The sequence below is a fragment of the Phodopus roborovskii genome, unplaced genomic scaffold (assembly GCF_943737965.1).
Source record: "Phodopus roborovskii unplaced genomic scaffold, PHOROB, whole genome shotgun sequence".
In the NCBI taxonomy this organism is placed as follows: Eukaryota; Metazoa; Chordata; class Mammalia; order Rodentia; family Cricetidae; genus Phodopus; species Phodopus roborovskii.
The window spans coordinates 19280078-19421376 of NW_026126407.1; the positions used below are offsets into that span (position 1 = coordinate 19280078).

The following is a 141299-nucleotide window of genomic DNA, read 5'->3' on the forward strand; positions in this document are numbered from 1 at the left end:
TAGTCTCCAAATTACTCTTCTAGAGCAGGGCCTCAGAATCTGCTTTTGCTAAGAAACACTGGCTTCTTATTGGGGTCCCCAGGGTAACAAAATGTGGGAGGAAAGCTTGGGTCTCTGTCTTGGCTTGAGTCTCCTTTACTTTGGCTCAGACTCCCCCTTGACCCTGCACAGGTGTGTTCATCACTGACAATGCCTCTCTGACCTGTCTTCCATGTCCCCTTTCAGGCTGAAAGCAAGGAGATAAATCATTCCCATAAGTTGATGCTTACTTGGAATTCCAAAAACAGCAGGGTCTCTCAGGACAGACCACATCCCCCAGATGAGGACAATGGCCTAGAATGGAGAGGTGTACCCTGGAGAAGCTCACTCTGAACCAGGTTAGTTCCATCAAGGAACTCTTTAACTCTTTAACTGGCGGTATCGGGACAGATGGCTAACAGCATGTTGGAACTGCCTGAGCCCCAGCTTTTGCCTCTAACTCTGTGGTTGCACCCTGCCCTGGCTCTGCTCCTTGGAGTCTGGGATGCTCCAAGTGACAACTCTCATCCCTAGCACAGCCAGGGGCTGGGGCAGAGAACACCCCAAATCATAGCTAGGGACAGAGCCAAGTATATGGCTTCTCTGAGGGATTAAGAACTGTCCTTCTGGGTCAGGGTGGAAGATGAGAAGGAATTCTGATTAGGACAGTAGCTAGGTAGCCTGTGACAAGCTGAGTCCTTATATTTTCTGTGTCCTGTTGCTGTAGTAGGAACATGGAGGACTGGAAAGCTACAAAGAACATAGATGTATTGGCTCATGGTTCTAGGGGACTGGGAAGTTCGTGGTCACAGTGCCTGGTGCTGCTTCAGCCAGTGCAAAGAGGTAGGACTAGGGTTTAAGGTAGAAGAGGCAAAGTGGGAACCCTCTCTCTCCTTCCCTTCCTCTCCCTCTCCCCTTACCTCTCCCCTCTACTGTTGAGGGAAGATTCCATGGCTTCCGGAGGATTAACCCCATCCCCTGATAGGCACTGTTTCCCAAGTCCATCTTAGACACCCTACCCCTGACATGGCCATATGGCAGTCAGATTTTATCCTAGAGGGGCCACGGTGGTTCACACGGGTGGGTACCCTCGTGTAAAGTGGGTCCATCCTAATCTTCACCTCTCTGGGCTGAGTCGAAGATCAGGCAAAGCTGAGGACAGAGTTCTTGGCATCCTTGGCAGCCCAAGCTCTGAGGAATGTGGAGGGTGTGAATGGAAATGCGATCCTAGGTTTCTAGCTCCAGGTTATTGGCTGTCTTGTGACTAGAGGTGAGTGACTTCACTTTTCCTGCGACTCAGTACCCTCCTTTATCGCTCTGAAGCATGATGGCATTGTCAAGTCCAAAAGACGCTAACTGTGGTTGGTGCCTGTTAGCATGCCGAAGTGTCTGCTGGCCTTCAGGCTCACAGTACCTGTGGCTCCCTCAGCTCTTCTCCTAAGCTCCCTACCCTAACCTACCTTCAGCTCATGGGGTTCCCTTCTCCCAGCTTCATATTCCTATGCCACCCTGCCATTTCGGCCATGCGCTCTCTTCGTCCCCTCTCACTGTCCCCCTTTCCCCTCTCATAGTCCATTTCAGTCTGCTGGTCATGTTTGGTCCACTACTTTCTCTCCCTGCTCTGGACTCTTCCAGATACTTCTGGCTGTGCTCTCCCTCATAGCTACCCCTCCACCTTCCCCTCCACCATACTTTGGAGTGGTCATGTCCTCACCCTATTCAGGCATAGGAGTGATAAGGAGCAGGGCTGTTGTAGTGGCCTCTGGGTGGACAATGTTGGTGGCCCTGGTTGCCATGCTGTGACTCTATGTAGGAGAGTGGGACCCCCCCCCCCCTTCACCATCATTGACTGGGTCATTCCATAAGGCTAGCACTTTTGCTCCTACATGTAATCACGAACAGAGGTCTAAAGAGGTTTGGAGACTTCCTCTGGGTACAGGGTGTGGTAGCTGGTAGGGGTGGTATGGAGACTGGAACCTTAGCCAGACTGATTCAGACAGGGTGGCTGTGACTCAGGTTTTCATGAACATGGTGTGTGGGGTGAACTGAGGGGAAGCCCTGGCTCTGTTTCTCAGAAATAGAAGTCAGATCTGCATTCCCCGTGGCTGGTGGCCGGGATGGGCAGAGTGAGAAGTTGGATGTGGCCCATTGCACGAAGCCCAGGGGAACCATTCTTCACTAGGCAGCTGGACTTCTTCCTGGGCTTCCAGCCATTGCTTCACCATATCCTGAGTGAGCAGTTCTGTCTGATCTGGTTCTAGGGACACTGCCTGTCTTAGAGTTTCTATTGCTGTGAAGAGACAGCATGCCTATGGCAATCCTTTTTTTTTTTTTTTTTTTTTTTTCCCACCCAGAGACAGGGTTTCTCTATGTAGCTTTGGAGTCCATCTTGGTTCTCACTCTGTAGACCAGGCTGGCCTCAAACTCACAGGGATCTATCTGCCTCAGCTGGGATTAAAGGCATGAGCCAACACTGCTGGGCTGACCTTGGCAACTCTTATAAAGGAAAACATTTAACTGAGTCTAGCTTAAAGTTCAGAGGTTTAGTTCATTATCTTCATGGCAGTTGGCATGCAGACAGACATGATGGTGGAAGAGAAGCTGAGAGTTCTATATCTTGATCTGCAGGCAACAGGAAGTTAACTGAGTGTCAAACTGTGTATAGCTTGAGCATAGGAAACCTCAAAGCCCACCCCACAGTGACACACTTCTTCTAACAAGGCTACACCTATCCCAACAAAGCCATAGCTCCTAATAGTGCCACTTCCTTTGGGGGGAATTTTCTTTCAAATCACCACACTGCCCTAAGCTACCCAGAATGTACCTGATCTCAGGGACTAAGGTCAGGCCTGGCTGATACTTAGATGGGAGAGTAAGTCTATGCCTTGCTGCCAGAGATAATGGATGCTGTGAAACTAAGGTTAGGTCTGGGCACTGTTTTAGTGAGCCTGTATCCTGAGGTTGGGCTGAAGGGAATGGAGGGTGGATATCAGGAACTTGAGGGAAGGGTAGAGGGAACAGTAAAGAACGACAGGGAAGATTCAATGTATAAAGCAGAAGGGTGCAGGGAGAATGAATCTTTCTTTTTGCTATAAAACAGGCAGTGGGAATTTTTAAAAAGATTTATTTGGGCTGGGCAGTGGTGGCTTGTACCTTTAATCCCAGCACTTGGGAGGCAGAGGCAGAAGGATCTCTTTGAGTTGGAGGGGGAGTTCCAGGATAGGCTCCAAAACTACAAAGAAATTCTGTCTTGAAAAACAAACAAACAAAAAAGATATATTTGGGGTTGGAGAGATGGTGGAGCAGTAAAGAGCACTTGTTGCTCTTGCAGAAGACCCAGGTTTTCATGGTGGTTCACAAACATCCTTAACTCCAGTTCAAGGGATCCGATTACCTCTTCTGACCTTTTAGACACAACATACATATAGCACATATGTACATGCATATGGGTATAACATCCACACATATAAATTCAAATCAACACATCTAATATTTTTTTGAAATTAAGAAATACGTGTTTATTTTTATCAGCATGTAGGTAGGTGTTAGAGCCTAGAAAAGGGAGTCAGACCTCTGGAGCTAGAGTTGGTGAGGGGGGTTGCGACTGTCAGATGTGGGGACCGAATACTAAATTCTCAGGTCTTCTGCAAGAATAGCAGCTCTTCCGTGCAGAGCCCAGGCTGCTGCCCTTTTTGAGATAGGATCTTACTAATAAGTAGGTGTCATGTGACAGTTTCCTTCAAGACTGAACTATTCCATTAGGCAGGGAAGCTCTTGAAATAGGATGGTAAATACCTCAAATCTCTTCAGGAAGTCCCTGAAACTGACCAGTTTCACTAGGCCCCTCCCTGCCAGAGTAAGCAATAAAAGCTAAGAGTCCCTCAAAGACCAGACAAGCTGCAAAGACAACTGATAACACTTACCTACAAAGATTCTTCGTCTGGCAAAACTGTAAAAGAAGATAAGACCAGCTTCCTGGAAGAAGTTCAGATCAATTGAAGCTGGAAAGGATACTCTCCTGCTTTTTTGAGCTGCCTGTAGGTTGTGCAATGCGCTCCAGGTTCCCAGATTTGTGAGTTTGTCAGCATGCTGGGGTAGACCTTGGTGATGCAGCTATCTTTGAATCATTGAGTAAAACTCATTGGTTCACCAACTTGGACTTTGGTGGTATCTATCCATTGGTCCCTGTGGGTTCCTTAACTGGGGTGAGTAGATATGTATGCTGCATTTCCCCAGAAAAGTTTTGTCACATAACAGTAACCCCAGTGAAACTACTTTGGTTTGTTGTGAGTTCCCTGTCTGAGGTGAATAGATGTTTGTGTTGAGCCTTCCTAGGAAATGTTTTGTTAAACAACAATAGGGTAGGCTCAATCTTCTTGCTTCGACCTCTCCAGCACCGGGATTATGGGCATGTACAATCCTACCTAGGCCTAGGCAGTGGATTGATTCCTACCGCTGTGACTCTTATGGAGTAGGCTGTGTGGAGCCATTTCCAGTAAACAGTGTGTGTGAGCTCTCAGTTCTACCCCCACCAACCATGCACGTACAGAACTTGCTTCCATTTCTGGGAAACAGCTAAAGGCTTTCTCTCAGTTCAAACATGTTTGCAAATGTGCCATGAGCTTCAGTTCCCTTACTGCAGTTGGGGGCTCTGTCCCCAGCTGGTGGGGTCACAGGAATATTAACTGGCACCCCTTCCCAAACCTACCACTGACATGACATCTCACATAGAACTCAGCTTATAATGCCTCACGAGACAACAGATATAGACTCAGACTCTCCACATCCAGACACAACTTACGGGACAGCTCCACTGGGGCATCTGGTCTCTCCTCTTATGGCCCAACAAACATACCCAGGCATTGCTGCCTGTGACCAGGACCTCACACAAGTCAGAACCACAGGTAAACAAGAACTGTCCCACAGATTACAACCTAAAGAGGATGTCACCATCTGGAGGACTCATGTTAGCAGGATGAACATCCAGAGAAGGCCCCTAGAGCAGGTTGACCCCTGACCCCCTAACCATGTTAGTATTGGCCAAACCAAACATGAGAAGAGTGTGTGTGTGGTGAAATGTATACATTTGTTGTGGGAAGTGGTGGGGCAGACATCTCAGGGACCAAAATGCTTAAGAAACCATGGTGTGAGATGCCTGAAGAACAGGGCCAGTGGATGAACCAGAAGGTAGTTCTGTCCCGTGCTGCAGCTCAGTTTCCCCATCTGTACAATAGGTAGCCACAGAGATGTGAAAGCAGGATTGGGTGGGGGCAGACAGGTACCAGCTGGTTAACCCGTCCTTCCGTCTTTGCCTGGTGTGTGAGTGGGAGGCTTGTGCTTAGCAGCCCAGATGGAGAGAATGGGGGTGCAATTTGTCATGTTTCTGCTCAGAGCCTCTCAGTTAAGCACATTTATAAAAATTATTAGTGATCGACACCATATATTTTTAATTTACATTTCTTTCTTTTTTAAGGAATTAAGGATAACCTTAAACTCCTGATTCCTGATTCTCCTTTTTTTTTTTTTGAGTCAGGGTCTCTAAGTAGCCCTGGCTGTCCTGACAGCTTCCGGATAGCTGGGACTAGAGGTGGTGCCTCCTCCTGACCCTCCCACCTAGCTCACCTTCCCCTCATAAGAGACAGGTAGGTGTTGTGTGTGTGTGTACCACCACTCCAGATTTCCAACTAAAAAATTCTTTTGGATTAAAGGAGAGAAGGAAGGAAGAAGGAAGGAGCTAAGGAGGAGGGTGAGGGAGAGAACTTAGATTGAGAGAGAGGCAAAAGAAAGAAAAAATGGCTGAGTGGTGGGGATGTAGCTCAGCTACAGAGTGCTTCCCAGCATGCATGGCACCTTGGGTTTGATCTTTGCTTCATAAGCTGGTTCTGAACCTATAATAACAGCAAGAGGTAGAGGCAAGCAGATTTCTGTGAGTTCAAGGCCAGCTTGGTTTACATAGAAAGACTGTCTCAAAAAGGAAAAAATGGATTAAACAAAGAGACATCAAGCCTGAAGACTCTAGTTTTGTTTGTTTGTTTTGTTTTTGTTTTTGGTTTCCTCTGTGAAACAGCTCTGGCTGTCCTGGAACTCACCTATGTAGACCAAGCTGGCCTCGAACTCAGAGAGCTCCACCTGCCTCTGTCTTCCCAGTGCTGGGATTAAAGGCATGTGCCACCACTGCCTGGTACCAAGAACTCTAGTTTAATCCCTGCCACCTATGTGGTAGGTAGAACTGATTTCCATACATTGTCTTCCAACTTCCACTCTTGTACCCTGGCATGTGTAAACACACACACACACACACACACACACACACACACACACACACACACACTCACACGGGATATTTTTATATGTGGCTAACTTTTCATTTTCCTACTCTATGGGGCCCTGGTCTTCTGTCCTCTTTCTGGATTGTTACATCTAGACTTTCAGTAGCTATGTCCCTGTCATTCTCCCTCCTGGAGGCCCAGGGACAGACTTTCAGCCTCTGTGCTACAAAGTATTGGCGAGGACAAAGGCAGCAGGAGAGCTGACTTGCATGTTTCAAGTTTTCTAGACCACACTGTGGATGCTGAGCTCTGTCAGCCTGGCTTCAGGCTGCTTCCTATGCATGGAGTCTAGCCCTCTGAACTGTTCTCTGCTACTCTGAGTTTGCAGTATATCTATCACAGTTCAAAGCTCAGGAAGTAACAGTGACCTGTTCCCCACCACACAGCAGTGGTGTGTGACTGGGCCTCCTAGTTGCCAGGAACTGTGTTTTCAGCAGCTGCATATGGAATCAGGGCTGTGTCTAGGCTGGGGGACAGTTTCCAATTGGGAAGGCTGGAGAGATGGAATAGTTTCTCCAGTCTACTGCATAGCTTTCACTTTTCCTACCAGTGACAAGGTACAACTACCCACTACCTGGCCCTTTCCTACTTGGTCTGTGAGAGAACATTTGGGCAATGCTAGGTCTCAGGGTGGAGGTAGCGTTTTTTTCTGGGGATTAGGATTATGGGTCTAGTCTCACAATAGCAGTGCATAGTTGGAGCCTCTCCAAAGGATATACAGCATTTCTTTCAGATCTTAGATGTAATATGAGTCTCCAGTCCAACAGGTAACGCAAATGAATCAGGGGTCTTCCATCAGTTTTACAGCTAAGCAAAATGAGTCTCAGACAGGAAACTGAGAAAGCAGAGTGTGGAAGCATTCTGACTTGACCCCCATATGGGACTGTGGCAGAAGTCTCAGGATGGTAATGCTGTGGTCCTTAGCTCCATTGAACAGGTTGAAAAGTATAACTAGGCCCTGGGGGAGGCAACATCAACTCTTTCGAGGCTAAGCTAGTACTTGAATCATGGCATAGGAGGAGACCACACATCCAGAGAACTCATCTGAGTCTTGATTTGGACATTTTGTTCCAAATGATCAGCTGATGCTGGCATAGACTGTGATGCAGGCTAGGAGCCATCAGACTACTGGGGACAGTTCCCAGCTTGGTGGCAAGTCCTTTCTTTCCACAATGTTTTCTGAATACAAGCAGCACGTGATTTGCTACTTTGTATAAAACATGGTTTGGAAGGTCCTGGGGTAAAAACCAACTGGATTTAAGCACAAGCTCAGTGAGTATTTGGAGCTGATTCAATCTCAAGAAGTAAGGGAGACAGGAGTAGGAACAGAGGGTTAGCACAGCACACAGTCTTTCATGAATGGTGTCAATGAGCCATGGCGCTGGGAGAGCTGCTTATTGCTTTTTTGATTAAACCAGAGTTAGAGAAGGAAGACGTCAAGTGGAGTTCTTTGGTCCGGAAGAGCAGAAATTGGTTTTAGTTAGCCAGTGGGAGAGAGGAATATGTACTATGCAACATACCCCTGTCCAAATAATGCATCCAGGTCTCAGAGCCCTACCTATGATGGGCTGTGCAATTGCCTCACTCTGAACAGTAGTATAAGAGAGGGAAAGAGAGGAGTTTGTGGGAAGGAATGGAACAGCTCAGAGAATCTCAGGCAAGGCTGGGAAAGATCACCGCCCCAGACTACTCCAGTACCTCAGAAGTGAGACTTCTGAGACAGGCAGAGTCTATTTTGCTTGTTTTGAAACAGGATCTATTATTTAGAGCTACCCTGGAACTCACTGTGTATAGATCAGGCTAGCCTTAAGCTCCCAGGGATCCACCTGCTTCTGCCTCCCATGTCTGGCTGGCAAGCATATTCTTGACACAGTGAATAGATGACACAATTAATCCAATGGAGGACACCCATATGGGTAGAAGGTTGGCTGACAGCACACAAGCTGTCATTGATGGCTGGCACAAGTCCTACCTTTGAGTCTGAGAACTCAATTAACTATGGAATCGATCTTCTTTCCTCTCCAGCAGGAGTTTCCAGGCTCTTGGCCGCTCATCCAAAAATTGAAATAAGAGCTTACACTGATCTGCAAAAGAAGTAAGATCAGAAATCATACAGATTAAAAAAAGAACCCGGGCACTGGTGGTGCACAACTTTAATCCCAGCACTAGGGAGGCAGAGGCAGGCCGATCTCTGAGTTTGAGGCCAGCCTGGTTTACAGAGCGAGTTCCAGGACAGGTTCCAAAGTAATACAGAGAAACTCTGTCTTGAAAAACCAAAAAAACAAAACAAAACAAACAAAACAAAACAAAACAAAACCCAAACAGATTAAAGAGGACTGTACTATCAAGGCTGGTGGTATGCCATGTGCGTGAGTTCAGTGAGTATACACAAGGGTCTTCCTTTTACAGAGTTCAAGAGAAGGAGGAGTAAGGTGGCCAACGGCTTTAGTTTGTGTTTCTCCTTTTTTTTTTTTTTTAATGAATACAGATTTAGAGACCTTTATTTCACTTGGTAAGTGTTTCTCCATTTTTGTTGTTCCTCCTGAGCATGTTCCTTTCCATGATGCATTTTATTTTAATTGTATGCATGCATGCCCAATTATGTATATATATAAAATGGTAATGGAGTTAAAAAAACAAACTAACTAACTAAAGGTTTACATGAGGACTTTATAGCACATTTACCACAATCAGTTCAGGCCCAATAGGTCTTTCTCTGTTTTGTATTGGATACATTGGGAACATATTTGAATAGAAACTGTATAAGTTTGACTGCTATGGGTGGAAAAACTTAGACTATTATTTAGAGCAGAGTTTCTCAACATGTAAGTCGAGACCCCTTTTGAGGTCGAATAGCCCTTTCATAGGGTCGTCTAAGACCATCAGGAAACACCGATATTTATATTATGATTCATTAGCAAAATTACAGTTATGAAGTAACAACAAAAATAATTTTATAGTTGGGGGTCACCACAACACGAGGAACTGTATTAAAGGGTCACAGCATCAGGAAGGTTAAGAGCCAGTGGTTTAAAGGGAGGTATAGTGTAGCCCAATGCGGGTGGGGTTCCGAAGTTGCTAGATGACTTGTTTAGACAAAGGTGTGTGTGCGTGCGTGCACATGCATACACACGTGCATAGTACACACAGGCAAAAGAGCTAGGCTGTCAAGTGCTTTGTCACAGGAACTGGGACCAGAGATAGTACAAACCCAAATTGAGCAGAGCCCCAGATTACTACTCTGTTCTCTGACTTCCCCTTCTCAATGCCCATGGTCCACCTCACAACTCGGCTATGTTTCCTACTCTCTTGTTTTGAGATAAGGATTCACCAGAGTACCCAGGCAGGTCTTGAGCTGGCCTCTCAAATGCTGGTATCCCAGGTCTAAAGATGTGTGCCTCCACCACCTGGCTTATAATAGTCTTATATTCCCTTTTGGTCTTTTTGAAAGCTATTTGTCTTCAAAAATTGCTTTAATTCCAGCACTCGGCAGGCAGAGGCAGGCAGATCTCTGTTCAGAGTTCAAGGCCAGCCTAGTATACAAAATGGGTTCCAGGATAGCAAGATAGAGGGAACCCTGTCTCAAAAAACTAAATGGAAACAAACAAACAAAAAAAGTTGCTAAGGAATCTGAACAAAATCCTAGGGTGGTTCTTAAGGAGTGTCAGATAGGATTGTAGTTGACAAGGTAAATGCTTGATCACTATGAGGCATAGTTTGGTTATCTTCATTGTAAACAATGTCTAAGAGATGACTCAGAGGTTAGGAGCACTGGCTGCTCTTCCAGAGGGTCTGGGTTCAATTCCCAGCATCCACATGGCAGCTCACAGGTGTCTATAACTCCAGTTCTGGTGTCATGACACAGACCTACATGTAGGTGAAACACCAATACACATAAAATAAAAATAAATACTTTTAAAAAACAAAAACAGAATGTCTGGGAGAGCTATGACCTTACTCAAGCTCATGTACATTCAGGCATTCTATATTTTTTCCCTTCCTCCCACCCTCCTTCCCTCCTTTCCTCCACCTCTCTTTCCCTCCTTTCTGAGGCAAGGTCTTGTGATAAGTCCTGGTGGCCTGAACTCACTACCTGGACCAGGCTGACATCAAACCCACAGAGATCTCCCTGCTTTTGCTTCCCAAGTGCTGGGATTAAAGGTATAGGCCATCATTCCCAGGTATTCATTTATTTATTTATATATTTATTTATTTATTGAGACAGGGATTCTCTGTAGCTTTGGAGCCTGTCCTGGAACTGGCTCTATAGACCAGGCTGGCCTAGAACTCACAGAGATCTGCTTGCCTCTGCCTCCCGACTGCTGGAACTAAAGGCATACACCAGCCCCCCCCAGTCTTATTTGACATTTGTATTTGAAAATATTTCTTTATAAAATACTTTATTCTATGTAGTGAACCTCCACAGCAAATGTTATTATTCTTGGTTCTCAGCTGGCAAAAGGTTCCATCCAGGCTCTGGAGTGAGGGGGTGAGGGGCTCCTCTTTTCCCTTTGTTCTCAGAACTTTCCCTTTCTCACTCACTTCAGCTTCACCTCTGTGGAAACCTGAGGAGAGCCACAATCTCCCAGCCCCAGAAGAGAATCTTTAAGGATGTTTCAGACCGAATGTGGAGCTGTCTCCAACCTTGCCCCACTGTCCCTGTCAGTGTGGTGTTGAAAAGGGCAGGCCATCATCATTTTCATGCGGAGTTCTTTTGTCCTCTGAACTCCTTCTCCATAATGAAGTTCTTGGGATTCAGAAAGTGGCACTCCCGAAGTGTGGCATTTGACATACCCAGAACTTTGAACTGAAGGACATTAGAAAGGTGTCATGGCAAAGTGTTTTTCTGATCCTTTCCTGGCCTTCTTTCTCCTACTCCCTGTCCTCCTCTAAGGCAAGCCATAGAAACCAGAATTCCTCTCTACCAAAGCCAGCCATAAATCCTAGACAAATCTTATCCTAAGAGCTGGCCACAAAGAACTTCTCTGACCTGACCCAGCCTGTATGTCATGAGACCTTGCATTCAGAATGGTTCTGCAAGTATCTGGAAAGGCATTCCATAAAAAAGAGGTTAAGAATCTGAACAGATAAGCACCCCCCCCTTCTCACGTTAGGATCACCTCTTCTGTCTAACGGCATCTCTACATGGCTGTTCATTTCTCATCAAATGGAAGCATGTAGGCAGACAGTTTTCTCTAGTCTCTTTGAGTCTTCACTGCTGAAGGGAATCTGCCACATAAATGAAGTTTTTTTTTTTTTTTTGTTCTCCTTCCCCAACCCTCTCATTGTTAACTGGTCTTTTGTTATAGGACAGTTGGCTGTTACCTTGTGATAGGAAGGGAAGGAACCACAAACACATCTAAAAACATCTTTCCCTACCAGATGGACCACTTTAAAATGGAACTATATAGTTCTCATGGCAAAGCAGGTTCACAATATATCATAATTCGTTCATCAATCCATGGAGACACAGCTTCCAGAACTCACTCTGTAGATCAGCCTGACCTTGAATTTAAGCATCATTCTACTTTCTTTTGCCTCCCTTCCAAGTACTGGGATTAAAGGTGTGTTCTACCATTACCTAGTGATTCTCTGCTTTTTTTTTTTTTTTAATTTCCATGTCACGGTCTCTTTAATAGGGAAAATGAATTTATGGTTCAGAGGAGTATAGTGACCTGTGAATTGTCCTTCAGTGAGCAAAAGCAGAGAGATTTCTGGGCACAGACTGGCAAAGAAGTGGTGCCTTAGTTGGGTGATGGTGGTGCATGCCCTTAATTCCAGCACTCAAGAGGTAGAGGCATAAAGATCCCTGAGTTCTAGGTCAGCCTGGTCTACAGAGTGAGTTTCAGTACAGCTGGGACTACACTGAAAAGCCCTGTCTCGAAAAACAAAACAAAATAAAAAAAGTATTGCCCTCAGCTCTCCCCTTGAGCTCTGATTCATGTCCTAGACCCTGTTGTGGGGGCTCTGCTATTTTCTTTGAGGTTCATCCTGTAGTCCTGGCCCTTCTGAGAAACTCCCTCAGGGAAGGCAGGGCTCTGCTTGCAGTCTGGTGTAAGGCTCTGCTCTGGCCTGTCTCTGTGTGCAGCTCTCAGCTTGGCAGGCAGTTTTCCTTAGCAAGTAGAAGTACTTTGTTGGATGCCTAAGAGTGAGACTGCAGACCAACACTTGAGATTGCTAAATTCCAGGGTCCCCATGAGCCGCGGGCGACTCAGAGGGCAGTAGATTCTACAAGTTTGGGTTGTCTACTGAAAGTTCTGGACAATATTTTTATTGAAATATAACACACACATGGAAAAGCACACAAATTGTAGTATGTATAAGTGGATCCTCATGAAGTGAACACATTTGTAGCTAAATAAACGTGGAAGTGGAAAGACTAAGTAAGAGGCTGTGGTTCTGAATAGGCTAGGGGAGGTCCTGTGCTTGTGGACTCAAAGGGAGGAGTGTGGATTGAGGTTTAGGATAGTGTGTATGCCCTGGGGAATAGTTGAGGTGGGGTAATGTGTAGGGTTCTGATTTAGGACTGCAAAAATTTGCTTGGGTTTGTGTGATAGCAGGAGCTATTTAGAGGAGGCCTGAGGGGCATATGTGGGCGTGGTGCACAGGAGTGGAGGCGGGGCCTAGGACATGGAGAGGGCGGAGCCAGTGGGTACAGGGCGGGGCATCGGCGCTCGGAGGGGAGGGGCTTGCGCGCGCGCGCTCGCCGCCGGCGCGCCCCCTCTCGGCCGCCATGTTGGCTGGCGTGTGGGTGTCAAACGCTGCACGGGCTCGGGTCGCTCCCGCCTCTCCAGCGTTGCCGGCGGCTGCATCCTTGCACACGCGCGGGCCGGGAACGGAGGTGAGCCGAGACTCGCGGGACTTGGTGGGGGGGTAGCTCTGGAGCTGGGGTGGGGCGGGGCGCGGACCTTCCTTCCCTCCAGTGCGTGGACGTCCCTGGAGCTCCGGCTTCCCCGTCGCCGGCCGGGGCGTGCACTGTGCGGCCAGCCGGACCCCACCCGGCTGGACTGCTCAACCAGGCTCCGCCCCACCTGAGCCCGCTCTGGGCTGGGAGGACATCTGCCTCCCGGTTTGGGCGCCTGTCCTTGCCTCACACCTCAGCTCGGGAGCCTTCAGTTTGGAGCAACCCCGCCCCTCCCCAGAGTGTGCTCTTCCCCCGGCTCTCCCCTCGCCCCGGTCGGAGCCGGCCGGCCTCGTTCAGGGGGTCGGGGGAGGGCTCCCATATCCCAATCCTCGCCCCGGGAACTGGGTTCCCCTTCCCGGCCCCCACTCTACAGCACAGCGGGGACGGGGGCGGCGGAGCCTGGCTCCAGATGCCTTTTGTTCCGCGTGGGATGGCAGAGACCCGGTGGCCCTGTTGGGCGAGTCCGGGTGGGCGAACCGCGCGTGGGGCCGGCCTCTTCCGGGAGACCCTCGTTCTCCTGTGTGCCGGCTCCCCTCGGAGCGCGAGCCGAGCGCGTTGGGAGGAGTCCCGGCCAACAGGTTTTTGTTTGCAACCTGAAGTTGGCCCAGCGGCTTTGCAGGGGGCCCGGCCGCCGGAGCTCCCTAGAAACCCCAGCACGGCCGGTGTAAGTCTGTTCCTCGGTCTCGGGCCTCAGTCCCTCCCCGCGGCCTCTTCACTTTAGTACTGCCTTGGGGCGCATTTGAAGTCTGTTTGAGAAAGGATGGGCTTTAGCCATTCTTGTGATTTTTGACAAGGGGAACTGAGGCCCAAAGGTGCGTTCGTTTGCCCAAGGTCATCCAGAGATAGGGTGTCAGTGTCACAGTTGGAAGCCTCATCTCCAGAACACTCCACAGCACTTAAGGGTTTCTTTAAAGGTACGGTGAGGATTCCTCCAAATTGCTTGCTTGTTATTTTTAACATTCACATAAGAAAATTGGCAGGGAAAGATGAGAAAGACGTGTGAATTCTTTTGCACACCCAAGAAAATACCCTGTGGAAGAAGGGATCGAAATGACTGAATAAGGTGAATTTCTATGATCGACGTCTGCGTTATTATGTAATATAATGAAGATTTAGCGGGAACTTTGTGATCTTGTAACTCTAGATAGACAGTGATAGCAGTAGACACTGGATCCACACCGCAGTGATCTGCTGTGCGTTGGTAATTAAGCTTTCCATCTATATTTCGTTGGTAATGAAGTTCTCATTTGTATTTAAATGAACATGGGAGGAACTGCAGTTTGCTTCTGAAGGATGTTTGTGACTGACGATTGTGTTGGGAAGCACCTGTAGGTCTCATCTTTTATTTATTTGCATGTTTGCTTTTGTTATATTTTGTGACAGGCTCTTACTAGATAGTCTAGTCTGTCATTGACACTCAGAGATCCACCTGCCTCTGTCTCCTTGGTGGAGGGATTAATGGTGTGGGTCACCACACTCAGGCTTTTATGTCTTTAGTCTGTTTTTCTAGTTTTAAAGGTAGGCTAATTATCTGTAACTGTCTGGGTGGGCTCTTGTTTTGTAAACATTAGTTGCAAAGTACTGTACCAGATGAGGTTGCTGGATCAGGACCAAGTTTGTGTAATTTTGTGGGATATTTGGATTTCCAAGTCCTGAGATGGAAGGATTGGGGGCTGTGTTGAGAACTCTCTTCCCTGAAGGGTATGTGGTAAAGAAGAAATGAGAAACTTTTAAAAAAAAAAAGTGTTTGTTAGGTGCACCTGTGAGTGATGGTGCTCCTTGAGTGCAGAATAGGGGGTTGGATCCCCTGGAGCTGGAGTTACATTTGGTTGTGAGCTGTAGCTCTGGTTCTTTGAAAGAACTGTGTGTGCTATAACCATTGAGCATTCTCTACAGCCCATATATTTGAAGCTTGGAAGTGACTGCACCTGGCATGGTGTTTATAGTCTTGAAAAATGGCCCATCACTGTAGAAACTCTCTGTTGAAATATGGCCGCCTTTTATGTAATCTTTCATGATGAGGAGTGGATTTCCTAAGAGTGGAGACTGATAAGAGTCCTGAGAAAGTAGCTGAAAAGTTTTGGAGAATCTGATTTATTTTAATGGCTTGTTCACACACACACACACACACACACACACACACACACACACCCTTTGCAAAGGGCCTGCTTCACTGTATTATCTAGGTTGGCTTGGAATTTGATTCTCCTGTCTCACCCTTGCCTGGGCTGGGCTACCATGCTTGGCCCTTGTCTGCTGGTCCTTGAACTTAAGTATATTTGGGTTTAAGCAATTTCTCTGTCAAGCCTTGGCCATCTACCAATGTTTGGGCCCTTCCTCTACTTTTCCTGACTCCTCACCACACATAGTCTGTTAGAGTACTCTGGGCATTTTGAGACTGACATCTTTGAGACCAATGGTTGCCCTGTCTTTCTTTACTTTTTGAAGGCCCAGTTCAGTCCGTGACATACAATAGTATTCAGTAAAGGTCTGTAATAAGTAGTCTTTTGGCCAGGACAAAGGTTTTGAGGTTCTGGACCACAGGCTCTACTGTTTACCCTTGCTCTGGTATAAGCCACTACTGTTGGCCCAGCTGTATCATGAAATGAATGTTCAGCTGATCTCTCTCTCTCTTTTTCCTGCAGTGTTGAGAATTGAACTTAAGGCCTCACACATTTTTGGCAAAGTACTCTGCTATTGAGTTATATTCCCAGCCCTCCAGCTGATTGAGTTTTTGAAAATTGACAAACTTTCTGATAAGCCAGTCAGTGGATATATAGCTTTGGCTGGCCTGGCTTTGGCTTTGTGCTGGGATTAAAAGCATTTGCCATCATGACCAGCTTTCTTAGATAAAAGATAGAGATCTGTGTCATTGTTTATTATTTTATTATTTGTGTGTGTTTCTATGTGCATGTAGGTGCGGTGCTCTTAGAGGCTAGAGGGGGTGTGGGATAATCTGGAGCTGGAGTTAGGGGCAGCTAGGAGCTTCTAGACATGGGTAATGGGAACTGATCTTGGATACTGTGAAAGAGCACACATTGCTCTCTCTCCCTCCCTCGCCCTCCTTCTCTCTCTCTCCCTCCAGGTTTCTCTGTGTAGCTTTGGAGCCTGTTTTGGAACTTGATCTGCAGACCAGGCTGGCCTCAAACTCTCAGAGATCCACCTGCCTTTGCCTCCTGAGTATTGAGATTAAAGATATATGCCACCATGTGTGATCTAGAATTTTCTTTCTTAGTTTGTTTATAGTGCTTAAAAATAGAAATTTAGAAAAGAAAGTATAGAGAAACAAATATCTGCAGTAAGGTATATATTTAGCCACTTTATCCAGAGGTATGTTTGGGCACACCTGTTTTTAGTCTGATGATTGAGAAAGTTCAGGTCCTAAAATCTTGAAGCTCTTTGAGCAGTCTTTAAAAACAGAAGAGCTTTGATCTGAGATCTGCTAGGTTAAGCTGCAGGACTCAGTTGGTCTTTACACTGGTATGTGAGTTCCAGTCCTGGGTTCTGTTTACTCTAGCTACCCTAGTAAAAACTCCCATAGAGGAGGATACCTTCCTGATTCCTTGAAAGGCTGGGGATTGTGAATGAATTAAAGTTCCTGGCTTGCTTTGTCCAAACCTTAGGATATGTGGAAGTGCTATGATTCAAATGTCAGTATTTGAATGAGCTACTTTATATGATAGATGTTTTATTTAGGTTTGATTTAAAAAAAAAAAAAAAAAAAAAAAAAAAGCAAAGCATGCTTCTTTGAGCCAGGTCTGTACTTCCCTAGAGTGCATTGGATTCTTCTGGTGACTTTCCTAGCTCTGTTGGGCCCTGGACTGGGCTTTGTTCCTGGGTTCAGAAAGGCCTTTTCGTGGTTCCTCTTCCTAGTCCAGGCAGTGTGCATTTAAGGGTGTTCAAGAGAAAGTATGGGTAACTCAAGCTCTCTTTCTCTGTTCAAAGCAGTGCAAGGAGTTGGTCCTGAGGGACTTTAGCTCTTGGTCATGTAACTCAGCTGACAAATGGAGTTGGGAGAAACAAGCTCTTCCTGAGGGATGGCTGGCCATCTAGGGCTAATGCATGATGTGAATTTAAAAGCATTTATAATTAATCACTTCTGAATGCAGGCCGAGTCCTTCCTGTGCTCTCACCCTTCTTAGGTAATGTCATTGTCACATCACTCTCATAGTGGCTGAGAGAATCTAATGGCATAGTTTCACTGCCACAGCCTTGTGGCAGACTGCTTTGGGGTTGGCTATGGGATATAGTGGACTTCTGTCTGGGTGGGGTGAGGGCTCTGCCCCTAAAGTGAGACCAACAAGGACTACTTCGTGGAAGACACTCATCAACTCTAATTTGCTGTGTATCAGGATTCCCTAGAGAGCTGGTTTCAGCTGGTTGCCAGGTTCTGCTCCAGAGTTTCTAATTCAGTAGATAAAGCCTGACAACGCTGTGTGTGTGTGTGTGTGTGTGTGTGTGTGTGTGTGTGTGTGTGCTTCTTTTGATATGGTCCTTTGTAGCCTAGGGTGGCATGAATTTGATGTGTAGTTAAGGATGACTTTGAAATTATGATTCTCCTTCTTTTGCTTTCTAAATGCTGGGATTATAGGCATGTGCCACCATGCTCCATTTTATGTGGTGCTGGGAATTTAACACAGTAGGGCTTTGAGTATGCTAGACAGAACAGTACACCACTGAACTATATCATACACAGCCTTGAGAAATGTACATTCAAGTATTTTAAAAGTATGTTTATTTTATTAGTTTTGTTTGACTTTAGAGACTTTAGTCTCACCATGTAGTCCTGGTTGTCTTGGAACTTGCTGGCTGGCCTCTTAACTTGGAGATTCACTTGTCTCTGCCTCCTGAGTGGGTCATCATGCCCAGATATTACTATTTTCTTAAAAGCAAGTGTGTGCCTGGGCAGTGGTGATGAACACCTTTAGTCCCAGTATTCTGAGAGGCAGAGGCAGGCAGATCTTTGTGAGTTTGAGGCCAACCTGGTCTACAAAGCAAGTTCCAGGACAGGCAGGCTCAAAAAAAAAAAAAAAAAAAAAGTCAAAAAAAATATATACATGTGCACTCGCACACTTTATATAAATTCATCTTGTGTTTGTGTTTGTATATGTGCTATGTGGGCTATCACAGTAGCCAGAAGAGGGCATTGAATCCTGTGGAGCTGTAGTGATAGGTGGTTGTGAGCTACCAGGCAATGGGTGCTGGAATCCCAACTCAGATCTTTTGGGAGAGCATCAAGTGTTTCCCTTAACTGTTAAGCTGTCTCTATAGCCCCCATCATCCACCCACCCACCTATCTACTTACTTGTTTCTGTGCACACACCATAGTGTGTGTTTGTGTGTGTGGGGGGGTGGTTAGAGGACTTGGAGGAGTCAGTTCTTTTCTACCATGTGGGTTCTGGGGCTACAACTCAGGTTATCAGGCGTGGTGGTAAGTGCTTTTATCTCTTGAGTCATCTATCAGCTCACAGAATGTCCATTTTTAACCACTGTCTGTATATAACTCATGCCCTGGTTTGGGGACTAGTCTTTGGAACCCTGCCTGAGGATTGAAAGAGAAGGTATGTGAGGTGTCTAGCACCAGTTGGCCGTGCAGAGGAAACTCAGAATGTTTCTAAATATTGCTCTTGAAAATGGCTGTGTGGTATTTGGAAAGGAATTTGTGTTGAGAACTGTTCTTTGTTTTTTTCCTGATCATGATTTGGATTATGGTCACAGGTATTTTCCTTATGTGAGTTAGTTGGATCATTTTCTTTATGTGAGATGGCAGTGGCCTTCAGAATGGCAGTAAATTCTAGATCCTGTTGGAAAAACAGGTTCATCATCCCTACATGGCTGGCATGATGCTGTTTAGGCCTTTTAGGAATACAGCTTGGAGAGGTGGTTGTTGGTCTATCTAGGCAGAACCCCTGAGTCCCAGTGTTATTAATTAATGAAAGTCATGAAATTAAGATTGATTTAACATTCTTTGGTGTTTAGAGTTTGAGAGAGAAAAAAAATAATTTTTCCCGTTTCTCTTGTATTTTGAAAAAAAAAAAAAAAAACAAACCCAAGACTCAGAAGGGTTTGGCAACCTGTACCACTCCTCTCAATGAGTGGCATTTTGTTGTGTGTGTGTTGTCTATGATGTGTTTGTGGGGTGACTACTATGTGTGTGGGTGGGGGTGTGGTACTTCATGTGATATGCTGGTGGGAAAGCATATGGAGGCCAGAGCAGGACTTTGTAGCTGTCTCTTTGTTGCTCTATACCTTGTCTTGAAAAAGGATCTTCTATCTGTACTCACTATCCTCAGCTTTTTACATGGATTCTGGAGTTGAGTTCTCATGATAGTAGAGCGTGTTTGTGTCCACTGAGCCATCACTCCAGCTGATACTTTACAGCCGCTTGTGTCCAACTTAGCCATATTGTTTTTTTCTCTCTCTCCCTGAGATGTGCTGTGTATTTCAATGAATTTGTTGTTCCCTAATAGCAATCCTGAGAGTGGCATTTCACCGATTCAGTGCTCTCAGTCTGGGAAAGGGAGCTTGGCTATGTTAAGTGCTTGAATTTAGTCTGATACTGGTCTGATTTTGAAATTTTACGAAGTCATTTTTATGGAAATAGTTCACCTCATCACACTACTCAGGAAAAAAAAAATATACTACCTTCTGAGTAGCAACCAAGAGGTGCGGTGGTATGAACATTTGAAAGACAGTTTGTAACAGTAGGCAGGATATTTGAAATCTGGAGTCAGATTGATGGGTATAAATGAATTTTTTTTTTTTTTAAGTCTGACCAAGAGGACTAAGTTAACATTTGTGAGAAAGTTAGAAGCCAGCAGTATGTGAACTGGGATTGTGATTTTTGTCAGGAGGCTAAGAATGTAGAATATGGGACTGGAGAGATGGCTCAGTGGTTAAGAGCACTGGTTGTTATTCCAGAGGCCCCAGGTTCAATTCCCAGCACCCACATGGCAGCTCACAGCTGTCTGTAAGTACAGTTCTAGGGGATCCTACATCCTCATACACACATCCTTATAACATGCAGACAAAACACCAATGCAGATAAAAATAAATAAATCATTTAAAAAAAGAATACAGAATTAAAAATAAAAAAATCTAGAAGAGTTAGGTGGGCCTGAAGGGCAAGGAACATTACAAAGCAAATGGGAATGCATTTCCCATGGCATCAGTAGGATTGGATTCCTCAAATGGGCTTGGTTGTGGTGCCCTGTGTATGCACCTTGGTTGTGTGCTCTGTTGCTGGTGAGGACATTTTGTAGCTAAAGAGTTGGGATTTGATGCCTCAGGAGTTCTTATTCCTGGTACACCTACAAGTCTGGAAAGCTTTTTTTTTTTTTTTTTTTTTTTTTTTTTTTTAATGTATCTGATGGGGCTTCTTCCAGACTAATCAGGGAAGGACCAGTGACTTTTAGAAGTGCTCAGACAATTCTAATTGTATGGATAGAGAGCTGAGCCCTGTACTCACGGGGAGCCTCTGGGAGTATCAGGGCCTGGAAGATTCCAGGAAATGGGAGCTAGAGAGAAAGAGGAAGCCTGTTTGTTAAAGATGATGTGAGTAGTGAGCCCTGAGCTCTCTTAGTCACTGGGAATGGGCTACAGAAAAGTGGTGGGGCAGATGGAGAAAGGAAGATAGTCTCTAAGCCACCTTGGAGAAGTGGGTAGTTTAGCAAAGGGTAAAGAAAGTAAGTGCAGGAGGAGGGAGAGGTGATCTCTTGGGTAATCCCTTCCACCTGAGCCCTAGGCCAGGCAAGGAGCAGGCAGAGCCGGTTCTTATCTCAACATTAAGGGCTCCTTCGCATACTCCAGATTGCTTTAATGATTTCAGCAGGCAATATTTGCAAAATTTGTTTATTTATTTTATATTATATGGCTATTTTGTCTGCTTCTATATTTATGTACCTTGTGTTTGCCTGGTGCCACTGGAGACCAGAGGAAGGTGTCAGATCTCTTGGAGCTGTTGTTAAGAGTTGTTAGCTGTCATATGGGTGATGGGATTGAACCTGAGTCTCCTGAAAAGAGCAGCCAGTTCTCTTAACCAATGAGCCACCTAGCCAGATTCAATATTTGCAGAATGTAAACTGTAATTCTTTTTATCTCCTCCCTGCTTTTTTTTTTTTTCTTTTTACGGTAAAGTCTTACTATATATAGCTTAGATTGGCCTAAAACTTGTGAACTTGTGATTATCTTGCCTCAGCCTTGAAAGCTCAGGGTTTAGAGGTGTGTGTGATCATGTGTGGCAAATCATACGTATTTAAGAATTTATGTGCATTGGTGTTGTTGCCTGCATGTGTGTCTGCATGAAGGTGTCAGGTACCCTAGAACAGGAGTTACAGACAGTTGTAAGCTGCCTGTGGGTGCTGGGAATTGAACCCCAGTCCTCTGGAAGATTGACCAGTATTCTTAACCACTGAGCTGTCTATCCAGCCCCCAAATTATATATTTTTATAAGTTCGTTCAAGACAGTTGTACAAAAGAGTTTATAACTTTGATATTTAATGTTACTAGTAAAAAATAACAAGTAAGGTTTTTAATCTAATGTATTTAATGAATTTCTTAACATTTATGGTGTGCTAGACAAAAAGATAGTTCAATTCATGCCCCTATTTGATGCTTCTTACACACAAGTACTATGTTTCCTGGCCTGGGATACATGAGTGAGTGAATGAAATTTAAGTCCCTGCCTGCATATCTTTGGGTCTGTAGATGTTGGCTCTTGACAGAGTGAGAAATGTTGGCATTGGGTCAATCAACAGGTAGGAAAGTGAAAGTGGTGGAATCCAAGGGTCAGACAAGCATCAGAGGAAGCCAGCTGCAAGTTGGATGTTGAAAGTTTGGAGTCTTGGGAATAGAGGAGAAGAGCAGGGCCAATGGTGCTGTGCAGTGCAGAGGGCTAGGGACCTGGCGTCCGGTTGAGTGGAGGAGGAAGGCCTAGGCAGGCCTGGCAGAAACTGGATACGATTGGACTGGCATGGTCCTCAGTCTTGGTGTGGTGAGTGGGCAGTGCTGAAGGTCTTCCACCCCCTTCCTTACCTGAGCAGCCCTCTCTGCTGAAAGCAATGGAGCTAGTTGAAATGGGTTGCTGTGTTGTTAAGATCAGCCAAAGTGCTATCTTGCTCAGGTGCTGCCAGGTGGCAACTGGGCCCAAGGACCTGAGGCTTCTCCCAGAGCACCTGACAGTGGCACTCTGTTCAGTGGCAGTGAGAAGGGTGGGGCTTGAAAGAGTTCCTGTCCCACCCTGTTTTCCAGGCTGGGTTCCCAGGGTCAAAATGAGTTTTATCATGGGCTGGTGCTGACATGACACGAATGGTCCTTTGGGATTGAATGCCCACACTTAAAACAGTTGTGTTTTCTAGAAATCCCTGGAGAATTTTATGGCCATGTGGTGAAAATAATGAGCTTTCTGGTAAGCTTGAGACAAGTGTCTTCGGAGAGGTACTGCACCTGACTGGGTTCAGGGTATCAGGGACATGGGACGATTCTGGCCCGCGGTTCTTGGTATGGACAAGAGGAAAGCTGTTGGGGAGGATTGGACCACAGTGAGAGTTGGCTTGGCTCTATGTATAGTGTTTCTTTTAGGTGCTACCTCAGGTTGCTGGCTGTCTTGAGGGTTCAGGCCACAGTGTTGATGGTCCTAATGTGAACTGGGGCAGCCAAGGAAGAGAACCCCTTCCTTACCTTGTCCAGCTATAGACCTTCCATGTTTCTTTGCTCATGGCCAGCTGTGATCATTCTGACCGTTTCATAGCGTCAGGGTGACCCTGCCTCAGTTGCCTTCCTCCTCCACAACAGGTATGTTTCTATTTGACCCATTGGGTGATTCAGTGTCTTTCCCTATCTAGAGTAATATAGCATGTAACAGGATCTTGGACTAGGATGTGGGTCTTTGGGATTAGGTCTTTGGGAGGTCATTAATTGTCCACTATAGTTGCCATCAAAATCAGATCCTGTGCAGCTTTCCACATTTGCAGGTTCATGGACAAATCAGGACACTCAGCAGTTGGAGGCTGCACTGTTGCTTGGCAACAATGGGTCAGAGCCAGTGTGGGCGCCATCTCTAGATGGGGCTTGTGAGTGCCAGTTCTCTATAGGCCCCAGCTCTCCCATGGTGCCCACTCATTTTCTTTCTCTGCTTGTTCTCCCACTCTGGGAACACAAGAACTCATCAGGGCCAGTTATGACAGTGTTCTCTGTTTGAGGTGGGTGAGTTTGCCAATACCTTCTTGTTTCAGCTCTTCTCTTCACCTTCTGCACTTGACCTCATTTCCTGTCCCTACACTCTTGTCCCAAAGTCTCTCCTTCTCTTTCTACCTGGCACCCACTGTTCCACATCCTCCTGACCCAAGGCCCTGTGTTCTGTCTGTCTCTGATGCTATTTTAGATGGTATTGTTTGTGCTATGACTCTGGGTTTCTCATCTCCTCCTTTTTTGGCACCCAACTGTAGTCTGTAGTATATTCTGGTACCTTCCTCTGGGTACCATGCTTGGAGTTCATGAAAAGCGAGTCCTTATAAGGTACTTCTGGAGCCATTTCTATCAGAAGTCAAAGTTACACAAAGCCTGTGGTCAGTCATGTTGGTGCCAAGCACTCTCCTAGATACTGGGAATGCCACAGGAAACTAGTAGACTAGTAGACTGCCTTCCTTGTAAGACTAGTTCTAAAGAGAAAGGAAGAGAATCAAAAGAATGGGCAAAAACGTTATCAGGGTACTATTGCATGTGGGGGTGGGGTCTGTTTCCCTTCAGTCCCCAGGCTGGAGGTCTATCTGTTTATATTGTTTTGAAGGGCTGTTTCTGGAGCTCTTGTTAAAGGCATTTCCGGCAAAGATCCCCTTGTGTCCAGACATTGCCTGGACCTAGCTGATAACTCAAATTTCAACAGGCCTCTAGAGGGTTTAAGCTAGCCACTTCCCTGTATTCCCCCTTGGCAATCTGAATTGGAACTTTGATTTTCTTCTGAAGGGTCTCCTATAGAGGGATAAGCATTAAGTAACTGAACTCTTTGCTCAGGGTGGGGACATTGGCAAGAACCCTTGGCATTTGACATCTAAGGGTACTTGATGCTTTTATCTATCCATTTAGATAATCCAGAAACTTTGTTATAAACTTGGTTTCATTATAGAGGATTCAGTAAATGGAAAACTGTAATTTTAAAAAATTAATTTATTTTTCACATTTCAATCTCTGTTCTCCCTCCCTCCTCTCCTCCTGACTCCCCATCTCTACTTCTTCCCTCCTCCCATATGCTCAAAAGAGAGGGTAAGGCCTCCCCTAGGAAGTCTACTAAGCCTGTCCTATCATCACCTTGAGACAGGACCAAGGCTCCTCTCCACCCCCACACCCTGTGTCTAGGCTGAGCAAGGTATCTCTTCGTATAGAATGGGCTCCACTAAGTCAGTTTGTGCACTAGTGTTAGATCTTGGACCCACTGCCAGTGGCTTCATCTATTGTCCCAGCTACAACATTGTCACCTATATTAAAGGAGTCTAGTATGGTCTTACATAGGGAAAACAGCATAATGTAGTGAAACTCATCAGTCAACTTCAACATTTTAAATCTAGATTCCTCCAATGTATTATTCTAAAGCAAACCCCAAACTTTATTGATAATGGTTTAGTTGTATATTTTTTTAATGGATTTGGATTTTCTGCAGACTTATTAGGTAACTTTTATTTGAGACAGGGTTTATTCTTCTTGCCTGTGACTCAGGCAAACACTCAGCTTCAACTGGGTTTATAAGTGTGAACAACCATACCCAGTTTCCACTATGGGCCTGTTTAAAATTCTTAACCCCCCTCTCCCAGGGTGTCTCTGTGTGGCCCTGGCTGAACTGGAACTTGCTCTGTAGACTAGGTAGGTCTTGGACTCAGAGATCACCTGTCTCTGTGCTACCAATGCTGGGCTGCGAATTCTTTTTATTTTTGTTGTTGTTTGGTTTTCAAGACGGTTTCTCTGGCTGATATCTCTGGCTGTCCTGGCACTTTGTAGACCAGGCAGGCCTCAAACTCCTAGAGAGCTGACTGCCTCTGTCTCCCAAATGCTGGGATTAAAGAAGTGCACCACTACCACCTGCCAAAATTTTGCTTATTTATTCATTTTTTTTCTTTTCTCTATGTGGTCCTGGCTGTCTTAGAACTCAGTATGTAGATCAGATTCATAGAGATTCACCTTTTTTGGTGTCTGTAGTCCTGAGGTTAAAGGCATATGCTCATGGCCAGTTCTATTTATTTATTTGTTACTATCATTTTAGACTTTATTATTTTTTGTGTATGGGTATTTTGCTTACATATATGTCTTTGCATCAACTGTGTGCAGTGCCCCTGTAAGCCAGAAGAGGATGTCAGATCTTGGACTCCAGTCCCAGGTGATTGTGAGCTGGCCAAACCGGGCTCTCTGGAAGAAAAACTAGTGATCTTAGCCACTAAGCCATCACTCTAGCCACGTTTTTATTTTAAATTTTGACACAGGGTATTACTGTGGTAGCTCTGACTAGCCGGGAAATGTCTCTAATCCCAGCACTCAGGAAGCAGAGGCAGGCAGAACTCTGAGAGTTCAGGACCTGCCTGGTCTACATAGTGAGTTCTAGATAAGTTCTATGCCACCACGCTTAGTTAATGTTGGATTTTTTTTTTTTTTTTTTTTTTGTCCTCCCTCCCTCTGTCACTCCCTTTCTCTTTCTTTCTTTCTTTCTTTCTTTCTGTCTTTTTTTCTTTTTGACACTGGTTTTATTTGTGTAGCCTTGCCTGATGCTACCAGGCTGGCCTCAAACTCAGAGCTCTGTGCTGTGATAAAAGGTGTGTGCCACCATGCCTTGCTCTAATGCAGAGTTTTATATGCTCCATGTTCAAAGCTGACTTTTTCTAGTTGTGAAATAATGATTATCTCTATACAAAAATAATGATTTGGGTTGAATTTGGTTATCACTTCTGTTAAGGCAAAACATTAATAAGAGTATTGCTGTTTTAAATTTGTTACTGTAGAGTACTTATAAAATTTACCATTGTAACCATGTTGGACTGGGGATAGAGGCTTGCAAACACCCTGCCCAGTCACTGAGTTGTTTTCTAACTCTGGTTTGCCTGATTCAAACATTCCCTGTGCCTAGCTCTTATATCATGTGGCCTTTTGGTTGGCCTGTTTCCAGGTTTTTTCATGTTGGAGCATGGATCAGCACTTTATTGCTATTATTATTGAGTAATCTCTGTATGGGTAGATGACGACTTGTTTACCTTCCTGTTGATAGTTATTTGAGGTGTTAATTTTGGCTATTGTAGATAGTTGTTATTTTAATTTAACATGTTGCTTAATTTGAAATGTGATGGTAGGATGCATGGATCAAGAAGAAAGTGGCACATGTGAGAGGATAGGGAGTGGTCTCTGTTTACTTCTACACATTTTGGAGGAACTTGTGTTTGAAGTGTGGTGTGCATAAAAATGCATAGCAGTGCATGGGGTGCAGGCGTCTTTGGGCTGTTTTTTGTTAGCCGAGGACTGCTGAACATATTGCTCCTCTGGTAGGAAGTCTCTCCCCTTCTCTGGCTCAGCCACAGCTGTGGGTTAGGATGAGTAGAGGACCTTCTCAGCACTGGGATGGAGGACATGCTCAGCTGCTTCAGACTTTGCCCTGCTCTTGTGTTTTAGGGGAACCAAGGCAGTGCCTTTATCCCACAAGGTTTTCGGTTTGTGTTTTCCGGGTCTGTATACTGGGTCCTTGTCAGCTCCATGTGTGCTGAGTGGGTGTGATGGGATGGTCTACATGCTGGGCACTTCTCTCCCATAGGAGTTACTGGGCAGCATTGTGCTGATAGTAGGAGACAGAGAAGCCCCATGCTCTGTCTCTGGGGACTCAGTTCCATTCCTAAAGTTGGGGAGCACATCAGACCATGTGTCCATTTTTGGAGGGTTAAAAAGCTCATTTATCTCAGGCACCAGGATAAGGAAAATCACCCATGAATCTGATTGGGTTTTCATGTGTACACAGTGTGAATCCACTTGACGTGAAGCTTCTAGGAAGCTCAGTTCAGAGTCAGTCATTTGTCATTTGGCCTTTGATTTCTAACCTTGCTTTTTTGTAAAGTCTGTCTTTCCCCTCCATTTTTGTTAGTCTGGTTTTCCCTTTTATAGTATTCTTTAACCTTGTGGGTAGTGCTTTTGTTGGATTTGGTCAGAGATGCTGGCTGGGGAGATTGTTTTTTTGTAAGTGCTAATGTTCATCCTCAACTTCTGCTTTATATACTTTTTGGCTTTCAAGGTAGCATCTTGTAGTCCAGGTTGGCTTTGAACTTGTAGTCGACACGACCTTGCACTCCTAATTCTCTTGCTTCTGCCTTCCTCGTGCTGGAATTACAGATTTGTGCTACCATGTATGTGTTTGTTTTGAGACAGGAACTCATTGAAAACACAGTCTGTAACCCTCGAACGTGTCATCTCAGTAGGATGAGGCAGGAGGATCAGTTAAGGTCATTTTCATACCCTTTTTCTAGTCTGCATCTTTTTTTTTTTTTTTTTTTTTTTCTTTAAATTAAAAGAATTCTTTTTTGGGGAGGAGGTGGCACACACCTTTAATCCCAGCACTTGGGAGGCAGAGGCCAGCCTGGGCTACAGAGTGAATTCCAGGAAAACCAGAGCTACTACACAGAGAAACCCTGCCTCAAAATACAAAACAAAAGCAAAGATTTTTGTTTGTACTTCCTATGTATGGATGTTTTGCCTGTGTTGTTTGTCTGTCTGGTGTCGAGGAGGCCAGAAGAAGATGTTGGATTCTCAGAAACTGGAGGTAAGGACAGGTGTGAGCTGCCATATGGGTGCTGTGGCCCTTTGCAAGAGCAGCTAGTGCTCTTGATTATAGAGCTATCTCTCTGGATTAAAGGCATGTGCCATCACACCCAGGTGCATATCAATTTTGAGACCTGTCTAGGTTACAGGAGAAGACCAGGCAGGTCTCAAAAAATAAAACAAAACAAAAAACAAAAACAAACAAACAAACAAACAAAAAAAAACAAAAAAAAAAAACCCAAAACTGAAGCAGAACCTTTTAAACAGAACAAGAACAAAAATCCCTTTAAAAAAACTCATGGTCTTTGCAACTAATCTGATCCCTTTTGTGCAGGAAAAATGAAAGAACCCCCCTCATAAAAGTGTAGCTGACTTCTGCAATCATCATTTTAAGTGCCAAAGAGCTTTCAGAATGACTGGAGTGTGTCTATTTTAGCAGACCTGGGGGTCAGATAGAAAGGGTATGGTCTTTGTATGTAGTAAAGACCGATGTATGTAGTGAAACCAATGAGACCTATCTCTGCTTTTCCCCTGCTCTCTCAGTCATGGCATTTCTTGGTCCAAGATTCAGGACAGGATCCTCTGTTGGATAAGGTAAATCAAATTTTCTGTATGGCTAGCTTCTTGACAAAGTAGTGGTAGTAGGGAAGGGGTCAGACCGATCGTGGCCTCCTGGTTGGGAAGAAGGGGTTCGTTTTTGTGACCTGACTTGGGAAAGAGGATCCTATTTTCTATGACTTACTCTGGGAAAGAGACAAAGACAAGAAGGGATGAGACAGATGGCTCTGGGTTCTGAAGTCATCCACTGCCCTTCAGTTCTAAGTGCTCGGCATGCCAAAGTATCATATTTTGTGGTATCATTTTATGAGCTCCCAATGATTATCTGGGACATTTGAAAGTATATCCTATAAGGAAGGCTGAAGTAGAACCTGACCCAAAGTCTTGTCAGCTGTGGAGGAAGAGCAGCAGGGTGGGAGGATGAAGGCTGGGTTGTAGAACCAGACTGTTGGCACTGCTGCACGCTTTTTGGAGGCTTCTAGAATGTGGCACACTGGCTCTTTGGGTAGGGTTACTGAGTAGTCACAGGGCCTCATTTTTTCTGTCTCCATAGTATGAAGGAAAGGGTTACTCGCCACATAGTACCTAGTGCATCCAAAGACTTTCCAGTCCCAAGTAAGAGCAACATTGGGTTGGCTTGATGACAGGGGTTGGTCCTTTCTACTTGTCTTTTTCTTTTCTTAAAACAAACAAACAAAAAAGCAGGAGTCCTCAGAAGGAAACTGACCTGTTGCTTAGGAAATGTGTTTGCCTGAGGCTAACTGTGGTGTCAGCAGGGAGCTAGCTGGAACAGGCTCTGGGCCAACCAAGCCTCTCCATGACATTTCCTTCTGGGGTCCTTGGCATTCATTCTGCATGTGGATAGATCAGAGTTGTGTGAATTCCTGGGAAAATCCTGGATTTACTGTTCACTGGTTCTAGGCCCACCAGGGTAGTCACAGAACCACTTCCAGTGTAGAGATGTTGATCTTCCCCAAGACTGACCAGCAGGAAGGTGACAGGCACTTGTGGACAGTGTGTCCAGCAAAAGGTACATTTGGAAGCCCATTGACTATTTTGAAAAACTTTTATTAGACATATAAAATCTATAATAAACAAGCTTCATAAAAGTTTATTTAGGGAAAAAAAATCAATCTAGAGCCCAGAAAGGGGAAGTAAATATCCTCCTTAGTAGGAAAGCGCAGTCTGTGGCTACTCTCTGCCCTCTGAGGCCCTTGGAAACAGTTTGGAACAGCTTGGTCTGAGGTTTTCTCCTCTGGTGGGAGATGTGGAAACATGATTTTGTTGTGGTTTATGGTGACTGAGAACAGTAGCTTGATGACGTACCATCCTGTGAGCCTTAGGCCACTTAGGTTTGTTTGTTGATCATAGGGGTTTTCCCTAAGGGGTGCCTGAGGTGGGGATGGCTTTGTATTCACAGATAAGCCCTTGGTAGCAGCCCCTCCCCATCTGCCCAAAGGAAGGATAACCTGGTTGTCCTTGCTGTCCTGTCTGCTTCCTGATATGCTGTGTTTACTGAGCTCTTGGAGAGGTAGGCAGTGTCTGTTTGGTTTGCATCCTTCAGTTTTGTACCCAGGCCTCATAAGGGATAGATATGTAGTAGGCAAGACCTGGTTCATGAATGGCTTAACCTGATGTGACCTTGTGATGGGACGCAGACCTACTTAGGATATGCATTGGGGAGAGTTTGTGCATGGGTTTACAGAGGGAAGACAGACTGTAGTGGACTGCAAGGAAACCACTGAATGTGAAGCTGGAAGGGCTTGGAGGGGAACCTCACCAAGGGAAGAGGGGGCAGACAGGCTTAGGAAGGCCTGGATTCCTTGCCCTGGCTGGTTGGTCATTGTTGGTGCCTAGCTTTTTCTTCACAGCAGGGTGCAGAGATTACCTTAGGATCTGGCATCTAGGTTTTGTTAGGTAAAGGTTTTGGTGTGACTCTGGCATTTCTTTTTTAAATAAAAAACAAGAAAACATGGAGTCAAGTGGTGGTGGTGCATGACTTTAGTCCCAACACTCAGCAGGCAGAGTCAGAGGCAGGCAGATCTGCATTCATAGCCAACCTAGAGTTCCAGGACAGCCAGGGCTACACAGAGAAACCCTGTCTCAAAAACAAACAAAAAGATAGGACTTTAATTTTTTTTTTAAAATGAAATGCTCAGTTCTAAAATGATAGATTATTAAAATACATCAGAAGGCGGGTGAGGTAGCTGAGTGGGTAAAAGCACTTGTAAGTTGTCCTCTGACTTGTACGCATGCACTTGTGGCTTGTGTGCCTGCCAAATCAGTAAATAAATGTCATTTAAAAAGGGATCCTTTAGAAAGTATTTCCCTTCACTGTTGGTCACTTGTGTTCTGCCTTGCCATTTTCCTTGGAACTACTTGGTAGTGTAGTATTCTTCCAGTAGTGTCCATGTAAATATGATATACTTGTGTGGGTTCCTTATTCTTTTACTTGTTTGGAGTCAGGATATCACTGAGTATCCCTGGCTGCCTCATCCCACAGAGATCCGAATGCCTCTCTGCCTCCTGAGTGTTGGGATTAAAGATGTGTTTGTGCCACTAAGCCCAGCTCTTTCCCCCTTTTTATTAAGTAAAGATAGCATATTGTTTATAAACCTCAACATTCTCTCCCTCTCCATCTGCCCCTCCCTCCCCTGTTGTATGTTTGGGACAGGGTCTCGCTATGTAGCCCTGGATAGCCTGAAGCTCACAGAGATGAGATAGGAGTAAGGGTGTATCGGTGCTCTCATGCTCACTCATGGTTATTTGCTCATGTGTGCTCATGTGTGCTCATGTGCTTAGGGAGGCTAGAGGTCAGCACCTGGTGTCTTTCTCTCACTTTCCACCTTATTTATTCAGTTATTATTGATTATTATTTTTACATTTATTGATTGTATCTGTGGGGGATAGAAGACAACTTGGGAGTTGCTTCTCTTTTTGTACTGTGTAGGTTCTAGGTATTTAACTCAGACAATCAAGCCTGGTGGCAGGCATCTTTACCTGCTGAGGCATTTGACAGATGGCCCAGTTTTTCTCCAGACTGTCCACATTGCCTTCCCAATAGCAGCGTGGCTGTTCATTTCCCCCACAGCTTTACCAGCCTCAGGTGTAGTCACATGATTAGATTCCTGCCAACCTGACAAGTGTAAACAGTATTACAATATAGTGCTAATTTGCTTTTTTCTGAAATTGAGCTGAGCATATTATTGCATGTTGAAGGGCTGTCTGTATATGTATTTTTAATTTTTAAAGATTTATTTTTTTTTCTTTTGGTTCTTTTTGGAGATAGGGTCTTACTTACTATATATAGCTTTGGCTGTCCTGGAACTCAATACATAGATCAGACTGGCTCAAACTCACAGATCTGTTTGCCTCTGTTTCCCAAGTGTGGGGACCAAAGGAGTGAGCCACTATGCCTGGCTTAGATTTATTTTTTAATTGTGTGTATGTATGTGTGTCTGTGGAGTCCAGAAGAGGCCACTAGGCATTGAAGTTCCTTGGAGCTAGAGTTAAATGTGGTTGAGGTCACCCGATATGGATATAGAGAATTGAATCTGGGTCCTCAAGAAAAAAAGCCAGTGAGTGTTTTTACAGCCAAGCCATCTCTCCAGTCCTTGGATTTCGATTCTAACATTTCTACCATACCCAGTTTTATGCTTTATGCATGCTAGATAGATACTACCAATTAAGCCATATTTTTGTCCCTTCAGTTTCTCTGTGGATCATAGGCTGGTTGTGTTAGGATTTGCAGATCTTTGTGAGTACTGGACTGGATGGAGTTGAGGACTGGTGGTTCCATATGTGGCTCATTAGTAAGCACAGAGCCTTATCCAGGTCAGTGGCTCCTTTTAGTTCATGAAGTACTATGAGCTGCTTGAGTCAGCTCTGGACACATAGTGCTTAGCACTCATTCATCCAGGTGGTAGTAGTAGTAGGTGCATGTGAACGGCAGGAGCTGTGGCTCTGTTGTAGACTCTTTAGGCCTTGGGCTGCTTGTGCTCCTTTGGGAGGCATGTGAAGATGCTTCTGGACAGCCCAGTTCTCACTACTCTGTTCTTCCCCAGCATGGCTCAAGGGGAAGAGGCAGCTGGAGGGAGAGAGGCAGATGTACAGCCATCCACATTTTGAGGTCTCACTGCTGGCTTTTCTAAAGCAGAGTTTGCTTGTTTTGTTTTCTTCTGGGCACAGGAAGAAACCACTGAGTGTGTAGTTCTGTGTAACTTGCAGTTGTCAGTGCTGAAAATGCACTCCTATATTATTATTTTTTCCAAACAAAGTGGGACAATGGCAGTATAAACACCAAATAGAAACATTTGGCCAATGGATATAAAACCAAAAGGAAAATAACAACTTTCATTTCCTTTTGGTACTTTGTTTTGACATTTGGCAGCATACTTCTAATCTTTTAAGAACTAAAAAAAATTATGGTATGCAAACTTCTGTTTGTTTATGCTTGTTAAATTTAGTGTGAAATAGACTAAAAAAAAAAAAAAATCTCCTGTTCCAGTTAGCCTGCTCTGTTTTGCTTTTCTTCTGAAGGGGGTGTGGCCAAGGGACAGTAGAGCCCAATCAGAATCTTTCAGGGTGTTGGGGATCCCTATAGCTGAAGCAGGTGCTGTTAGCCTCTCCCCTCCCCCCCAATAGCTTCCAAGTCCCTAATCTTGCTGAAGATTGAGGACTGGTCCCGTTTTATAAATTAGGTTCCTGGTGGTGACTAATGATGGGTAGACAGTAATCTTGGGTTGTTTTAAAGCTGTAAATATCCGTTTACCATGGTAGGCTTTTCGGTTTTGTTTTTGATACAGGATCTGTGTATCTTAGACTAGACTGGCCTAGAGTTTGCTATGTAGAGCAGTCTGGCCTCACATGCATGACAGTACTACATAAACCTCCTGAGTGATGGGGTTATAGATGTGCACAGACACTTTTTTTTGGGGGGGGTAAGTACTGCTTTATACTCAGGGTGGGCTTTTAATGGACCTTGCTTTGGAGGTTTGGTGAGGATATGGAGGGTTAATGAGCTCATAGAGGGAGGATGGAAGAGTGTGAGTAGGTAGGCTGGATTCATTGTCTTGAGGTGTCACCCTTTCTTGTAGCAGATATATACCAGGCACTTGCCAGACCTGGTTTGAATCAGTGTGGGGATTGTCCTCTAACAGAGTCAGTTTTGGAGTCGCAGGAGGAAAGAGGAGGTGCGGACAGTGCTAGAAGTCTAGGCAAGTTCCTGGGCCTCTCATCTTCTCAGGCCTGGAAGGGCAGGGCAGCAGGTGGTCCGTTCTAGGCAAGGAATTCCTGTCAGTGTTGGGCCTGTCAGGGAGGGATAGTGAATGGCTGCAGTTTTGTTATGCACTGTTCTTGAGGGTCCTTAGTAGAAGACTGGTCTTCTTATCCATGTCTTGCTGTGTAAGCATAAAGTGTATCCCTTTGCACTCTGCATCCTGGTGCCTTATTCTCTATTGGTCCTCCCTTGTGAACATGCTGGCCCTAGGGTTCTTTCTCACCTCTCCCAGTGCCAACTATCACTTGCTACCTCTGTTTTCAGGTCTGACATTGTTAGCGAGTCTGATGTGAAGAATAGCCTACTTCCTCTGAAGCCTCTGCATCTTTATTTGCTGTTAGGGACCTTGGACCTTACCACATATGGTTATCTGGTTATCCTCACCATTTGATGGCTTCCCTGCCTTTTCTCACTTCTTGCCTCATCCAGCTCTTCTCCTTGTGGTGGTTACATGGTGTCCTGTCTTCATCCTTCCCACTTGGCCTCTTCTGACTACACTCCCTGATGAAAATTTCAGAAATACTATTCTGACTAAACCAAACAAGCCCAGCTTTAGGACCTTTTTCTTTGGTACTATTTCCTAAAATACTTTTCACTGTTAAATAGTTTCAATAGTTCTTTATCTTAAAAATGCACTAATGCTTTGATGGTTCCTGAGAGATAAATAGTAAACTTGGAGACCCAGCTGTTCTACCCTTTAGAGTATACTCAGAAGGGAGAAAAAGAAAACATAGATGTTTATAGCATTTTTCATAGTAGCCCCAAATGTTGATCACCTGATTAATAGATAAACAAAATGTTGTACATCCATGCAACGGCAGATCATTTAGCCATAAAATAGTTCATTGATGCAGCATGGATGAGTATTTATTTATGTACTTATCTATTTATTTATCATGTATGTATGTATGTATGTATGTATGTATGTATGTATTGGAATAGGTCTTTTAGCCCTGCTATCCTGGAACTTGTGGTGTAGACTAGGCTGGCCTTGAACTCACAGAGATCCTTCTGCCTCTGTCTCCCAAGTGCTGAGATTAAAGGTGTGTACCACCACAACTGGCTGCATGAGTCTTGAAAATAGGATGCTAAGTGAAAAAAAAAATCAGACATAAAAGGCCATATATTGTCTGATTTCATTTATATATATGAAACAAAGAACCAGAATAAGCAAATCCATAGTAGAGACAGGAAATAGAATTGTAGTTGCTAGGGATTCTAGAGGGAGTAGAGAGGGCAATGACTAATAATGAATACAGGAGATTTGAGGAAGACACAAATGATCTGAAATTAGATAGTGTTGCTTGCACAAAATTGTGACTCTAGAAACAAAACTGAATTGTGTGCTTTAGGGTAGTGAGTTTTCTTCTGTGTGAGTCATATCTCCATAAAAACACCACCTCTTCTTACCATTGTGATGATAACTCATTTCATATATGTTGTTACTCAAAATGGACATCTGAATTTAAAAGCAAGTTATTTAATAAAGAAAACCACAGCAGGAGAAGATTGCCTGGTAATTAAGAGCACTTGTTGTAGAGAACCTGGATTCAGTTCCTAGCATTCACATGGTAGCTCAGAATTGTCTGTAACTTTAGTTACAGATTACTCGATGCCCTCTCTGGCCCCTGAGAACAGTACGTATGTGTGTGGCAAACACTGCTACTTATTAAAAAAAAAAAAATCTTTCAAAAAATTCCTTAAATATTCAAGCAGTAATGAGTTTTCATTCGTAAGAGGGTCCAGTGCTGGATAAGACTGTCATTGTTAGCCATTGGCATTGTTAGGGGAGGAAATAGCAAGTGTTTTTTAAGGTAAATAGCAGGCTAGTAAGCCAGCATTGATTAGCCTGCTTGATGGGCCCCTGGTATGCAGCCTCTGCCTGTTTGTTTCCTGATGTGCTAGTCTGCTGGCTGGCTGGGCTACTTTCTCCACCACTGTCTGCATGCCTTGCCAAAGCTCTCTTCTGCCATGAGACATTGTCTCAGTCTCCTTTCTCCTGGGCAGGACCACAAGGGGCCACTTGAAGCCCTGCCTGCTTGTCTACCCACCAGCTGTCTGGATTACCTACTTGAATCTGCTGTCTTGTGTGAAGTGTTGCCCTCAACCCAGAAAAAGGCATAGCTTACATATTCTAAAATCCCTTGCCTTCTACTGTAGAAGGTTTCTGTCATCTACTACCAACTGAACTGTCAATATGTCCATGTGATGACATCATGTTCTAAAGTGAGATGGCAAAAATAGTTTAAAATACAGTGCAAAAAGCACTTGTACCTTAGGAACGAGTATTTCTGGAAACATGCCCCTATAAAGGATCAGCATAGATGTACCTTGAGATGCATGTGTACACTACAGTGCCATGCTAACAGTGGAGATCTGGAAGTAAGTACCCTAGGTATCATCTACAGACAGAAGTTTTGTGTGTGTGTGTGTGTGTGTGTGTGTGTGTGTGTGTGTGTACACGTTCACTGCTACATGGTGTTAGACTCACAAATTACTTGCTTAAAGGTTGTACCTTGTATGGAATGACAGGGATGAAGCTTAGACACAAACAAGCGGTTGTTTAGGCTTTTGATGTGAGGTATAGTTGTTATTATAATAAAGCAGGGGACTGCCTACATATTTAGTCCCAGCTACTGAGCAGAGGCATTTGAGATTAGCCTGGGTGACAGTACAAACTTGCCCCTTTCCTCCTCAAGAAAGGGTTTCTCTGTGTAGCTCTTGCTGTCCTGGGACTCATTCTGTAGTCTAGGCTGTCCTTGAACTCACACAGATTAAAGGTATGGACCACCACCACTGGGCTCTTCCTTGCTTCCTTCCTTCCTTCCTTCCTTCCTTCCTTCCTTCCTTCCTTCCTTCCTTCCTTCCTTCCTAAGTGTGTTTGTCAAGATAGTCCAGCTAGTAAAGGCTGCACGACAAGCTTGATAATCTAGAAGCCATGTAACGGTACAAGGAGAGAATCAATTTCAAAATGTTGTCCTTTTACCTCCATGTATGTTTTGCATGTGTGCCCATATACTTACACATACAAATAGTAAAGTAGGTAAATAGCAAGTGACTGAAGACCCAGACCCCAAGCAGGTCTTCTTCTATGTGTTCTTCAGGCCTTGGGGGCCATGGTGTCCCAGGCTCACTTGCTTTGTGTTGCATCTGGTTTGTCATAATCTCTTTGTACCTAGCATACCTAATAGAGCATTATGTAAACAGAAAAGCAGCAAGAAGACAAGAGTGGTTTTTCTCTGCTTCCTGGGACTACCAGTGCTGAATTTGAGAGTAAGGAAGAGAGACCATGTATGGTGGCACACACCTTTAATTCTGGCACTTAGGAGGCAGAGTTGTAGCCAACTCTGACAATCTGAAATCTTGGAACATACTTTGTGAAAGGAGAGAGAACTGACTCTTACAAGTTGTCCTCTGGCCTAGACGCAGACACACACTGCACGGTGTGTGCACTCATGCACGCCCGCCCGCCAGTCAGTGCTGAACAGTAATAATTGGGTACCAGAAAGGGAAGTTTACCTTCCAGTATCTGGAGGCTTCCTGTTTTTCTGTGATGTTTCGATGACAAAGGCAACTTCACAGGAGTCATGTGGACCTCTCAGGCCCTCACAGTCCAGGTGGGTACTTTAGCAGAAGATAATCACAACAGCCAAAGAGAATCATTTCCTAAGAATGTAAGTTTAGGAAAACAAATACCTATCTATACACTTTTTAAAAACGTGATCTCGGTAGATAGCGTAGGTGGTCTCAAACGGAAGATTGTATTGGCCAGACTGGTGCTATCATGGCTGGCTTGACAAAAATTCTTGATTGTTTTTAGAGCCTGCGTGGTGGTCTGAGACACACCCCATTGTGTTGTAGTCTGTCCTGGTTGGCTTCAGGGGAAAGCATTCTCTGAAGAGGGTCAGAGCTTTTCCAGTGCTGGCTGCACTGGATGGATCTGGGAATTCCAGGTCCTGGTCCTGACTAGGCAGGAAACAGTTGCTTACCAGCCACAGCCTCCAAATACCCAAACAAGACTGTTTTTCCTAGGCCTGCAGTTCAGATTCAGCCAAGAGAAATTAGTTCTTATGACTCTGAGTGGTGGATTTGTGTAAAGCCATAAAGAATAATAACACGAGGCTAGAAAGTCAGGCATGGTGGAAAGCAGAGGCGGGTGTTGATCTTAGAGTTTGAGGCCAACCTGGTCTATAGAATGAATTCAAGGACAGCCAGGGCTACACACAGAGAAATGCTGTCTTAGGGGAGAGAGGGAGAGAGGGAGGGAGAGAGAGAGAGAGAGAGAGAGAGAGAGAGAGAGAGAGAGAGAGAGAGAGAGAGAGAGAGAGAAAACCAGAAACTTAAGGTTGGAGATCATGCTGATGCTGCCAGTGCTGGTGTTTGGGGCTAATTATTTACCCTTTTTTAATGCCTTGGTTTCCTTTTCATTTTTATGGAGATTAGACAACTCCTTCATATAGGATTATGAAGATTAAAGGGTGGACACCTGCAATGCCTTGGAACAGCACTTGGTGGGTAGTGAGTGTTCAGTTAGTATTCATAGCTTCTGCTTGGCCCTTCTGCTTTCTAGAATTCTAGTTTTGTTGACTGCTCTTTAGAGAGCAGTCAGGATGAGGAGAGTGCTCCAGACCAAGTCTGGGAGGAGGGATCTTCAGGCTGCCTCCCTTTGCCAAGAGTCCTCAGGACCTGTGAATACCTCCTTGTCCCATGCATGTGTCTCTGGGCCAAGGGATACCTGTCATTTGCTAGCCTCTTTCAGCTAGAACATCACTGCCCTCAGGTCACATATCAAGATTCTGTTATGGGAGGAAGAACTGTCAGGCTGAGCCTGTGTACATTGCCCAGATGGACCAGCCAGCAGGGCTGCCAAGTATAGGTTAGGAGGATCCAAACCCTGCGCTCAGGGTATAGCAGGTGTTTGTTTTGTATTAAGTACTTACTCAACAGACGTGTTACTACCTCTAAGCAGTTTGTCTTTGGGCCTTGCAGAAGTTCAAAAGGACCAGATTGAGTGAGGAGGAAGAAGCAGGAGGTAGGAGCACAGTCTCACTGTCAACTCAGAGCAACTGAGTCTTCAGAATGATGTAGACATTCTATTCTAGACTTTCTTTTGGCTTCTGTGCTGTTTACTTACTGAGACTGAGGTACCTGGTGCTGTACGAGGCACTGGGACACAGTGTTGAAGAGATAGGTGGGGCTCTATTGTAACTGAGTATAGAGGGAGGGAGGGTATGAGGTCTGCAGTCTGGGAGCAAGAAATGTCAAGCGATGCTGGGCATGGTGGTGCATGCATTGAGACAGGCGGTTCTCTGAGTTCAAGGCCAGTCTGGTCTACAAATCAAGTTCCAGAACAGCCAGGATTACAGAGAATCCCTGCCTCAAAGCTGTAAATAAATCAATAAATAAAGCCTTTTGAGTTTTGAGAGTATCCCATTCTACTAACATCTAAATGACAAGTAGTGAGCCCAGTGGGAACTGAGAAGGATGAAGATGGTTAGGGAAGCAGCTGATGGGTAGGGCTCTAGGCAGGAGCCTGTCTAGCAGGGAGGTTTCTCTGGGTGGCAATATATTGTTTAGTAATTGAGGGAAAGGCAGGAAGGAGAGGGAGTGTTAATACACAGGTGGCACTGGAAGAGCTACCTTCAGACCTGACTATTCCCCAGACAGACAGGCAGAGCATTTACTTTTGAATGGTTTCTTTAGGTCATTTAAACTTGGTGAAGAGAGCCCAGACCCTGTCTCTGGCTCTTGCTCTAGTGCTGCTGAAATGGGGCACATAGCCAGCTGCAGGCTCAGGGGATACCAGCCACCAGTGCCAGCAGTCTGTGGAAGTAGCTCCCTTGGCACCCACAGGAATCCATCCCCTCCTCGTAGCATTGTGGGCAGAAGCCATGTTGACCCCAAGAAGTGTGTGCTAGTTTCAGGGCAGCAGAGAGCCGAGCATTCATTTTTCTCAGTTGGGCAGGCACCTACCATCAGCTTACCTTTGGGGAAAGTGTGAAATCACTGTAGGGCCAGAAGCCTAGAGGGTGGCATGTGGCTGAGAGTTATCCATATTGCTTCATTGCTCTGGCTCCTAAGGAGATGCCAGCAGCTAAAGACTAGCACCACCCAAATCATCAGCCAGGTCTAAATTAAGCACAAAATCATGGGAACTTGAGATTTTCCCAGGCTGTTCTCTGCATTTCCTCATGCGTCTTTGGGACAGTTGTGGAAGGAAGTAGGAGTTGTGGTGATCTACAGCCTGCCCCTAGGTGGAGAGGCCAGTCCAGGTGTGTATGATAAGTACGTTTGTCCTTCCTGGCTGTTGCCAGGGTCAGTCACAGCATGCTACAAATGGAGAGTCTGTGATCACATTCTTGGAGGAATGAGGTGATCCCATTCCTCCTCCCTATCTGTCCCCCCTTCTCTTCCCACAGGGCTTTTCTGTGTAGCCCTGCCTGTTTTGGAATCTACTTGCTAGACTAGGCTGGCCTGGACAAATGAAGTTTTGAGGGCTCTCTTTGTACTTGCAGAAGACAGCCTTTTTCCCTTTGCCCCACAGGGAGCCTATAGGCTGACAGAAAAGATTATTGCCTAGCCAAAGGTTTGGCAGAGAGCATCTGGTCTAATCCCATTGTTTTAGACTCAAGACTATTAGTCCTTGGACTTGGAGCTGCTGGGCCAGCACAGCCTTCAACCTTGGTCTCGTGATTGCCTGCTTGTTCTCCTGGCTCTTCACTATGCCACCTGGCATGCCTTTTCACGTGAGTCTAACAACACTGCCCATAATTTGGTTATTTGCAAAACTACTCTTGAATCTAGGAACTTGGGTAGGCACAATATAAAAGAACTTGTTACTTGTTGAGGCTTGTTTATGGGGCTCTTTTTTGCAGGGGTCAGGGTGTTTTATCCTCAACTCCATTGGGAAGCACAGCTCATATTCTCATGCTCTGCTGGATCAACAGCAACAGCTGCAGCCAGTTCTCTGGACATGATTGTGTTTCACTACCTGTGTAAGCTCTGCACACTGACTGCTCTTCCTAAAGGCTAAACAGTTGGAGCCTGTTAATGAAGAAGAAGGAACACACACACACACACATTTTTGATTTTCTGCTTTTAGAAAAGTTGTGTACTTGGAAGTCCCAGGAGGCTGTGTAGCTCCTGTCAGCTCTCCTGAGCTTGTTACAGCATTTGTCAGATCCTCAGGGATGCTGTCTGGTTCTCTGTGGGAGGGAGGATCTCCTGTCTGCCTGAAGGACAATGCTGAACCACATGGGGTTGGTTCTTCCTGCTCAGTCAGCTCTCAGTCTCCATGCTAGTGTAGGTGGACTGACTGACACCCTCTGGTTGTATGAAGGAACATTTAAAACTATGATTTCATCTGCCCCACCACCAACCAGCCCAGACATGTTTGTCTTCCCTTTGGATCCTTTAAGATTATGAATGTAAAGCTTTTCTTAAGCCCATTTTCTTACCATGGCTGTAACATTTGACCTTTTTAGACAGTCAGAAACTGGAATAAAGGTGGCTAGGTTCTGTTAGGGAAGAAGACATTTCTTTGTGGCTGAAGTCCACTGTTTTTTGTGTTGTGAGAGGAATAAAGAACTTTCCCTTTTCACTTGTCCCCTCTTGTGTGAGCAGCAGTTTATGAGGCTTTAAGTTAAAGCTAGCCTGCCTGGCTGAGGCGGAGCCACAATAGCCCTTTCTTTTCAGACTAAAATGATCACTGTTGAAAAGAATGTCGCACTGTCCATATTGTTCTGACTGGGCTGTTGTCCTCTGGAAGGTCTGCTTGGCTCTGTCACATGAACTGTGTGGTCTCAGCACCCTCCTTGTAGGAACACCGTGGTACTTGTCTCTGAAGAAGACCGGGTCTTTCCTCTTATGGACTCTTTATACAGGAGATAGCCAGTTAATTAAGGATCAGCAATTACAGCTCTTTCCAGTTCCTGCATGTCACATGGCCATTGGCACTTTTTATTCCCTTGAGTGTGTCTTCTTCTGCTCCCCAATTTATGATTTTGGATTTTGAATAGGTTTCCAGAAACTTCTGGTAAACAGAGTATGTGGATCACATTGGCATGATACTGGTGAAAATGTACGCATATCCACTTCACAGGCTGTCAGCTGCTTTTAGAAAAATGAAGTATGTGTAAAGTCACAGAGGCTGCTAGGCCCCCATTTGAATTTTCGTCTGAGGCAAGGATGCTCAGTGAGGAAATTTAATCAGTTGGGCCTGGATTGCCAGGCTCACTGTGGAATGACCTGTGTCTGTTAGGTTTGGGGAGGGAATGTTGACAGACAGGTGTTGTTGTGTCCCTCAGAGTAGGTGTTGGTCCTTGATAGTAACCCACAGAGCTGCTTTGGTGTCAGCTGGTGGTTGAGGATCTCCCTCATTGCTTTCACTCACTCACTCACTCACTCACTCACTCACTCACTCACTCACTCACTCACTGTATATGGGCATTTTGCCTGCATGTGTGCATATGTGTAGCATGTATGGTGCCCACAGGGCAAGAAGGAAGTTAGAGGTAGTTTTGGGTTACCTTGTGGGTGCTGGAACCTGAATCCTAGTCCTCTCAACAGCCAGTGCTCTTAACTGCTGAGTCATCTTTCCAGCCCCTATTTTTGACAGATTCCTTGCTGGGTTGCTCAGAGCTGTGTAATCCTAGGTTGGAAGGCCCAGCTTCACAAATAAGCTCATTTTTATGGGATTATTTTTGCTTCCAGGTACATCACCTTAGCTTTAGAGTTTTTATCCAGGTTTTTCTGTGCTTTCTTTGTAGCTTCCCCTGTCACTTGAATTCTGACTACTTTTTCAGTCTACCCAGGTGTAGTGGTTACTTTGTTTCCTGTTATGTCATTTGCAAAAGTGTAAGTAGCTCCCACTTTTGTTGGCTGTGCTGCATTCCTGGAGAATACTGAATTCTTGATGTCAGCCTGGCATTATGGGCAAATCTGGTGTGGCTCTAAGCTAGACTTCTATTTGAGGCCCCTCTCAGGCTCAGGGGCTCTCTACCTACCCTGCCTCTAGCTGTTGGCAGCTTCGCACTCTGTGTTCTCGGGTGTTGCTCATAGCAGTGTGCTGTTGTAGAGTACCAAGTACTTCCTGTGTAGCTGAGCAGTTGGCATGGTGGACTCAAGAGGCTCACATGATGGGATGTCTTGACTTGTGTCCTCCTTTTCTTAAAGAATAATGCCATTTGTTTCTGTCTCTAAAATTTGCTTTCCTTTGATGTGACACAGTTCAACAAAACAAACAAAAAATTTGTGTGTGAATTTCTTAGATGTTGACTAAGTATTTAAAAAATAAAAAACAATAGTGCCTTCTTGCTTCTCCAGTGTCTTGCTTCTGTCTTTAATAGCCTCTGGTCCTGGCCTTGCCATGGCTTCTCGAAGTTTACTAATATTCTTTTTTTTTTTTTTTTTTTTTTTTTTTTAACTTTTAAGTCCTATTTGAAGATCTCCAGGTAGTCCTGTCTGGTTTTCAGTGCTCTGATTGGCCCCACCTCTGGCCCTGTCCTTTTTCTGTCCACTTCCCAAAGAAGACTGATAGACTGTTTCCAAGATAGTTGGGGGATGAATACTTCACGTGTAAAGATTGCGTATTTCAGCTCCAGGCTATGAAGTAAGTATTCAGCAGCCAAGTGTGCTAGCATACATAATTTGGGAGGCTGAGGCAGGAGAATTGTGAACTTGAGGCCAATTTGGGCTTTACGAGATTTCCTGTCTGTGTAGAAAAGAGGATGTACCTACCTTTCCATTACTTACAAGGTAGTCCTTGGGCTTTAAAACCCATCAACCTGAACATTTTTTCTTCCTTTCCATTTTTCTTCCCTTAGTATTTATTTTATTATGTAGCCCAAGCTGGTCTCAGGCACTCAAATCTTTCTTCCTTAGTGGCTGCAATTCCACAATGTCTGACCCCCCTTCTTTCTTTATTGAATGGGAGATAGAATCCAGGGTTGGTTAAGTAACCTGTGCCACAGAACTTTAGCCTCAGGCTTGCAGTTTGTAATGCTCATGGTATGGCTCTTCAGCTTTGCTGTTGGTTAGAATTTTATCCATTTGTTTTGGTTATAATAGTGTTTATTTATTTAATATTTTTTTGTTTATTTAATGTACATTGATGTTTTGCCTTATATATTCTCTGTGAGGGTATTGGATCCCCTAGAACTGAAGTTACAGGCAATTGTGAGCTGCCATGTGGGTGCTGGGAATTGAACCCAGACCTCTGGAAGAGCAGCTAGTGCTCTTAACCGATGAACCATCTCTCCAGCTATTTAAATGTTTTGAGAACATTACTCTGGAACTTAACTCTATAGACCAGGCTGGCCTCTATCTCAGAAATCCACCTGCCTCTACCTCCCAAATGTTGGGATTAAAGGTATATGCCACCACTCTCTGTGTTTTGACTACATGTGTGCGCGTGTGCACGCGCGCGCACACACACACACACACACAAGCTAGAAGAGGCCTTCAGGTTCCCTGGGTTGTCATGTGGATCCTGGAATTAAACCTGTGTTCTTTTATGTAAAGACCAGGCATATTTGCCTTGTCCCAAATCAGGTGACATAGCCCAGAGCCCTGGGCATTAGGTGGATCTGAACAGGACTGCTGACTTTAACACATCTTCTTAAACTAGGAAATGCTAACTGAAAATCAAAGGTTTCTTTTTTCCTTTTGTGAGGCCTATCCCCTCTCCTGCAGTAAATGTCACATTGTGAATGAAAAACTTAATTAAATTACATGTACAGTCACACTGATTTTACAGCCACAGAGATTTTATCTCTGTCTTCTGACAGGTTTGGGGGATTCCTTAGAGCTGGCCAGATGGGTAGAGAGGCAGAACATGGTGGCTGTCAGGAAAAACAAAACAAACAAACAACAACAACAACAACAACAAAAAAAAAACCAAACACAGGCAGACTCCTCAGCATATTTGAGTGAGCAGAGAAGGCGCCTGAAGCTTGCTGAGTTGTCTTCTTCTTGCCCTATATGGGTGCATGTGATGAGTGACCACTGTATTCTCTGTCTCCTTTTTGTTTGCTTATTTTTGATGCACCCATTGCCTGTTGAACTTTCTTGGAGAAGGAAGTTAGGGCTGTCTGGTGCTTCTTTGACAGAAACCTCAGCAATCCAGGGAGAGGAAGGTCCACTGCAGATGCCAGGCTCTGGGCTGCATGAGGATATGTAGGGAAGACTGTTAACAGTAGCCAGCTAACTAACTGTAAGACTCCATAGCTCATGTTTTACATCTGTAATGGGAAGGACCATCCTTACTGTCATGGGGGATAGACACAGGCCACAGGGACTGAGCAGCTATAGCAGGGCTGGCTAGAGACCTAGCTTTCTCTTCAGTTTTCAGTTGTTCTGGGAATCTTCTGGGGTTAGGTTTCTTTATCTCACAATTGGAGAAACTATCTCCTGCTGACTGGAGGATGGGAATACTGTTTCTAAGTGTAGTATCATTCATTCAGATGATGATTATTCCATGTTGGGTACAGTGCTAGATGCTGGGTATGCACTGTGAATGGGATAGATGGTGGTCACCATACTGTAGAACCAGAGCCTCATGTTGGAGATGTGGATCTTGCTCCAGCTCTTTCTTCTTTCTCATCTGGAGGAAGAAAGGAGATGGGTGCACTTGGAGCCCTGTGACTATAGCTGTAGGTCTCTGCTTCTCCTCTGTGAGAGAATGAGGAGTTAGGCTTGAACCCTAGTCATACGAAAGTAGGTGGTAGTGGTGGTATAGGTTGTTAGCTTTGTTGTAGAAGAGCAATAAGGACTTCACTAATTCATACTGAGGGAGGGTCACAGATAAATGGCCCTTCAGGTGCATTTTCCAGGCAGTTAGGGTCTTGTGAGCCAAAACACAATTTTAAAGGCATGGACAGGCACTTTAGTGTTCATTTAATTCTTGAAATGAAACTTTTTTGTCCCTACATGTAAAAACTCTCAGGACTGGATGGGAATACATCTCAGTGGTGAGGTTCATGTGGCTCAGAGTTCAATACCCAGCATCAAAGGCTAAAATACATTTATCAGGATGTCTTCCCTAGTCCTGCTCTTTCTACATTTGGCTTTTGTTTTTAGTGACCATATAGTCTGCAAGCCACCCACTCCAGGGAAAGCCTTAAGAGATGGAACAATGGTCATGATGTTTGCTTAGGTTTAAACTTGGCTTAGGGTTTATTCTTCAGCATGTGGCATTTGTGATCTGACCTTAGTATTAAAAGCAAGATGGATGTATTGCATGTATGGAACTGGGGTGTGTCTCACACAGCCAATGTTGGGCTCTCCCACCACTCCAGTGCTCTTATCAGAGTGATGCATCTTTTTCTTTCTAGGGCATGGCTTTCAGCTTCTGGGACTTGAGGCTTTGGAGGAAAAATGACTGTTGAGCGTCTTTCTGTCCCATCTGCATTACCGACACTGAAACTTCCTAGAGTGCAGGCTTAAGGAACAGGAAAGTTTCTCTTGAAGAGCTTTACATTTCTAGAAAACAATAAAAATGACGACTTCATCTATCAGACGGCAGATGAAAAACATTGTGAACAATTACTCAGAGGCTGAAATCAAAGTTCGGGAAGCCACCTCCAATGACCCGTGGGGCCCATCCAGCTCTCTGATGACCGAGATTGCTGACCTGACCTACAATGTAGTGGCCTTCTCAGAGATCATGAGCATGGTTTGGAAGCGGCTTAATGACCATGGCAAGAACTGGCGGCACGTGTACAAGGCATTGACACTGTTGGACTACCTTATCAAAACAGGTTCTGAGCGTGTGGCCCACCAGTGCCGTGAAAACATCTTTGCCATTCAGACCCTGAAGGACTTCCAGTACATTGACCGGGATGGCAAAGACCAGGGTATCAACGTTCGAGAGAAATCAAAGCAGCTGGTTGCCCTTCTCAAGGATGACGAGCGGCTGAAGGCTGAGAGGGTCCAGGCCCTCAAAACCAAAGAGCGCATGGCTCAGGTGGCCACTGGCGTGGGCAGCAACCAAATCACCTTCGGCCGCGGCTCCAGCCAGCCCAACCTTTCCACCAGCTACTCTGAGCAGGAGTATGGCAAGGCCGGAGGCTCACCAGCCTCCTACCATGGCTGTGAGTAATCAAAGTACCCACCCTTTCTGAAGCACTGAGTGGCAGGTGCTGGGGCTGAGGAAATAGTTGCTGTCACAAGGTTCCATTCTGTCCTCAATTTTCAGCTTCTGATAACCCATGTGAGAGCTTTGATCTGGATTGAGTTAGTCACAAGGGGGCTTTTGGTCCCCAGGCTGCTCTGTGGATCTAGGTAAGGTTGTGCCCATGCTTCTTAGGTTCTTGGTAGAAAGTAGGCTCTAACCCCAGTCTCACCAGATTTTTTTTGTTGTTGTTGTTGTTGGTTTTTTTTTTTTTTTTTTTTTTTTTTTGTTTCAAGAATGTCTGTCAGCAAAGCTATTGTCCTGCTGCCCAAACCTGCAGGGAGCCAAATACTTGGTAGCCAGGAGGAAACAAGCTTAGGCTTGATCATCTGCTTCTAAATCTTATACTCATTGTCTTTCTGCTGACTGAGTTGCAAGTCTCTGGAATGGCTCAGTGCTTACCATTATCACTCATTATTCAGTGTCAAGGTTGGAAGTCTCCATTTCACCTATAGAGGAACACTCCATAGGTTAGCATCAGTTAGACCTCGTCCCATGTGGTCTGCCATGACTGATCTTTGTTCTGATTGTATATGATGGAACACATTGGGTCTTTGTCCTGCATTCAGAAGAGGTTTCAGGGAGAGGAAATGATATTTGGGCATTGTACAAGCTGGTTTTTGATCCAGTTGGCCTCCTGGGCTCTGCCAGGAAGTGATCCAAAGGCACAGTGTTCATTCTCTGTTCTTAAGGCTGGGTAGCCCCTGAGGACCCTGAACTTAGGAGAGAAAGCTGGCTCTTGTAGCCCTTGGATGCATAAGCTTTATCTTTTGGCAACAGAAACAGGTTTCCAAAACAATACCTTTTGAAATTTGAATATATAATATATAATGTCAGCATTACAGACCCCTCCCCCCCCCTTTTTTTTTTTTTTTTTTTTTTTTTTTCTGAGAGTGGGTTTCCCTATGTAGCCAGGCTGGCTGCAAACTTACTGTCTTCCTTCTGCAACCTTCAGAGCGCTGAGTGACAGGTGTGTGCTATTTGCATGACTACCATGGTAGAACACTTTTCGATCTTAATAGTTTTGCTACTTGCCAGCATTTCCTGCTTTTGTATAATAAGTTTCAGTCTGACTTTGGACCACTGTTAGATTTTGAGAAATGTATTACTTGAGAGATTTCTATGTCAAAGTCAGGCTTCCCACTTCTAGGAATTTTAAGTTATTAGGTTTGGAGCTGGTTAGTATTTTCTTGTTGTATTTCTGGCTATATTATAATTTTCTTTTTTGAGTTTAGTTGCTTTCCTTAAGTAATGGTGATGGTTTTTGTGAGATCACTTATACCTAAAGATACCCTTAAATCTCTTGAAATCTTCCTGGATTAAGAATTAAGATCCACCCCAAAATAAATAAGTGAAATTAAAGACCAGCTGATTAGAGAATTTTTATTTTCCTCAAGTACCCTCCTGTGGCAGATACAAAGGGATTACAACCACCATAGTGGATGAACAGGGTAGAACAAGGTGCAGGGGCAAGATGGGAGTGTGGGAGCCTGGCTGCTTCATCAGGGGTTCTTATGCCATGCTTAAGCTCTTTAGCCATAAGCCCTGCCTGCTTCTAAGGTTCTGATGCTCTAGATTTGAATGCTCCTGTTTCATTGACTTTGATCCTGAGCTGCACTCCAGAGATAGAATGTGACAACAGGCTCTTCAAGACTTCCAAGCACAGGGGACTAACTGTAAGGCTAAGGCAGGACCCTGGGTGGCCTTGGCCTGTGTCCCTTACATGCTGCTGCACATCCTCTAATGGTGTGTCTCTTTTTGTGTATGTGTGTGTGTGTCCCTGCCCAACAGCACCAGAGGCCTCGCTGTGCCCACAGCACCGTACAGGGGCCATGCTGGGTCAGAGTGAGGAGCTGCAGCCACTGAGCCAGCGCCACCCCTGCCTGCCGCACCTGGGGCTAGCCTCTCGTCCAAATGGCGACTGGGCCCAGCCCTGCCTCACTTGTGACCGCGCAGCCCGAGGTGGGACAGCGGTTTGCTTTTCTTCCTAGAAATGCCATGCAGCTTACTGAGGGTGGGGCTTATCATGCCAGTACAGCCAACTCTCTCCCTGTCTCCTGCTGGACTTGGTGTCTAGCTTCCAGTGCCTGGACTCCTTTCTGTCTCTTTCCTGGAGCTTGCTGCCCTGTGCTCCCCTGCCTGCAATCATATCCCAGTTGCTTAAAGGGGAGCTGCTTAGTGGGTAGATATGGGCAGTAACTCTATCTTCCTCATATCCCTTGTTCTGCAGACTGAAGAATGCTCTGCTGCCTGCCGGGCCACCCGTGGTAGTGGACTCAAGTGCTTGGCTTTTTTGAGATACAAATGTGTGCTTTCAATTTCTGAAAGCCAGACTAGTAGCAAACCCTCAATGGTGGCCACTGGAAGCCATTATCCCCAGTGTAGGAATAGACACTTTATAGAGAATCCAGTGGAATTATTTTTGCTTTCCAATGGACTGCTATCATCGCTGAAATCCCCATTGCCACAGTAAACAGAGAGTTAGCTGTACTGTCAATTCTAGGTCACTGTGTTTGAAGAGGCTGAATTCAATGGGTAACTAAAAATGGGGCTTCTCTTTTGCCTAATTAATAATGCATCCTGGTCAGAGCTACTCTGTTGCAGGTTAAACTCGAAACAGATTTTCACTGTTGCTCACAAGAAAATGCTCTCAGTATAATCTCCTTTTGGTCACAAACGGGTTCCCTACTTGAGAAGAAAGCTTTCTTCTACTCTTCCCCAAGGGGCACCAACAGCCAAGCCTTTGTGCAAATTCCCTGATAAGGTGGCTAGCCTCTATTCAGCCTGGAGACAGTTCCTGCTCATTCATGCCTCATTAATATTACAGCTTGTTTGACTGTATTTTGTTCTGGGATATTTTCCATTATGTCCTGCCTTCTAAGAGTTTGTATGAGGTGGTGGCTTCTTCTGACCTTTGAAAAGGTAAGGAGGGACCAGCTTTGCACAATAACTGGTGTCAGGGTCTGGACTTGCCTGGAGGGGTTTCCCAATGACATGGAAGTTGCATACTTGCCACCACTTACTTGGGATCTGTTCTGGCAGGTTCTCCTAGAGCTCCATGGAGCTTCCTCTTGTTTTCCTCTGTCCTAGGCTGTGACTCAGGTGAGTTTTTTTTTTTTTTGGTGTGTGTGTGTGTGTGTGAGGGATTACATTTAGGTTTCCAGACACTGCAAGGGCAGGAGAAGACCTTGCCAAGTTGTCTTGATGGATGGTAGCATGATGGTGTTTGAGGTAGCTTTCTTTCACAAGCCAATTGTCTTTGATTTTTCCTTTCCTCTTCACTGTCATTAAATCTGTAGATGAAACCTTGGTAATTTCTCAAATTCTGTTCTTTATCTTGACCATCACTTGTGTCCAATGCTAGCTTCTGTTTGGTTTCTTTGCTCTCAACCTCTTCATTTCCACCCACCCTTCATTCTTAAACTCTGGTCCTGGGTTTTAAAGTTCCATAAGTACTGATTGCTTGTAGGATCATCCCTGAACTTTTGATATCCTTGAGGGGTCCTGAGGGAATCTGGATGGAGCAAAATAAGTTGGCCTGGAGGGATTGTAGGGCAGGGTCTTCCTAACTCCTGATAGGAAATTCTGAATACTGTCTCTGTGCTGATATTGTCATAGGTCACATACCTGGCTTGGTGGACTGGCTGGCATCTGTATGAAAAAGGTCCTTTAGCTTTTACACAGTGAGGAAGGGATCAGTGGTCAGGCCCATTAACCCAAGGCACTTGAGAAGGGTTGGGAGAATTCTTCTGGCTGGAGGTAGGCAGAGCCTGTTGATAACATCTCTGCCTTGCTAGGCGGGTGATGCTGGTACTGGTAGCTTGATAGGTGGGAAGCAACCAGTACTTGGGTTTTTGTACAGATGAGCCAAAAAGCCTGGATCACACTGAGGTGGAGAGTAGATGAAGATAGCTTTGAGGCCTCGGAACTCAGTGTTTAGGAAACAGGAAATAGGGTGTGGGTACAGCAGTCTAGGGAATGCTTACTGAAGTATAGTGCAAGAGTGGGTAGAGTTCTGGGTGGACAGGCAGTTACTGTTCTGTCCCAGCTATGCACTGTTAGCATCCCCTGATGCTCATGTTCATATAAAGGCTGTTCCCCACAGAGGCTGAGTTTCTGCCTGTCTCTGTTGGCCACCTTCACCTGCCCAGGCATGCAGTTGGTGCCTGAGACTGCTGTGCCAGCAGAATCTGTATAGTCCAGAGGAGTCTCTCAGGCTCAGAAGGATGGCGTTTGTTCCACATCACAGAGATGACAGCCTTTTTAGATTGGAGTGCAGATGTGAGCAGCCCACCTGTTGGCTTACCTGAGGCATTAGCTACCATGTATCGTGGGGCTTGCCAAGCTTATAGCTGTGAAGAGATTGAGCAAGTTGTTGGGGGAGGGGTGAGAATCCACATCAAAGGTGGCAGAGAAGCATGGGAGAATCCTTGATTCAAAGGCTAGGCCTGGGGAAGAAGATGATGTCTTCTGTTCTGATAGTGTTATTAGCTCATGCACAGCCAGTGTTCCTCCATCCTCCTGCCTCTCCTGCCTGCTCTGGTGCCCAGTACACTGGTGTTGTGGGTTACTTTGCTGATCTCCTGAATCACTCTCTGGAGCCAGAGCTACTGCTGCATCTTAATAAAAGCTGGTTCCTTGATGTCTGGTGTCTTGGGGGAGAGTTTAATTGCCAGAATTCCTGTTCTTTAAGAGGAAGGAAAGGGGAGGGAGGAGACGAAAACAGAGGAAGAGCTCATAGCCCACCGGTTTGCTCCAGTGCCTCACAGTACTTTGTAGTTCAGGAACTAAAGTGTTGGTGGTGGGCCTTGTCCTAGGTGGGTGCTGTCACTCACCTTATCCCAGAATGACCTGATAGTCCCTCCTGTCTAGATGAGACCTTTAGCACTCTGGTTGTGATATGATCGTAGGGAAGTCTCAAAGAAATGTCAGGGATTCTTGAGCTTCAGCAGTCTGTGCAGAGACTGACTGCTCTCCTATACCCTGGCAGGCTTACCAGGTGATTATGGGAGATTATGACCATTCCATGTCTTTGCTGGGCTTGCCTCACAGAGGCTTTGAGTTGGCTTTCAAAACACAGGCAATGCCACATGATTAGCTAGATACTAGAAAACAGTGGGACATAAGGAAAATAAGAAGGAGAGATAGTTGCTAGAGTTGGATCCAATTTTACCTTTGAAAACTATAGGTACTGTCACCAATTTGGGGCATTTTTTCTTTGGTTTCTGAACAAGGGTCCAGGATTCAAAGGAGGTCCAAGAAAACCTGGTGTTTACTGTGCCTGTGCAGGTAGGAGGGCAGGGCTAGGGAGCAGCTGCCCCAGATGCTGCACCACCCTGTGGCAATGCCATCCTGAAAAAAATGGCTGTCTCCACACAGCTCTGCCAACCTTGGAGTCTTACAAACTGTCTCACACTGTCTCTTCATTCTCTGGTGGCTCAGCAGCAGTGCAAAGGGAGTTCAGGTTCTTGTGAGGTCAATATGGTCGTTGAGTTTCCCTCTCCCACAGAAGGGGAAGGGATTTTGGTTTTAATTGGGATATAAGGGGCAGGAAGATGAGGGGTTCAAGGTCATTTTTAGCCACATAGCAAGTTAGAGGTCAGCCTGAACTACGAAACCCTGTCTCAAAACATAAAACCCAAACTCACAGAGGTTGAGTTAGGAAACAGTGTGACTCTTGTTGTTTTTCTCTTCTCTCTTCTCCCTGTGTTACCAGCTTTTAAATTGGCTGTGCAGAAACTTTGATTTCAACATAGTTCTTTTCTTCTTTCCTTTTTGTTTCAATGATAAGTTATAAATACTTACTCTGCTTTTCAAAGTTCACCAAAGAACTTCCAGAATATTTAATCTGTATTCTTCAGAGATTATTCATAAGCAGGGTAGGCCATCATGTCATATCTTAAGTGCTCTGATGTACTACTTGTGAGCCTCAATTAGAAGTCCACAGTGTTCTCTTTTTTCAGTGACGCAGGTGTCTTGGTCTCTGGACAGGCATAGCAGGGTCTCAGCAGCTTATTTGAATCTCAGGTAGGGACAGGGCTTGTGGTCCCTAGAACCTGTGTCTATCCAATAGAAAATAGTAACAGGCTGGTGGGCTAAGCTCCTAAGTGTTAGCTAACCTCCACAGTCACTTTGCATTTATTATTTTGTAATCACGCACACACATGCACACACAGACACACTCAAAGTTCCCCCATATTCTCTCTTACTCCCTTCTACCAAGCCCTCTCTTCCTCCCAACTGTACCTCTAATTTGTTTAGGAGGTGGGGCATGACATATTGAGTGAATATAATTATAGCTGTTTGAATGAGCATGCCTCTTTTTTTGAACATGTGTGCTTTAAATATTTTATACATTCGTGTATACCTGAGCACCATATTCATGCCTGGTGCTGTTATAGATCAGAAGAGGCATCAGATCCCCTGGAACTAGAGTTATAGTTGGTTGTGAGTCATCATGTGGGTGCTAGGAATCAAGCCTAGGTCCTCTGGAAGAGCAGCCTGTGTTTTTAGCTGCTACACTATTTCTTTAGCCCCCAATCCCTACCCCTTTATAAACAGGGTCTCATGTAGCTCAGAGAGAGTCTTAAACTCATATGTAGCCAAGGATAACCTTGAACTTCTGATCCTCCTCTTCTCAAGTGCTAGAGTTACAGTCATTTGCCACCCATGCCCAGTGTATGCAGTGCTAGGGTCCAAACTGAGGGCTTCCTTCATGCCAGGTGAGCACTCTACCAAACTGAGCACTTGTCCAGGAACTCTTAAATGGCCCCAAATGTCCCAAAGCCTGTGCCATACCTGACCACACCTCAAGTCAGAAACCCTGTCAGAATGGTATGTGCAAGTGCTGCCAGGCTGCGAAGTTTGGCTCTGGGTTGGGTTTCATGTCAGGGTTCGCTCAGCTGCACATTTCTTCCTCTGATGCCTGTGTCAAGGACCTTTGGAGAGTTAGAGGCAGCAGGTGGTCACTCCTTCTCCTTTCCTGTAGTAACTAGTGGGTATGATATGGGTTAGCCAGTCTGCTCAGTTTCCTTTATATGAGTAGTGTGTGTGTGTGTGTGTGTGTGTGTGTGTGTGTGTGTGTGTGTGTTTCTGATAGAGAGAGAATGAAGGCAGAATGTCTGTTGCCCTGCTGCTGGCAGCCATTGGCTTTTGCTCTTCCTGAACTTTTTCCTGAAATTTTCAATCTCTTCAAATCATTCTATATACGAAACTTCATTGGAGCTTCCAACTCCATGATGTCTTAACGGAAGCATTTCTCTGGGTTCCCACACAAGCCTGTGAGCATTTTGACAACAGCATACGTCATAATTAGTTTTGTTTGGTTATCTTTAGGATTTAGATCCAGAGCCACTAGTGACTTAGGAAGGTTTGCTTGCAGTAGTTGTGTAACAGTTTGATACTCAGTGCTGCTGTAAGATAGCCCAGCATTGTTTGTGATTACTGTGTGTGGTGATGAGAATGCCAGGAAACCATTGCTTTAATGTATCCATAAGGGAGCAATGACAAGAAAGTCTGTACATCTTTTCTTCAAAATATTTTCAGTCTAAGGTTGGCAGTCACAGATGTAAAAGCTGTAGACACAAGACTGACTTTGCCTCAGGATTCCTATTTGAAGCTGATACACACCTTTTAATTCTAGCACCTGGGAGGTAGAAGCAGGCACAGGTGTATCTTTCTGAGTTCTGGGTCAGCCTGATCTACGAAGTGAATTCCAGTACAGCCAAGACTACAGAGATGCCTGGCTCAAAACAAAACAAAAAGATTCCTGTCTTAGTCACTGTTCTACCAGCTAATTCAGCAATTTTCAGTGGCAGGGTCCCAGTTGAGGGGTAGGGGGCTGTACCTGAGGGCATTTTGGAGGCCTCCAGATTGTGAAACTCTATCATGACTGGCAGCAAACAGAACTGAAGGTCTGGGTCCATATCCACCAAGGGCAGCCAGACTGAATATCTGAACAGACCTGAATTGCATCACAGCATTGTGTATTATACAGGTAACAGAGAATTATGGACGAACTGTTCATGAGTATATGCCTGGGTTAGAATGTTTGTTCCTCTGTCTAGTTTTTGTTACTGTTTTGAAACAGGGCAGGCCATACTGACCTGTAACTCATATGTAGTCACAGTTATCCTTGAGCTGTTCTTCCTGCCTATAACTTTGCGCTTTCCCACTCCCAGATTATAGGCATGTGACACTCACAGAGCTTCATCTACTCACTTTGGTTTTTACTGAGAGAAGTCTCTGGTAGCCCAGACTGGGCTTAAGGTGTGGCCATTGCAGGCCTTGGATTCCTGATCTTCTTGCTTCTGCCTTCTCAGGGCTTAGAATACAGGTATGTTACCACACCTGGCTTTATCTGGAGTGGATAAAGCACAATCAAGTTGGGACACCCTAGTCTGCCTATGTTAGGAAGACTTCTATAGCTTCCTGTGGGACCAACTTCCAGGGACCAGAAAAGAACCTTTGAGTGCCCTGCTCTCCATCACTCTCTACTCGTTGAGTTGGGAACTGTGCTGGCAGCCAGCGAGTCCCATTGATTCTCCTTTCTTCTTTCCCTCCCCACCTCCAGTGTTGAGTTTACCTGAGGGTACAGCTATGCCATGAACGATGAGGATTTGAACTCAGATCCTTGGATTTGCTCAGCAAGCAGATACTGAGCCCATGTCCTAATCCTCAGGAACAGACTTTGAGGGAAATGTTTGCTTTTCCTTGGATCTCTGTAAATTGTGAGCCTTCAGATGCTTAGAGTAGAGCCAGGTTAGTTGATCAGAAGAATCCATTCAGGCCGGTTTCACAGGAACATCTGTGTTCCCTGTCATGCGCCTGGGTACAAAAGTCTCTTTGTGGGGTTGAGATGCCATCACGAGGCCAGGGTGTCTCTGCTAGAATCGTTTCTCTAAGTAAGTGAAGGCCTGCTGTGCATACTCAGCTGATTGTGTGGATAGTGGCTGTGAATTCTGACACCTGTGAAACTGAGAGCTGTTTATAAAACCACAATGCCCTTTAATACCTTTTGTCTTGGAGCGCCACACTGATGAGGTAAGGTATATCTGTAGTGCTGGCTTTCCATCATTCTCTCTGCCTTGGTGGTGGTAACAGTAGTATGTTCATTTGCATTTGAAGCCAGTCTGGCCTCACAGGTGTGTCCAACAGCACTGAAAACAGGAGAGGCCTCTTTGCTGCATGCAGCTTGTCTGCCTGGAGCCTCCACCATTTGTTCCTGATTGGTGGTTCTCCTGTGACTTGACTTGATGGTTACTGAGCAGCTGTCCCTGCAGGATAAGGCTCATTTTCTGAGCACTCCATGCTGACGACGCCTTTGTGTTTATTCCTTCCGGATTGATTGTAAACAGGATGTCAGTGCTGTCTCTGATCTCATCAGGGGTTTGTGAACCACTCCCCACTCTTCATCAGTAGGCTCCTGTTCTAGCGGTTTGTACAAAGAAGCCATGTTAAGTGGGCTGGAGTCCCCCAGGTCTGCCCCATAGAGTTGTCTTTGTCTCGCTGCCTTTGTCCCTTCTAGCCTGGGTTATGTTGATTTGATCCCTGAGTGTTCTGGTTGGCATCAGTAAGGTTGGAAACAAATCAATCAAATGGTATATTTTAAAAAGGTATATTGTTAAATGCAATCATGAAAATGGGTTAGAGGTGGTTTCGTTACCATACACTTGTACTTCTAAAGAGGCCCTGTGAAAAATATAATTAGGGTGATGCTTTAGGATGGGATTAGGCCTGGTTTTATTTGGGAAGGACTTTGTCACTGCAGCTTTTGCTTTGCCTGCTCAGGACAGGAGACATGAGCCAAGTGGTTGCGTTTACCACCACCGATGATTCCAAATTAAACCTTACTATCTGTTATAGTCTTTACGACTGTTTAGAAACCATCTTTGTCAGGAGTTATTCCTGACCTCTTTCCTTCTGCTAAGGAGACAACCCCTAGGAACCAGTTAAGACTAAAGATGCAGAAGCAGTGTTGTGCTGAGCAGTTCGGTAGTTACCTTTGTTAGAATGCATGAAAGAAGGAAGTGATTAACACAGATTAGAACATTTAAAGCAATTACCACAAGATAAGGAATTGGCTTGTCCATCTTTCTGGGTACCCACCCACCTATCTATCCATTAATGCAGCCATTCACTGAACAAGTGTTTATTGGCTTGGGAGTGAGGACAGGCTACTCCTGGGTCTCAGTGCAGGAGGCAGAGCTGTGCAGTTGGTGAGCAGGGGCAGGAGGGTGTGCTGAGCTACACAGAAACAGAGGAGACCTGAGCTGGGAACCATCAGGTACAATGAATGGCTTCCTTAGTAGGTAGGCCTCCATCTGCAGATTTTATTGAAACTGAGAGTGTTCAGAGGAGGGATGCATTCAGGCTCATGCTCTCCCAACACTCATGCCCATCTAATCCTGTTGCATTTCAGCTCCTGATCTGAAAATCCCTGGTTAGTATGCAATCTCAGCTAGGACTCTACATTTCATGCCTTCAGTAAAAGTAGTCTTTATAGGAGCCTCTTGTTGGTGTTAACTAACTAGGTATTTGAGCAAAACACACCTGTATACAGTATTACACAGGCACTCAGTCTACACAGAACTGGGCTTCATTTTCTTAAGCATGCTTTCTAAATGTTGGTGTTTTGATCAGAGCCATGGTCCCTGGGCTCTTTCACATGACTGAAGGCTTTTCCTGAACTCTTACCTTAGGTCTTTGTTTTATGATTGTTTTATGTTTTATCCCCTGAGGCATGACCTCCAGCCAAGGTTTCATGTGTCTCCTGTAGGCATACAGCCGTGTTTGATTGGCACTTGACTTTAATTCTGAAATACCTGAAGCCTGATCCTATCCTCTTCTCTGGCCATGTGGGATGAGATGAGAATGGAGTACTGTCTTGTGCTAGGAGTGAGAGGTACAAACCTGTCTTTGCATGTGGTGACTTCCTCCCACCTACCCCACAGCCACTTCCCCGAGAGTGTCCTCCGAGCTGGAGCAGGCCCGGCCACAGACAAGTGGAGAAGAGGAGCTGCAGCTGCAGCTGGCACTTGCCATGAGCAGAGAGGTGGCAGAACAGGTCAGTGTTTGAGTGGTCATGCCCATGGGGTCTTCACCCTGGTGCTCCTGGGGGAGGGGCATGGCTCCCATAGAGGATGACACACACAGCCCCGTCTTTAAGGCACTTACTTGATGAGTTTGGTCTCCTGGCCACAGTGTATTCTTATCCCCTAGACCAGGCAGATCCATATCTGGGAAAGGTTTTCATGGAGGTCAGAAGCAGCTAACCTTGAGTGCCTCCTGGAAGTTCTAGTGCAGATGAGGGACTCCTGACGGAGCTCTGTGCCTCCTTGAGGAGCCAGCCTACAGGGCAATGGGCAGGACAGGCCTGGGTTGGGGGCAGAGGGTAAGTGGGGTGGGCCTGGCCCCTGCCAAGGCAGTATACCCTGTGGCAGATATGTGGGAGAAGGCTAGAAGGCTAAAGGGAAGCTACAGGAAAGAATGCATGTGGGCATGGTAGAAGCAGCATAGATTTTTTTTCCCCCCCAAACTGTGTGGTGTAAGGTGGAACCCAGACCCTTTGTAAGGAAGTGCTCTGGTATTGAGCCTGTGTGTGGTTTTGTTTCCCTCTATACCTTGTTTTTAATAAGCATGCATTACTTTAAAATGGAGGAGCAAAAGGGGCAATTCAAACACCTTTAGACAGTGTCCCTTTGCTTTCAGTCATCAGAAAGCGTGCAGACAGCCAGAGGCAGCAAGGTACACCCCTCGTATGGAGAGAAGAATGTTGGGTGTTAAATGTGAACACAGAGAGGTTTGGCCGGCATAGTTGGTATGTCTGTAACAGCAACAATGGGCAGCTTTGATCATGGCCTCTGCCCCCTGTAGAGAACCTGCAGCCATTCATTAAATCTGCCCATGAGGAAGAGCATGGCTCCAGGGGATCAAGGTGTCCAGGAGGTCTCACTGCAAGTTTCTGGGATGGGTGGATGGCTTCAGCCTTTTTAGCTAAAACCCAAGAGTGTGTTTTAATCACATAGATGTTAGGGCAGGTCTGTCTTTTGCAAGTGACTTTGCATTAAATAAATAGGATGAATTGTACTAGAAATCATACAACTGGACAGTTGTTGAGGGATTGTCCACTATGGGGATTGGAATGATGTGTGATTTTCATCTTTTCTAATTCTTTCCTGGTTGTCAGTTTTGTGTTTTGTAAAAATACCCTACTTTTACTTTATGAGAATGAGTGGTTTGCCTGCATGCATGTATGTGTACCACATGCGTGCCTGTCGGATCCCTTGGAGCTGGAGTTACAGATGGTTGTGAGCCACCGTGTGGGTGCTGCATACTGATTCTGGGTACTCTGTAAGAGCAAGTGCTCCTAATTGCTGAACCATCTCTGCAGCCCTGAGAAATATTTTAGATTAAGTATTTTGTTTCCCCATTTTGATGGTGCCTGAGTGTTGCTGGTATGACCCTCAGACAGCCTCTGAAGGAGGAACCTCTGGGAATGGAAAGCCATTGTTTCTAGCTGAACTATATTCTCCCTTGAAATGCCACATGATGCAGGGCCTTTCCTGTTGCTGGCCAGTGTGGCCTCATGCCCTGCTGTGTTGCTGTCAACATTACCCTCAGCCTCAAGCTCCATTGTCCCACTCCAGGAAGAACGCCTCAGGCGGGGTGATGACCTCAGATTGCAGATGGCTCTGGAAGAAAGCCGGAGAGACACAGTTAAAGTTCCAAAAAAGAAAGAGGTGAAAACTTGCTGCAAGGTAAATGTTTGAAGTTGTTCTAGGGTAGGGAAATAACACACCACTGGGACATACAGTGGGGGCGGGGGCCTTGGCTGGAGGGCAGGTCGTGTGGTAGGACGCCAGCCTCGACACTGGACTCATGCTATGATGAGTACCAGTGAGGACTCAATAAAAGCACAGCAACCAAGAGAAGAGGCTTGATGCCACCTCTAAAAGGAAGGTGGCAGCAGCGATGTCTTGATGCCCAGTGGCACTTAGGGACATTCCTTGGCTCAAAGAAGCCACTAGTTATACAGGTCTTCATCCACCCTACTTTGCTAGGCTATGACACAGAGGTGACCAGAATGTGGCTCTCTTCTGACAAACTTATTACCATCCAGTCAGAGAGATTTCCCTCAGGCCAGGATTCTAGTGGCTTCCCTAACTATGATGCCACTGGGCCCTGATGACAGATGTTGTGGGAACTGGAGGAGGGGAGAGAGGGGGGGGGAAGGCCACCTGCCCCCTCCCTCCTTCACTCCCTCTCCCTCCCTCCCTGTTCCCCCTCTACCCATCCCTCCCCCTCTCCCCCCTCATTCTTACCCCCTCTCTCCCTCCCTCTCTGCCCTCTTCTCTCCCCCTCCCCCTCCCTCCCTCCTGGCTTCCCAGCTGGGTACTGAGTGCTATTAGTCAGGAATCCAAGGCAGGCCAAGAGGGATGACTACAGGTAGTTATAGTCTGGGCCATTGTCGGCATTATCCTGAGAGAGTTTGGGAACCCTGAGGACTCTTAAAACTTGTGGGCACCTGGCAAACAATAAATACCTTGGTGTACTATATCCCTGGCTTCCCCGGGAAGCAGGAACTTCAGTGGAACTTTGGGGTTGGAGCATCTCAGTTTCCAAGTCCTTCAGGACTTCCACCCAGAAGGCCTGTGCTGTGGTAAGAACTAATATTTATGCTTAGTGTGTGGCTATTTGCTATGACTAACCAAGTGAAACCATCCCTTCTGTTTGTCTTAACAGCCAGGCACCCACTCACAGCAGACTACTTTGTTGGATTTAATGGATGCCCTCCCCAGCTCGTGCCCTGTTACCCAGAAAACTGAACCCTGGGGTCCAGGGGCTTCTGCTGACCAGACCAACCCCTGGGGTGGAACAGCGGCTTCTGTGAATATTTCTGACCCCTGGCCATCATTTGGTAAATAGCTTGTTGTTGGTTCTCCCTCCTTCTCCCTCTCCCTCTCCCTCTCCCTCTCCCTCTCCCTCTCCCTCTCCCTCTCCCTCTCCCTCTCCCTCTCCCTCTCCCTCTCCCTCTCTCCCTCTCTCTCTCTCTCTCTCTCTCTCTCTCTCTCTCTCTCTCTCTCTCTCTCTCTCTCTCATTGGGATCATTGATGGCTGCATGTAAGTATATATCTGTCTGCTTTAGGCATACAGAAAGCATCTCTCTCTCTCTCTCTCTGTCTCTCTCTCTCTCTCACACACACACACACAGTTGTGGTGTGGTGGTGTGGTCCCATGTCCCCGTGGGGCCCCCCCCCCTTCTTTGTGGAAGTTAAGGTTGGTGTGACACTGAGCAGGAGCTCATCCTGGGGAACAGACTGGTTTTGATTTTTTTTTTTTTTTTTTTTTCCCTTTCCTGCTTTGGGAGAAGAAAAGCTGACTTGTTTACTGCTTCATCCATCTTATCCATGCACCAGAAATGACTGGTCCTACTCTAGAGCACATTTCAGTTCTCAAGAGTTGCACCCAGCTCAAGCTCCAGGTAGTCATAAAATATGCAGAGAGAGCAACCTAAAGTGAGCTGTAACTGAGATATGCTTACCACCACTACTAATGAGGAGAGAATATATTTGCTGCTATTCTTGTTATTTAAGTGTTAGTAAGTCTGTTGGATGAGTTTTATTTCTGAGTTTTGCTTATTGATAAAGGCAAGAGAATTTCAGTCATATTTGAAACATGAACATGGCAGAAATGGTTTACTATGGGTGACATTTCTGACACATAAAGTTTCTTTTTTTAATTTTATTTATTTTTATTTTATGTACGTGGGTGCCATTTCCCCTGGAACTGGAATTACAGATAGTTGTGAGCTGCCATGTAGTTGCTGGGAATTGAATCCATGTCCTGGAAGAGTCAGTGCTCTTAACCACTGTGCCATCTCTACAGCCCTACCACATGAAGTTTCTTAATTGCTGATGGGGAGCTTAGCCTTATGGTCTTTGTGCTTCTGGCCTGGTGGTCTGAGTCCTGTTGGACATGCCTGTGGTGTGTGTATTTTGTGGCTTGTAGTTCTTGCTTCCTTAGTCTGACCTTTTGTACTCAGCTCAATTCTCAGGATGTTTGTTAAAGTATACCAAGTGCCAGGCTTTGTCCTGTCATGTGAAGACCCTGGGACACACTGGTACATGGCTCCTGTCCTGGGAGTTTGGGATAGCTGGCAGCAGTACCTATGAGCCAGGCTTTGGTGAGGGCCACTCAGGTCAGAGCAGTGAGGTGAGCATCTTAGAAGTGGGTGCCACAGAGGACAGGAGTGGCATCAGGTTGATCAGGGACTGGCCCCCTCCTTGCAAGTGCTTGTATTTGGTTCAAAAGCTGTATCAGCCTTAAATGACCTTTGGCATATTGCTGGCCACAGTGACCACGTGGAGCCTGCCCACTTACTGGGGCTAGGTAGTGTTATCTGGAATCTCATTCCCTGGAGACCAGGAAACCTGTGGTGGTTGCACTCTTGAAGAGCAAAGTATAGGTTCTAAGGCAGGTGCCCAAGGGTCAGTAGTCCCTCAGGTAATAATGACTTTGACCCCCCCGCCCCACGCGTGCATACCCAGTCTGAAACGTACTCTCTTTATCCAATGCCCATTCTTGGGAATTCTGATGGGTGGGATCAGGGTCATTTCCAGGAGCTTTGCCAGGAAGCATGAAGTAGGACATGGCCTGCTGGGACAGGTACCATATACTCTGTTGGTATATATCTGTACCTACTCTTTAAATGGAGATGGAATTTGCCATTCTGACAGGGTTTTAAAAAATATTTTTAAAAAATATTTAAAATATCTAAAAAAAAAGTCAAAACACATTCATGGAGCTACATAACTGTTGCTACAAGAAAGAACATTTTTATTACCCAGAAAGAACCTGTATTAGTTCCTAGCCACCAACCTGCTATTCTGCCTTTTGTTCCTGTAGACTTTGTTTTGGATAGATCATGTGAACAAAGTCACATCACTGTAGCCTTTTTCTACAGTGTGGCAACAGTTTAGTCCTTTCCTGGCCAATAATATCCCCTGTAAATGTGCTTCATCATTATCCCCCCTCCCCCATGTACATTTGTATTTTGTTTAGTTTCTGGCTATTATGAACCCCAAGTTTTCTATTAATGTTTAAATATTGGTGAGGATTAGAACTATTCTGAACATGGTTGCTGCTTGTGGATAGCTGTCTGAGGACCCAGCCCCGTGACTTTTCTCTGTGTACTTGTTCACTATCATGAATTTGGCACTCTCTTTACTTGGCATTTAAAGCAATATTAAGTGTTTAATAGGTTTTATTTCTGAGTTTTGCTTATTGGTTGGTAAATGTGAGAGAAATTTTAGTCAGATTTGAAGCATGAATATGGCAGAATTGATTTACTCTGGGTGATATTCCTGGCACATGAAGTTTCTTGGACTGGATGAATGCATAGACCACTAAAGCCCAGAAAAGTTGTTCTTCTCCCCAGGGTCATAGAACAAGTTAGGGAAGGAACAGCTCAGTTTGTGATAGTACATCCTAGATTGTGCAAAGCTGTGCAGCCTGGTAAGTAACAGAAAGTGCATCCTTCCAGCATGGAGACAGCTGTTGGTATAATCTTAGTTAGCTATCTGTCCCCCCCCCCCCCACACACACACACATTGTTTAACCTAATTGAGGTCACATTGTATATAGTTACACTCAGGCCCACACACATTTTCCAGCTTGTGCATGCATGTTCCCAGGCACCATAGGAAGTCACCTCATGTGGTACTCATTGGCACTGTGTGGCACTAGTTCTTCAGCAGCTCTGTGTCCCATGAAGGTGTTTTTGGAAAAGGACGTGAAGTCACTGTGTTCTTAGAGCCTTACCCCAGCTACCTGAACCAGTCAGGTGCTTTGCTTCTTGTACCTTTGAGCTGACTCCAGAGCAGGCATGTGGTAGGGGCTTACTGCTTAGCCTCTGCTAAAACACAAGTGTAAGAGCCACTCGTCAGTCCCAGGGTACTCATAGTTATTAAAGCCTCTTCCCGTAGCATGGAGATGCTCTCTGCGTGAAAGGAATGCTTTTCTGAAAGCCCATTTGTAGTGGGTCCCGTTATTACCAGTTCTTTCCAAGCAGCACTGGAGACTGCTGAGCCAAGTGGCCTTGGGAGGAAATGCTAAGAACCCAGAGGAGGGAAGTTGGAGCCTGCCAGGTCAGCGGGGCACTTCCTCCTCTGTTTTAGACACACAAAGCTGCCACCTGGTCTGAAGAGGCCTCACAGCCTGGCAATTCAGAAGGCCTTGGCTGACTTGTTCCCCTTACTGTCTACCCACCCACTGGAGCCAAGGCCAGGACTGGGATTGAGCCTAACTTCCGCCTGGTGGTAGCAGGTGTGCTCTGGCTTCTTGATGACCCCTGTATAATTGTGACTGCCGGCTGTACATGAATATTCATCTATCCGCTGAACTTCTGTGAATGGATCTACAGAGGAAGCGGAAGGAAGCTGCTGGCTTTCTCAACTTGGTTCCATTCTCCTTTCTCACTCATTTGAGCTTTAAATGAGCCTTTATTTATTGGGCATGTAACATGGCAGGATTTAGTGATGCCAGACCCTGAAGGTATAGAAGGGCCTTGTAATGACTTCACTGCCCTGCCCTGTTTATCCATAGAGGAGCCCCAGCCTCCTTGAGGGCAGCTGGGTCATCTCTGTATCTGCTGTTTTTCTGTGGAGCAAGGGTAAGGGGTGGTACTGTTTTTGCAGAGGGATTGAAGTAATCTGTACTGGCTACAGGACTGTTTACTTGTGTCTGTAGTGGTCTACTTAGTTGGCATTAAATTCAGCTTAACAGCTTGCAGAGTCCCAGATACATATACCTGGGACCCCAGTGTCACTTGCAGAATGGATACTTGACTACTCATTTGGGCTCAACAGCATGTCCCTGATGATCTATGTCATTTGGGATTGGCAAGGGATTGAGCTGAGCATGCATTTCATTTCCTGTGCAGAGCTCTTGAGTTTTGATTACTTTGTCCCTGCTGGCTCAGAAGGAGAGTGTAGCAATGTTTCAGGGTTGCAAAACCCAGGGTGTTCAGGCTGGTGGTGGGGTAGCCAGGGAAATCTCCAGGACTGGATTGTGAGGTATAGGCAGCCTGCCGCCTCACATACCCAATTTTTGTATTGTGTTTTACTCTGCTTGAGAAACTTCTCTTCCTCCTCCAAAGATTTATTTCATTTTTGTTGTGTATGCCACAAGTGTAGGGGTGCCTGTAGAAGCCAGAAGAAAGCATTGGGTCTCCTGGAGCTAGAAATACAGGTTGTTGTGAGCTACCCAATGTGGGTGCTGGGGACCAAACTCAGTCCTCTGGAAGAGCATCAAGCACCCCTAACCACTGAGCATCTCTCCAGCCCTACTCTTGCTTCTTAGAGACATAGCTTGGGTGTGTCTGCCTATGGAGGTGTGGTCATCTTGTTCTCGGGACCCTCTCCTGCCCCATGTCTGTCTCTTGGCTGCCTGTTATTGTCAGGTTGGTATAATGACTTGTTTCTTCTTGCAGACAGGGACCTTGCTGGAGGACTGCTGAGAAAATTGTTAGAATGCAACTATGCAGGAAGCCTGGGCTGTATGCCTGAGCTAGGTGGTTCTTGCATAAGAGGGGCTTAGGCAGGGCTCTAAGTGCATCAGGAGCTCAGATTTGGATGCATGCTTGCTCCCTAGTTGTCTCACAAGGGACCTACACTGTGCCTGTACTGGGTCTCCCCAGAATCTGTGTGCTTAGGGAGATGGTGTGATGATAAAGTCCCTGAGAGACTTCCTAGAGATAGGTATGGTGGACAGCATGGTCACATACCTCTTGTCTGTTCCAAGCTCTCTACTAAGGCCAAGCCCTTGGGATGCTCCCTGTGTGGAGTCTCAGTGCACCAATAAGAGTGACTCTTCATGCCTTTACTTGTAGCCCATGGCCTCCTTGTTCCCTCTAATCCTGGATTAGCCATGGCACCAGCACCGTCTGGAATGGGAAACAGCTCCAACCTTGCCCACGGAGACAGAGCACATGTACTTACCTGGAGGCATGCACCTTCACTTATCAGTGAGGCCAGTGTATGAGTGCCCTGCAGTGGGCTCCCACGGGAAGTTTGGTGAGGAGCTGTATGATGGGATGATATGAAAGTTGCAGGGTGGGAACTGTGCTATAGGGTCTGAGGCAGTGTTGTTAGCAGGTGGCTTCAGGAAGTGAGAACCTGATTGCTGCCTTTAGACCAGTGTGACCTGCTGGCTCAAGAAGTGGAGTTGTCATGCATACTCAGGCCTGTGCCATCTGTTGTCTACCTGTGGCCCAACCTCTGTCCCTGTGAGCTCAAGGGTGTGTTCTCTTGCAAACCCAGTGGCTCCCTAGAAGCCCCCCTGCATGTTTTATCCCCATGGCCTAGGACATAAAGAAACTCACTGTGTAGCTTCTGCATGACTTTTGGGAGTTGGGGTTTACTTTAGCCCAGGAGGATTCTCCCTGGTGGTCAGGACAGTATCTCACCCTTTAGATTAAGGGAGTGGGTGAGAGGAAAACTTTCCCATGGAGCATTAAGGGTTTCTTTGTAGGAGAAAAGGCAGTAGAGGTTGGAAATAATAGGGTATGTCTCCTTATGTAGACACATAGAAAGGAAGATAGCAACAGTCTTCTGACGGGCACTGATGTTCAGCATGGTCAGGGACTGCAGGACAGTGAGGTCTGTGTCCCTCAGTTTGAGCTAGCTGAAGGGAGTGAGCCTTCCAATAGGCATTCCTTATATGGGCCTCTAAGCAGGGAGAGAACAGAAAAGTATGTTATGTCCCTAGGGCTCCTATGTGACATTGGTCCTGGGATCTCCATGTCATCATACCACAGCTCTCTGGGCTTTCTGCCTAGCCTTCTCCCTGGCAAACCATTTCTACCTTGTCACTCTCCAGTCAGGACAGAGCCATAACCTGATGAGGTACCATTTTAATGAGCAGAGTAAGGGTTAGTCCCTGTAGTGTGAGTCCAAATGAGGCCAGGTTCACACTCTCGGCAAAGCATCACACAGACAGAAGAGAGCCTGGAAGTATAGGTCCAGGCTCAGAGAAACTGGAAGGCCTGGGGTGAGAAGCCAGAGGTACATCTCAGGGAAACAGGTTTTGAAAGCCTGAATCTGGGGCTTCAGCAGTAGAAGGGGAAAAGTTCAAATAGGAGTTGGCAGGCCATGAGAATGGGGAAAGTGTCCTTTGGGAGTGCTTCTTGACAATGGGTGTCAGCTAGCTCACAACTTTTGGGTGTGCCACTACAGCAAGCCTGGGGAGAAATGATGGCCAAATTCACTCCTACCCCTCTATTCTGGGTCACTATACTAGACAGATAGCCTAGTCAGATCAGAATTCAGGCATGGGGATAGTGCCTACAATATCTTAGTAGGCCCCAAGTCAGCTCTTTAGCATTTTTGACTCTTGCAGGCATAACACCGTGTGGTAGAAAGACTAATGGTGGGTTATTGTTTAAACCACCTGTGGATTATCCCACCTCACAGAAGTGGTGGTAGACTTGAGGAGAAGGGCACAGCTGTGTGTGTGGGGGGGCAGTGTCCAGAGGAATGGAGTTCTTTTTAGGTGTTAGAGAATAGTCCTTGGCTTCCTAATATTGACAAGTCCTTGCTGCTCTTCTCTGATCCCTGGCACATCCTGGTTGTCACAGCCATGTTGGGTGTCCTGTGCCCCCCCCCCATGGCTAGAGTTGGGGATGGAATTGTCCGCTCTTTTCTATGATAAGGAATTCAGTCCAGAAAAAAAAAAAAAATTCAGATAGATAGTTTTGGAAGATGGTCTAAAAAAGGTTAGTGGAGGATTCCAGAGTAACTACAACATAGAACAGGAGGGGCAGAAGACAGGTTCAGTGGGTCCTGATACAGAAGATAGGGAGTTTCTCTGGTGTGTCTGTGGAGTATAGGGAATCAATGTGGCTAGGCTGGGCGTGGACCTGTGTGGATGTCTGTAGCTCATATCCCTTTGGGGTTCCTAAAGAGCACATGTCTAAAGGAGATGATGACCAAGAGTGTTGTGAAAGTCACTGTTTAGGTCTAGGAAGCTGGAGAATGCTAAGGCAGCTTGTCCAGGTAGCCTGCGTGAGCAAAGCAAGACTGTCCAGGGAAGGAGCTGGACAATGACAGTGCTGAGGACAGTGGAAGAAACTTAAGTGTGCTTGCAGAAACCATTGTCTATTCCTAAGCATCCATTCCTAGAAAATCGTGTCTTCTGAGGATAATTGTGGAAACAAGATGTTTGAAATTCAGAAGCAACTTCCCAAATCCAAAAAAGTCCAGAACTTTATATTCAGTGAAGTGCAATTCAAAAGTGGAGGAGGGGAGGGCTACATTTTATAGTGGCAGAATGTAATGAGTACTGGCAGCAGTGTTGCACAGCAGATTTTGTGGGACAGTTAAACAGTACTAAGAACAAATTTTATAACTTCAAATGTTCACATTAGCAATGGGGAAATGCACAGAGGATAGAATGGCATTGCAGCAAGCAGAGGAGGAGGGGGTTCAAGGAAGAAAAGTTATTGCAGTAGAACATAAGTAGACATAAGTTAGTTGTTGAAAAAAAAATAATGAACAGGACCTAACTGTTTCGTTCTCACCGGCTTTGTACACCCTACCACTGAGTGCTTCATTAGTTCTCTCTCTGATCTTTTTTTCTAGACATGTTCTTTCTAGGTGCCCAAACTGGTTTTGAATTTACTCTATAGCTCAGACAGGATCTAACTTTTTAATCCTCCTGCCAATGCTTCCCAAGTAGTTGGGATTACTGTGTTGACAGGTTCTACTAATTTAAAAAAAAAAAAAAAAAAAAAAAAAAACAAAAAGGAAATGAAGAGTTACAAACAACTTCTGCTGTGAACAGTGCTAACACAGTGAGGGCTTGCAGCCAGCTCTGCTTACAAATCTGAAAACTTTAATGTTCAGAATGCCAGTGAAAAACAGAAAATCTAGCTGGGTGTGGTGACTCATACCTGTGATCCTGTTAAGAGAATAGGATTTAAAGAGTTCAGGATCTGGTGGGCAGTAGTAGTGGGCAGCACCGTGGAGGCAGAGGCAGGCATATTTCTGAGTTCAAGACCAGCCTGGTTTAGAGTTCCAGGACAGCCAAGGCTACACAGAGAAACCTTGTCTTAAAATATAAAGCAACAAAAAAAGAGTTAAAGGTCTATTGAGTTCTACCCAAGGTAACATGAACCTCTGTACCCCTTCTCAAAGGAAGAAAATGTAAGTAGAGATAAGGCTTATTTACTATGAAAGCAATGGAAAGAGTACTTAATCTTTTCCCCCCTAAGTCCACCCAGAGGGTTTTATAGGTAAATTCTAATAGCATTTAGAAACAGTTCTACTTTTTATCCAAAGTCCTTTAAAGAACAGAACATAAGAACCTATTCAGTTTCTAGAGACTGAGGTAATCTTGACATCAAATCTAGACAGAGAGTAAGTACAGTGTGGGTTCAGCTATTTTAGGCCAGGGCCACTTATGAATATGGATGTATTGGGAAGAAATGTAAGCCAGGGAAATTTTTTAAAAGATAGTGTATTGTGGAAATTCCTCTGTAAGAACGAAGTCCTTAGAAAATGGCCCTACTAAAGACCACTCTGATAGAAGCAGAGAGAGCTTTTATTAGAAATATTTTTGGTAATCTTAGAATAATTGGGAAATGTCCATAACTTGGGGCTTCTAAATGGAGGACCCTGAGACTGGGGGAGATAGATGCCTTCATTGGTAAAGTATTTGCTGGTAACTTTTGAGACAAGCCTCCCACACACACATGCTTACTTAAAGCTAGGCATAGCCGCTCTTGTCTATAATCTAGCCTCTGGGGAGCAGGAAGGTAGAGATACATCCATGGAGCTGATTGTTCAGTTTGTCTGAGACCTTGCCTCAAAAAAAATAAGGTGAAGAGCAGTTGAAGATAGCAGACTCAAATGAATGAATGAATGAATGAACGAATGAATGAATGAAGATAAATAATGGAGGGAAACCTCTAAGCTAACTAAATACTAAGATGTTGGAAATTGATTTTGTCAGGTCAAGTACAAGACAAGATGCCAATGATCTGTCCTACTACTTTACATTGTGAGTGGTGGTTCTAGCCAATGCCATAGAATGTCAAAAAATGTAGAGGGCTAAAAGACATTAGCATTTTACAGATGCTTGAAACTTTTATAGGTAAACTGAATTAAGAATGAATAGAACTGTCCAGGAAGTGGTGGCACATGTCCCAGCACTTGGGAGGTAGAGGCGGGCAGATCTCTCTGTGAGTTCAAAGCCAGCCTGGTCTACAGAGCAAGTTCCAGGACAAGCTCCAAAGCTACAGAGAAACCCTGTCCTGAAAAAATAAAAACAAATAAAAAGAATAGAACCATCAGAATAAGTCCTTCCTTCCTTTCATTTTTCTTTCTCTCTTTTTGTTTGTTCTTTTTGAGACAGGGTCTCTTCATAAATCCTGGTTTTCCTACAACTCACTATATAGACCAGGCTGTTCTTGAACTCAGAGATCCTTCTTACTCCTGTGTGCTGGGATTAAAGGCATGCATCAGTATGCCAGCCAAGAATCAATACTTTCAATACAATACCTTCTATTTACAACAATAGAGATTCTAGATAAAAGCATAGTATACAAAATTAAATTTAAAAATATACCTGTTCCCAACAATGATACTAACTTCCTAATCTTTTACAGTGCTATATAAATCTTAAATAAGAATGATTGACTTTTATTAAAAATTGAATACACAGATAGCATTTTGATTTGGAAAACTCCCTATTACTGTGGTGATGATTCTTTCCGAATTGATCAGGAATTCAGTGCAGTTTTGGTCAAAGTACCACCATATTTTGTTGTTTGATTTTTGGGACGGTTTTGCTGTAGCCCAGGTTAGCTTCAAACTCCTGGTTTTCCTGCTTCACTCAGCTGTGAGAGAAGAGTAAGTTGAGGAATGTGCACACAGTTCCCCTGATCTTTCTTTTAACCTAACAAAATGACTTTTTTATGATCAGTATGGAAGAGCCAGAGACAGCCAAACTCAGACTGGGATTTGCCATATTAATTACTAAGAATCATCATTCCTCATACTTCAGAGTAGAAACTAGAGGATCAGAAATTCAAGGCTGTGAGGGTGGTGGTGCATACTTTTAATTCCAGCCCTTGGGGGGCAGAAGCAGGTGGATCTGTAAGTTCCAGGACAATCTGGTCTACAGAGTGAGTTACAGGACAGCCAAAGCTGTACAAAGAAACCCCATCTTGGAACCCCCCCCCCAAAAAAAAGGGTTCAAGGTCATCCTCAGCTACATAGTTTGAGGCCAGCCTGAGCTACATGAGACTTGTCTTGGGATCATTATAATACATATGAAGATAAGTAAGATCATGCAGAGAGGTAAGTAGACCAATGAAAAAACTAGGGAGCCCAGTGATAAACACTTGAAGATCTGACTAAGATCCCAAGAATGAATGGGCATTTTAACCTGTGTTTTGGGTGAGTTAGTCAGACAGAGATAACCCTAGAGGACACTTAATGAAAGACTTGAACCTTACAGGAAAAGGACCTTGGCTATGTAAAAGGATGCACATTTTTTTACTAAAGAACAAGGAAACAAAATTATTGCAAAATAGGCTTCATATGAACTGTTTTGGCACAATTGAAAAATAGATTACATCAGAAAGTTAGAGGTAACTCCCTAGACAATAGGACCTGCTTAGAGGATTATAGACTATTAGAACCCAGTGTTCTGGCATTACTTACTCAAAGTGCAGGGACATGTTGCCCAGTAGCTATCATGTGTGCACAGAACAAAGGGCTGTAAATAAGAATAGGCAGCTATACAAAGAATACCCAGGGTCTAACCCAGTGAGCATTTGTGACCTTTTTGTAGGTAAGTTTCAGCTTCATGGCAACAGTTTGTAGTAAACAAAGCCAGTCATCAAAGAATGACCACACACACACCTTATTTATATAATAAATTGTGAAGTCCAGCACAGGTATCCATTGTATTGTTTCAAGGTGTTAGAAAGTAAAAAGCAAAAGCAGGAGGTGGGTTACACAGCTCAGTTTGGTTCAGGGTACTTTGCAGTGGACCTGGATATGTAGCAGTATTGGAACATTTCTTGTCTTCCACAAGAAAGAATGATTATTGAGAAATCCACACAGGCTTTTGACATTTAATATTAAATATACACAAAAATATCTCCCCCTCATTTAAAAGTTTTTTCCTGTTGTGTGTATGTATGTATGCATTGTGGTATGTTTGTATATATAGGTGGTTCATGTGTACAAGTCGGAGGTCAACTAGTAGATGGTGGTTCTCTTCTATCACATGAGTCCTGAGCATCAGGCTCACATTGCCAAACATGGTTCCAAGCACGTTTACTGACTGAGCTATCCCAGCAGACCTTTGTAAAAGGCAGTTGTGACCCACTAATGTGACCTTGTTTCTCCTAACTTGGAAATGTTCTGCTGCTGAAACTGGTGCTAAGCATCCACCTATTCTGATGCCCTCTTTCCTTGGTACTCAACCATGAGAGCAGGGCCCATCCAAGGCTGATGGGAGAGTGCTTTCTGGGTAATAAAGTAAAGTAGCAGAGGGATTGCCAAGCTTCATGCCTGGGATGGAGCCTGAATTTGTAGGGGAAGTAGATTTGTTCCTTGCAGCTTCTTTTGCCTTTGGGAACCCCTGTAAGCTCTTATGTAATGGGAAATGTTCAGGAGGTCTTTCAGCTTTGCTGTCTGTGGCACTTACTGGAGGACTGGCTCCAGTCCTTCTTATCTGGCAGGCTCTGGACTTTGCCCAGTCTGGTTGGCATGCTGCTATAGCACCCTCTGGGTAGGTGCCTCAGTTTTCAGGGCACAGACCTGTGTGCCACTGTATCTTCTGCCCTCACCCCAATTGTCTAGAACTTTCTGAAGTTACTTGTGAGTGTTTGTTTGTTTGTTTGTTTGTTCGTTTTTTTCTGGGGTGAGGGTGTTTATTTGGCTTACAATTCCAGGTTATAGTTCATTATTGCATTTAGCAGGGTTTTTTTTTTTTTTTAAAGTTTATGTATGTGTGAAGCTGTGAGTGTATGTGTACCATTTTTGTGCATACGCCTGAGGTATGGCCAAAGGATGTCAAATTCCCTAGAACTGACTTACACACTGTTAGCATGCTATTATGAGTGGTGGGAACCACATCTTGGGCCTCTGCAGAAGCAGTGGGAACTTTTAATATTCTCTAGCTCCTGTTCTGAATTCTGACTCTGACCTCTGCAGGTACCAAGCCAGCTGCTTCTGTGGACCCATGGGGAGTGCCAACCACAGCCAGCACACAGTCTGTCCCCAAGAACCCAGACCCCTGGGCAGCCTCACAGCAGCCTGCCTCCAGTGCTGGGAAAACAGCAGATGCGTGGGGTGCTGCCAAGCCCAGCTCTGCCTCAGGTGATCACTTTGCTCAGCCTGGTCCCTGCAGCATCACCACTCCTCCCTTCCTCCTGGCGCACTGGCAGTAGCTAGCTGACTGACTCCCTGGGGACACTTCCCACAATCTCTATCCCAGTGTCCAGACTCTACACATTTGCCCACACTGCTGGCCCTTCCTACATTTGTATGTAGGATGGTAGGGCAAGTGGTAGGCAGTCACGTTCCCCATCCCACCTGTTGCCTTTCTAGTCAAATGACTGAATCATGCTTGGCCCTGAGTTTACACTACAATGTGGAATACTTGGGAGAAGCCACTATGGCCTGTGTTGACCCACTACACCCATGTAAATTTGGTACCTGTTGTGCTGGGGAGTGGAAAGAGATGTCCTTAGTCACAAGCTTATATGTCCCCTCAGGGTCCTTTGAACTCTTCAATAATTTCAATGGTACAGTTAAAGATGACTTTTCTGAATTTGACAACCTTCGAGCTTCAAAAAAACCAGGTAGGTTAAAGATGTTTTCTAAATAGATTTTGTGTGTTTGACCACCTGGTTGATTTTAGAAGGAACACGTTTTTCAGGTGTGTTTGTGTGTGTGTTTTCTGTCTTTGGGGAGGTGGTTCTTTCCTGTCATCTCAGTGTGAGCTTCCCAAAAATTCTGTTCTTTCTGCCTCCTGTCTGCTGTTGGAATGCTGGCTTTTTTGTTTGGGTTCTGGTGATTGAAGCTTCAGGCTTGTGCAGCAGGCGCTTTATCTATGGAGATATTTCACTGGCTCAATAGTTTGTTTGCATCTTATTATCAAGAATTCAGAAAGACACCTTTAATCCCAGCTCTCAACAGGCAGAGGCAGGTGGATCTCTGAGATCAACTCCAGTCTGGTCTACAAAGTAAGTGAGTTAGTTTCAGGACAGCCAGAATTGTTATGCAGAGAAACACTGTCTGGAAAAAACAAATAAACAAACAAACAGAATATAAATAAGTATACATCTATGTTCTGCCATCAACCTCAAATAACATCTTAATTTTTTTTAGAGGATTGTGCTATGTATAATTGTGTGACTCTTGCTTTTCCACTTAGTGTTTTTTTTTTAATTACATTTATTTTATTTGTTCATTCATTTGTTTGGTGGTTTTGTGTGTGCATGCACTGTTTACAATAGGATACATGTGGGGGTGAGAAGACAACTTGCTTTGTTCTTGTCTTGCAGCTGAGTCAGGGGCCTCAGTACCACCCCAAGACAGCAGAACCACAAGCCCTGACCTCTTTGAGTCTCAACCCCTGACTTCTGCCTCAGGCAAGCCTAGCAATGCCCGGAAAACACCAGAGTCCTTCCTGGGCCCCAATGCAGCCCTGGTGAACCTGGACTCACTGGTGACCAAGCCTGCACCACCAGCCCAGTCCCTCAATCCCTTCCTGGCACCAGGTAGGCATATGCTGGGCTTCATCAATGGCTGTACTGTCCAAGGCTGGCCTCTGCCTCTTTCTCTTCTCTCAGGGACTGCTAGCTGGGAGGGGTGGAGTCCTCAGGAACTCCATACTGTGTTTATCTCTAGGCCTGGTAGGATGGTGTAGATGCTGCTGTTTAAAGAGGGTAAGGTTAGGGAGCCTCCAGAGGTGCTCTTTTTAGTGCTAGCTTAGGGTCTAGTAGAGGCTTGTGGCTGCTCTATATCTATCCCATGTATAGGAGAAGTAGTGCCTTAGTGCTTTAGCATGGGCTGCTCCTCCAGGCTGAAGGGCCCTTGTATAGTGCCTGGCACAGCATTCTGCACAGCATGTTCCAGGTCCTGCACTGCCAGAGGATAGGCCCAGTTACTTGACCCAGTTACTTGACAGCCTGGATCTGGCTCTGACCTCCAACCTTCTAGCCCATTTTTACCCTCTTCATGTGCATCACACTTCAGCTATACTGAGCTGAATAACAGTTCTTGGGGTCTTGGTCTTGGCAATTTGCTATATCTCCAGCTGTGGCATTCCCTAGTCACCCTGCTTGTACTCACAATCCCTCATCTGAACTTTTGATCTAGCATGTCTTCCTGCCCCTGCTCTGCACACACACTTCAAGACTTAGGCCTCCCAAAAGGAGAAATGTGTTTCCAATTGTGTTAACTCTGACCTGGCTGTTGGCTGTGTCTCAGGGACCAGAGGACTTTAGCTCTCTGTTCCTACAGGTCCCAGCAGAGGAGTATGGTCTCTAGAAGCTGAGGTTTTGGGCCTGCGGGCAGAAGTGAAATATGTGGGATTTCTAGGTTCCACTCCACCCCAGGGGTCCTAATGTTTGAAGTCGTGGTATCTCTAGAGAAAAGTTGCCCAGTGGATGGAGCTGGGCAGGATCTGGTCCTCAGCTAATCTGGTTCCCGTTCCTGACCAAGAGACACTTGTGCCTAGTGTCAGAGTCCAAGAGCTGTGAGGGGCTCCAGCAATGTGGTGGGCCTTGCCTGGGAACCTATTGTGGACTTCAGGGGTCATGGCCAGATTGAGAGAGTTTTGGCAGATGTCGTAGACGTGGGTCATTCTGGGCTACACGGGTAGACCTGAATTTGCCACTCCTGAGTAAAGGCTGCAGATCACCTTTGTTTTCTGTGAACTTGGGGTCACATAGCAGTTCTAGTAGAAGCACACACACCCCCTCCCCCAGAGTGGGTCAGAGTACAGCAACTTCTTGTCATGGTGACTCATGTTGTACCTTGTTGAGCAGGCCATGTTGGTGAGGCCTAACAAGTGCAGAGACTTTCTGATAACAGTGTGGGGTGTCCCGGGAAGACTCACCAGTTGGAATGGCCTTTTGGTTGAGGGAAGTTTAAAGAAGCTGGGGGAGACTGGGTCAGCTGATTTTTCTCAGCAGCAGCAGGCCCTCCTCAAGCCGTTGTGGTGTCAGTGTATACTGCCCGGATGCAGCACGCCCTTTTCTAGTCACCTGTAGCACAGCTGACAGACAGAATGAGGGAGCAGGGCAGCTGACAGCAGCCCGGGTACCCAGCCTTCAGAGGAACTAGAATAGAATACCCGAGCCCTGAACAGGTCACAGCCGTAGTCTGTTTGACCTGCAATCTGTAGATATTTGCCAGTGTCTCCCGTGGAGTCTACCCTTCTGATCAGTGTTGGAAGTACCAGATATGGGGTGTGACCTGTCCTGAGGGGTAGTCCCTTCCAATGAACTCATCTTGTTTTCTCCTTTCTCTTTTATCAGGTGCTGCTACCCCAGCCCCAGTCAACCCCTTCCAGGTCAACCAGCCCCAGCCACTGACACTGAACCAGCTTCGGGGGAGCCCTGTCCTTGGGAGCAGTGCATCCTTTGGGTCTGCGCCAGGGGTGGAGCCCGTGGCACCTGTGACCTCAGTAGCCCCACCCTCAGCACTAGGGGCCAGTGGCTCTTCATTGACACCAGTAGGCCCTACAGCAATGAACATGGTAGGCAGTGTGGGCATTCCCCCGTCAGCAGCGCAGGCAGCAGGCACAACCAACCCTTTTCTTCTCTAGTGCCCAGGCTGGGACTTGCCTGAGTGAACACCCAGAGTGCCAAGCCCAAGGACATCAAGTGGGGACTCACTCTGGTTTGTGTAGTGGCTGAGAATATGGTGGTAGGGGTGTTAGAGCTTCAGGTCCAGCTTCCTGGTGAAAGGGTGGTTGTTATGGTCCAGACCTGCAGACTGGAGTGCAGAGGGAGGGCTTCACAGTCCTAGCTGGGCCCCTGTGTCTCTTCCTAAGTGCTCGGCTCTGGCCATGCTCCACTGAGGTCTTGAACAAGGAGGGGTAATCAGTGTTGCCCAAGATTCTGGGATGCTGTCTAGTCCAGGACTTGGGGCAGTCACATTGTATGCCCCACCCCCAGTGTCCTCAGAGTGTGGACAAGATGAAGCTCTGGCCCCACTCCACAATGACTGTTGGGAAGTGGCTGTGCATATTTTATTTTCCTTTGACTCGTGGGAGTCTAAGGTAAACACCACTTGTATGGGTCTTCAAGCTGACCAGAGCACAGCCCTGTCCTATGGCTGTGTGCTTGTGCACGTTTGCACATTTTGTTGAGTACAGTTTCATATTTGAGTTTGCAGAATTATCTAATAGTCTTTTTTTGGCTAATATTTTTATAATGTGGTTCTTATTTAACTGTCTAGTTTTGATAGAATTGACCAAGTCTGGCTGAATTAAGTCTTGGCATGTATTATTTTAGTGGTCTAATTTCTCTTATTTATGGTTTTAACTGTAAGAAAACTTTAAGAGATATTTGGATGACAAAAATATGCCTTATGGAAAACTAAGCAAATTCTTTATAGTAAAAAAAAAAAAAAAATTCCAGAATTTGATTACACAAAAACAATTTTATTAAAACAACAAAAACTTCCAATAGTAACAAAAACCTGCAGCCTCCAGTTGCCTTTCTTTTTTCTTTCTTCAGCTCTTTTGATGAATTACCAAATCAATTGACCCTTTAGCCTTTTTACCTAGGTTCTGAGAGGCTCTTTGCTACTAGTATATTGACATCTTAATGTTAAAAGGAAAAACGAACAACGCATGATTGTGACTTGCCAGTTTTTATCAAGTACTTCCTTTCTTTGTACCTGGCCCACAGGGATTGCCAGGGACTTCTGTTTACTGCACACCAGAAGTGCGGCTGGCTGCCCCATAGTCATGCTCAGGTTAATGAGATTGTATGAAAAAGGGGGTGGCTGTCCTCTTCTGGGCTCATAGGTCACCGGGGATGGTCGGTCCCCAAACTGAGTTAGGACAGGGACTGACCCTAATGTGTCTGTTGCCAGCTCCAGCTCAGGCTGTTGGCCAGGAAGTGATCATATCTTTGGAGATGAAAGAATCCTCACATGGCGTCAATTTTTAACAGACGAACACTGATGCTATATTCTCTCCCAACCTCCTGAACCCTCACTCTACTCACTATTAAGGAAAGTATTAAACCCTGAATTAGAGACTACAGACTTGCTTTTATTCAGAGAAAGGACTGCCCCTTCCTGGCAGTTTGTATGGCTGGCCTTTCTGCCCTGTCTTTCAGTATGAACTTACCCTTCGGATCCAAGGGCACCCAACCACCTGCCAGCCCTTCTCTGCATCCTGAGAGAGTTTTGGTCCCCAGCACCCACATGATTGACTCAGTTTTTCCTGCTTGAGGGAAGATTGTACTCAGGTCCCTCCTGAGTCTGAGAACCCACATGCTGCTCCTAGGCCCCATAAGCCAAGGGCCCTTCCTAACTCCCTACTTCCCCAGGACTAGAGGCCTAGGGGTAGGCTTGGGCTCTGCTATTCAGGAAGGCTGATGACTAAGCTGCTGCCTGGGAGAGGTGGAGACGTCATAGGACAGGGGAGGCAGGGCAGTGTTTCAGATGGCACTTCCTTCAGATTGTACAGGCCAGGTCCAGATCTGCCTGCCGGGGCCCAGTGATTCTGCTGCCCAAGATGAGAGCCCTTCTGCCTGAGGCCATACCCCAGTAGCCACTGGGTCCCCTCCTCCCACGGGCCATCCAGCGCATGTCCCTGTTCCCCATTGCACTGATCATGAAGCCACTGGCCACTGCCATGTGTGTTGCACACATGCCACCATGCCCTTCCTGATGAACACCCTAAGGAAGTCATCCAGCTGTTTCTCAGTCCCAGGGCTGGTGGTTGGTTTTGGATTTGTGTTGACTGTTGATACTTATTTACTGTATAAATATAATTTATCATTTGTATCATGATGTGGTTTCTGGCTGTGTCTTTTCCCTATCCTGTCTTTACCTATCCCACGTGACAAGATGGCAGGGCTGACTAGGGAAGCAGCTTGGCCTTTAGTCAGGCCACCACCCTCACCTAGCACCTGAACCTGAATCTGCTATTGGTGGATGTTGTCATGGCCTGTGTGAGGGCTATGCTGGGCAAATGTTGGCTCAAGTCCATTGCCCAGGTGGCTTTAAATTCTGAGGCCAGTTCTCAGTGTGCTTTAGTGGTTTCCCCTTCACTCCTGTCTTAGGTTTACTTTTGCTGTGATGAAACACACCATGACCAAAAAGCAACTTGGGGTTTGAAAGGGTTTGTTTGGTTTATGCTTCCACATTGAATGAAAAAAAGAAATAAGAAGGAAAGGATATGATTGCTCTTAGTATGCTGGAGGAGACATTTTATTATAGATATGTGGGAGAACATAGCCAGAGGCTATGGCAGACATCTGGGAAAGTCCAGAGTGGACATGACAGGCTGAGCTGGGCCATGTAGGGAGAGGGGGAAGGGGTGGGAGAGGGGAACTAGTAGGTACAGCAGCCAGGAGGCCATAGGTACAAGAGGAGGAGGGTAACCTAAATGTCTGGATTATATAGGGAAGAACTTCTGGGGGGGGGGGGGGCTTGGGCTGGAGAATTCAGGGTAGAGGGCGCGAGTATGCCAGCTAAATCCCGTAACAGGTAGGGACTGAGGGATGCCGGGAGAACCTAGCAGCCAGGTCTACTTTGATTACGTTAAATAGGCATCTCAGCCTTTTGTCCTGGGTTTGAAACTTAACATACAATCACTGTTCACCAATCTCATCCCCATCCCAAGGGTTTCTCTGTGTAGCCCTGGTCATCTTAGAATTCACTCTATAGTCCAGGCTGCCCTCAAAAGAAATGAGAGATCCCCCTGTCTCTGCCTCCCAAGCTGGGATTGCCTAGCTTTCACTGTTCATCAGTAAAGGAAATCCTAGCAGGAACCTGGAGGCAGGCGCTAATGCAGAGGTCCTAGAGGAGTACTGTTTACTGGCTTGCTCAGCCTGCTTTCTTATAAAACCCAGGACTGTCAACCTAAGAGTGATACCACCCATAATGAGCTGGGTCCTCCCCCATCTATTATTAATTAAGCAAATGTCCTACAGGCCTGGCCTGTAGGTGGTTTATTTGGTTTTGTTTTGTTTTAACCCCTTCAGTTGAGGCCCCCGCCTCATAAGAGTCTCTTGTGTTAAATTGACATAAAACCGTCCAACACACTTCTTGTCACATCTCTGCCCCAGAAATGCTGTCATACAAGCTTCAGGCTGACAGATGGGTACAGATCCTCTGTGTCCTGCATAGTAGGAAACAGGCTTGGTTAGCAGTTTACCGGTTACTGTCACAGTTAGTCCTCTAGACACCAAGGCCTGTCTTAGCTCTCAGACCAAGAGGTTGCATCAGTCCTTTCGGTGTTCAGCAAAGAATGTAGGGTTTATGGGGGCAGAGTCTTCTCCAGTAAGGCAGGTTCCCTGTGTCTCTTGATAGCCAGCAGCATGGCAGGGTGAGTGACACTCTTGTTAATGAGTAGTTTGGGAGGTACTGACTATAGCACAGGAAGGGGCCTGGGATAGCCTCAAGCTCTGCTCTGCAGGTGGCCTACCCTTTCAGCAACTGGGAGCCAGCTTTCTGCCTACGCAAGCTATTGCCAGCCTGGACTTGCTTTTGATCCTGTGGTGCTGTGCTGGTTTTGAATCAACTTGACACAAGAGTCATTGGGAGATGAGGGAGTCTCAATTGAGAAAATGCCTCCATAGGATTGGGCTTTAGGCAGACTTCTAGGGGCATTTTTTTATTTGGTAATCAGCGGGGCAGCACCATTTTCCTGGGTGGTGCCATCACTGGGATATTGGTCCTGGGTGCTATAACAAAGCAAGCCAGTAAGCAGCACCCCTCCATGACCACTGCCTCCAGGCTCCTGCCCAGACTTCTTTTAGTGATAGAATTGTGAGCCAAGAAGCTCTTTCTTCCCCAACTTGCTTTTGGTCATGGTGTTAATACAGCAATAGAAAACCTGATAGGAGGCTGCTTGCCTCAGAACCTTAGTAGGCTTTTAGCTCTTTGCTTCTGTTAGTTCCATAGACAGATACTGCTTCTCATCCAACCTCCCACTTCTGCCTCCAGACAGGGTTTCTCTGTGCAGCCCTGACTCTCCTGTAATTCACTCTGAGGACCAGGCTGGCCTTGAACTCACAGATCTCCCTGTCTCTACTTCCTGAGCACTGGTATTAAAGGTGTGCGCCACCACCACCCAGCCTTTACCAGTTCTTTACTAGGCTTTTATGGTTTAATTTTTAGTCTTAGCATTTGAGTTTAGAGCTCTCCTACTAATATTTTTTAAAATTATTTTCATTGTGTTTGGGTATTTAGTTTGAATGTGTGTCTACATTATGTGCATGTCTGCTACCCTCGGAGGCCAGAAGATGGAGTTATATCTCCACAGACTGCAGTTACTAACGTCTGTGAGTAACCAGAAATCGAGTCCTGGTCCTCTAGAATGTCTCCCCAGTCCTTTCCTAATCTTATGGTGCTAATTTTTTTTTTTTTTAAGCTTTCTTTGTTCCTGTTCATTTCTGCTTTTACAGACTGGCCTGTTCTTTCCCAAACTTCACTTTTCTAGCACATCCTCCCCTCCTCCCCTGGAGCTGTTGGTTCAGCCACAGAAACTGCTTTGAGCTCTGCCAGTGGCTCTTTGCTATTCACTGTGTGTTATGCACTCTCCTTGCCTACCACCCTGGTGGTAGTCTGTGCCATATACAGTAATTTCTGATTTTTAATCACAGCATAAACTCCATTCCTTGAAACAGTTTCTGGGTCAAGAATAATCAGGAATAGGTTCCCTGCCTCCTTTCTGTTCAGAATAGAACATAATAAAATCCCCCCTCCCCAAAATTCCTGCCAGGGATGTCCTTGCAGTATCTGGAATCTGACACCAGACTGTTCCCTTATTGTGCTGCTGCCTTCAGTGTGGTCCTCCAAGGGCTTTATGAACAAGAGCAGGGCACTCTAGGTTTAAGGGGTCAGGCTTCCTATATGGTGAACAAGCTTCCAGCATTTTGTAAGCTTACCAGTGGGACACAGGAGGCTAGGAGATGGAGCTAATGGTTTGACCATGAAAAAGTGGACAATCTGGTAAACACACTGTGACAGTGGAAGATAAACCAGGGTTTCATGTATCTTAATAGTCATATGTCACTGGGTGGTGGTAGCATACACCTTTAATTCTAGCACTCGGGAGGCAGAGGCAGGCAGAGTTCAAGGCCAGCCTGGTCGACATAGCAAGTTCCAGGACAGCCCAGGCTACACAGAGAAACTCTGTGCAGTGGGGGAGGGAGACGACACAACACAGGTCTTTTGGCTGGCACCCTCCCACATTTCAGACGTGCTCTAGCCATTGGCTTCCAATGTGTGGTTTCTCACCTTGACTGGCAGGCATGTCAGAGGCTCTTAGGTGATGGTACCTTTCTTGATTGGTGTATGGGGTATACATTTGTTGAAACTGGTCATACAGCACAGATTTGTAAGCATCTTGTTGGATGTAAATGCTCACTTGAAAGATTAATAACTATATAACTCTGGCTAATGATATACATGCTGCAATCCACAGCAGGTTATATGCTAAGTGCAGGGTGGAGTGGAGAAGACAGATGGGCCAATGTGAAAATGCAAATGCAGTCTCTGTCCTTTGGTGTTCTGTGTGGTTAGAACCCCACCAGGGCACCAAAATGTGAGGACACTCAAATGCCCTGTATAAATGGTGTAATGTTGCATTGTGTTTACCCCATGTCCTCTGTGTTAGATGACCAGTAATACCAAACACAATGAAAATGATACATGTTTGTTTGATCAAGTGGTGGGGACAAGAAGAGTCTGCACATTTCTGTAAATGTTTGGTTTGTAGCCCTGGAACCTTGGTTTATGGAACCTGCAGACAGAATCCTCACTGCAGGAAAATGTTAACAATTTTTAGATGGTGGATATGTTATCCATTGTAAAGTCACTTCAACTTTTCTGTGTTTAAATAACTTCATAGGGTTGGAGAAAGGGACATTTGCACACAAGAAGGCAGCCCATTGTGTCAAAGCTTTTGGCAGATGAACCCATGGTGTCTGAGGCCAGAGATAGACTGGAAAGGGACAGAACTGAGGTGGATAAGGCCAGTGGCATGGGTGTCCATCAAGAGACCTTTGGTGAAATAGGGTTAAATGCAGAGGGACAGACATATGAGGGGCTCCTGAACCAAGAGCTTAGTGAAGGCTGAGACCAGTGAGCTTGAGGAAGGGACTGCTCCTTGTGAATAAGACATCAGGGGAAAGACTGTGCAGGGTTTTTGTAGTGTGGCCTCTGGAAGGTGGCATTCCCCAGGGTTAAGAGGAGGCACTTGAAGCTGGGCGTTGGTGGCAGAAGCAGGCAGATCTATGTGAGTTTGAGGCCAACCTGATCTACACAGTGAGTGCCAGGACAGGCTCCAAAGCAATACAGAGAAATCCTGCGTGAAAGAAAGGAAGGGAGGAGGCACTTGAGATAGGAGGTACAATGGTCTAAAGATAGGGTGGACATGAGGGAGTATTCTGAAGAATACATGGTTTGGTGAATTAAAAGTCACTATGGCAGGTGAGATTCTACTGAGCTAGTTTGAAGAAAGGAACACACAGAAGGTAAAGTGTGTAAAAATGACATCTGTGAGTGCTAATGGGCAGGAAAGACTGTGGCTGCAGGTCCTGGATGGCACAGGGAAGACCATATGAGGGAGGTACTGGTGAGAGAGCTGTTTGGGTGATGCCGTTGCTGCAACTATACCTGGGGTGCGATGTCAACATCACTGCAAGTGTGGAGGCTGTGGAAGAGGTTATCCACAACAACAGCTGGTGAAGACTAAGTATCATATCACCAGCAAGCCTTGGGAAAGTCTGGAGGTGCCGAGATGCGAAGACAGGCCAGCTTCAGATGGCAAGAGGAGCTTGCCATTCAGAGAGTTTTGCTGACAGATGAAATGCCAGCTGGGCGATGGCAGTGGGTATAAAAGGCGGCTTGGCCCAAACAATAATTCAGCGTATCCGAGTAACTCAGACATGTGCAGCAATGTGGCTGATGGTTTGAAGACATGGTGAACGCCTTGGCCAGTTTGTTTTCTGGGTAGAGGAGGCTGGAAGGAGCTGCCAATGGCTAGAGCACATGCTAGGTCATGTGCCACCAACATGCCTGCATGGGGAAACTGGAGGCCCAATTACACTCCCACGGACAACCAGGGTGCTGCTGGGCTGTAGGGCTTGCCAGGAAGTTGCACTGGTGGCACAGCCTCCTGCCTGGGGTGTGTCCTGCCCTATCCTCAGGCTCCTGGTAGCACACTAGAGGTAGGGTGGGAACAAGAGATAGAAATGGAAGATGGAAGACAGATGCACCCCAGGACACTTCTTGCATATTATGCTAACAATATGGTGGACAGTCATAGTGCCAGCCATGAAGCAAGTGACTTTAACTTCCTGATGCGGAAGAAGACAAGTTTTAGAGATGAGTGTTGAGACCCTTTTACAGGTTTCAGCTCTGAGCAAGTTGGTTAGCAATCCTGGGGAGGCTTCTACTCCAGCATGGGCACACTTCTGGGGGCATGTCCTGAGAGGTTGAGCCCCAGACCTGTTCCTGCTGGGGATGTGCTAACGAAGACAGCAAGAAATCCAGGCACCAGGATTTCTGAAAAAGATGTGATGCTTTATTATATAAAAGTATCTTCAGCTCTCTCACTTCCCAGCCAGGCTGGTCGAGTCCTTGATTGTGTGTGGGCTGTGGGGCACCTGGGCCACAGTTGCAGGCAGAAAGGCTGATACTTTCATTGTGGGTTGCCTTGTGGCAGGCTGGGACCCAGGACTCCTTGTGTGTCCACAGGCCCAGTGTCATAGCCCAGCTTCTTCATGTCCTTGGTCACCACATTGAAGAGGAGGGTGACAAATCCCTGAGAGCGGACACGGGTCACTGGAGACATGAGGTGAGCATTAGCTGGGTTTGTTAGGGATAAACATGGCAAACCACCTGCTGAAGCCCTTGTGTAGGTAGTGTTCTAGAAAATTCTTTGGGTGGCTTGTTTGGGTCCTAGTTGTCAGGAAGCTCCCTGGCCTTCACCCATGTGTTTCCCAGACTCCTAGGGGTTGGGGACCCACCTCTTCCCTTCAACTAGGATTGGGAATGTCAGCTTTACCTTCCCGGCCTTCACCCTGGGCCACCACCTTGGGGTCTGTGTACTCAGGCCGCCGTCCCATGAACCAGCTGAGGACAAAGGAAAACATAAGTGAGGAATACTTAGAACTTGATGGCTTCGGACACTGGAGTGCTTTCCCTCCTATAAGTGTTGGGACAACCTTCTGCCTTATCTGACAGGCCAGGTGGGGTGCCAGGAGATGTCCCCTGTTTGGGTCTGTGGCCAGCAGCCCTAGCAAGGTGCTCCAACCAGTGTCCAGCCTGCCCTGCCAAGTCTTGTGGGTTTGCATCACCAAGTACAACTGACCCCATAGCAACCTCCCAAAGAAACAGATGGGTCAGAAGAGGAGAAGCAAGAAGACAGTGTGACCCTTAGTGTCCTTAGGAGGGAGAAGCCAATCTTAAGTGGCAGATTTAGCTCCTTAGACTGCCTCCTTGTACGGGATCCAGAACAAACCACACCCTGTCACTGGTAGACCTGTTTGTCTACTGTAAAAGATAATAGCACCTACCTCACGGGACCCTATCTGCTGCCACATAGCATTACCCTTTCTAGGGAGGATCTGGCTCTGGAAGGCTCTGGGTAAACAGGTCATCTGACGTTTAGTCTTACTTAGCTAAGGGTACCATTCAGCCCCAGGCTCTGGCTGGCAAGCTCAGAAGCACTTCCTACAAATGTCCTGTGACTCAAATAGGCCACAGTCTGACTGCAACTTAACTTCAGATCTTGGGCCCCATCCAGGGCTCAAAGGCACATGGACAGGATGTACAGGCCCATGGGTTTGAGGCAGACAGGATTTACCTAAGCACAGACCCAGGACCAACATAGACTTTGTTGAACAACATTCCCGTTTGCCTGCGGAGGTGAGGCTTTGTCTTTTCCCTGGGCAGTTTGTGGCAGGTTTGAAAGGTAGCCATGACTATACATTCACCACCCATAACTGCCGAAGGCATGGACAGATGGATCTTTGGGCTTCTAGGCTAGAATACCTCAGCAGCCCTATTGGACGCCAGGCAGGAGGTCCTGATAGGACAACGGTGAGGAGTGCTATTCACACAACCAAAGGTGGGGGCTAGGAAACAAAGAGTCCCTGTAGTTAGGCATCCCAGAAAAATCTGGAAGTGTGCATACATGTGCCTCTTCCTGTTTCCCCATCAGAGCGAAGCTCTAACTGTATTCACCTCGGTACTATGAGGAGTCTCAAAGAGTAATCCCTGGCAATAAAGGCACATCCCACCCTCATCATGTTTCCAGTTCTCTTCTACACATGGTTTTCTCATCTGAGAAGAGACACACTGTTGGGAGAATGTTCCAGGCAAGGACTGACGCAGAACAGATCCTAGTGTGCTCAAAAACCTAAGGCCAGGGAAATGAGAAGCAAGCAAGAAAAAGGCTACTGGCATCCTGGCCCAAGTGACTCCTAAATACAGAGGGTGTGCCAAGGCAGCTTCCCGCAGCAAAGCAGCACCATCCTAAGGTTTGCAAAGACTAGGGTAGAGAGGCTGCCAGGTTGAGTAACAACTGGAGATACTGAGCAAGGACTGAAGATGTTGAAGGTTGCTTTATTTGTGAAGAGGGCCTATGTAGGAGTTACTAAGAATGCTGCAAGGTAGGACTTAGCCTGCATTATCGAGGTAGGCATAGGCAAAGTGTAGCCAAGGCAGCCAGCCATAAGTCCATCCTCCTATAGCCCAGAAACTTTGCTTCATCTCTCTCAAAAACTGGGGTCCAAGTTCCCTTCTCCAGGGCAAAAGGACTCTGATCAAGTCCCTCTCTGCTACTAGCTTGCCAGAGGGAACCCAGTGTCCCTTCACTTTCCTTAAGTCTTCCTTGGGGCTTGCAAAAGCTCTTGGGGCCCTGTGTGTGGAACATTTCCTAGATTCTTCATGGCTACTGCTTGACTTTGCTCTTGTTCCTACCTAAAGTGGTCTCCCTGAGGCACCCATGTGTGAAGGCATTTAGTGGATGTTCATAATATAAGATCACTGTTACTGTCTTAAGGAGTTTGCCTCATGCTCTTGCAGCCCAGCAGGCAGCATTTCCATGTGACAAAGACTGATGCACAGAAGGAAGCCAGAAAGTGGCCCAAGGAAGCCCAAGGGTTCAGCAGTTCTCCTGCCTGCACACCTGTCTCTAGGTGCTGACACTTGAAGACCTGTGAGGTTTCCAGGTCTCAGGAGGGTGGAAGGTGCTGGCCAGTTAGTCACCCATTAGCTCAAGAGGCAGCAAGGCCGCAAGCAGAAAACCCACCTTGTGAACTTTTGCAGTGTAGATGTAGACTCCGGCACAAACATGGGGATGGTCCTCTTGTACCTGAAACAGTATTTTCATACAGAAATGTGCTGAGGAACAGTACAGAGTGCAAGCCTGTACAGATGAAGGTGTGTGGATGCACATAGAACCTTTTCTTTCTACACCCATGTATGTGAGTCTTTTCCAAGGTGCAGATTATACCCAGGCCCCTGAATATATATATCTTACCCAAGTCCAAGGAAGGAACATTGACAAGAAAGCCTGCTGTCTAAAAGTGCTGTTCCCAAGGTTTGCCTGCCCAGTCAGGGGCAGACTGCAGGCTAGAGGCCAAGTCAGAGTGGGCACCTACCGTCCAGGAGAAAAGGGTACATGCACTGCTCCATAGCCTCGGACCACATCATTCCCAAACACATCTGGTCCATACACACTGAGCACGATCTGTGGCCCTTGGGAAGGACAAGGGTAGCATGTCAGGGAACAAGGGAAGGAGTATAGTATATGATGCACCTAGCTAAGGTCTGGAGCAGGGACTCAGGATGATGTCCAAAGCCCTGGGCACCAAGGGCTTCTGTCCTCTGCTACTTTCTGTGCCTCTGTTGGTGCCCTGGGAGTGCTCTCCATACCTCTGCTCATAGCTGGGGAGAGAGAGCCAAGACATTTAGTAGATACAGGAAGTTCCTTGGAGGTTCTGTGCCAACCTCGGGCCCCTACCTTCTTTCTCTCTAATGGATACAGCCTTCCCAAGCTGTGATGCCCTGTGGGAGGGGCTTGTCGTGAAGGTTCTAAGAGCAGTTAAAGAATTTGTGGCCTTCCAAGTATTTCTCCTTAACATACTGGTGTTTACATATGCTTCCTGATCATATCCAGCCAAGCCTGCCAGGCCTCCACCTCCTTAGTGTCTGACCTCTGTGTGTAGCAGACAGACCTACTGCAGGTTCAGATGACAAGCTGGCTCTGTGCTGAATGGCTTCAGACAAGTTTCCCAACTATTTTGCCCTCAGCTTTCCTGTGTCTGAAAGCCTGGGAATAGTAGCAAGCATAAGAGGCGCTCAGTAAGGGTAAATAAAGTCTATGCCCTCCCCACTACTACTCTGCCTCCAAAAGTAACCTGTGAGTGACTCAGTCCTATATAGTGGTTTGTTCATTCTCAACACTAAAGACCTGACCATATCTTGCAGCCAGCTGTTAGTGGTCATGGGCATATGGGCTGTTCCTCAGAGAATGTTGCAATGAATCTTAGATCACCTACATACAGGTTCTTGACACACTTGTGTCCTCATCCCTGAGCACACTGCTGGGGATGTGCTCAGGAAGGGACTCACACACAGGCAGGTCTCTGCTCAGTTCTACGGTTTTCCGTTGTACTCCTTTCAGTGGGCGCTTCCGTTAACTTGTTCTCTACACTAAACACTTGTCAATCTTGGCAGGTGAGTCTTAACCTGGACTGGTCAACCTCCATTGCTTTGCTAGCTTCTCAAGGGCTCAGAATTAGAAAGATGGCTGTAGGATGAAGGGGAGGATTTGTATAGAGTATGAACAGAGACTCAGAAGAGTGTCCCAGACAACCAGCACAGGATGAGCAGGCATTGGAGCTGACTGGAACACTATGCAATGGGAAGTTGAGCAACTTGGGATCAGACCCTCAAGGCAGGTGGCTGCAGCACTGAACACCAGGTTCTGTGTGCAGTCATCAAAACAAGCACATCAGAGGCTAAGGCACAAACTGAGACACTGGCAATGGCCACCTGAAGGAGAGTGGTAAGACGTGCAGCAGAGGATCCACCCCTCCCATCCTGGCCCTCAGACTCACAGCCATAGGGGTTGGTACTTTTAAAGGTGACATCGATGGGGAAGTTCCACACCAGTGCTTGCCGTACATCTTGGCTCTTGGATGCAATCTGTGATATCCCCTCCTCCAGACCCTGTATAGATATTGACAGAGACGGCTGGTCTGAGTTGCAGGTACTCATGCCCCTTCTTATGCAGGCAGGTTAGGAAGGCCATTTACTACAGTCTTTCTGTGTGGCTTGTTCGTACCCTTTTAGATATTTGTCCAAAAGCGCCTTGGTGTTGATTCCACCCCACCACCACTATCCCACCCCCTTTATCTGTATACTCTAGCTCCTGATGCACTGCCCTCTTCATTCCACCCATCTTTGACTAAAAGACTAGACTGTCCTACTTAATTGTATGGGCTTCCTCTACAAGAATATCTGCTCCACAAAGATGGGTTCTTCTGTCAGGCATCGGTCATTCCCAGAGGACTCAGTAATAAGTAATGAAAGTCTGGGCCATTGAGATGACTCGGTGGGTAAAAGCACTTGTTGCACAAGCCTGACAACCTGAGCTCCATCCTCAGAACCATGGGAAATCAAACTGATAAATAACCTTGGTGTGGTGGTGTGAGACAGGGATGGAGAAGCCAGGCATTGGTGGCACGCACCTTTAATCCCAGCACTTGAGAAGCAGATGCAGATGGATCCCTGTGAGTTTGAGGCCAACCTGGTCTACTGAGCAGGTTCTAGGACAGGCTCCAAAGCTACACAGAGAAACCCTGTCTCAGCTATCCACTTTCGAGTATGAAACACAGCAGCAAGAAACAGGATAGTTTCTGCCTTAAAACAAGGTGGGAGATGAGAACCAACTCCAGAAACATTGCCCTCTGTCCCCCAATATGTGGGATGTAGTATGTATGTGCATGTACTTATATACACAAAATAAGTTTGTTTTGTTTTTCCAGACAGTGTTTCTCTGCGTAACAGCTCTGAATGTTGTGGCACTCACTATGTAGACAAGCTGGCCTCAAACTCACAGAGATCCACCTCCCCTGCCTCCCAAGTGCTAGGATTAAAGGTGTCCATCATCACTGCCTGAAACAGTTTTAAAATTTTTATACCTGGGTAGTGGCCCAGGCCTTTACCTGGGCCAGAGGCAGAGGCAGTTGGATCTCTGTGAGTTTGATGACAGCCTGGTCTACAAAGGGAGTTTCAGGGCAGCCAGAGCTACATGAAGAAACCTTGTCTCAAAACACCTCCATCCCCAATTTTTCCATTTTATGGTGTTTTGTCTGCATGTATGCCTATGTACTATGTGTGTGCCTGGTATCCATGGAGGCCTGAAGAGGGCATCAGATCCTCTGGGATGGTTGTGAGCTGCCATATGGGTGCTGGATATCAAGTTGGGGTCTTTTGCAAAAGTATCCACTCAATTGCTTAGTCATCTCTCCAGCCCCAAAGGTAGCTCAAAACCACCCGTAAATCTAGTTCTAGGGGATCTGACCTCTGGTCTCTACAACCACTTGCATTCACACCCATACATAAACACACAACTTAAAATAAGTCTCTAATAAATATTGAAGGATGGATATATATGGGAAAAAAGAAAACAGATAAGTACTAACATGTCTGTGGTATAAATGAAGAAACTCAGGCTCAAAGAAGTTGGGCTTTTGTGTTTTTTATTTTTTATTTTTCCATTTGTTTGGGTCTTATATGTAGCCCAGGATGACCTTCAACTCCCAGAGATGCTCCTGCCTCAGCCTCTGCACTGGATTACAGGCATATGCTACCATGTTTGGCTAGCTTCCACTTTTTAAACTATTGTGTTAAGTATGTGCTGTGCTAACAAAAAAAAAAAAAAAAAAAAAACAGGGTAAGGTGGTCTGCACCACAAACTCTTCCTGAAGTGAAAGACTGCCCTCAAAACCTTGAGAGGAGATCCTTCATTTTGTCCTGGCTTCTGGGTGTTCTCTGCTGTCTGAGGAGGGGCCAGATTTAGCGGGGGAGGGGTTACTGGCTGACGGTGTTTACAGCCACTGGCAGGAGTTTTCCAGGGCCTGCCAGTTTATGCTGCCATTTGTCCCTCTTGGCTGCCACTAGCAGACTCCAGGGTTGCATCAGTGAACCCAGCCATGGCTGCATTTGGTAAACTAGCTTTGCCAGGAACAAGCTCATGTTTGGGTCCTCTCTGACTTTAGTGTCTACCTCTTGGGTCTGGAGTAGAAGGGTATGACAGATAGTTTAGGAATCCCTAAAGCTCTAAGGAGGGGAGGCCCATGAGTCCAACTTACCGCTGTGGGGGCCCAGTCCTGGCCATACACAAAGCAGTACTTGCAGTAGAGGTCATCATACTCTGGGAACTGAGGGAAAAGCAGGCAGGATTTTGTTTAGGGAATGCAAACAGCCCATACATTAGCTAGGTAGGTGCAGTGGGTAGGAATTAGCAATATGAGGCACCTGGGATGGAGGGTGTGGATATCTGCAGTAGGGGACAGAAATGGGGAGGTCAGGGTTAGCCCCAGACTGTCGGTGCTCACAGGCTTCTGCTTGGGGTCCACTTTCTGTGTGTCTTTCCCAGTCCATCACCTGGCAAGCCCCTTGCCAGTCCTTCAGAATCCACCCTTGGGGAGCTTGTTCTTCACTCCTTAGCTGGTGAAGGATCATTGCTTGGCTCCTTTCACCCTCTGTATTTCTGCATCCAGGTACAAATGCCTATGTCTGACAACCCTGTCTGACTGAGGAAGGAGCAGGTTTAATGACTCTGTAGGTCCCCAGTGCTGGGCACAAATTACATCTACAGAAATCATGCTGACATGAAACCTAAGTTCTATGGCTAGAAGTGAGAGCCTGGAAGATGGGAGGACCCAGAGTAGAAGCTGGAGGGAGGTGGCTAGAGTTCTCAGCCCAGCTGGGCATCCTTCTATTGGATAGAGGAAAACAGGAGAGGACGAAGTACCTGATGAACCTGGAAAGCAGGAATACCTACTAAACCTAGAGCCTGGCGGAACGCAAGTCATCTAGCCAAACCTCAGAATAAGTAGGAATAATGAGCATTTCAACAAGCTGCCCAGAAAAATAATGTAGCAAAGTTCTGACTGTGTGTCAGAAAGACTTGGGTTCGAACCCCACTTGGCCACTGCCTTCTGATAAGTTTTCCTAGCTGTTAAGTGGGTCAGCTGAGCCTTCATTCCCATTAGTCCCAGCCCATCACTCAATCAAGTAGACAGGATCCAAGCTTGGAGGCCATAGTGTGACTTTGGTGCCAGTTCAAGGTCTCGAGGTCTGTTTTCATGCCTGCTTGCCCAGCCCAGCAACGAGGCGTCAGGACTTTTAAACGCTGATTCTCTTTTCCAACGAATTGAGAGGCCAGAGCAATGGCTTGGCTCTCTAGGAACTGAGGGAAGAAGCCGGGGAAGGGAACGGGCGGGTCCCGGGCAGGGTCCACGGCAGCTCACCTGGGCGCTCTCCACCTGCCCATTGACCATGAGTAGGAAGACGCTGGGACTCGCAGCAGCCATCCCAAGGCTGGAGCAGGAGACCGAGCAGGCCGCGCGCCTTTGTCAGGAGGCTTCCGGGTTGCCTTGGAAACAGATGGCAAGCCATCTGGGACAAATTTCTTGGCGGCGACGATTTCGCGCAAGAACTAAAGTGCGCAGGCGCAGTAGTCTTGGCTGGCCCTGAGGACTATCTTCTGTTCCCGTCGCGTGAAACTAACTTTCAGGGCCTGGTCCTCGGGTCCGCATGGACTGTGATTGCACTAGCCTGGCCATGCTTGAAGCTCGCAGGTTGGGGAGCTGATTGACGAGAAGCAGCTGCCCAACTCGGGCCCGTGTAAAGTCAAGTGCCAGGAGGTGACACTGTGGTCACACACCCGCACAGGCGGCTCAGCTGGGAGTCCTGGTTCGCAGGGTGGCCCAGCGCCCTGCCCCAGATGAAAGGTACTCCCTTTAGGCCTTTGAGGCTCTCGTTCTCGAAACCCCAAGAATCCTTCGGTCCAAGCCCCCGTGTGTGAAGCTGGGACCCACGGAGAGGCAGCAGAGATGTTAGAGCTTGGTCCCAAGCCTCCAGCACTCTCTCCAGCAGATGCAGCTGTCATCTCTTGGATCCAATCGTACTTACCCCCACCACTGTCCAATCCAAGATGGCTTAATGCTAGCTAGCCTTTGCCTGAGATCCCCAAGTGTCTGTCCTCATTGCCAAGACCATGGTAAACACTTGGGAACTACTTCTTGAATGAATAATTGATTACATCTTTGTTTGCTGGAGAAAGAGTCTGAAATTCAGACCTAGTGGGTAATTTGGCCATAGTCATTGCAGTAGTTTAGGCTTCACATGCAGAACTTCACACGGAAACTACATTAAGTTCTGGAGAGCCTAGAAACAGATGGATACAGAGGTGTACACTTCAGGGCTGTAGTGTGGAATCCAAGTCATCACAGCAGTTGCCAGCTCGGGGTTCCACAGTCACCTGTGTGGAAGAGGGAAGGTGTGCGGTCACAGCCTCCCAGCTGCAGGATGCTTTAGTTTACAGCCAAGAGTCCTAGAAGCAGAGCCTCTGCCCCAACTCCCCCCCCCCCCGCACCCCCGCCCCTTGCTGGTGGCTGCCACCTGCTGGTCTCAACTGGAAGAGTTGGAAAGTTACCGAGAGCTTTTTCTTAATCAGTGATTGATGGGGGAGGGCCCAGCCCATTGTGGGTGGAGCCACGGGGCAGTTGATCCTGAGTTCTGTAAGAAAGCAGCAGGCTGAGCAAGCCATGGGGGAGCAAGCTGCCCTCCTCTATGGCTTCTGCATCAGCTACTGCTTCCAGATTCTGCTCTATTTGAGTTCCTGTCCTGACTTGCTTTGATGATGAACAGTAAGATGGAAGTGTAAGCCAAATAAACTCTTTCCTCCACAACTTGTTTGGTTATAGTGTTTTATATTAGAAATAGAAACCCTAAGACAAGTTGGTACCAGGACTGTGGGGATATTGTTGTGGCACACATGATGATGTTGTTTTGGGGAGGATTGTGGAAGGACTTAGAACTTTAGGCTAGAGAAGCCATTGTTGAGTGTTGGTGATAAGAATGTTGAGAACGCTGGACATTGGTGGCACACACCTTTAGTCCCAGCACTCAGGAGGCAGAGACAGGCAGATCTCTGAGTTGGAGGGCAATCTGGCCTACAGAGTGAGTTCTTGGACAGCCAGGGCTACACAGAGAAAACCTATCTTGAAAAACAAACAAACAAAAGAATGTTTTTGAGAACACTGATGGAGGCCTGGCTTATGAAGACTACAATGGGCCTTTTGTATGTAGAATCTGTGGTGTCTGGTGAGCTGGGGCTGAAGAATCAGCTGTGACTGAGGCCAGTATCAATGAGGTGGACTCTCCTGAGAGTCAGCACACGGAAGCTGTGAAGATGTCATCCCCTGGAAAAGGAGTTATAGACAGTTGTGAGTTGCCATGTGGGTGCTGGGAATTGAACTCAGGACATCTGCAAGAACAGTCAGTGCTCTTAACCCCTGAGCTATCTCTCCAGCCCACCTCCTTGCACATCACGAATGTGATGGCGGGATGCAGTAGCCATGAATTCAGACAGCTAAAATGAAGGGAGAACAACAGAGTGGGAAGAGAGCCTTAGTCCCTGACAAACTCTATTAAGTGTATTAGATTTCTGAGGCAGGGTAGAGAGACAGGAGGAGGACAGTAGACCTCAGTAGACAGAACTGTTCATTTCAAACAGCGTTGGACACCCTCCCAAGGGAAAAGGGAAGTCTGTTGGGGAAGTAGGCTGGCTGGGACCCTGAATAGGGCCTGGGTGGGTGAGGGGCTTGGGAACTTGGAGATTGCTGCAGCCATAGTCCACATTTCTCTCCTCAACCCACTCCTTCCCAAAATTGTTTACTCAAGGTGAGACAGACTGTTCCACAGATGTTACTTTCTGGGCTGACTGAGCAAGGCCATTGTAATCTCACAGGATCCTGTCTTACAACTGAGGAGCTCCGCCAGAGCAGCTGGGCCAGCAAAGTCCTTCAACTTATTTTTCTGTATGTGTATATGCATATATTTATCACATGTGGGAATAAGAGAACAACTCTTGGAAATTGGGATATGAGGATAGAATTCAACTTGGCAGGCCTGTGGGCAAGTACATCTACTGTTGAGCCATTTCATCACCAGTCCTGGACCTCTCTCTCTCTCTCTCTCTCTCTCTCTCTCTCTCTCTCATTTTTATTTTGAGATATGGCCTTGTTATGTATACCAGACTGGCCTCAAACTTAAGAGATCCTCCTCCTGCCTCTGCTCCCTGAGTGCTGGAAGGGGGCGAGCAACATCATGCTTGGGGAATGGACTTCTTATGACGATCTTCAATCTGGCCTTTAAGCCATGGTTGTTTGGGCCCTGTTACTAGCATCCAAGTGCAGTTCTGACTGGTCTTCTCGGGTGCAGGGCTGGGGTCACTGCAGCCTGGGAAGCCCCTCTCACACCATCTCTGAGGTCTGTACTCCAGCTCCCCAGCATTTGCATGGTTAATAGTAGGACCCTTGTTGGAACTGCAGCTGGAGTCAGAATTTAGTCCAGGTCCCCATTTTTAATCTTGAGTGATTCTTTCCCCTGTGACAGGCAACAGGACATTTATGTAGCCAGTAAAAGCAAGGCTGACAGGGTGGGGACTGGTCGAGAGCACTAGCTAAGAGGCTTACAGTTCAGGCCTTGCTTGTATGGCAGGCAGGGTCATGGTGGAGGTGAGGAAGTTCTTTTGGTTCTAAACTCTCCTCCCTAACCTGATGTGAACTGAAGTTCCTAGGGAAAAGGCTGCACCTGTATACAGATTCTACAGCTGGCTGATTGGTTAGAAAGTCTGTGCTTATAAAGAGTTGGAATGTAGGTCCTGAGCCAAACTATCTTAGGTTAGCTTTAAATCTTTGTTTGTTTGTTGTTTTTGTTGTTGTTTGTTTGTTTTCTTGAGACAGGGTTTCTCTGTATTGCTTTGGAACCTGTCCTAGAACTAGCTCTTGTAGACCAGGCTGGCCTCGAACTCACAGACATCTGCCTGCCTCTGCCTCCCGAGTGCTGGGACTAAAGGCATGTACCACCACCATCTGGCTAGCTTTAAATCTTAACAGCCATTCATGGTCCAGCTGTGGGACCCTAACATCTGTTCTTCTACCAGGTATATCCACTGACTCAAAGGTCAACAGTGTTATCAGATGACACCTGGTGTCTGCAGCAGAGACTGCTCTCTCTGCTGTGAAGAGTTCTCAACCTTTGGGCTGCGACCCCTTTGCAGGATCAACAACCTTTCACAGGGGTCACGATCACATAACCTGCATACCACATAATTACATTACTATAAAAACTTCAGGAAAGTGTTACTACATTAGAACACAGTATTTGGAGTGACCTAAATCTGTGTAACTGGGCCATGGTCACTCACATATGGTTCTCTCTAAGGTGAGAGCTGTGTTTTTATATCCAACATGGGATCCCAAGGATCGTGGAGAAGTCACCTGGATCAGCACCATGTGCAAAAACAGGTCCCCTGTGTCCAAACATTGGGTGTTGCCTTCTTGAATGGTGCTGGTGAATTCTTTCTGGGGTTCAGACCTCCTCTAGTTTGGTTGATGGCTTCCTGAGTGTGTGTGTGTGTGTGTGTGTGTGTGTGTGTGTGTGTGTGTGTGTGTAGAGGGTTTTGTGCATGTTTGAACACCCATGGGAACCAGAAGAGGGTGACAGATCCCCTGGAGCTGGAGTTACAAGCAGCTGTGAGCTGGGAACAGAACTCCAGTCCTCTGAAAGAGCAGTAAATGCTCTTAACTGCTGTGTCATCTCTTGAACCCCACTGTTTCATTTTTAGGTGACTGAGGATTTTATTTGGATACTGTGTTTTGGTTTCAGAGCATTTGGTTTTAAGCTCTCTACTTTTATTTTAGTCATTCTATTTATTTTTTGTTCTCTGGTGTTTGGCTTGTTAGTTTTATTTCTGACTTATATTGTGTAGTTACTTTCCTTGTTGCTGTAGCAAAAGTACCAGCCCAAAGCAATTTAAAGGGTGTATTCCATGACAGTAGGGGTGGGATGGTAGGAGCTGGAAGTCACACTGTAGAGAATGAGAGTATGCAGAATCAGCAAACTTTCTCCTTTGTGTGCAGTCCAGCCATTACCCAAGTCCAGGAAATGATGCTGCCATTTTTGGGGGGTGGATCTTCCCACTTCAATGAATCTAATTTAGATAATCCTTCATAGATGGTCAGAGGCTAATTTAATCTAGATAATCCTTCAGTGTGCCTGAAGGCTTGTCTCCTAGGTGATTGTAGCTGCTCTCAGTTGGCAAGCAACATTAACCACCACACTTAGCATGCCAACTTAAGGTGTTATGTGTGTATAAGTGTAAACATATTAAAGATGACTTTGACTGCTATTGCCTCGTTTGAAAAACCGATTTTTAAAAAGTTATTTTCTTAGCCAAGCCTAGATTTAACTCTAAAGGTTTCAGACTAGAAGAAGCAATAGCTCATGATCCTTCCTAAACAGTTCCACTAACTAGGGACCAAGAATTCAAGTATATGAGCCTAGGAAGGCCATTCTCATTCAAACCATCACAATAGCAAGTTTAACTCTAAAAGGTCCTCTCTCTCTCTCTCTCTCTCTCTCTCTCTGTGTGTGTGTGTGTGTGTGCGCGCACGCATGCGCGCGTGCGCGTGAGATTCATATTCCCTCCACTGCCCTCTCTCAAAATTTCTGTCCACAGTGTCTATTCTTTATTTTAAAATTTTACATTAATTCTGTTTGCTAAACACTTTTATTCCTGAGTTGGGGCATGTTGTTCTGGGTGTGACACGCTGACAGAAATAGAAGCCTATTGGGAGAACAGCAGACTCCAGGGTTGCAGACTATCGGCCACTGGGACGGCAGGTAAGTGTCCAGTCAGGAAACATACTGGTCTCAAGTGTCAGGGAAGCTGGCAAGACAGGGCTCAGAGTAGCCTGGATTCATTACCAGAGAGACAGTGAGCAGCCTCGAGCCTCCGCTATGAAGTTTATTGCTCGTTATCACCCTCAGTGGGTTCCTCTTCCTGAGACTCCGTCTTGGGGATATTGCCATCACCTAACTAGGAACCTCTCTACTCCCCATGTACATTTTTCATGGAGCCATGCTCTGTACTCAGATTTTCCCGACTTACCTAGTCCACACTCCCATGGGGGCAGACCTGCCACTGAGCACCGCCTCCTTGTCTCCAGCCTCTCCATCCCATGTGTGCCATAAGCTGTTTGTCAGAAGCATCTTTCAGAACCACAGCTCAAAACAGCCATCTTCCCACACAAACTTCCTAGTGATTTGCTGCACCCTATGCTGGGGATTCTGAGCTAAAATGCCCCAGAGGCCAACCAGGACACGGAAGCCAAGAGAGGTGAGCTTTGTATATTGCTGCATTTATAGTCTCCATTACCCATTCCCAATGTGCTTGGGCTCACTTTTGTTTTGAAACCATAATCATCTCAGCTGGTTCATTTTCCTGGCTTCTATAAAATGCAGAACACGGAGGTCCAAGCACCAACATGACATTGTTCACTGGGCCCAGGCTGGAGGCGTGAGAGAGTGACTGAAGAAACGACATCCTTCAGTGGCAGGGCTCCAGCCCACGGCTGCTGCGTGGAAATGCTGGCCTGACAGTGACAGATCTGATTGAATGCAGGGGAACCACTGCCTGGGTTGTTCTTCCACACTGCCAGTGCTGATTATCCTGGACAGCTCCTAAGGATAGGAATCTGGTGTTGTCCAGTGAAGCGTGGAATAGAGTCGTCTTCAGCACGGCTGCCTCAGGACATCTGTCCTGCAGATCTGCATGTAGTCCACAGCAAACCTATCGCAGCACTGCTCCAGCAGAAGAACATTTCAACCAAAGGTGACCTGTAGAGTCTCTGCTGAACAAGCTGAATTTAATAAGATAAGCCCTACGTCATCCCCCTAGGGAAACCATTTGCATGTTCTCTACTTCCTTTCCTGTGCCCCGAGTAACACTGACCTGTGACTCTGGATTTACTTACTCTGGACATGCTGTAAAAATGGAGTCATGAAGCCAAGCAGTAGTGAGTGGTGCACACCTTTAATCCTAGCACAGAGGAGGCAGAGATAAGTGGATCTCTGAGTTCAAGGCCATCCTGGTCTACAGAGCAAGTTTTGGGATAGCCAGGGCTACATAAAGAAAAGCCTGGTCTAGGAAAAAAGTCATGTAATAAGTAGTCTTTTGTACCTGACTTCTTTCACTTAGCAACATGTTTTAAAGATGTGCCACATTATGTTATGCGTTAATATGCCAATTATTTTATTTAGTTTCATATTTTTGAGACAGGAACTCTCCTAGCCTGGAACTCACTCTATTTATCAGACTGGCCTCAAACTCACAGAGATCCACCTGTTTCTGCTCCCCAAGTTGGAATTAAAGGCATATGCCACTATGCCCAGCTTTTCTTTTTAAACATTTTTTAGGTTTATTTATTTATTATGTGTACTGTGTCTATCTGTATGCTGCTGGCCAGAAGAGGGTGCAAGATCTCATTACAGATGGTTGTGAGCCACTATGTGGTTGCATGGAATTGAACTCAGGTCCTCTGGAAGGACAGCCAGTGCTCTTAACTACTGAGCCATCTTTCCAGCCCCTATAACCAGCTTTTAAAAAGTTTTCTAAATCATTTTTATTTTCTTTTTTGTCCATTCATCAGTTAGTTGACATTTGAGCTTCCAAGTTTTTGGTGTTACGAATGAATATTCATAAGATCTGTGTACTGGTTTTTGCAAGGACATAGGCCTTCAGTTCTAGGTATATACAAAGGGTGGACTAGCTGGGGGCCTGTTCATAGGTATTATCTGACTTGTATGGCTCAGGGATTGGTTGGTTTTCTACACAGGTTTAAGGTCAGATTTGGCTCTAGTTTCAGGGCCAAAGCATGTTTCTTTCACTGGTCCTTTTTAGCCTTTTGGCTCTAATTTTAGGACCAGAGTATATTTCACTGGCTCTGATTCTTGGGCAAAGTGTGTTTCTTTGGCTCTGCTCAGGGTGTGTTTCTTTAGTTGGCCCTTTCCCCTTACAATAACTACTTTCCTATTTTGATGTACATGTCATAACAAAGCTCCTGAATCCCCCTAAGTATGGACAATGAGTAATAACAGCCACAGGCCCCCAAATTTGTCCTAGAAACTGAAGGGGCTTATAGATTGTTTTGAACAGAGGTTCACCATGTAGCCATGGCTGGCCTGGAACTCAGTATGTAGACCAGGATAGTCTTGAACACACAGAGATTCGCCAGCCTCTGCCTCTCCAGTGCTGGGAATAAGGGTGTGAGCCACCATGCCCAGCTTTTAAAAAAAATTAATCAAAAGCAAACACATTAGTGTATTAAGTTTGTGAAAATGTATTGATGCATGAAACTTCCTGCATGTATTTTGAAACAAAGTAAAAACGGGTGTTAACATAAACACCTGTGCATACTTCCAAAATTCATTTCTGGTTGGGACCCAACCTTCAGCTTTTAGTTGAGAACTGCATAATAAATGTCAAGAGGGCACTCAGATTTTACTTAGTTTCATCCCAGTTTCTCCCTCCACACTTTTCTTGTCTCATTGAGAAGCCCAGACCTCTTTGTGAGTGGGCACCACCCGAGCTTCCTACGAGAACCTTTCCAGTTAACAGCGCTCACTTTTGCCTTCTCCGGATGACTGTAGTGGGATGGCGAGGAAATGAACGATAGGGTGACGGCTCTTTTGGGGTCCAGAGGGCGTGTGCATCCAGGCCAGGGACGCTCTAAAATATGGTGAATTTGGGTCTCTGTGGCCACTACTCCGGGACCAGGCGTCCAGAACTTCCGGTGCCAAAAAAATGCGATGCAAATCCCTTAGGAGATGAAGCTAACTAGAGGAGCCAAAAGGAAAGGGAGGGGCGCGGAGCCTGTTGTCTAGGTAACCGCCCCCCCCCCTTTATCTCCACCCTTTTGGGCCTATGGAGCCCATAGGCCCTGACGTGCAAGCAAACCTAGCGGTGCTTTGCCCTCGCTTCTCCCAGCTCCAGGGGGGGTTAGTTAGCGCGCATGCGTCAGAGTGTTGCGGGGCTGCGCGCGCATCCCTGAGGAGCGCGCATCACCCCTTGGGCGGCTCCCGCCGCGAGCTGGATAGTTGGGGACGCGCGCGCGCGCGTGCATGCGAGACAAGGGTGCGGCTTCCTCGTCCGGTGAATTCTGATTGGATAGAGTAAAATGAAGGGGTGGGAACCTCCGAGGGAACCGCTCAATGATTGGCCAGGGACTGGAGGAGCGTGGTCCTGGGGTGGCTGGCGGGGTGGTCTGGCCCGGCGCGCGCGAGGCTGATGTGGTAGCTGCGGTCCTTGATGAGTGGCCGAGGCCAGGGGAACATTCGTCGCTGTGTTGGCAACACCTGGGAACCCCAAGTCCCCGAGGAGGCGTGGCGGCGAGGTGCCGGCGGGTCGGTGAGTGCGGTCCCGGGAGCCCCAGGGCCCCGCCCCTCCCTTTCTTCCGGGGCCGCGCCGCGCCCCCTTGAGCCCCTACTCTCGGGGCACAGGGTTCGCCTCGCCAGGCACCCCCTTTCGCCTCCTGCGCAGGTTCTGCCTCCTAGCTCACAGAGGGGAAACTGAGGCCCTCAGGGCGGTCTCCTCACCGGCGCCTCCACACACACCATGGCTGAACCGCTGAAGGAGGAGGACGGCGAAGACGGCTCTGGGGAGCCCCCTGGGCGGGTGAAGGCAGAACCCGTACACACGACGGCCTCTGTCGTGGCCAAGAACCTGGCCCTGCTCAAAGCCCGCTCCTTCGACGTGACCTTTGACGTGGGAGACGAGTACGAGATCATCGAGACCATAGGCAATGGGGCCTATGGGGTGGTGTCCTCGGCGCGCCGCCGCCTCACGGGTGAGCTGGCTTCCTGAGACTCAGCATGTATGGACTGCCTTCTGCACGGTCCCAGGAGGATCAGCTGCGCCGGGGATTCTGGTTCCACTCACCACTTAACGACTAGGTGCCAGCTCCCCGCTAGATACCCTTCTCAGGGACCCTGCTTCTTCCAGTCTACACTTCCTCCTTAGGAAAATGATATCCGTATGAGCCAGTATAGAGAGGTGCTCCTTGGTGTCCAAAAAGATTAACTTTCAGAGCCAGAGATTGGCACAGTGGCTTAGTGATGGAACGGGGACGATCTGGGATGGAGAACATATGTGAGGAGGGAGAGTGAGCTCAGGCAGTACAGTCAAGACCACTACTAAGACACCAGCAGTGTCTCCCGTGTATGCGAGCTATTAGTACCCGCCTTATGAGGTAGTTGTGAAATTAAAGTTTGGTATCAGTTACACACGGGGTCTTGCACATCGCAGGCAGGTACGTACCTGTTGTTATTTGGGTTCTAGAAGAGCAGTGCTGAAAGGGGCCTGCAGCTACTTCAAGGTGCTCTCTGGTATATACCTTTTCCATGCTCTCCAGGCCAGCAGGTGGCCATCAAGAAGATACCCAATGCTTTTGACGTGGTGACCAATGCCAAACGGACCCTCAGGGAACTGAAGATCCTCAAACACTTCAAACACGACAATATCATCGCCATCAAAGACATCCTGAGGCCCACTGTGCCCTATGGAGAGTTCAAATCTGTGTAAGGAGTGGGGAAGGAGAAGGAGACACTGTTGGGACCAGTTTAGAAGCCCAGGACCAATACTGCTGAAGTTCTGAAAGGGATGAGCACCTTTGAGGAGTTTTTGGTTTTGTGTTTGTTTTTTGAGACAGGGTTTCTCTGTGTAGCTCTTGCTGTCCTGGAACTAGCTCTGTAGACCAGGTTAGCCTTGAACTCACAGAGATCCATCTGCCTCTGCTTCCCGAGTGCTGGGATTAAAGATGCACACCATTACTGCCTGGCCCACATCTTTGAGGTTTTAGGTTGACACTTCTGTATTGGAATAAAAAAAAAAAAAAAAAAAAAAAAAAAAAAACGGGGGGGGGGGATATATTTCTTTATTTGGGTGCACCAATTTTGTCTATATAGTAAGTTCAAGGCTAACTTGGACTACATGAGATCCTATCTCAAAAGACAAAACAAAAGCCCAGACAACAGGAGAGTGAGAAAAACAGAACAGGTCCAAATTTTATAAGATAGCAGACACAGGAATTGTAGTGTCATGACACCTTCCTATTTTTTATGGCAGACATAACTAATTGAGCACAAAAAAACTTTTTTTTTTTTTTTTTTTTTGTATTTCAAGACAGGGTTTCTCTGTGTAGCAGCTCTGCCTATCCTGGAACTAGCTCTGTAGACCAGGCTGTCCTTGAACTCACAGAGATCTGCCTCCCAAGTGCTGGGATTAAAGATATGGACCACTATAGATCATTGGTGTTGCTCACCTTTAATCGCAGCACTTGGAGGCAGAGGCACTCGGATCTCTGTGAGTTCAAGGCCAGCCTGGTCTACAGAGATTGTTCTAGGACAGGCTCTAAAGCAATACAGAGAAACCCTGCCTCAAAAAAACAAAACAAAACAAAACAAAAAAAAAAAAAAAAAAAAAAAAAAAAAAGGTGTGGGTCACCACCACCTGGCACAAAATACTTTCTTAGAAACAGAAAATTGACAAGCTCTCACAATTTCATCATAGCTTTTCCATAACTGCTGTCAAACAATAGAGTTTACACCAAAATTAACTATACTGGTCAAGCTTTGTATAATTGAACACCTTTTTTTTTTTTTTTTTTTTTTTTTCTTAAAAAAAAAAAAAGAAATCTGACAGGGAAATTAGATCTATGGAGAAAATGATCTGTCAAAAGTTGTGTTAAAGTTGTGACTGCAAAAATGGTTCAGTGGTTAAGAGCACTTGTTGCTTTTCAGAGGACCTGGGTTCAGTTCCTAGTGTCTACACAGAGATTACAGACATTTGTAATTCCAGTTTCAAGGGATCATACTCCCTCTCCTGGCCTCTGCGGACATTGGACACATATGTAGTACACATGTATACATGCATAGAAACATATAAGTAAATTTTTTTAAACTTTTAAGCTTTTTGTGATGTAGAAAAATCTAAAACCTGGTGCTATTTTTTCATATCATCTGCTAGTCGTTTAGGGGTTCAGTGTAAGGCCATAATCAATAGAATTGGGGGGGGCTAGTAAGGATGGGGCTTGTCCCTGTAGTAGAAGAGGCCAGCTCACACCTCTGTCACCATTTCTAGCTATGTGGTACTGGACCTCATGGAGAGTGACCTACACCAGATCATCCACTCCTCACAGCCGCTCACTCTGGAGCATGTGCGATACTTCTTGTACCAGCTGCTTCGGGGCCTCAAGTATATGCACTCTGCTCAGGTCATCCACCGTGACCTTAAACCCTCTAACCTTTTGGTGAATGAGAACTGTGAGCTCAAGATTGGTGACTTTGGAATGGCCCGTGGCCTGTGCACCTCCCCTGCTGAACATCAGTACTTCATGACTGAGTATGTGGCCACTCGATGGTACCGTGCCCCTGAACTCATGCTTTCCTTGCATGAGTACACACAGGCTATTGACCTCTGGTCTGTGGGCTGCATCTTTGGTGAGATGCTGGCTCGGCGACAACTCTTCCCTGGCAAAAACTACGTGCACCAGTTACAACTGATCATGATGGTGTTGGGAACCCCATCACCAGCTGTGATTCAGGCTGTGGGGGCTGAAAGGGTGCGGGCCTATATCCAGAGCCTGCCACCACGGCAGCCTGTTCCCTGGGAGACAGTATACCCAGGTGCTGACCGCCAGGCCCTCTCACTGCTGGGCCGCATGTTGCGATTTGAACCCAGTGCCCGGATCTCAGCTGCTGCTGCCCTTCGTCACCCCTTCCTGGCTAAGTACCATGACCCTGATGATGAGCCTGATTGTGCCCCGCCTTTTGACTTTGCTTTTGACCGTGAAGCCCTTACCAGGGAGCGCATTAAGGAAGCCATTGTGGCTGAGATTGAGGACTTCCATGCACGACGGGAGGGCATCCGCCAACAAATCCGCTTCCAGCCTTCTCTGCAGCCTGTGGCTAGTGAGCCTGTGTGTCCTGATGTTGAGATGCCCAGTCCCTGGGCTCCAAGTGGAGACTGTGCCATGGAGTCACCTCCCCCAGCACCACCACCGTGCTCTGGCCCTGTGCCTGACACTGTTGATCTGACTCTGCAGCCTGCCCCCCCAGCCAGTGAGCTTGCCCCACCAAAAAGAGAGGGTGCCATCTCTGACAACACCAAAGCAGCTCTCAAAGCTGCACTGCTCAAGTCCCTGAGGAGCCGGCTCAGAGGTGCTTTTGTGGGTCTAGCAGCTGTCTGGGTAGTGGAGTGGTAGACAAAGACTCTTGGACAGAATTGTAAGCCTTTCCCTTTCCCTTGTCCAACTGCCCTGCAGATGGCCCCAGTGCACCCTTGGAGGCACCTGAACCTCGAAAGCCTGTGACAGCTCAGGAACGCCAGCGAGAGCGAGAAGAGAAGCGTAGGAGACGACAAGAGAGAGCCAAGGAGAGGGAGAAGCGACGGCAAGAGCGGGAACGCAAGGAGAGGGGAGCTGGTGCCTCAGGGGGCCTCTCTACTGACCCTCTAGCTGGACTGGTGCTCAGTGACAATGACCGAAGCCTGCTGGAGCGCTGGACTCGCATGGCTCGGCCCTCTGCCCCAGCCCCAGCCCCAGCCCCAGCCCAACCCACTAGTCCCCCCACTGGCCCTGTATCTCAGTCTTCTGGTCCTCTACAGCCTGCAGGCTCTATTCCTGGTCCTGTCTCCCAGCCTGTTTGTCCACCCCCTGGCCCTGCTCCCCAGCCTTCTGGCCCTCCTGGCCCTATCCCTGCCCCACTCCAAACTGCCCCTTCCACTAGCCTTCTGGCCCCTCAGTCACTTGTGCCAACTAGTGGGTTGACTGGCTCCAGTGCTCCAGAAGTTCTGCCTTACTTCCCATCTGGCCCACCACCTCCAGATTCTGGGGGGGGCCCTCAGCCTTCTACGTCAGAGTCACCTGATGTCAACCTGGTGACCCAGCAACTGTCCAAGTCTCAGGTGAGAAGAGAGACAAAGGCCTGGGTACCTTGATGTGGGTCCTGGAAGGTGGGTTTGGGTTGTCCATGGAGCCTTACCTCTTTGAGCCTGCTTCCTTGCTCACAGTGAAGAGGTGGTTGGGAGGTAGACTCTGGAAAGTGGCCGAGAGACAGCCCCACTTGTACTAGTCCTTGATGATTTTGAGATAGTGTTCATGTTCCAGATGTTGGTCAGAGTGGTGAGTAATTGTAGGCTGTGTCCTGCTGACCTTAATTTGTTCTTCCTGCACCCATCTATAACCTGTTATTGTCCCTGCAGGTGGAGGATCCCCTGCCTCCTGTGTTCTCAGGCACCCCAAAGGGCAGTGGGGCTGGCTACGGTGTTGGCTTTGACCTAGAGGAATTCTTAAACCAGTCTTTCGATATGGGTGTGGCCGATGGGCCACAGGATGGGTAAGATGGTTGGACTGAGCTCCTGGAATGGGGCTATGGCAGGGTCCTTGGATGGCTGCCCACCTGGCCCAGGCTGAGGACACCCATCCCAATTCCTTTTCTTGCAGCCAGGCAGACTCAGCTTCACTCTCAGCCTCCCTCCTGGCTGACTGGCTTGAGGGCCACGGCATGAACCCCGCTGATATCGAGTCTCTGCAGCGTGAGATCCAGATGGACTCCCCAATGCTGCTGGCTGATCTGCCTGACCTTCAGGAGCCCTGAAACCCACAGCTTGTGCCTTGCTGCCAGGACAGAACCAGCTTCAAGGTCCAGGGATGCAATCCAGAGGCCTGCAGCCTTGGCACTGGCAGGTGAGGCTCAGCTTGAGTTACTCTGCAGGTTCATCTCAGACCACCTTTCAGCCTTAAGCAGCTACCTGAGCCACCACCGAGCCATAACAGGATTGGGAGACTCTACTCCCCCCTGAGCAGTCTTCTCCAGTATTGTATTTTTATTGTTGTAATATGCATTTGTTTTGTCATCAAAATGAGGTCTGTGAAATATAAGGTTTCCTTTAAGCTGCCTGTCATTTCTGGAGTTGGAATAAGAACACCAGCAGTAGGCATTTAAGGAAGACCCTTGTGCCCATATTATTTGAGGCCAAGTAAATGTTTGTCCACAAAGCCAGTGCATCAGATCCTTAAGGTTTATTGAGACCTCCACTTCCCACCCACTCCCAGCCCCACAGATTATTCCCTGCTGCCTTTCATTGATAATCCCTGGGGCAAGTAAGGAACCTAGTTAACATGCCTATCTTGCCAGTGACTACTTCAGGGTTGATGAGTAGTAGCTGTGGTGAATATTGTTTTGGCAATGAACTTTAAAGGCAGGTGAGTTGGGTTCCATGGTGCTCACTATAAGGGAATAAGTTGGTGAAGGGGAGACCAAGGGTGGGACGTGTTCTGGGTGGGAGTGCTGGGGTGTAACAGCAACTATGCATGAGCTGTCTGGCAAATGCCATAGGTGCTGTATTACTCTGCCTAGGGTAGCCCCAAACAGATGGGTCTGCAATAAGGGACTTGGCTGGGGTGGAATGCAAAAGCTGGCAGCTAGAAGGTAGCTTCTGGCTTTCAGTTGTCAGGAAGGAATAGAAGCAACTTGGGGTTTTTATAAGGGGCAGCCAGATCCAGGCTGGGATGTCTGAGCCAGAGAAAGGCCTGGTGGGTTGCTGATAGCCTAGCCTTAGGAAAGCAATAGGGCCTGGACATGGGACAGGAATTTTCTAGGTCATTGCTGGTGCTTAAAGAGCAGCAGAAGTAGTGTCTTGTGGGTATATCATGAAGACTTGGGGCTTTTAGGGGAGACATGGGGCTTGCCTGAGCCAGCCCCTCAGGCCCGACGAATTTTCATCTCAGTGCGCTTGAGGGAGTAATAGAAGCCTTTCCACTGGGCCCAGTTGATGCCATTGGCATAGGAGAGGTGGGAACCACCCAGGTAGAAGCCATTGAGATTGGCGAAATGGCAGCTTCTGAACCAGAAGGCTCCCGAGGAGAGGGCTGCACAGTTCTGCACGAAGAGGTCCTGGTCTCTGTCGAAGGTAGAGAACTTCTGGCCGCTGTGGTAGGACAGTGAGTCACCTGGCAGGAGGGAGAAAGGACAGAACTACTGAGGCCAGGAGCAGAGCCTTGTGCTGGCAGTCTAAGTGACAGCAGTTGATGAATGACACTGAGAGACAGGACATCATATGGCATCCTATTGGGATGCAGGCGCCCTCCCTGAGCCACAAAGAGAAACAGCTGTTCTGGAGCAGGACCATCTGGAGCAGGGCCAGGGTGGCTGTTCCCTAGGACTGGGGTTCAGGTGGCTGGAGTTAGTCTGGAGAGAGCTGTGGATCTTCCAAGCCCAGAAGGGTTGAAAGAGGAGCCTTAAGGAGCCAATGGGGCAGGGCCAGTCCTACGTTATTGTCCCCCATACCCACCCCGCCACTGCCTCTGAAGAAGCTAATAGCGGTACCTGCCCCACCATCCTCGAAGCCAGCCACGTAGAGGGTATAGCCGTCCTCCTCAGCACTGACAGCGTTGGGGGAGATGGAGAAGTCAACATACTTGGCATAGGCTGTGTTGTTCTCAAAGTCTTCCAAGTCCACTCGCAACTCATACTTCTGCTTCAGGGTCAGGAGGTGCAGGTTCTGCAACCCTAGAGACCGGTAGCAGCTGGTTAGCAAAAACTTGGCTGAGGGGCAGTCCCTACCCTGTGGCCCCACCTTACCCAGCCAGTACTCCCCATCCGCACGGCCAAAGCCCAGCTTGTAGTCGTTCCAGCCCCTGAAGAAACTCACTGAGCCGTTAAATCTTTTCTGGAAAACCTAGAAGCAAGAGGATGAGGGGCTGGATGATGGAGGCTCAACCCTCAAGGGCTCTACCCTGTCTGCCCTGCCCCCCCCAAACCTGACCTTGCTGAGCCAGTTTATTAAGGACGTCAGTGAGTATTGGGGAGTTGCTAAAACAAAGCACACACTGGCTCCAGGCCTCTCGCTGAACATCTGCTGCTGAAAAGGGGGTAAATACCTGGCCTCTTGTCTGCTGAAGAGACAGGAAGGGGGAAAGACTAAGGGGAATTTGGGGGCTGGGGACATAGCTTAGTGGCAAAGCACAAAGCTGGCATAGAGGCCTGGCTGTGAGCTTTGGTACCGTGTGGCCCAAGACAAGCAGCATTACTTCTCTGAGTCTGCAGTTCCTCCTTTAGGAGAGGCGCCTGCCTAATAGGACCACTGGGAGGACAACATGCACTAGCCCTCAAGTGTGTGTAAGTGTTAGCAGCCCTGGGTCCAGTCCCTATAAAGGTGAGGAACCCTGTTTGCAGAGGTGACACTCAGAATCATGCAGCTGCCTGGACCACATCTGGCCTGAGGCCTTTTGCCTACTCACCGTCCATTTGCCACCCTCAGTTGTCATGTCACAAAAGACAGGCACTGGTACACTGGGGCCAGAGGGGTAGATGAGGTACACACCATCTGCCTGATAGCCCTGAGCGTAGATATCATCACAGTCCAGGGGTTGCTGAAGGCAGGACTTCTCCAGAGCTGAGAGTGACAATGTGGGGATAGCAAGGAGAGACTAAGGCATAAAGGGCACCGCAGCACCCAGGTTTTTCCCCAGGACTAAGGGACCCTGTCATGAAAGGTCTGGAGAGTTCTCTAGGGGCCAGCTGCCAATCTGTTGAGGAGGAAACAGCCCTGCAGAGCCTGGCTTACAATGACCTCGTGTGGATGGGGGCTACTTACCATCTCCCCGGATCCCAGAGGCCTGTGGGGCGCAGGGAGGTGCAGAGAGCAGCAGCAGCAGCAGAGGCAGAGCTGCGAGAACCTGGTGGTGGGAAACGGGCTGAGTGTGGCCCCCAGCTCGGGCCAGACAACTCCCAGGGCTCCCCCTGCCCGAACCCCTGCCCTCTGTTAAGCTTTTCCTTTCTCTACTTTCTGGGTTTCAAGAGTCTGTCTCCCCCACCCCCTCCATGCTCCTCTGTCCCCTGCCTGGCAAGGGGCTTGTCTCCACAAATGGTCTTTATCTCTCAGGCCAGGCCAGTACCTTCATGCTGTCAGCTCAGTTCAGAGAGGCAGGCTGTCTGGGGCCCAGACTGCAACCGCCCACAGTTATGTGTTGGGCCTGAGCCCACAGACCCAGCCCCGCCCCGCCCCTAGAATTGCAGAACGCCCCCCACCCCCATAACCAGCCCCCAGTGTCAGCTTACACTGTCAGGGGGCCAGGCAACCAACTGGGTCTCATTAGGCCTGTCAGGGAAGTAGTATGGACCAGACATTAACTCCTTACCAGCTGTGACTGCTCCCTGAACCCCAATTCTGCCTCCCTCCCCGCTAGACTGTGGGCCCCTTGGCAACCTCAGCTGGCCTCTGCCCACCCCCTGCTTCCTGACAGGCCCTCTGCAGATGTCTGCTTCTATCCCATTCCTGTCTAGTCTGTTTCATCAGCCATTTGGGGAGGGTGGGGTGGAGGTGTCCATTGGCCCCAGAGAGGGGTTCCTACTTGGGAAGGCTAGGTAGGGTAGATAGCCCCAAAGCTCCTGATATGGGAGCCGCCTGGCCTGGTAGGAGACAGGGCCAGCAGGGGCCAGCAGAGGCCAGCAGAGGCCAGCAGGGGCCAGGCAGTCTTTTGGCAAGCCTGGGACATTTCTGAGTCATGAGCACAAAGCTACAGGCGGCCAACAGTTCTGTCTGCCTCTACTGGAGCCAGGGCCCTCTCCAACCCCTTCCTGGCCCCTTCCCCTGCTGGGTGTCTATACCCCCACCCTTCTTTCTCCCACAGTTCCCTGGTCCATCTGGATTGCTTTTGTTTCTCCTTGTCCTGCCCCTCCTCCCTTCCAACCCCATCTGCTCTCACAGCTCAACAACCAGTTTCTCCGTTTCTGTCCTGACTTAGCCCACTGCTGTTCCCTTGTCCCCAGCATGCCTGGTTTCTGTGTCCCTCCTGCCATCCTTATCAACCAACCTCTCCGGGTTTTTTTGTTTTGTTTTGTTTTTCTATCCCTCCATCCTCTGGAAGAGTTATCCCAGGTGCCTGGTCTGTGTTCTCTCAGTTAAGCTTCCTGTGGCTCTCCATGGCCTCCAGACTGAGGCCAACATTTCCCCTTGGGAGTTGAAAGGAATTATCAGTCTGTCTCAGCCTCCCTTCAAGATCGTGTTCTTTGCTGCTTGACACTCTTAAATTATGTCTAGCTACCCAGACTTCTGGCTAGCCCGTTCCTGGGCCTTTGTCTGGGTCTGTTTGCTGTGCCCACCAGTCTCTTCTTCCCATGAGTGCTAGTGGGCAAAGTCCCTATTTCCTGTTTCTGCACACTCAGCTCCGATCACAAAGCCCATACATACACTCACAAAGGACAAATCTTTTGAGCACCTACTATGTGTTATGCAGTGTGTTGGTTGACAGGGATGCAAAATCAGCCCCTGGAATGGCCAACTTATTTTGGACAATGAGCCACAAATATAATCTATGCCTCAAAAGACACAAATTAAAAAGGTAAGCATGCGGGATGTCCCCAGCAAAAATATATCTCTGGCTTAGATACCCTCTTAGACCCAGGACAGACCCCATTGGGCCTCCTTGACATGGTGTGTGGCTGTTGGTTAGAGACCTCTCTATGTCTAGTTGTGTTGAGCCCTGGGGGTTCCAGAGCTAGCTAGCTGCCAGTGTTGAAACCCACATGCCACCATCTATGAAGTTGGGCTAACTTGGGCAGATTCCTCTGTGCCCCAGTTTCTTCCTTTGTGGAATGAAGATAAATGATCATATCTACTTGGAGGTATAAAGGTTCAAGTACCACAAAGCAAGTACCAGGAACAGTGCCCACACCTACTTGTCAAAAGGAGAAATCTTAACCTAATTAAGCTCACATTTATTCGAGCGATTATAAACAAAACAGAACAAAGCAACACAAAACAAAAGTGATTTGCAAACTGGGCAGTCCAAGGCTGTGTCAGACACTCCCAGGAATAATAGGATCTGACAGTGCTTATAGGAAACGAGTGTGTGCAGAGACTGCTTAATTGGTTACAGCTTACTTGAGCAATTGGTTTCAGAGCTGCCTGCAGTTAACTGAAGTCAGATTCGGTGCAGGAGCTGAAGTTGAACCAGTGGCCTCCCATGAACACTATCTGGTGGACTGCAGTAATGATTTAGCCCAGATTAGCTCATCATCATCATAAACATCATGATTGTTCTCAGATGAGTGGGTCGTATTCAACAGTTTTCACCCTTGCCTGTGGAAAACAGAGTTGGCCACTCCATGCTAAGCATTCTTACATTAGTCCAGCTTTTTAGCTGGCTCATTGTCCAGACTCCCTTGTGGCTGGGTGAGGTCACATGTCTGAATTTTGGCCAATATGATGCAAAAGGAGGATAGATGGATCTTCATTTTTCCTTTTGCTTCTCTGAAGGTGATGGCTGGAAACCTAGCTGCTACCATGGACATGTGAATAAGGCCTCATGGGGGGGGGGTAGGATGGAGGGAGATCAATAGAAGCAAAGGCCTTTCCTGCTCTGTGGAGTGGGTGGAAGCCAGTCCTGCACTGCCCTGCCCTAAACCTTATGTGGAAGAGAAACTTTCATTTAGTTAAAGAAACCTTCATTTAGTTTAACCCTCTGGATTGTTCCTGTAACACAGCTGAATCTAACCCTAACCTTTTTCTCTGGCAAATACTAGCAAAAATGAAAATGGTGGTGGTGTGGTGGTAGTGGTGGGGGAGGAGGAACATCATTACAACAAATAAGACATGTCCAAAGTAAAAGACTTTTGAGAATATAGCTAACGTAGGAGCAGAAGGAAATAAGGAAACAAGTGACCAAAACTATCATTTTTATTAAATCAGTGTAGGTTTCTTTTCTCTTGTGATCACGTGCACTGGTGGTGTCCAGGCTGGCATTCTGCTGGCAGGTGTCCTTCCAAATAGATTCTAAGGATTCGCTTTAGGAATTAGTTTAACTCCTTCTGAAAAGAAGTTTGAAGGCACATTCGTGGTACTCTTCCTCTGAAGACAGTCTGAAGAATTATCCAGCCACTGGCAGGCTCACATGCCATCGTAGATGGTCCTAAGCCCATGCCCATATGTGCAGCACTAATTGGACTCTTTACTAATGACAGCTTAAAAGTCGGGAGACAGACAGGGGCACACCAGGGAGAGTGGGAGTGAGGTAGTAGTGGGTGGGCATGGTCAATATATTGTATGAATGTATGAAACTTTCAACTGATTAAAAAAATTAAAGTAAAAACATGAAATGAATCAGGGCATGGTGGTCCAGGCCTTTAATCCCAGCACTTGAGAGCAGTGGCAAAGGCAGGCAGATCTCTGTGAATATGAGGCCAGCCTGGTCTACAAAGTGAGTTCCAGAACTATGGCTATTTAACCCTGTCTCAACAAACAAACAAAAAACATTAAATGGGGCTGGAGTGAATAACTCGGTGATTAGTAGCACTGGCTGATCTTCTAGAGTATCTGGCTTCCATTCCATGCACCCAACTGTCTCTAACTCCAGTCCCAAGGAATCTGATGCTTTCTCTGGCCTCCATGGGTACCAGACACACACACATGGAATACAAACATACATGTGGGCACAACACCCATTGTAACATGGTAAATAAGAATCTGGGAAACGATATGCTGATGGATATTTATTTGGGGAGAGATCACTTACACCAGAAACAGATGACTGCTGCAGGTCCGGGCCCAAGGATGCCTCCAGGTGCTCTCTGTCTCTGACCAGGAAGCAAAAGAGAGAGCTGGGGTCTGGGACCCCAAACCTAGTCTTCATTGGTCACACCTGCACCTGTTCCCATGCCCCAATGGGCATGAACAGTGCAACAGGTTCGGGCAGGGTGATATCTCACTACAATTCCCCTTTTGGTCTAAAGAAAAGATTTAGGCTTAATACAAAACTATATACAAAGACAGTAAATATACAAAGACAGTATGCTTTAGGAAAAGGAAAATTAAGAACATACAAACTTAACACCTGTTGCCAGTGAGGTAACAAGAGCAAATGGCAAGAACTACATATCAAGTCCTAGGTTGAAGGCATAACAGATTACTATAGAGTTGTCCTAAGCTGGAAAGCTTAAATCATGTACCTAATATTTCTATCTAGGAAGAGAGAACAATAATTATGGCAGTCTACACTTCAACCTCATCAAAAACTTAAGAAGGAAGATAACAATACTAGGGTAGGCAGGAAGTGCAGGTGAGCAGCTTCCAAAAGGTGAAGACAGAAACAGCAGACTACCTGGACAATCACCTAAAGTCTCATAGCAACATCGGAGCAACCAGTTTTGGCTGAGGCCTAGAGTATCTGACAGACTGCTACAGAAGCAGGGAGGTAGAAAGGCTGCCTTAGCCTGACTTGGCAAGGTTCAGCAGTCTTCTGTTTGTCTCCTGAAAGCACAGTAGGATAGTATGTCCAAAGTCAGTGGTCGAGGTGGGGGCAGTTCTTTGCCCAAGAGGCCTTTAGCCGAGGAGAGGATGGACTCCAGAAGGAGTAACATCAGTGCCCAACATATTATTGGGAAAATGCTCAGAGCTGTCAGGAGCAATAGTGTCTCATGTCAACGGAGTACTAATATTAAAACATTTAAATGCCATGTTCTGCAGGTCTATGAAGTGTTGGAAGATCTAACATCAATGCCTGACTAATCTCATAGGTATAAGAAACATGGGTGAAGATAATCTGTAATGCTCAGGAGTATATCTATAGGAATAGTTGAAATTTCCCTAAGTAATTAGCAAGGACAATGATTTTAGCAATATAACTATATCGTGGGTACTAAGAACTTCCACTTAAAGCTTGACAAAAAGCTTAAAAAAGAGTTTTAGAAACAAAAGAACAGAGACAAGCAAGGTTACTTGGTAGCAGACTTGCATGATTCCTTTAAGGGAGATTTCCTGACTCGGCATAAGCAGCAAAAAACCGCATGGTTCTTTTAAGAGGCCCCGTAACAATTCAATGGTGTATGCGAGCAACCAGCATTTGCAGTGACCACATCTCCAAGCCGGCAGCATGCTGCTTGATGGCAGCATAGACCAAGGTGGTGAGGACAGCTTTCAGTGCTGGCGGTAAATGTACCCCCACCATATTGGAAAGCAATGTTGTTTAGCAGTTAAGACTAGTGGCCAGAAAAAGATAAAGATTTACAGTGAAGACAGATAAAGAGAAACCTCTAAAGGTTTACAATGTTTAAAATATACTTAGGCTTGGGAAAGAAAAAGAAACAGAATCATGTGGTTTTTTAAAAAAGAAAGAAAAGGAATAGCTGAGTGTGGTGGTGCACACCTTTAATCCCAACACTCAGGAGGCAGAGACAGGCAAATCTCTTTGATTTCAAAGCAAACCTGGTATACAGAATGAATTCTAGGACAGGCAAAAGTTACACAGAGAATCTCGGTCTTAAAAAATAAAAAAAAAATAGAAATAAAAAAGACTAATAAAAAAGCCACGTGAAGATGGAAAGCACATAGAGTCTGGATACTGTATGCTGCTGTGTTGTCTTTGAATTGCCCAATTGCTAAGGGAGAAACAACAACTGCTAAAATACACTTGATTATCAATGTGCTGAATTAATCCAATTTATATATTTTAAAAATGCTTCCTTCCAAATTTAAGTCTAAGGGCAGATTATTGGGGAAGAGAATTTCTATTTTTGTTTCCATAGAAAATGAAAAGCTGTGGATTCCTTCCAGACTAACATGGTTTGATCAATCAAGACCCCTGAAACAGTGTCCCAGGTCCCAGTGTCCAACATTCAAAACAGCTGGGACAAAGCAGCCTTGCAGACCACTATAGCCAGGATTTCTGCCCATAGTCTTTACAAATTCAAACATTAAAATTTCAGTTCCCTAAATATAGACAATCTCTTTTAAAATCCTAAGTCTCTCAACTATAGGCTCCAGTAAGATACTTTCTTACTTCAAGAGAGAATAATCAGGGCATAATCACAATCAAATCAAAGCAAAACAAAATTCCAACCAGTCAATGGCTGTGATCCACTCACGGTCTTCTGGATTCCTCCAAGGGCTCGGGTCACTTCTCTGGTTCTGCCCTCTACTGCACACACAGCTGTCTTCTAGGCTCCAGCTGGCTCTACTCCACTGCTGCTGCTATTCTTGGTGGTCATCCCATGGTACTGGCATCTCAGATTCCGGGGTCTTCTGTTGCAACTGGGCTGCACTTTCACCAATAGCGTCTCACAGGTTCTCTTCATGGTGCCAAGCCTCAACTTCTTTGCATGATCCCTTCAGTCCTGGGCCTTCAATTGACACCGTGTCTGCACCTTCACCAGTGTGGCCTCTCCTGGCCTCTCACAGTGCCAAGTCTCAGCTGCTATCCATGACTTCTTCATGCCTTCAAAAACAGTACCACCTGGGTAACTCTTACACATTACCAAGTCCAGTCGCTAGCACAAGGTACAGCCTTGTCCATCTCTCTGGAATACAGCATCTCTGTGCTCTCAGAAAACATTTCCCAGAAGATTTCACCTCAGTGATGCTGGTCTCTTCTTATTTCACTTTGGTAGTTCTGGTATCTTGTTAATCACAGTGAACTCTTCAGCCCCAGCTGCAGCTCTTTCTCTGGTATCTGGCATGGTGAGAGCTCCATTGCCTGTAATATAGTGTGTTTATCTCTTGGAAACGTCTCATTCTACTGGGCATATTTTACCTGTGGATTGTCAAGAAAATGACCACTCCCTAAGCTTATTGTCTAATTTGATAACAATAGTGATAGCCTATATAGAGTTTGGATGGATAAAAATAAACACAAGGATATGTTTCACAGCAAAGGATTATGAGTTCCACTTTAGAAGATGCTCAGGTTAATGATTAAAAGGAAAGCACATGAGTCCAGGAGTCAGGCAAGCTCTAATTATCTTAATGCTGAAAAGAAGCAATCACATACCACTAACTAAAAGAAAGCTTCAAAATAACTCCAGGTTAGACTACATACCTTGTTAATAGTTTTAAGATATATAACCCCAGAAAACAAGTTAAAGTTCATAAGCACACATAGCTGAGCTGTCTGACTCATTAGGCTAAAATTGAAAATATTGTTGCTAGCTCCCCTTGCTAGGTCTGCTTAATAATCAAAGGTGATGATTAATTCCTTATACCCATTTCTGCCCTGATAAGTGGATAAGTACCATAAAGACATTTTTGTACCCTAAAGATTTAAAGTAGAGCTGACTGACTCTTTTTCAAATATAAAAGTTTAGGTTTGTGATTTGTAACACAAATCAATAAAGACCCAGAGACTGGTATTGGGGTTCAAACTTAAAAAAAAAAGCAAAAGCATCTGGACACTAGCTTCTTACCTCTACCTCAGGCTAAATGGGCTGATCCTGTCTCCACAAGCTCTCACCAAATCAGACTATAACCTCTCCTCAGCCTGGCTGGAGACTGAATGCACCTATCGTAAGTATGGCTGGAGAATGAATGCCTCCTACTGAATACTTGCTCCTGTCTTTTACACCCATCTAGTGCTGGGATTAAATGTGTGTGATCTGTTATTCTTTTAGATGGATTCAATCTTGTGTATCCCTGGGTGGCCTTGAACTCAGAGAGATCCATCTACCTCTTAATCCTGAGTCCTAGGATTAAAGGTGTGTACCACCACTTCCTAGCTTCTGGCTGCTGGTATTAAAGGTGTGTGCCTGGTTTCTATGGTTTGTGACTGACTTTGCTTTCTGAATCCTCTGGCAAGCTTTATAAATCATAAATAATATACCACCACAGTGACCCCTTTAAAATTCCTTCCTTATAAGATTACCTTTCAAGATAAGTAATAAAGTAATTGACCCTTTCTTTGTAATTGCAAAAAGCAGCCTTACAGTAAAAGACCTGACAAGAATAGCTTGCTTGCCCACACAGGTAACCTATAACAAGATGCTTGGTTATGAATATATGTGTGTTTGGGGGATAATTTGTTTTTCACCTTTAATACATAAAATGTTTAATCACATAAGGAAGATGAAAAATATGTTTTTACCTGTATTCATTCACTTGAAAACCAGAATATAACCACATTGAAATTCCTGTACTGACTGAAAAACTTTGTTGGAATGTATAAGCTGTAGGAAAAAAAGTATACAGCAGAAAGAAAGAACACAAGAGAACAGAGAATAAAGAAGGAAGCCATCAAGAAAGCATGTGAGTGTCTTTTTTCCCTAAACCCCCTCAGGTAGAAAAGTCTAGTTTATGCTGACTCCATGGTATCTATGGAGTCTCTCAAAGTCCTGTATTGCTGGGGCCTTGCCCCCCAAGATAGCAGTATTTTAGCCCCTAAAAGCTATATAGGATAAGAAAGAAATACAGGTTAATAGTCATCCATAACTATCAAACTTATGTCACATTAGTTAGGTTTTCTAGGTATACAGAGATATATTTCAAATAGATAATCTTCAAACACTTTAAAGGCCTACAGAACATGCCATTTGAAACGTTTTAATAACTAGACTTTCCTTGACATGAGACATGGTCCTAGTGGCACCAACTTATTTCTAAAGGGAATAAAGAAACTCCATATGGAGTTTGCTTTCTTTGTGGCAAAAGCTGGTCATTGGGGCAGGAAACTGTTCTTACCTTGACTACTGACAGTATACTGTCCAAACTGGACAAGCAGGACACAAAAAAAAGGCGACTGCTGAACTTTGCCAAGACAGGGTAGGGAAGTCCTTCAAACTTCCTGCTTCTGAAAAAAGTCTGTCAGATATTCTAGGCCTGTAGGCCAAGGATGGATGCCCCAATGTTGCAGAGGAACCTTGGGCAACTGTCCAGGCAGCCAGCTGTCTCTGTCATTTCTTACCTTTTTTGGAAGTTGATTCCTTGTAGTTTCTGCTTCCTCGGGTAGTGTTATTTCCTTTTCAGGTCTTTGATGGAGTTGAAGACTAGACAGTTACAGTTCTTTGGAATCTTGGCAAAAGATATATTAGATAAAAAATTTTAGACTCTTCACGAGAGGACAGCTAATGGAGTTATCTTTATAAATTTGCCAATTACTTGTGGGCTGGCCACTGAGAATGTATGTCTTACTTGATAATTGTTCTTGTTATATGTAGTTTTGTTCTGTTAAGGTTATTACCTTTCCTTTCTATTTGGACAATACTTGATAATAATTCTTATTGTATATAGTTTTACAATGCTAGAATTCAAACCTTTCCTTCTTAATTAGACAAAGAGGGAGAAATATTTTGGGAATTCTGTCACTGGTGTGCTAGCCAATTGATAGGACTGTTTTGGTCCTAGAGGTGGGGTTTTCATGAGGGATGGATGTGACAGAGAGGAAAAGGTAGAGTGGAGGATTTCTCAGCCCTTTCTAGTGAGGAGACAGCTGCGGCAGAATTCAAGCGGTGACTGGTGACTCGATTCAGATTCCCCATTTGTCTTGTGATATTTGTACATAGATTTTGCTTGACAATAAATGGTAAAGTGATCTTTTGGCATCCTTTATGACCATTATGGAAGTCAGCATGGAATTTCCTCAAAAAAAAAAAAAAAAATGAAACCAAATCACCATACGGTCCAGCTGCATTGCTCTGGGAATACAACCAAAGGGATCAGCTTCTGAACACTACAGAAATACCTACAGGACCATGTTTATTACTGCATTGCTCACAGTATCCAAGTTGAGGACTTCAGCTAGGCATCCATCCATAGATAAATGGATAAAGGAAATGTGTTTCATATCCTCAAAATGGACTGTTATTCAGGCATTAAACAGGACAAAGTTATGCCATTTGCAAAACAATGGATGGAAGTGAAGATAATCATATTAAATAAAGTAAGTCAGAATAAAAAAGACAATTATTGCATGTTTTCCCTCCTATGTAGAACCTAGATCTTATGCCATGGAAGTATTTAGGAAGAGGAAGGGACTGGTAGAAGAGGGGAAGGATGATAAGACAGGGAATGAAGGTGAGTCTATCAATGGCAAACTTGAAGGAAGTGTCATTCTGAAATCCATTCTTTTGCACAATGAATGCTCACAGAACTTTGAAAGTTAGAAAGGAGAGACAGCAGGAGCAGGGTGAATCCATCCTCAGAGCGTGGGGACTCCTAAGCTCTCTCACTGGTTGGTGATGGCCTGGCAGTGCAGTTCTGAGTGATCCTGTCTGGCTCAGACTGCAGAACCCAGCCTTGTTCTTAGTCCTCCTGATAGATGCTCTACTCTGACCCAACTCATATGCATGCAAACAATTTGAAGAGAGTTCCTGAGTCTCAAACCTGAAGGTCTGAGTGTGCTGAGGATGCTCTACTGGTAAGCAAATTCTGCTTTCCTGCATAACCTTTTAATGGGATCTTTTCTTTCTTTTTCTTCCTTCTTCCTTCCTTCCTTCCTTCCTTTCTTTCTTTCTTTCTTTTTTTTTTGTTGTTGTTGTTGTTTTGTTTTATTTTGTTTTTTTGAGACAGGGTTTCTCTGTGGTTTTAGAGGCTGTCCTGGAACTAGCTCTTGTAGACCAGGCTGGTCTCCAACTCACAGAGATCTGTCTGCCTCCTCCTCCTCCTCCCAAGTGCTGGGATCAAAGGCGTGCGCCACCACTGCCCAGCCTGATGGGATCTTTTTTAAGAGGGATGTTCCATTTGTCTGGACTGGTCCTCTGTTGTTGCTGTCAGCCTTCCCTGCTCCATGCTCCATCCTGCTCTGTACCAGGCACTGGGATGTATGGAAGGCATCGCTCGGTCTCTGTGACCTGCAGAGGTGGGAGGAGAGGTGGTGTGGGTGATTTCTTCCTGGCTCCTGACCTCCCAGGAACTACGCTGTTAGCAATAGCTTTCCCTTCACACACACTGCCTCTTGGTTTCAGCTCAGCCGTGACCTTGTGTTCTTCCCCAGCTCCTGCAACCTGTGACCGAAGGGACTCTGGCCAGTACAAGCATGGTAAACATGGCTCTGGCAGGCCTTGCCCTTCCTCTATCCCCTCTGCCTTGCTAAAAATTGTTAGATTACATTCCTGAAGCTAGACACCAAGGTCTATTCCCTTATTTGGCCACTTCCTTCTCCTGAGACTGACCACCAAATACTGGCCATTAGCTATTGAAGTCCAGCGATCAAAAGCCCCCTTTTGGCTGCCCTAACTAACATAATCTCTCATCCTAACATGGGGATTCTTCTTGTATTTTATAAACTTCCATTTTCCTATGGGCCATATCTGTCTTATTGCCTGCTCTTTTGTCCCTCTGGGGTAAATAACCTTATTTGTTCAGAGAACTTGGTCTTGGGGTGTCATGTGCCAAATACCAGTCGCTTCAGTAACTAATGATAATGTCTTTCAACTGAACTATATCCAGGATGGCATAACACCCATGTTAGTTTCCTTAACACAAGTCAACATTGCCTTTATAAAATTCTGTTTTAAAACATAAAACCAAGGCACAATCCCTTTAATCCTAGCACTCAGGAGGCAGGGGCAGGTGGATCTCTGAGTTTGGAGCCAGCTAGTATTAAAACTGAAACCTTGTCTCAAAAAAAGAAAGAAAGAAAGAAAGAAAAGAAAAAAAAGTAAAACCAAATGGTTAAACAGCATGATAATAAGGCCTTTCTGCTGCCCCAGGCTCCTCTCCACAGTTGCCAAGAGCTCTCAGAGGTTTGCCCGCTATGGCCAGACTTCTCTTTCACTGTGAGTGGAGAAGGCTGAAGAGGAAGTCCGGAAGGATACATAGCCACCTCATGGAAGGTGAGGGGTCTGAAAGAGAGGTGGGGGTCATCTGCCAGCAGGAGAAACTGGCTGAGCTGCCCAAACCAGGCCCTCTAGAGGTTGCCCCCTACTATTGTGTTTTCCTTAATTGTTTTAGTATTAACAAAGTCAAAACTGAGATAAAAACCTGATAAATGCAGGGAACATTGAATGGATGATTGGCTGACCTTGTTCACTATGTTTTCCAGATTCAAAAGCCCAGGAAATCTCCTTATCTCTTCCTGTCCCTCTCTATCCAACTTCCTCAGTCCTCCAACACATCTGTGGCTAATTCCAGTTAGCCAATAGCTGACTTTACCCTTTGATTCAAGGTATAACTTTATTTCCACAGTGGCAGTGTGGATAATTCTCCTACCACACTCTACAGTACAGTGGCAGGCTGGAAAGCAGCCATGAACATTGAGGGGGTAGGTGTGAGAGGGGCCAGACACCTGTATTTGTCGTCATTTGTCAGGGCAGGGATATGGTAGCCTTTGGAGCCAAGTAGGCACTGGGGACTATCAGTCCAGATCACATTAGGGCCCATCTTTGTGACCTCATTTTACCTACTCACCTCTTTAAAGCCCTGTGGATAAATTTATTCTGCAGTAGAGGTTGGAACTTCAATGTAAAGGTTGGGTACTCAAGTCAGCCCAGAACAAGTACCAGTGATGCATCAGATGCCCTTTAACCTATTTGTGGGAACAGTGACAGGCTCTTCCAGGCTCCAGGGATGGGTAAGAAAATGCAAGATACTAAAGTGCTAAATACAGTTAGCAATAACAATAGCAGCAATAGTCTAAAGATGGGGAGGAGCAGCAAGAGGCCCACACTGAGGAGGCAGTGTTGGCCAACCCAGCGGTTCAGGCTCGGCTCCAGCTTTTTGGTAGTAGATACATTCATTATTCTTTTATCTTCTTCAAACATGTATTTATTTATTTTCATTGAATATGTGTGTGCCTGCTTGTCTGTATATGCACCAGGTACATGCAGTACCCACACAAGCCAAAAGAGGATGTTAAATTGCCTGGAACTGAAGTTACAAAAGGCTGTGAACTGTGTGATGTGGGTGCTGGTAACTGAATTCAAGTTTCCTGCAAGAGCAGTATTCTCTTCTTTTCACCCCCCAGGAGGACCAAAACCCAGGGTCTTGCACTTGCTAGGCAAGTGTTCTACCACTGAGCTAAATCCCCAACCCCAAGAGCAGTATTCTTAACTGATGAGCCATCTCTCTAGCCCTGGGAACACATTTTTCCCCTTCCCTTAAGAAGGGAAGGAGGATTTGGTACTCTCTCCAGTTTGCCTTGCCTACTCCTCCTCTTTTTTTCTTCTTCTTCTGTCTGGGGAAAGTTTAACTTTTGGAGCCAGAGAAGTGAGAGGTTGGAGCTGGGAAACGAAACAGGGTTGAATGCCAGGCTAAGATGTATGAACTTGATCCTGTAGGTGTTGGGATAAGATATGTTGACATGTGAAGTCTAGGTGCTTGGCTTAACTTGGGAAGTGTAGCTGCTTGGGGGCATAGAGTTAAAAGGAATATGTGAGGGTCAATGTTCAAATAAATATACATACATGGTTTTTGGGGAAACAGGGTGCTCAGAGGCCTCTTCCTTGGGCCAGGTGAGCCTTGAGTTATATCCTATTATCCTGCTAGGCACTCAGTAGAGGCTTGTATCCTCGAGTTCTGAGAAAATGGCTTGTTACTTCTATGGATATTTCTTCCCTGCATTTTCTCTTTCTCTGTTAGGTGACTTTATGTTGGACATCCTGAATAGCCCTTTATTTTTCCTCTGATAGTTTCCATCATCTTGTTTTAAATTCTAGCTTCTGGACAGGCATAAGTGTAATGCCTATTTCTACTGATTAAAACATTAAAGGGATAGAGTAATGGCCAGTGGCAAAATACTTGTCCCACAAATCCAAGGACTGGGGCTTGGACATCCAGCACTGTAAATGTCAGGTTGGTGGGGGGACCTGTGGTCCCAGCATGGTGGGGGGACCCTGAGTTTGAAGGTTGCCAGTCTTCCAAAATCCTTGACTTCCATATTTAATGGGAGACATAAAATACCTGATATGCATCCCTGGCCTCCACACATCCACGAACGAGCACACACATAAAGGTAGATATGATTTTGATTTTCTACTTGCTGCTTTTTAAGGGCTTTGTTGGAGTGCTGTTGTGTAACAGACTTTTCCTGGAGAGAAACAATACATACATCTACTCACCTCAGAAAGAGAGCCTATGACAGGCCAAAGTAATGATTTTACCAATGTTCAATTTGGTGAACCAATGAGGGGTTTTTGTTTTTTTGTTTTTTGTTTTGTTTTTTTTTTAATTGGAGTTACTAACATGAGCATGGTTGAAAGGTTACTTACAAGAAGAAGGAATGACTCAAAAGCAGCTGTGTCACCAGAAAGCCCCCTCCAGAATGTGAGCCTATCAGGAGCGGTTGTCACAAGCTATTGTGGGCCATGACACAATTACAGCTTATAGCAACTGATAATTCAAATGTGAACCCACCAGAGGCAGTATTCCGTGATGGGGTACCTCATCAGCAAGGCTTACAGACCACTGACTCTGAAAACTGTTTCTTTCATCTGTAATTTCACTTGTGCAATAACAGCTATTGCATTTTCATGTAATGTGTATATATGATCTCATGATTGCATCTCAATCTTATGAGCATGTGAGGGATCAAGAAAATGACTTTTCATTTATCTATATAGTTTTGATAGACAGAATATATCCTGGGACATGCTTCATAACTAGATCTATTTGTCCCATGAGGACTGTAGACATTTAAAAGCGTGCTTTGTTCTTTTGCTTGGGCTACTAAACTTCATACTATTAGCTCACTTTCACCTCAAAGCAAGTTCAAACTAGACTAAAGGCTTTTTGTAAATGGATCATAAGTTTAAAAATTGATAGCTATGCACAAGGTCAGAGTTACAGATGCCTAACCACGACGTTGCTTCACAAAGCACCCTAAGAAAAGCATGCCAATTCTTTGCTTGCCAAGTCTGTTTACAACAGACCTATGTCTCAAATCACTGGGCACTGGGCACTTTGCCCCCCCCCCCACACACACTCACCCTGTTTGGTCATGGTCTTACTCTTGTAATCTCAGAACCATGTGTTGCCATGGCAATTGCTCAGCTCCCTGTCACTTACCCTAGGAACGTGCTTTTGACCAATGAGAGGTAACTCTTGTCATTTTTTATTGCTTCAAGGCTCCTGTAAGAAGAGTTTTGAGGCTAAAGGGGAAAAGCCAGGACGGATTAGAATTAGGACAGGAGAATCAGAATAGAAACAGAAAAAATTAAGAGACTTGTTTGGAACAGCTCGGTGTGTTTGCCCTCAGATATCCTAAGAAGAAAAAGTTCCTTTCGCTTGCTGTAGTGTCCTGTCTGAACTCTGAAGAGAGTCTTGGGGCTTCACCCAAAGGCTCTCATTAGTTGATGGCTCTGGAAAACTGTAACTGTGGGGCTCTAAGCAGCAGACACACGGATCTCTCTTCTCCACCGTCTTCCTGATCAGTGTCTGCCACAGCAACCATTTGCTCCTTTTCATCAATGGGTAGGAGCCTTCAAGAATCTTTCAAGCTGTGGTCTTTTATTTGTTACCTCGCGGAGCATTTCCTTCCATTCAGGAACATGTGTTTCAATTTGGAGGAAATGTTGCAATTTACAGGAAAACGCCAACCAACAGGTACACTTTACATATTGTAAAATCCACCCATTTTAAATGTACAGTTTAAAACTGTTCTTTGTAAAGAAGGGCAGACTGTTTTTAAAACATTTTTTGGTTTACAGCAAAAGAGAACAGAAGGTCCATGGGTTTTCCACATACCCAGCCAGACACACGAACAGCCTCTTCTCACTACCCGCATCACACCATTTGTTATACTCTGTGCCTGTGCTGACACAACCTCCACTGTTGGCTGAGGGCTTACTCTTGGAGTTTGTATTAGTCAGGGCTCTCTAGAGGTTCTCAACCTTCCTAATGCTACAACCCTTTAATACAGTTTCTCATGTTGGGGTGACCCCCCAACCATAAAATTATTTTCATTGCCACTTCATAACTGTGATTTTGCTACATTATGATCATAATGTAAATCTGATATTCAGGATATCTGACATGTGACCCCTATGAAAGGGTCATTTGACCCTAAAGGGTGGAGAACTGCTGCTCTAGAGGACCGTAAAGGCCAAAGTTAACCTGTCAGCCCCATTTGCCCAAAGATAGGTAAGTTCCTGGGATGCTGCAGGCTATTGTTTATGAACCATAACAAATCACATGTTTTTGTTGCTCTAAACAAATTTGTTTGACTCAACTGCTTGGGATGTACTCATCACATGTGGGTAGGAGGTACATGGACAGGGAACACATCCTAATGTACGCTTGCCACTGATTGGATATAGGTGGGAGGTTCTAAGGCAGGAAATATGTCAAGATTTATGCTGGCCTCTGATTCGACCTGATGAGAAATGTGGTGGCCTTGTTTGTGGTTTTGCCTTTTTAAGCCTTTGCAAAATGTGTCTTGTAGCCATTTCCTGGGAACCCTGGAATGATAATGGCCAGAGCCCGTATTCCTGGCCACTATTTAATTAAATAAAGCTTGCTTCAAATTTGGCTCCAAAATTGTGGAACTGGTTTTTCTCTTGTGATTCTCAAGTTTAACAGAACAGAATGGAAATAGTACATATATATTACTCCAGGATTTCTGAGCTCAACTTATATCATTCTGGCCAGGTATTTCAACAGTGGCCATCTGCACTGGAGAGGCTAGGAATCTAGTACCTGCTCAGTCCCCAAGCATGGATGCCTCAGCAGTCCCAGTGTGGTGATGAAGACTGGCAGCATACCTAGAAGGCTGAAGATGCTGGGCTCTGATGGCAGGATGGAAGGTGGTGGCAGCAGCTGCAGAGGAGGTGTGCTCACTAGCAGGCAGGGAAGGCAGGTAGGTAAAGACAACAGCTCCCCTCAGAGCTGCTCATATTTGGAGTGCCCTCTAGAAGGCTCTGTCCACTCTGGGAAAAGATCTTCACTTCCAAATCAGTCCTCCCATGAAATACCCTTCCAGGCCCACCCAGAAATATCTCCTAACTTATTACAGATCTAGTCAAGTTGGAAGTCAAGATTAACCATCATGCCAGGTGGTGGTGGCACAGACTTTTAATCCCAGCAAAGGCAGCCAGATTTCTGTGAGTTCTAAGCCAGCCTGGTTTAGAGAATAAGATCCAGGACAGCCATGGCTGTTAACTGAGAAACTGCCTCAAAAAACAAAAACAAAAATTAACCATCACAATAGTATACACTCTATGAATATGCAAAAATGTAAGATCAGAGTCACCACCATAAAAATCCACTGTATTTTCTGTTCATCCCACACTCCCTGATACCACTGGTGTTTTGCTGTTCCTGCGACCCTGCCCTTTGCAGAATGTTATGCAGATGGAATTGGGCTTATAGATGGCTTCTTTCACTTATAACAGGTGTTTTAAACTCTCTTTTCCTCTTCTTTTTTCTTTTTCCTTCATCTTTCTTTATTTTCTTTCTTTCTCTCTCTCTCTCTCTCTCCTCTCTCTCTCTCCCCCCCTCTCTCTCCAAATTCCAGATTCTCATTATGTAGCTCTGGATATTCTGAAACTCGCTGTGTAGACCAGGCGGGCCTCAGACTCACAGAGATTCTTCACCTGCTGCTGCTGCTGCTGGGATTAAAGGTGTGTGCCACTATGCCCAGCTGTGTTTTAAACATTTCTAATTACATTTAGAATTGTGCTTTTGATGTCACATCCAAAAACATTTGGCCTAATCTAATGTCCTGAAGGCTTCCTTTAAAAAATTACTGAATGAAGAAAAGAAAATGAAAGGAAAAGACATGGCTGCTCCTGGGTGTGGTGGTGGTGGGGAATGTATTGTAGGTAAAAGGGAGAGAGGGACAGTGTAGCCAGAGGCAGAGGCAGAAGCATCTGGGAGAGTCCAGATTGGACATAACCAGCCTGAGCTGGGCCAAAAGGACAGACAGGGATGGAGGAGAAGGGAGAGGGGAGAGAGGGGAACCAGGTACAACAGCCAGAAGGTCAAAGATACAAAAGGGATGGGCAACCAAAATGTCTGAATTATACAGAGGAGAGTCTCTGGGGGAAGGGCAGCCCAGTCCCTGGACTGGAGAGTTCAGGGCAGAGGTGGGGTGTGCCAGCCATACCCTATAACAGGTAGGGACTGAGGGATGCTGGAATGACTTGGAGCCAGGTTCACTTTGATGTGTTAAATAGGCACTTTGCCCATTTGTCCCAAGTTTGAAACTTAACAATTATAATCTTACATGTTATATTAAGCTATTGGTACATTTTGAATTAACTTATGTGTTGTAACCTCTCTAGTTGGCAGAGTGAACCTGGGAGGAGAGGAGACTAGAAATGAGGCAGACTCAAGTTTCATGCAATGGCCAACTTTATCCTGGAATCAGGGTTGGGCACAATCACATGAGCAGTGGTCACATGAGCTAGGCTGTGTATAGCCAGGAGGACAATTTGTGCTTTGAGACATTATTTGAACGGTGAAGTAAGATGGCGGGTAATCTGAAGCAAACCCACTCCCATTTACTACACCTGGGAAGGGCACGGAAGCACATTCCAGAACATCCCACATTATGGAGGAACAGAGGTCGCAAGACTTGTTCGCTTGGAGTCTCACAGGGCTTCATTCATCCACTGTGTTCTGACAATGTGTAATTACATTGGAGGCTTCTCAGGTTTTTGTTTTTGTGTTTAGGTTCCTTTAGAATGTCATATGCAAGTAGGAATAAGGTCATTTCACAGCTTTCTGTCTATGTGCCTTTTCTTTTCATTTCTTGCCTTATGGCTCTGGCTAGCTCTTTCAATTCTGAGTTGAATAGAGTATGGACTGCAGGCACCCTCGCTTTTTACCTCAGAGGGAAAGCATCTGGTCTTTCACCATTTTGCATGTTAGTTTCAGGGTTTTGAAGTTGTTCTTTATCAAGCTGAGTTTCTCTAGTATTCCCAGTTTTCTAATCATTTATTGATACTGAACTTTGTCAAATACTTTTCTGCACCAATTTATATAACTATGTGGTTTCCTTCATTAACCAATTGCTATATTGATGGCTTTTCTAAATATAAAGCCAGTCTTTCCTTCCTCTAATTAACTGGTCATATTGTATAATTATTTTTCTTTTTTTCTTAAGGGGTCTAATGATTGAACTTACATGGTTTATCCATGCTACATCCATGCCCAGCTACCCAGCTAACCCAGCCTCTTGAGTATTTTAATATATTGCTGGATTCTCTTTGCTAAGTAAAAGAAAGGTTTCAGTTCATTTATGTGGCATATTGGCCTGGATTTTTAAAGCATTATCCATGGCTGTGGTACAGGATAATTCTGACTGGTAATGAATTTATAGTGTTCCCTCATCTATCTCTCTGCTTTATAGAACTCAAGGTATAGAGTTTGTGTTAATACTTTATAAGTTTGGTAAAGTTCTCCAGGTAAACAATATGGGCCTGGTGATTTTGTTTTACAAAAGATTAGCATAGGGAGGCCTCCGTGGACTTGGAAAAGAAATTCACTGCCACTCACAGTTTTTCTCTTATAGGTAAGGCATTGCTTTCCTCTGATGTCCTTTGTCTAGTTTTCAGATATTTAATTCTGACGTGTTTTGCCATAAATTTCTTTGGGTTTTATCCTTTTTAGATGCTCACATTCTTGGACCTGTAGGTTTCTCCCCACATTGCAGCCATGTTTGATTTGACCACTTCCTGTCAGGACTCCCGTGTCTGCTCTTTGGCTGGGCTTGCTGCCTGCTGTGTCATGTCTTTGTTTTGTCTCCTGCTTATTGACTGTGTTCTTTCTTCCCCTTGTTCTGCTCTTAAGCCAGTCCACTGAGCTTTTAATTTTATTATTGTATTTTTAGTTCCATTTGATTCTTCTTTTTTATAGTTTCTGGAGTTTGCTGAGGCTGTCTGTATTTCAGCTGTTTCAAATGTGTTTGCCATTCCTCACGGAGGCGTTTTTCATGGCTGCTTTGATTTTGTTGTTAGATTGTCCTAACACACCTCTGTATTTTTCTTGTCAATCTCTGTCAATTAGTTTGAGCTCATCCTGGTTTTAGGTATAAGAAACACTTTTTGATTGAAATCCGGATATTGTATACTATGCTGTAAGGAAACGCATTTCTTTTTTTGTTTTTGATTTTTAGAGACAGGGTTTCTCTGTATAACAGCTCTAGCTGTCCTGGAACTCTCTGTAGACCAGGTTAGCCTCAGACTCACAGGGATCCTCCTGCTTCTGCCTTCTGAGTGCTGGCATTAAAGGCATGTGCCATCACCGCCATGACCAAGGTTTTGCATAGGTTCTGGGGATTTGAACTCAGGTCTTCATGCTTGCAGAGTAAGTGCTCTTACCCACTGAGCCACCTCTCCAGCCAGGTGTCATTAACTTATGGAATAAGGAAATATATCAGTCTACCTTCCTGCAAGTGGAAACCACGTAAGCAATCATTATGGTGTAACATACACAGCCCTCCAAGTTCCTCCATACACGTATACCCGAGAGTCACTCCCAAAAGACTTCAGCAGGCTCCCTTGTTCCAGAAGAGATGTGTTTTCATGTCTAAAAAATCCAAACGGCTGCAAACGGGTTGGTGAATGGCTGTCAGGCTCCCTTGTCCACTCCTCAGGGAGAGTGGCTTAGACTCTGTGGGTCACATCCAAATCTGCTCAGGTGTCTTGGGTGCTGTGCTCTTCCTCTGAGGCCCGTGTGTCATCAGCTGCAGTGTACTGGCTGGGCCAGATGCAGGTAGGGAAGCCCCACTGTTGCAAGCAGAAATACCGTTCTAAGCCATTTGACAAGTTCATTTCCGGTTGCCTAACCTCACTCTACAATGACTCTACATTGATTTCATCAACAAGCATGCTGCAGTATGGATTGCTACAGCTGCTGGGTCTGTTTAACCCTGCTTTGTCATTAACTTGGGGCTATAAAGGAGTATAGCAATCAACTTGGGGGGAGGTAGTCAGAGAAACAAAGGAGAGACACTACACATGTGCACAGAAGGGAGGGAGAGGGGAAGAGAGACGAAGGGAAGGAGGGAGGGAAGGCGGGGAAGGGATCAAGTGCATTAGAGGTCAGGGGGCCCTGGCTGGGAGTTATATGGATTGCCTCAGTTCTCTATCTGTAAAGTGGGGCCAATATCCCCACCTTTGGAGGAGTTGGGGGGGTGTTAGAGATTCTCATCTGAAGGACTCAGCATATTAGAAGGAGCCCATAAACATATAGGACAGTTATTGTGTGCATAATAACTATAGAACGTGACTTGCTTGTCTCTTTAAGCCTGTCCCCAAGGTCCTACTTCTCTAGGGCTCAGCTTTTCCTTTGAAAGAGGCAGGAGGGGGTCATGGGGAGGCGGTCTGAAAGTCAAGGCAAGGCTCACTGGTGCTGGGAAGGTCTAGGCACAGTGAGGCAGGAGGACCACTTTTGCTTGCCAGGCTGTAAAGAGCAGCTTTTGTTGAGCACCTACTGAGCTCAGTTCTCTGTAGTCCTGCAAGAGTGGTCACATTGGCCATTTACTCTAAGGAAACAGCTTGAGCCAGAGAAGTGGCTTTGCCTGGTGAGATGATGGAACTGGCATCTGACAGAGGCCTGTCTGGGGCCAATGCCTGGCGCTGCTGGAATCCCACACTGTCCTGCTGGTCTGATTTGTGTAGGCAAGCACTGGCCAGTTGGTCAAAGGAGGGCCATGTACAGAGGTCCTGCTCTGTTCCTGCCTGTGTGGACCCCAGACCAGCTGTATCCTCTCTCCTCTCACTCCACAGGGGTCTCAGGGGCCTGGGTCCAGCTGGGAAGTGTGGGGTTGTTGCAGTACAGGGACCAGCAGGCTATGTTTCTCAACTTCCTGGCTGTTTGAACTCTCTTGACAGAGTCATGGTGGGCAGGCAGTATGGTAGTTGGCATGGGCTACTGAGGAAGGGAGCCATCTGGGGCCAAGTTTCAACTTTAACTCGGGGGTAGAGATGATCTGTGAGGATAGGTTGACAGCCAGCCATCAGGGACTCCCCTCTGTCCCCACCCTCTGTGGTTGGCCAGAGTGAATATCCAAAAGGATGTTTAAGTTGTAATCTGGGCTCACCACTATTACCTCCTTCTTCCTTCTCTGCTGTCTCCAACATCAATTAGTGCCACTCCCAGTCAGCCTCTGCTCCCCTATCCTACAACTGGTCTTCTGGACTTAAAACCTATGGAGGTGGGCAGAGCTTGCTTGAATTTTGTCTTGCCTACTTTCTTAAAACTTTAGCAAATGTTTGTTGGGTCCCCCAAGCCTGACTGTTGTAGCCGCCAAAAGTTCCATGTGGGGCAGATGAGATGGTTCCGTGGTCAAGAGTACCTGTTGTTCTTCCAGAAGCTCTCCACATGCACAGCTTTACCTGTAACTCCAGCTCTGGGGGACACAGTACACTATTCTAGCCTTGACAAACACCTGTGAACATTACACTCACCCAGACACACATACAGGTAAGTTTTTTTGTTTTAAGTTCTTCCTAAGAAACTGCTATGAAAGCCAGTCATGGAGGTATGTGCTTATGTCAGCTACGGGGGTGATGATGGGGACACTGGGATCACTTCAACTCACCTGGGCAGCTTCGGAAGCTCCTCTGTAGTTGTGGGTGAAGGGAATATGTCCATCTTGACAGGGAAGGCATGGCAGCTCTGTCTGTGGCATGGGAGCTGGTGATGCTAAGACCTGCACAGCTTCCTGGGATGAAGGGAATGAAGAACCACAGATGCAGATGTAGAAAAGCTGGGATTGGGTGAACCATGTGCTCTGATGGAGATGGACCAGTAGCCCAGGAATTTCAGTATGTTTTATTTATACAGCAGAATGAGGAGGCAGGCTAGCAAATACATATAGAGGGTCTCTGTAAGGAGCCGTCTCAGGCCACAGTCATCTGGGATGAGGAGGAAACTGTGGTTGATAGTTTGTGTGCAAGTCAACATATGAACAGCCTTTGCCACTCCCATGAGTCTGAGGCATTGGGGCCCTTGACATGGCCATGCTCATGTCAATAATACATGTCCACTCAGAACTTTTCCACTCCTGTACACAGCAGGAACCAGGATAAAACCCAAAAGCCCTCAATCTCCAGTCACCCACTTCCTCAAACTAGGCCCCACTTCCAAAAGCTCCATAACCTTTCAAAACAGCATTATTTGCTGGGACCAAATGTTTAACACAGAAGTCAATGGAAATACTTCATATCCAAATCACAATACCCTGACTTATTAACAACAACAACAAAAACCAAAAACGCAAGCAAGCTGTGAACATTAGGGAAGTCACTAATCCTCTTCAAGTCTTAGTGTTTTCATCTGTGAAATGGGTAGGGGAATGAATAGCAACTTCAAGCTTTTGGGGGTTATTGAGAAGGAAGTCTAGTCTCTAAGTTCCCCCACCCCTTAGACTGGCCCCTGCCTTCTGATCCCTCTCCATGCCAGCTGTTAGAGCCAGGGCCAAAAGCTGCAGCAAATTCTGTCTCTGTGGTTATTTTTAGGAGACTGAGACCAGTTTTGTGTGCCTAATATCCAGTCTCAGGACTGTGCCAGCCATTCAGAGCTCTTTGGCTTAGCTTCTCCACATTCACACACCAGTTTCCCACTTGGCTAAATTGTTTCCCTCAGTGTTATATGTTGAATCTTAACTCCTGATACCCCTAAAGACTGCTATTTGCAGAAAGGGGTTTTTAGTAATGAAATTAAAATGAGGTCATGGAGGTGGGCCCATTGTCTTATGACTGTTGTGTATTAGATCAGATGAGGGGAACAAGACATAAACACATACAGCGAGGACCATGGGAGATCCTGGAGAAGGATGGCCACCACAAGCCAACAAAAGACCGCAGAAGAAACTAAGCATGCGCACATGTGGATCTCTTATTTAATATAGCCTGTGGTGCTGTGCTGTGACAGCCTGATCAAACCTAGACAAGGACTATCCTAAAGCAATTACCAATGACCTCAATTTTAAGCCATAAGTTTTTGTTGCCAATAAAGTCTTTGTTGTTTAAGGAATGTATTTTAAACTTAAAAATATTTCTTAGTAGTTGTGTTAGTGATATTTTTATCACAGGAGGAAGGAATTATTTTGGTTTGCAATTTTAGAGGTAGACTGGTTCCATGTTTTTATGTCCTTGATGAGGCAGGTCAACAGGAGGGAGTTAGAGCAGGTTTCAGTTCCTAAGGCTGCCACCCCACCAGTGACACACTTCCTCCAACCAGGCCCTGCCTTCAGCAGTTCTAACACACTCCATCAATGGAGCAAAACTTTGACTAGGCGAGGCCCTCGTGTCTCTGGAAGCAAACTTGCACATACTAAGAGCTATGCTTTACAGATTGAGACTTCATTTGGTCCAGTCAAGCTTTTGAAGTCAGCCCAAGTCATCAGCACCTATGATCCTGTTTTGTATGATTCCAGAAGCTCCAACTTGGAAGTATGGCATCCCTTTTCCCTGTCTGCCCTTTTCAACACTCATCCACTGTGAATGCTGCTCTTTCGACAACCTGTTGTGTCTCTCTGGGGCCTGGGCTGTGTCCACTTCAGTAAGGAGCCTGTGGCTGGCCTGAAAGGGACCTGCCCACATATTCACACTGTGTAATCCAGCAATAGCCCTTCACTTCTAACCATGACAGACCTCTGAGGGGATCCACCAACTAACAATAGCTTTGCCCAGTTAAGCATGTATCTGTGGGATCTGCTTAACTGTAAATATTTATTTAAAAGGAGACACTTGGCATGCGCTACATTTTCCTTTTAATAAAAATATAACTAAAATTCTGCTTTTGATCAACATGGTAGATAGGGAATCTTAAAATGCCAGAACAAGCTAGAAATGGTAAATGAGAGAAAAGAGCCACCCTTTACCATTAGTGGCTGGCCACTGGGGTCCTGGCTTGAGAACTTGGATTAATGCCCAACAGTGAACCATGAGAAGGGGATATCCAAAATGGCAGGGGGATCCAGCATTCCGTTATAGTCAAAGGGCATAGCTGTGGTCACATTCTTTTCTGCTAGAGCAGTGTGTGGACTTGAAGTTGTTTCTGCCAGGTCTCTGTTCATGTGGCTCCCTGAGCTGGACTCTTCACCTTTCTCCAGTCAGCTTTGAATTCTGGAACAAGGCTCAGTGACTGGGGGTCTGAACGAAGGGTTTTCTGGGCTTCTCAGCACGGGCCTTTGCTGGTTTTCTCCTTTGCATGGGGCCTTTGAATTCCTGGGGCAGGGGCCTGTCAAAAGATCCAGTTACAGCACATTTAGTTTAAAGATGGAATTTGCTTCTACACGCAGTTCTAAAAATCAAGCAACACTTCAGTTTTATAAACGAGACGGAATTTTTTGATGAGCTAAGCAGATGCGGTTGGCTTCATAGGCAGAAAAAGGCTGAAACAGAACCCAAACGTGGGCTGGTTTCCCCAAGTTAATAAGTAGTAAAGCCTGAAGCAGAGGGGCTTTGTCACTTGGGCCGAAACTAGTCCCTCTGGGGATCTGGCTATTACCTCTCCTGATTTATCTGAAGGTACATGGACCTCTCAGTTTATGGGGGTATGAACTTTGTCACCGGTGACTCCATTTTGCTTTGATATGCTTGAGCTGATTGCAGAGTCCCAGCAGATGGCTTCTCTAAATCCTAATGTAGCCTATGCTTGCTTCATAAAAACAAAGGGGAGAACAGCCAGGATCTAGAAGGGTCTCGACAGTGTGTCTGAGCCACCAGGGCTTGGGGGCTGGATCAGAGCACCATGAGAGAACTTAGAGGGTTGCCTATGAGGCAGACAGAGGTGTGATGTGGGGCCTAGCATACAACAGGGCAGCGGAGCTTCCTTCTGGGCTGCCACAGGTGTGTGTGTGTGTGTGTGTGTGTGTGTGCGCGCGCGCGCGCGCGCACACACTCAGTTTCCTTTGGGAAGAAGGTATACCAGCCACCATGTTGTGGGAATCAACTGAGGCCCTGGCTTCCATGACAACTTGCTTGTAACCAATGGCCTCCTGTGGATTCCTTTGTGAGGAACATGACTGAGGTGATGGCTACCTCTCCCGTGTCACTAGGGTTTGGACATTTATACTGTGTCCTGGAATGAACTATTCTAGGGACTGTTCTGTGGCAAGGTTGGGGTTATATGTGACAGAGGACTCTTGGCAGGGACTGTCTAGGAAGTTGAAACCTACACACACACACACACACACACACACACACACACACACACACACACGACAGAGGAATTTTACACTATGCCAGCTTTACCTTGATTTTTCTTTTTTTAAAGCTGAACATGCCAGCCGGTACAGTAGCTTCCCAAGGGGCTGCATGTGCAGCCCCCAAGCTATGATCTCTGATCCTGGCTCTTGTTCAGTATCTCTAGGACTCATTCCTTCTGCCCTTAGGCCTAGCTACTCAGCCTGGTTTCTGGCTTCAGTGCAAACATGGAAGCCTGACCCAGTCTGGGGGAGGAACAGGCTGGCTGAGGTCAGGGAGGGCTGCAGGGCTGGGAACAGGGGAATTATAAGTACTAGTACTATAGTCATTGGTCTAAATTTGGAGGATACCCCAAATTTCCCTGCTCTTCTGTCCTAAGATGAACTGTTCCAGGGATACATGGTACAGAAATAAAAATGGAGACAGTTTATTGAGAAAGCCACCCCCAAGAATGGGAGAGGGTTAATGAGCAGGCCAAAGTCCAGGCTCATGAGCCTTGTGACCTTCATAGGTCACTTATGTAACACTCCCTTCTCCCATGTTTGGAAACCACAGGCTTTTCACCAACATGCTCTGTTTTGTGTAGACCAGGTAGGGAAGGGCTTGTAGTTCTCCTCTGCCGTCATGTTAATAGTGTTGTCTGTCTCTATTGTCACATCCCTATTCTCTGGCCATTCTAGGATGAGGTCTTCTGCCCCTTGTATGGCTGGGCACAAAAGTAACCTTTGGACATGAATACCAAGGTGGTTCGAGATTTGTCAGCCTCCCCTGTTACGGTTTTTGAGGAAGAATATTGAGGGAGACCACACCACACAACAGATCTTATGCAAGAGATTTATTGGGGGGGGGGACAGAGAGTGAGAGACAGAAATGGACCGAGAGAGCAGGCTGTGATGGTGGAGACTTTTTAAAGTGTACACCTGTCACATTTGGTGGCTGGTGATAATGTGGCTCTGAGTCACTGAAGGCAGGCAGGGGTGGGAGGTGGGGGGGGGAGCCCCTGGTTCCTAACCCTCTTTTCTTTTGTTTATTATAAAGGGAGAACAAATAGGGAAGGGTGATGGTAAGGTTGGAAGGGGGTGCTGTGCTCTTTAAACTGTTTCCTGTTGTCTGGGGGTGATGACAGCTTTGGGGACAAACGAAAACTGAGATGCTGGCCAAGTCCTGGAGAACAGGTGTTTTACTCCCTGTCCAGGCTCCAAAAGACCACCTGGAGCTGGCACTCAAGCCTTCTGCAATTGATTTGAAATCTGCTGGGACAGACAGACTAGGGAAAGAAGATAAAATTAAGGAGTTTAAGGAAAAAATTGGTATTTACTTATTTTCATTTTATGTGTACTGGTGTTTTGCCTGCATGTATGTCTCTGTGAGGGTGTCAGATCATGAAGATACAGACAGTTATTAGCTGCCATGTGGGTGCTGGGAGTTGAACCCGGGTCCTATGGAGCCCCAAAGGGGAGAGTTTTCATCCAGGGTGTACATTTGAAACTTTTAGGCCCATGGTCCTGGTAGTTGGGGGAGTGGAATCCCGAAGCCAGGGAGAGAGAGAGGTGGGGGTGGGGTGGGGTGGGATCCCACCCTCAGGGATAGGTGGAATTGGCAGGTGGGGAACAGGTTGTTGATTGACAGGACTTATCTGGAGTCCATTTGATCCGTGAGGAGTGGAGTCAAGTCAATTCCCTGAAGCTTACAAGAATTTTTAAGTTTAAAAAAGAGGCAAAATTTCAGACATGTTAGCATTACCAATGTTTGTAATCTACTGAAATCCATATTGTAGAAAAGGCTGTAGACTCATGGTTTTGAGTCATAGCCAAAGCTCAGGGACCCAAAATGATTTGAGGTTAAGAGCATTAACACTCTTTCCTCTATCCAGAAGACTGCGTGTATATAGATTATGCAGATTTTTTTTAGCACAATGAGAAGCACTTTTCAGTTTATACTTAGAAGACAACCAAAGGAAATGTAAAATCTTGAGCTTGTGACTATGATAATAGTAGTCAGTGTAATAGCTAGAGTAATAGCTTATCAGAGCTACGCTGATTAATGTTAAAACTCTCACCTTTTGAAGTTTTAATATAACAATAGCATAGAGAGGGAAAGAAATCTGAAAGTTTCATTTTTGTATACCTTAAGTCACTTTCTTACAACTTCATAAATTGCATTTACACACCTTAAAACACCTTCTTAGACCGTTACAATTTAAACTTTCACATCCTCAGACCTTTATAACTTTCATTTACACATCTTAAAACATTTTTTTAAGATCCACAAGTTAAGCTTTTGTATCCTCAGACCTTACATAAACTTACACCTTTTCTTCTATCCAATCGTTTACCATGAGACACAGGTGGTTGGTTACTGAGAGCAGTTATTGTAATGTGGGAGCGTTCCTGCTGGGCTACACCTGGTCTGGCTCCAGAATGTTAGTACCTAGCTCTAATCCATCTTTTGTTTAGCAGTTACCTTTTGTTTCTACTGCTGCCATCTATATGAATCTTGCCTGAGTTTCCCAAGGGTACTAAGCCTCTGCAAATCTTGGTTGGGGGACAATCTGGAAAATTGAGGTACCTTTTTAATCAAGAATTTGCACTTGGGCATTCCCCTTTTGAAGCTTAGTCAGGCTGTTTTGATTTGTCAGGCTGTTTTGAGGATATGAAAACCAACTTGCTTAAGTGTAAATCTGGAGAACAATAAAAATGGCCTTGGCTGAGGGAAGGCAGTTTAGTCCTGAGTGAGACTGAGTCCCCCTGCAGCCATGAAAGGCTTTCTTTCTTTCTTTCTTCCTTCCTTCCTTCCTTCCTTCCTTCCTTCCTTTCTTTCTTTTTCTTTTCTTTTTTAGATTTACTTATTTATAATGTATTCAGTGTTCTGCCTGCATGTATCCCTGCACGCCAGAAGAGGGCACCAGATCTCATTATAGATGGTTGTGAGCCACCATGTGGTTGCTGGGAATTGAACTCAGGAAGAGCAGCCAGTGTTACTAACCTCTGAACCATGTCTCTAGCCCTCTAAATTAATGCTTAAGGTGCCTGATTCTGAATCTTCTTTCCATGAACCGCTTGAACCCATACCTGTGTTGCAACATTGTAAAGCCAGTTCTTTAAATAAAGGAATAGTTAAAAAGTTTCATTGAGTTTTGTGAGTTTAACTCTTTTTAGAGTTACTGGTAGCAAGGTAAACTGTGTGTATATCTAGTAGCAGCTCTAGGAAAATGAGGGCTGAAGCCTGATTTTTACATAACAGGATTGACAAGGCAGCCGAAGCCTTAGTTGCTGCTGTTAAACTGGCATAGTTATCACTAGCCTAGTCTGTCCACACTGTAAGGATTCAGGCATTACACTGGCCTGCCCATCACCTGGCAGAATGCACTCAGGCAGTACTCTGGTCAGCCCAGGGTTCCATGAGTACTAGTCTGCAGGCAGGTGCAAAGGACCCTTTAAAAGTCAGACCCCTGCCCACTTACGCTCTCTTTTGCTTTCTCGTTTGCTCTTGCTTTGTTTGCTCTCTTTGCAGCTCTTCTTTCTCTCTGATCCCTGTCTCTTCTCTTTTCTCTTCTCTTCTCTTCTCTTCTCTTCTCTTCTCTTCTCTTCTCTTCTCTTCTCTTCTCTTCTCTTCTCTTCTCCTCTTCTGTTCCAGGTGCCTCTATGTCTCTTCCCTTCCCCCTCACTCCCCTTCCTAAATAAACTCCTCATTTAAGCTCTGTCTGCATGGCGTGTTATTCCCTCGGCCTCAGCCACCCTCACCTGCTATGGAACCTACTATGCTCTCCCACGTGGTCCCTTACCTTGGGACCCCCACGCAGGGCACACCACCACCTCTTTCTCCAGCTTTCTTCCTATAACTGTTAACAAAAGAACAACACATACCATCAGAGATCTGAGAAGGATGATTTCACTTGGGTAAGCAGGACTACAGACCAAGCAGCTTCTGAATCTATTAAAAATAACAGTTGTATTGGCTACCTAGACAGTCGTCCTGAATTTTGTGGTTGTTAGAGGCAGAGGTCCCAGGGCAGTTTCAGTCTTCAGCCACCAGGCCCAGAAGACACCACAGCCTTTCCTGTGGAGGAGGAACTTAGGGGGGACCAGCCTACTTGTCAAGGCAAAGCAGGCCAATCAACTCCCCAGTACCCTGCTTTTCCAGTTTGGACAGGGTCCTGGTAGTGGGTGAGGTGAAGGGAAGTTTTTCACCCAGTGGCTGTCTCTACCACATTTAAAGCAAGTTCCAGGGGGATTCTTCTGTGCCCATCATCTCTGGAAAAAAATCTAAGGGCAGCTGACAGGAGCTGGCACTTCTATCATGGGAAGCTTTTTTTTTTTTTTTTTTTTCTTTAACTAAACATTAAATGTCTTATTTAGCAGTTCTCTGAAAAGTTTTGAGGATCACTTATCTATTAAGTATATCTAAACTAAACAAACTTTGCTTTTTTCTAGTTACTTATTTTAGGCTTAACTTTGAAAACATACACAGAAGCTTGTTCCTGTAATTAATTACATTAGTACTTAGCATGATGAGTATAGTTTTTCCTTTCTTTTCTATTTTTGTTTTGTTTTTAGACAGGGTTTCTCTGTGTAACAACCCTGTCTGCCCCAAAACTCCCTCTGTAGACCAGGCTGGCCTCCAACTCACAGAGATCTGCCTGCCTCTGCCTCCCAAGTGCTGGGGTTAAAGTCATGAGTCACCACCCCTGCCCCAATACAATTATAGTTCTAAACACGTTAAGGAATTTGAGTATCTATAAGGTGACTATTAACTTGCATGTCAATTATCTCTAACAGTTTATAATAAGTAGTTTCCATAAGACTAGGACTTTACATTTTATCCCTATTAGGTTCAGCCTCAAAAAATAACAATTTTTGAATTGAAGGTCTTCTAGTATCAAAATAAAACTTTTGATCATAGATACAGTCTGTTGAGAGACTGGCAACTTTACTGAATTTATTTATTTATTTATTTATTTATTGAGACAGGGTTTCTCTGTGTAGTTCTGGCTGTCCTGGAACTCAATCTGTAGACCAGGCTGGCTTTGAACTCACAG

At 46.1% G+C, this 141299-nt stretch overlaps 4 protein-coding genes across 12 annotated transcripts; 2 read left to right on the top strand and 2 right to left on the bottom strand.

Annotated features, from left to right (window-relative positions):
- Nucleotides 1–13040: 13040 nt before the first annotated feature.
- Nucleotides 13041–79090, top strand: Epn2 (epsin 2). 7 transcript variants are annotated; one of them, XM_051180455.1, is made up of 11 exons: nt 13042–13188; nt 46195–46953; nt 48825–48995; nt 57986–58098; nt 58743–58778; nt 59681–59791; nt 60777–60951; nt 73262–73426; nt 73825–73911; nt 74617–74832; nt 76597–79090. In XM_051180455.1, the coding sequence occupies exons 2-11, from the start codon at nt 46359–46361 to the stop codon at nt 76884–76886; spliced, it is 1959 nt and encodes a 652-aa protein (XP_051036412.1). In that variant the 5' UTR covers nt 13042–13188; nt 46195–46358; the 3' UTR covers nt 76887–79090. The 7 variants fall into 7 exon arrangements, with proteins under 7 accessions (XP_051036417.1, XP_051036412.1, XP_051036416.1 ...); XM_051180457.1 differs by lacking the exon at nt 13042–13188 and adding an exon at nt 13394–13915; XM_051180456.1 differs by lacking the exon at nt 13042–13188 and adding an exon at nt 13987–14314.
- Nucleotides 79091–84814: 5724 nt separating this feature from the next.
- On the bottom strand, nt 84815–93024 carry B9d1 (B9 domain containing 1). Its single transcript, XM_051180463.1, has 7 exons — nt 92806–93024; nt 91642–91710; nt 89383–89494; nt 87922–88018; nt 87570–87632; nt 85320–85387; nt 84815–85096 (listed from the first exon to the last, which is right to left on the bottom strand). The coding sequence occupies exons 1-7, from the start codon at nt 92866–92868 to the stop codon at nt 84954–84956; spliced, it is 615 nt and encodes a 204-aa protein (XP_051036420.1). The 5' UTR covers nt 92869–93024; the 3' UTR covers nt 84815–84953.
- An 8639-nt stretch (nt 93025–101663) lies between these two features.
- Nucleotides 101664–107355, top strand: Mapk7 (mitogen-activated protein kinase 7). Of its 2 annotated transcripts, XM_051180464.1 has the most exons (7): nt 101664–101813; nt 101946–102252; nt 102817–102982; nt 104544–105622; nt 105727–106367; nt 106665–106798; nt 106906–107355. In XM_051180464.1, the coding sequence occupies exons 2-7, from the start codon at nt 102021–102023 to the stop codon at nt 107057–107059; spliced, it is 2406 nt and encodes an 801-aa protein (XP_051036421.1). In that variant the 5' UTR covers nt 101664–101813; nt 101946–102020; the 3' UTR covers nt 107060–107355. The 2 variants fall into 2 exon arrangements, with proteins under 2 accessions (XP_051036421.1, XP_051036422.1); XM_051180465.1 differs by lacking the exon at nt 101664–101813 and having other exon boundaries at nt 102210–102358.
- A 110-nt stretch (nt 107356–107465) lies between these two features.
- Mfap4 (microfibril associated protein 4) lies at nt 107466–110433 on the bottom strand. Of its 2 annotated transcripts, XM_051180468.1 has the most exons (6): nt 110362–110432; nt 110061–110142; nt 109705–109859; nt 109046–109142; nt 108791–108973; nt 107466–108414 (listed from the first exon to the last, which is right to left on the bottom strand). In XM_051180468.1, the coding sequence occupies exons 1-6, from the start codon at nt 110365–110367 to the stop codon at nt 108167–108169; spliced, it is 771 nt and encodes a 256-aa protein (XP_051036425.1). In that variant the 5' UTR covers nt 110368–110432; the 3' UTR covers nt 107466–108166. The 2 variants fall into 2 exon arrangements, with proteins under 2 accessions (XP_051036425.1, XP_051036423.1); XM_051180466.1 differs by having other exon boundaries at nt 108791–109142; nt 110362–110433.
- Between the last annotated feature and the right edge of the window lie 30866 nt (nt 110434–141299).

Bases quoted from the DNA above. Each gene is read 5' to 3' on its own strand.
- Epn2 (XM_051180455.1), top strand. From the start codon at position 46,359: ATGACGACTTCATCTATCAGACGGCAGATGAAAAACATTGTGAACAAT. The intron at 58,779-59,680 runs GTACACCCCTCG...GTCCCACTCCAG, and splicing joins AGACAGCCAGAGGCAGCAAG to GAAGAACGCCTCAGGCGGGG. The intron at 73,427-73,824 runs GTGATCACTTTG...ATGTCCCCTCAG, and splicing joins CAAGCCCAGCTCTGCCTCAG to GGTCCTTTGAACTCTTCAAT.
- Mapk7 (XM_051180464.1), top strand. From the start codon at position 102,021: ATGGCTGAACCGCTGAAGGAGGAGGACGGCGAAGACGGCTCTGGGGAG. The intron at 105,623-105,726 runs GTGCTTTTGTGG...ACTGCCCTGCAG, and splicing joins CCTGAGGAGCCGGCTCAGAG to ATGGCCCCAGTGCACCCTTG. The intron at 106,799-106,905 runs GTAAGATGGTTG...CTTTTCTTGCAG, and splicing joins GCCGATGGGCCACAGGATGG to CCAGGCAGACTCAGCTTCAC.
- Mfap4 (XM_051180466.1), bottom strand. The intron at 109,860-110,060 runs GTAAGTAGCCCC...TGTCACTCTCAG, and splicing joins CTCTGGGATCCGGGGAGATG to CTCTGGAGAAGTCCTGCCTT. The intron at 108,415-108,790 runs GTACCGCTATTA...CCCTCCTGCCAG, and splicing joins CTTCGAGGATGGTGGGGCAG to GTGACTCACTGTCCTACCAC.
- B9d1 (XM_051180463.1), bottom strand. From the start codon at position 92,868: ATGGCTGCTGCGAGTCCCAGCGTCTTCCTACTCATGGTCAATGGGCAG. The intron at 85,388-87,569 runs GTGGGTTTTCTG...CTTTGTCCTCAG, and splicing joins ACACTGCAAAAGTTCACAAG to CTGGTTCATGGGACGGCGGC. The intron at 85,097-85,319 runs GTAAAGCTGACA...TCATGTCTCCAG, and splicing joins CCAGGGTGAAGGCCGGGAAG to TGACCCGTGTCCGCTCTCAG.